We start from the raw sequence: 125256 nt of genomic DNA, 5'->3' as shown, positions 1-125256 counted from the left end.
CTATCGGGTACTAATTTAAAGTTTAAGCTTGATTGCTATTGTTTCTTTCTACCTAGGCGAAATGTCAACCGTGCTAGCATGGTCAACCATGGTCAACCATGGTCAAAACATGGTTGACCATGGTTAACTATGGTCAGCGATGATCAGCCATGGTGGCTTGACCATGGTCAACCATGGTTGCCATGGTCACCATGGTATACCATGGTCGACCATGCTTTAGCATGGCCGAGCATGGTCAGCCATGGTCTTCACCTTACTTGACCATGGTTGACCATGGTCACTTTTAAGTATACCATGGTCAACCATGCTTTATCATGGGTGAGCATGGTCAGCCATGTTCATCACCTCACTTGACCATGGTTGACCATGGTCACTTCAAGTATACCTTGGTCAATCATGCTTTAGCATGGGTGAGCATGGTCAGCCATGGTCATCACCTCACCTGACCATGGTCACTTCAAGTATACCATGGTCAACCATGCTTTAGCATGTGTGAGCATGGTCAGCCATGGTCATCACCTCACCTGACCATGGTTGACCATGGTTACTTCAAGTATACCATGGTCAACCATGCTTTAGCATGGCTGAGCATGGTCAGCCATGGTCATCACCTCACCTGACCATGGGAGACAGGCTTAATTGCCTACAGGCTGGATACAGTAGGAGATCAAAATGGCAGCCTGCATGAGCAAAATGGATGGCACACATGTGCTGAGATTGTTTCCGTTCTTACATCTAACATTTGCAGAATAAATGCAAGAGTTTCAATTGAAAGACTTATCAGTTATTGAGGAACCCACTGGAGGTGAAGTTGGTATGGAAACATCCCAAACAACTGTTAAGCTTAAGCAGTGAGTAAAAACTGTAGACTTCAAGCAAGTTAAAGCTAGCTGAGTGTGGTATTTCTGTCATGACATGACTTTTGAGTATTGTGCACAAAAACGCGAGCTGCATGCATGCATTATCTGTTCGACAAGCTACAGCTGACTCTTCATGGAAACACCAGATAGAGATCAAGACATGATAACATGGATAATAATGACTCTAGAACATCTCATGCCACAAATTGATGGCTCTGTCAATGATACATATTAATATTATTATTCTATGCTAATCATGATATGATTGTGTATAGTATAACTAGTGAAGCAGGCCGGTTTACAGTTAACATGGTTAAAGCCCCACCTGATGATGTAATTAACCCCAAAATAAATGTTACTAGTGTTTTATGGTTTTGAAATCAAGTAAACCACAGAGCGCCGGACGCGAGTTGTTAAGCGCTGAACAACGTTGAAACATGATTGAATCCCTTTCAACAACGACAAGAAGCTAAAGATCGTATAATTCACGATTATTTTACGAGGAATGTCAGCCAATCATTGTCACTAAGCCTTACAAAAACTTCGATGATTTCTCTGTTAATATCAGCAATAACGCTATAGAATAAAACGGCAAAGTTTAGCCGCTACCTAAAAGACACTGAATTCAACTTCTAAGCTTGCATACGCACAAAGGTTCCAGGCATGACGAATTTTACGCGCTCTCGCAGAACGCGTAGTCTCGCTCGCGTTCAGCGATACGCTATACACTGAGTAAAAGTGTGGATTCATCACGGATTAACAACGGTTGGCTCCTGTACAAAGGTATAGGAGGAGTTGTTGGCACCATTGTCATCCATGGTTGACCATGGACAATTTGACCATGGTTGACCATGTTTTTGAAAAATGGCACCACTGCCAACCATGGTTAAACATGAACAGTTTTGACCATGGTTGACCATGGTCAAAAGTTAACCATGCTTGACCATGGTCAAATATGGACAATTTGACCATGGTCAACCATGGTTAAACATGATCATATTGACTATGGTTGACCGTGTTTTTGAAAAATGGCACCACTGCCAACCATGGTAGACCATGGTCAAACATGCAAAGTTTTGACCATGGTTGACCATGGTCACTTTGGATAGACCATGGTCATTTTGGATAGACCATGGTCAAAAGGTTGACCATGGTCTCTGGCCGTGGTGCCATTTTTCAAAAACATGGTTGACCATAGTTGACCATGGTCAAAAACATGGTTGACCATGGTTGTTGAACCATGGTTGACCATGGTTAACCATGGTCAAACATGCAAATTTTTGACCATGGTTGACCATGGTCACTTTAGATAGACCATGGTTGACCATGGTCTCTGGCCGTGGTGCCATTTTTCAAAAACATGGTTGACCATGGTTGACCATGGTCAAAAACATGGTTGACCATGGTCAAAAACATGGTTGACCATGGTCAAAACCCTGGTTGTTGAACTATGGTTGACAATGGTTCAACCATGGTCAAACATGCTTAGTTTTAACCATGGTTGACCATGGTCACTTTAGATAGACCATGGTCAAAAGGTTAACCATGGTTGACCATGGTCTCTGGCCGTGGTGCCATTTTTCAAAGCATGGTTGACCATGGTCAAAACCCATGGTTGAACCATGGTTGACCATGGTTAACCATAGTTCAACCATGCCTTTTTCGCATAGGTATGGTTGCAGAAACAAATTTAAAGTAAAGAAGATGGCAACCATAATTGAAAAGCGGATATCAGCTCTCTTCCAAGGATGATTTCTTTTAATTATTTTTGAAATTATTTTCAATTATTATTTGCGATGGTGAACCTGGTGAAAAATTATGTCCATCATTTTCATTTATTATTCATTTTATTCTTTTAATTATTTCACATTTCTTACATTTGATCATTATAAAATTTTGATAAGAAATATTAATGAACTGATCGATATTTGTTATATTCCATTGAACATCCACAGTGCCAAGTTTAACCTGATATCACAAACCAAAGAAAACCAGGTCTGCAGTATGTCCTTTTCACCGACAGGATACATGCACTCATCAAAAGAGGAAAGCAGAGGCATGGACCACTGGAGGTCCAGAATAGTGGATAACCCCAACAATGCACTCATAATTATGGCTGGATATGTTAGGGATATGGAGGAGCTAGATGACAAAGGTCAACACAGGGAACCTATGTCAGACTGGGAAACTTTGAAATGCAGGCAACATTGACATCAATTAACAATTTGACTGTTTTTTAAGTTTTTTTTTGTTGTGAATTTTGTGTTGGTTATTTACTACAGATTTTCAACCTGTCTCCAAAGATGAATGAAATGAAGACAGAGAAGACAAACATTACGCAATTTGGTCATACTGGAAAAAACAATTCCTACTCTCTAGTTTTTCCCCTCGTTTACTTTATTGTATATTGTATTTATAGATATTTTTATTCCATTTTTTTGTATGTACAACAATGTAGTTATTTATTATATTGAATCTCTTCTGTAAAATCACATCAAGGCTTTTGCATAATATGCTATATAAATTGCTTTTTATTATAATTATTGATTTGAAACATTAATTCTTTTCAAAGCATACATTTTTAATTTTATCTTGTTTTGTTTTACATATTTTACTATAGAGGAAACTGATCCATTGTACAAAAAATAAATTGGATGGGATAAAACAGAGACAGTCCCAAAAACAACAACCACTTCAGTGAGTTCAACCAAGGGAGCAACATTAACAAGTGCAACAAGTGCAATGTATTGCACCATCATCAAAACTGACTAAAGGTACATCGTCGGGTTTACGTATCATCATCATATTTCAAATTTTGGTACATAGCTTTTAAATACCATTCTCTTCAATTATGCCAAGACCCAAAACAGAAAATTAATTAATATGTAATTAATTAATATGTAATACTATAATAGTCACTTGTAAAGTATACTTGTTATAATTAAATACTTAAATTGGCATATGGTAAAAAAGTAGAAATATGTGTTGGAATTTTTAAAAATGGGGGTTTAACTTTAAAATGTTTAGAAAAGATGCAATATACTTCATCCATTTAATGACACAGTACAGGACTCCTGTGCAGTGGTGGCGCCAGGAATTTTTCGGGGCATTAGGGGAAGTGCAGATTTTCAACCTGTCTCCAAAGATGAACAATATGAGGACAGAGAAGAACCACAAACATTACGCAATTTGGTCATAATGGAAAAACACTTCATACTCTCTAGTTTTTCCCCTCGTTTACTTTATTGTATATTGTATTTATAGATATTTTTATTCCATTTTTCTATGTACCGGTAGTTACACAGCCGTGACGTTAGTCACGGCTGTGTCTTTTTTCTTACAGGTTCTTTCTTCTTTCTTTCTGCCGACCACTTCATTTGCTCTAGCACTTACATGCTTACACCGATTTTGACCTTACTTGGTCACAACCATCATTGACCATGCCCCTACATGTCATATGAAACTCGTGGGGTCAAAGGTCACGCAGAGGTCATAGGGGTCAAAAACGTGATTTCAACTAAAAATGCTTCTTCTCTCACAGATTACGTAGGACAGTGACACCACTTGCACACATGCATTGTTATTATCCAGTGTCTATAGGGTCCTCACAGATTTTGGGTCAAAGGTCATTAAGGGGTCACTTCCGGTATAAAACGAAAAACTTTCAAATTTTTTTATTTGCTAAGACAAACATAGGACAGTAACGGTATGTTCACACATAAATTGTAGTTATCCTGTGTATATGTGGTATTTTTATATTTAGGGTCAAAGGTCATTAAGGGCCACTTCCGTATAATCTGAAATACGTTTAAAATGCTTCTTCTCCCACAAATTACGAGGACAGTGACACCACTTGCACACATGCATTGTTATTACCCAGTGTCTATGGGGTCCTCACAGATTTGGGATCAAAGGTCATTAAGGGGTCACTTCCGGTATAAAACGAAAAACCTTCAAATTTTTTTTATTTGCTAAGAAAAACATAGGACAGTAACGGTATGTTCACACATGAATTGTGGGTACCCAATTCATATGTGGTATTTTTTTATTTGGGGTCAAATGTCATTAAGGGGTCACTTCCGGTATAAAACGAAAAACCGTCAATTTTTTTTATTTGCTAAGAAAAACATTGGACAGTATCGGTATGTTCACACATGAATTGTGGGTACCCAATTCATATGTGGTATTTTTTTTATTTAGGGTCAAATGTCATTAAGGGGTCACTTCCGGTCTGAGACGAAAAACCTTCAAAATGCCCCTTCTGCCACAAGTAACATAGCAAAGTGGTGCCACATGCACCCATGCATTGACATTAGCCAATGTCTATGGCCGTTTTCATATATTTTGGGGTCAAAGGTCATTAGGGGTAACAACACGGCTGTGTTCGTGGGTTAGACCACAGCTTAGTCTAGTTCTTTACACAGCCGTGACGTTAGTCACGGCTGTGTCTTTTTTCTTACAGGTTCTTTCTTCTTTCTTTCTTCTTTACACAGCCGTGACGTTAGTCACGGCTGTGTCTTTTTTCTTACGGGTTCTTTCTTCTTTCTTTCTTCTTTCTTTCTTCTTTCTTTCTTCTTTCTGCCGACCACTACATTTGTTCTAGCACTTACATGCTTACACCGATTTTGACCTAACTTGACCACAACCATCATTGACCATGCCCCTACATGTCATATGAAATTCGTGGGGTCAAAGGTCACACAGGGGTCATAGGGGTCAAAAACTTGATTTCAACTCAAAATGCTTCTTCTCCCACAAATTACGTAGGACAGTGACACCACTTGCACACATGCATTGTTATTACCCAGTGTCTATGGGGTCCTCACAGATTTGGGGTCAAAGGTCATTAAGGGGTCACTTCGGTATAAAACGAAAAACCTTCAACATTTTTTATTTGCTAAGAAAAACATAGGACAGTAACGGTATGTTCACACATAAATTGTAGTTACCCTGTGTATGTGTGGTATTTTTTTATTAAGGGTCAAAGGTCATTAAGGGGCCACTTCCGGTACAAAACGAAATACCTTTAAAATGCTTCTTCTCCCACAAATTACGAGGACAGTAACACCACTTGCATACATGCATTGTTATTACCCAGTGTCTATGGGGTCCTCACAGATTTGGGGTCAAAGGTCATTAAGGGGTCACTTCCGGTATAAAACGAAAAACCTTCAATTTTTTTTATTTGCTAAGAAAAACATAGGACAGTAACGGTATGTTCACACATGAATTGTGGGTACCCAATTCATATGTGGTATTTTTTTATTTTGGGTCAAATGTCATTAAGGGGTCACTTCCGGTATAAAACGAAAAACCGTCACAATTTTTTATTTGCTAAGAAAAACATAGGACAGTAACGGTATGTTCACACATGAATTGTGGGTACCAAATTCATATGTGGTATTTTTTTATTTGGGGTCGAATGTCATTAAGGGGTCACTTCCGGTCTGAGACGAAAAACCTTCAAAATGCCCCTTCTGCCACAAGTAACATAGCAAAGTGGTGCCACATGCACACATGCATTGACATTAGCCAATGTCTATGGCCGTTTTCATATATTTTGGGGTCAAAGGTCATTAGGGTTAACAACACGGCTGTGTTCGTGGGTTAGACCACAGCTTAGTCTAGTTCTTCTTCTTTCTGCCGACCACTTCATTTGCTCTAGCACTTACATGCTTACACCGATTTTGACCTAACTTGGTCATAACCATCATTGACCATGCCCCTACATGTCATATGAAACTCGTGGGGTCAAAGTTCACGCAGGGGTCATAGGGGTCAAAAACGTGATTTCAACTCAAAATGCTTCTTCTCTCACAGATTACATAGGACGGTGACACCACTTGCACACATGAATTGTTATTATCCCGTGTCTATGGGGTCCTCACAGATTTGGGGTCAAAGGTCATTAAAGGGTCACTTCCGGTATAAAACGAAAAATCTTCAAAATTTTTTATTTGCTAAGAAAAACATAGGACAGTAACGGTATGTTCACACATAAATTGTAGTTACCCTGTGTATATGTGGTATTTTTTATTTAGGGTCAAAGGTCATTAAGGGGCCACTTCGTATAAAACGAAATACCTTTAAAATGCTTCTTCTCCGACAAATTACGAGGACAGTGACAGCACTTGCACACATGCATTGTTATTACCCAGTGTCTATGGGGTCCTCACAGATTTGGGGTCAAAGGTCATTAAGGGGTCACTTCCGGTATAAATTGAAAACCCTTCAAAAATTTGTATTTGCTAAGAAAAACATAGGACAGTAACGATATGTTCACACATGAATTGTGGTTACCCAATTCATATGTGGTATTTTTTTATTTCGGGTCAAAGGTCATTAAGGGGTCACTTCCGGTCTGAGATGAAAAACCTTCAAAATGCACCTTCTGCCACAAGTAACATAGCAAAGTGGTGTCACGTGCACCCATGCATTGACATTAGCCAATGTTTATCTCATTTTCATATATTTTGGGGTCAAAGGTCAATAGGGGCCACAACACGGCTGTGTTCGTGGTCTTAGACCACAGCTAAGTCTAGTTATATTTGCTATTATATTGAATCTCTTCTGTAAAAGCACATCAAGGCTTTTGCATAATATGCTATATAAATTGCTTTTTATTATTTCATATACCATTTATAATATTTGTATTTTATGATTTATTACTATATATATTTATGCATATGTTGCAAAAGGTACATTTTTTGCTATCAATGAGCGACACAAACATATGGCGGAGTCTGTCTTCTATGGTTTTAAATGGCTATACCGTGAATGCACCCATAAAAAAGTGTTGAGTTGAAACATTAATTCTTCTAAAAGCATACATTTTTAATTTTATCTTGTTTTGTTTTACATATTTTACTATACAGGAAACTGATCCATTGTACAAAAAATACATTGGATGGGATAAAACAGAGACGGTCCCAAAAACAACAACCACTTCAGTGAGTTCAACCAAGGGAGCAACGTTAACAAGTGCAATGTGTTGCACCATCATCAAAACTGAATAAAGAAAGGTACATCGTTGGGTTTATTACATAGTGACGTATCGTGATTTTTCAAATTCATACCATTCCATGCATAAAACACAACACATAACCAGTGACTGCCCTGCCCAGAGCAAAAAGGCATTTTCTTCATGGATAGCTAGCTGTTGGATCAGAACAGGATTGGTGGATTGTCCATGGTCAGAGGGATGATAAATTAAAATGGTCTACTAAAGTAGACTAACTCAAAAGCCTGCAGCCTCCTCATCAGGGCTTGTCCCAGGTATCCACCAGGTGCCCTCAAGCGAGGATTTTGGCCCATATGGGATCTGTGCCATTACAGCTTCTAACAATATGGATCATGTCCGTAAATAAATTCATCAGGTTTGCAGAAATTCAGAATACAAAGTTCATTTTCAAAACCAATAAAATACTGTTTTTTTCACTGACCTGACAGTTTCGAGTGTCTTGGGCGACACTCTTCTTCAGAGTGATCTATGTCCACACAGTCCCTCTACAGGCCGAAATTCACCAGAGGTGTGTGGACATAGATCACTCTGAAGAAGAGTGTCGCCCAAGACACTCGAAACTGTCAGGTCAGTGAAAAACAGTATTTTATTGGTTTTGAAAAATGAACTTTGTATTCTGAATATGGATCATGGTTTTACATTCAAGTGGCACTTCATATAAATCTTTGGTAATAATTTCATTTGAATCAATACAGCGTGATGATCACCGCGTACACTGCACTGCATGACTCACATGCGGAGAGGAATCCAACTCATTCCTGATTGTTTGGTATCTCTGATGCTTTTTGATTGTTTTTTTTAGCCCTGCCCACATTTCCTTATTTGAAATATGATCACTTGCTGCTGTGTTTATTCAAATGAAATTTTGACTGTAGTTGCATAAATAGATATCCACCTCAGAAAAAGTTCTGTATAGGCCTACTATTGATTGAAAATCAAAATGGGCATGTCCATTAGCCTTTTCAAAATACGGCGGACACAATAGGATGGCGCTGCACGAAGTGCGTTAAGTCTTTTGAATTTGCTGGGTTTTACCCAACTTGAAGACTGCCCTTCTTTTGTGTATGCCATACTTTGAAAAGGCTAATGGGTGAAAATAAAACAGGATTCAAAACTGGGGGGCTATAGCAAGGGCTCCGTTTGCCCCCACCCCCCAATAATTCCAGGTGAGGTGAAAAAAATGATGAGATAAGAGGGAAAAATTTTAATTTTTTACCTATTTTTTGCTTAATTTTCCCAACTCTGACGGGCCCCAAACACCCCCACATCAAGGTCATCAACAACACTTGGTTTTATCAGCCCTCTAATATTGAAAATCTTCTGAAGCTACTCCATCATCTAAGAATAATTTAATAAGGCCAGTAAAATAAATAACATACATGTATATCATCCAGACTTTTGAATTTGATGAGGGAGGCTCTTATTTTGTTAATTTGTTACAAATTTATTCTTCATTTCTGTGTAACATTGCAATTGCAAAGGCTTTGTCTTCATGAAAATGGAGAGGCTCGTATTTAAACTATATTTTTGTTATTTCCTCAAAGCGCTACCCCTAGCTTGAAGAAAGTGCTTGCAATATGTTTATAAATGACAACCAAGAACTTCTGAACATGTCTTTTCATCACAACAATGTCAAAAACAAAGTAAAGGAGCAAATACAAAAAATAACAAAAATATTTGAAAATCTTCAAAACTCGGTGAGGGTGGGGACGATATACAATATTACTTATTTCAATTGGCCTAATACAAAACATTTATAGAACTCAGTATATCAAAGATCCCAAAATGCTTTACAAAGAAACAAACAGTTTAAAGATTAACAACACTTAAAACTACCTTAAAGTACCTTACAGCTACATACACTATACCAGCCTAAAAACTGTAAGTTTGCAAGAGAGATGAATCAAAACACAGAAGGCTGGCTAAATGGGGAGAACACCAAACAACAGACAGGGCAGACCAGCCTGGGGGCTGATTCCACTCTCCTGAAAACATCAAAATATATTAAAAACAACAGGCATGAAAAAGGTGAACAAAGAAAGTATTATCTCATGGTCTCACGCAAAAGTAGTATAAGCTCACACCTACAATCAAGGAAAAAAGTCTTGGAACGCTTGCGTGTAAATAACGGAAAACTGTCACCCCTCTCCCGTGCAATGTTGAGAACTGCCAATGTCTTCAGCGGTTCCCCAATGTGTTCCAACATTGCTTGATGGGGAGAGGGAAGGTAAATCATTGTTGTAGATGTCATGTTTCTTCCCAAACACAATATAGGTCATTTCCATGAACATAAGAAATTCTGCACGGAATTTCGACAGAGTGTAATAAGCGCCCAAGGACTTTTTTCCTTGATTGTCTCTACCGAATGCAAAATATTTCATCTAAATTTCGTTTTTGTCTCATAACTGAAAAAGCGGAATGTCGTATGAGCTTCAAATTTCACACGATTTGAGAGTGGGTTATATACTTTGCAATCATAATAAAATTGTTGATAACGAATTTGGTTTACTTAGGGAGTGGTCACCGAAAACACCCCATATGCTAAATTACACACGTTTCATAATTATGGCTCTAAACTGCTCTAAAATGTCGTTTTTGTCCATAACTCAAAAACAGAATGTTGTATGAGCTTCATATTGTACACGATTTGAGAGGGGATTATATGCTTTGCAATCATAATAAAATTGTTGATAAAGAATTTGGTTTATTTAGGGAGTGGTCACTGAAAACACCCCATATGCTAAATTACACACTTTTCATAATTATGGCTCTAAACTGCTCTAAAATGTCAATTTTGTCCATAACTCAAAAACAGAATGTTGTATGAGCTTCATATTGCACACGATTAGAGAGTAGATAATATCCTTTTGAATCATAATAAAATTGTTGATAAAAATGTTGAGTTATTTAGGGATTGGTCACTGACAACACCTCCTATGCTAAATGACACAAGTTTTGTAATTATGGCCCTCTTCTGTATGATACTGAGTCAATTTTCGTTTTTGTCTCATAACTCAAAAACACTACAAATGCATTTTTCGTACAATATCACAATGTTTTGCAGCATGTTTCCAAAATGGTTTTTTAATGTTATTAAAACGTTATGTACCCTTTATGATATAACCTAACGTGTAAAATTTATGTTTTCTCTAAAACTTGTGTTTACTGAGTATAGGCACATCCGAGCGAATCAGAAAGATTATGATGTAACAATTTGAAACAACGCTTTTCTGAATAGTATTTATAACAAAATACGCTTTTGCGATGAGAAAAAAAGAAAACAAAAAAACAACAACAATTTAATACACTTAAAGAAAAATATAGACCACCATTGGGACTCGAACCATGCACATCAGTCAATAGCCAAAAGGTTAACAGTCGGAGGACTAATCCTTTCATGCGCTGCCATTGCACAAGAAGTAACAATATTTGTTCTTTTAAGTAGTCAGGTATGGGAAAGTGTTAAAACTTGTATATAGAAATGGCAAAGTTTATCAGTTTACCATAATGACATTCTCAATTGGTAGCAAATGTAAACGAATTTGAAGTTTTGAGATGCGCATCTCAAAAACATAAAACGTTCGATTTTGGACATTTTGTCTATGGTAAATTGATAATGCCATTTCTAATAAAAGAATGACACTTTGATCTCTGACTACTATGAAAAAGTTAACAACTTTTACCATTTTGAATTGAAATGGCAAATATAGCGGATTAGTCCTCAGACTGATAACCTTTGACTATTGACCGATGTGGTTCGAGTCCCAATGGTGGTCTTTTTAAAAGTATATTCAATTGTTGTTTTTTTTCTTTTCTTGTTTTTTTTTTTCTCATCGCAAAAAGCGTATTTTAATATAAATAATATTCAGAAATGAGTTGTTTATATGCGTATTTATTTCAATTCAAATTGGTAAACTTAACTGTTAACAAATTTTATATCATTCCTGTTGCAATAAAACATTTTCAATTGGTATAGCAAATGTAAGCGAACGTGACGCTGCCGTGAGATGCGCCTAAAAACATAAAATATCGATTTTGGACCATTTTGTCATTATGGTAAACTGATACATTTTGAGGTTTCTACTATAGGGTGCTTGCATGGAAGATCACAAAGTTCAAACCATCCTAAAGACACGCTCCAGAGGACATGCAAATGCACGGAGTACAATACCAATCACCTGTTTAACTGGTTTTGATCAAAGTAATTCTTTGTACTCTATGCATTAGCATATCTTATGGAGCGTGTCTGGAGGATGATTTGAACTCATGACCTTTCGTGCAAGCACTCTATACAAGTTTACACTTTCCCCGATACCTGATTACTATAAAAGAACAAAACTTGTTACTTCGATTGCGAATGGCAGCGTGGCGTAGCGGATTAGTCCTCAGACTGATAACCTTTTGACTATTGACCGATGTGAATGGTTCGAGTCCCAGTGGTGGTCTTTTTTTTAAAAAGTAGGCCTATATTCAATTGTGTTTTTTTTTTTCTTGTTTTTCTCATCGCAAAAGCGTGTCTTAATAGAAATAATATTCAGAAATGAGTTGTTTCAAATTGTTACATCATGATCTTTGTGATTCGCTCGGATATGCCTATACTCAGCAAACACAAGTTTTAGACAAAACATTTACATGTTGGGTTATATCATAAAGGGTACAAAATGTTTGAAGTTTTAATAACATTGAAAATATTTTGGAAACATGCTGCAAAACATTGTGATATTGGAAATAAATGTATTTGTAGTGTTTTTGAGTTATGAGACAAAAACGAAATTTAGATGAAATATTTTGCATTCGGTAGAGACAATCAAGGAAAAAAAGTCTTGGGAACGCTTTGCGTGTAAATAACGGAAAACTGTCACCCCCTCTCCCCGTGCAATGTTGAGAACTGCCAATGTCTTCAGCGGTTCCCCAATGTGTTCCAACATTGCTTGATGGGGAGAGGGAAGGGTAAATCATTGTTGTAGATGTCATGTTTCTTCCCAAACACAATATAGGTCATTTCCATGAACATAAGAAATTCTGCACGGAATTTCGACAGAGTGTGCCAAGCGTTCCAAGGACTTTTTTCCTTGATTGTAGGTAGTAAATCTCACGCAAAGAGCCGTCAAATCTCATGCATCGTAAAAATAATTTGTTGTCCCTCGACCACCCCCCGCTTTTTAGATTCTCAAGCGCCGTGGCTCAAATAATCATGGGTCAAATTATAGTTGGCAAAAAATAATTCCGCCCCAGTACGACAGTGTCTCACGACTAGCAATTCCATTAAGTTGACAGCCCTGCTTTTAAGGAGTATTTTGTGATCCTAGCATCCTCTTTTATGACATTTTTCAGCAGATATCCATGAAAAAAGCTTATTCCCACAATTTCAGTTGATTCAGATTTTGCGTCTGTGAGTTATGCATGATTATGTGTATTACACTGCTCCATAAACAATGTGTTATAATTTTGTTCTGGTGTACCAGAACGAAATTCAAATTTCACAATATCTTTGCTAAACAAATTAATTTACAAGAAATTTTTGTACATAAACATTATGTAGCCAGAGGTTTCCTGTGATATAAAAATCTCAACTTTTTTTGTTGAGAAAAGTGGGGGATGATGCTATGGATCACGAAATTCCCTTTTATAAGCCCTTGATTTCAAAGCACCAAGCACATTTCACTTCACAGTGCAATGTGAGCTTGTTTGCAATCTGCATGTTATCTAGGCTCTTCCAGTTAAAATCCATGCACCCCAAGTGGAAGACATGTCCTTAATTATATTCCACACAGGGTGAATATCAAACGGGGTTACCTTAATGGGTGACTACATTTGAAAGCTACACCCTGTGTGTGGAAGATTAAGGTCATGTCTTCCATATGGATGTATGGATTTCAAATGGAATAGCTCAACGTGGAAGCACTGCATGGACGACCCAACTGTGTCGTACAAATGGTGGATGTTCATTTTAAATCTACATTGTGACATTCCAATATGGCAGATTCTCTATATGTATAGAGAATCCAAGCTTTCCTAGTATAATCCCTTTGGTTTCAACCACCATTACCAGGAATCCAAGCTCTCCTGATATAATCTCTTTGGATTCAACTTAGCTTACCATATACCATTGCAATTACTACTTGCAATGGTTCCATATCTTCTTCATACATATTCCTTGATCATGACTTGGAATGGTTGAGGTGATGCAGTGAATCCTGAAACAGGTTCCAACGATGGTGGGTCTGCACCAGGAGGAAGTTCAAATTTAAACTGATGCATTAAACTAGAGAAGAATAGATAGAGCTCCATCCTGGCTAACGATTCACCCATGCACACACGCATTTACCTGCCCCAAAGGGTAACAAGTATGGACTCTTGATCACCTCTCCCTTGTCGTTCAAATGTCTGGTAGGATCAAGTTTGTAAGGATCGGGCCAAAGATCAGGATCATAATGCAGTCCCCATATATTGCAGATGACATTGGTTCCTTTTGGTATGGAGTAACCAGCCAGTGTGGTGTCAACAGTGGCACAACGTGGAAATCCTGGAGCGATGCATGATAGCCTTTGTATTTCATGTATTGTAGCCACAGTATAGGGCACCATATCACGATCTTCCAATTTAGGGAGTCGTGAAGGTCCCACAATCTGCATCAATTCTTGATGCACCTTTTCCTGTACATCAGGGTTGACCATCATATACAAAATAGCAAACCGCAGAGTGTTTGAGGTTGTGTCTGCGGCTGCTGAAAACAAATCACTCAAAACATATTTCAATTCTTCCAGGGTAAAGGTATCAGGATCTTCCACCATCTTTGCAAGATAGCAGTCTATAAAATCACGGGGCTCTTGATTGGCTACAAAGGTCTTTTGATGCTCTGCAACTTTGCTCATAGTAAATTTGGAAAACTCGGTATATACATCTCTCATTTCTTGTGCTGATCGTTGAAGAAATGGCCTGCTGATGGGGACAAAGTCCAACAATGCAATGCTAGGCTTTCCAAATGATTGAAACCAATCTTCCATCACATGGACTATGTGTTGGAAGTCTTTGTCATTATGATCATAGTGGCAACCAAGGATGGTATCACACATAACACTGGCAACACTCAATATTACAGGTGTGGATAAATCCTGGGGCACCTTAGCTAGCTCTTTTACATGACTCAGTAAAGTTTCAACTTCTCTGGTGATCTTCTCCTCAAAACTGGTCTTTCCGAATCCAAACCCTCGTAAAGTTGACAGGGCAAATCTTCTCTGTTTTTGCCACCTCTCACTGAAATCAGCCGTGAACAAACCTAGTTTCTTGGGATTATAAAGTTGGACAGAGTACATGGGATCCTTTCTGCTTGCAAAGTCATACCCCTTGTTTGACTGAGTCACTTCATTGATAGCTTCATAACCATTGACTAGTACCGCAGGTACATCCAACATTAAACTGCACACGTTATCGTAACTTTGCATAAATTTCTTTGCTGTCCGGTTGAAATGAAATTCGCTTCCTGTGAAGAGAGCTGTGCCTATGATTGGCAGGCCTGTCGGTCCTGGAGGGAAATTCGCGACTGGCCATCGATGTCTGTAGTACTGAAGTATTACAATAATGATCAATATGAGTAAAAGCAGACATAGTACCTGAAGCATTGCATCCATGATGATAAAAGTTTCTTGAGAAGTTGGATGAAGATCAAGCTTTAATTGGTACCGTAGGATGCAACTATTCAGGCAGTCTTTGAATTGGAATAATCATCCAGCAACCACACATCAACAGTCACCCTAAAAGAAGAGAAAAAAAGAATAAAGGAAATGGATAAATGCTTAATAGGCTTGATACCAGTTTCATATAAAAACAAACAAATGTCAGTCAAAAGATTTGTATCCAAGACCTGGTCCACACCAGTGTATTACCTGTTCATTACAAAATTAGCAGTGTGACTATTCGATGTCCTCGGCATATCATGTCATCATTCAAGAACTATGAAAAGTTAAATCATTGAGCTGGTTTGTAGCATGAAATTGTTGTAATATTGCAAATAAAATTACCTGTGTGGGTCTTTGGGTGCCCCATTTTTTTTTTATTTAAAGGAATTTTTATTTTGTCATGACCGTAATTTCCTGATTATGACATGATTTAAGGGGGTACTACACCCATTGCATTTTTTTGCATTTTGTGAAGAAATGAGAAAAAGAAATTGGACAAAGTGGTATGCAAAATGAAGGGCAAATCTTCTCGCTCAATTGGTGGCATCAGTATCATTAGGGAAATAATGTTGATATCCTCATATTTAAAATGGGAATAAGTGGTCCCTGATTTCTTTGATGACTTCATGAACTTGGTGCTCCACAACTATCAAAAAATGCTTCTATTTTCAATGTTGAGCTATATTTTGTATTTTGAACTTATGCGACACTATTTCACTGAAACTTAATTAAGCCATAGGTAATAGGTTACCACAACCACACTACAGCAATGTTAAAAAAGATTGTATTTTTTGTCACCTATACCACCATATTAGGTAGTTTTCCGTAAGCTTCATTTTTGTGATTTTGGTAACTATTTTATATTTATTTGCCCAATCCATCTCAACTAGGCAATCTAAATTGTACTCACCATTTACATCCCAAGGTATTTTAGTATATCCACCTCACACATTTCCATTATATATCCAGTAACAGACAAAATATCAAAATTGATGCCTCATTATGACATGTATGATATCACAGACTATCACATGTATTCAAAATTGATGCCTGAATTTGACCTGAACCAACTGACCTATAACTTGACCTTTGATGACCTTATAGCCTTTTTTAATCTCTTTTCCTAACAACACATTACAGAAGATACATAGTATTAAATTGTCTATGTGGAAGAGATTAGGCGTATTTAATTTATTCAGTGTTATAATCAGTGAGTACATTTCTATAGATAGTATAACAAAGGATTTAATGTATTCTATTCATGTATTCTACTTGGACATGTTCAATAGAATAAATTATGGTTTGTTATGAAACACACATCTCAGTTACTAGGATACAGTAAACAAAAATATATAGGGCTAAAATGACTTACTAAAATGGTTTTAAAACACTTTGAATGTAGATATATTTTATAAGTTCATGACATGAGGTGATGAACATATTTATGTACTTTATAAATTTGCAAGAAAAAAATGGAGAGGGGTATTGATGAAAATCAGGGTATTATTCCCCCTTAAATGAACCATGAGGTCGTTCACCTGGTCAGCACTTTGTTATCATATCGTATTAAATCAAGTCCATTAAATAATTTGATACATAGACAAAATGTGTCCATATTTTTCCTTTAGATCTGCATGACAAAAAATATAATTGTGGACTGGGTCTCTTAAATTATATCGCCCCTCATACAAATCACATGAACATGGTGAATACTGTATGTGACTCAAGATTTTGAATGCTTAGACTTGTTTCAAGTTTTTTTGTGGCTCGATTGTCAGAAAACATGCCGAAAATGCATGTTTTTTACTCTTTTTTCAAGAAATTAGTAGAATTTTTCCTTTTACATCATCCAGTAAGTACTATAAAACGAATGATTAGGATGTTTTTGGCCACCTTTTGGCAACAGAATAAGTGTATGGTACAAATGTCTGTGAAGCGCGCGAAAAGTTTGCAATACTTTAGCTAAACTGGTGAAATATGGTGGAAAAGTGAAATAAAGTCGCGCAAAGCACGCAAAAAATAACAGGAGTTGAGAGGCACTGTGACTCTCAAGCGGGAAAATTTGACAAAAATAGGCCCAAAATACAAAAAAAAAGAACTTTAAAACTGTGTCGGTCAGCATTCCACACCCTGGGGGAAAGATGTCTGAAGGGGGAGCTGGCCAGGGAGGGGAATGGCTACTTTTCTTCTTCTTCTTCCCCCTCCTCTCTTTCTCTCTCCCTTCCCTTTTCTCTCTCCCTCTTCTCTTCCTCTTTTTCCTTCCTTTACCTCTTTTTTACAAATCATAGGGGGGGCAATTTCCCCCCTGCCCCCCTCCCTGTGGTGCTGCCCCTGGCTTTCAGGGGGGGAAGACTGATGTTAACATAGAAAGACTACAGATGTAGGCAAGGGGTCGATAACAATTCATTAATGCAGCAAAATATTAAGACATTTAACATAAACACCATTGATACCATTACAGCAAATTTGTTTATTAGGAAAGTTACACATATTATATTTGATTATGACAAAATCAAGAGTTACAAGTTAGTGTTACATCAACTCATGGGGTCAAGAGTAAATAATTATTACCATTAAAGATGAGCAGCCATTGGCATAAAAGTGTCTGTTTTCAAACAAAGACTGGAAAATAAATTTACAACTTACTATGCTACATTACTTTTGGTTAATTTTGGAAAATTTTGTGTTATTTTGTCAAGTTAAGAGATAAAAGTGACGGTTATGAATGAGGTTAAGGAGGTACTACACCCCTAGCCAATTTTTTGCTTATTTTTGCGTTTTTCTCAAAAATTATAGCGCATTGGTGACAAGATGTATATTATAGGGGCAAGGACTACAACTACTGCACTGAAAATTCAGCAACTCAAGGCAAGTAGTTATTGATTTATTGATCAAATATTGGTTTTCCCTCATTTTTGACTGTAACGCATACAACTGTTGTCTGTGCGGAAATAAAATTTCCAGTGTAGCAATTGTAGTCCTTGCCCCTATAATATACATATCTTACTTGTCACCAATGCTCTATAATTAATTTTTTAATGCAAAAATAGGCACAAAATTGGGCAGGGGTGTAGTACCCCCTTAAAGGGGGGTAACCCTATTGGTTTTGGATATGGATTGTCTTTAAAATTACATAATAATATCAAATATCGCCCCCTTTATGCTGCTTTGTGAAAAAACGAGAGCATTTTCGGCGTAAATGTGAATAAATAGCCAAATTTGCAATCCAATACCTTGGTATACATGAATTGCATTCTGGGTAGGCAAGCAACAACAACCATTTCCGTTCAGTATGACAAATTTAATGCTGACATGCTGTACAATCAATGCCCGCCCGTATTGAACGAAAAATATTAGTTTTTTTCAGAAAAAAGGAAACAAAATATATTTCCCTTGCAATATGTACATTTCAAATGAATATAAAAAAAGTTTAGGGTAAAAATGGACAGGAAAAAAAAAACATTCCGCATCGGATTTTGAACCGGTACCTCTCGGTAGAAACATGAAGCGCTGGCTAACCGACTGAGCTAATCGCCCGCTGCCTCCATCGTGGAAATTTTATAATTAAATACGGCACACCGTCTAGACGCGTCTCCTCAGCAGTTAGCGTGGTTCGCTTTTTTCACAGAATGTGTATGACGCGAAACCAAAGTAGCTGTTGAGGAGAATGATATTTCGAGCTATTTCGTTCATAATTCCCGGCCCAGAAATCCAAAGTATTTACCATTGTTTACAAACTGGTAGCCTGTAAAAGCCGCTGTGTTTCATGATTTCTCCGGAAATACATCGACTTGGAGCGTCAAATTTCAGGATAGTAATGAGAAAAATAGTATCTATTATGTGATACCAAAACCTCATCAACAATGAAAAAAATCGGGGATGATGCTGTCGATCGGGTTACGGACCTTTAATAACTTTGCATAGGTAATATATGTCAGGCGTTGTGAAAAATCTAAACATTTTGCTTTGGACCTCGGAATATTCTAAGCCCCTCGGGATATTCCTCGGTTCCACAGGTAAAATGTTTAGATTTTTCACAATGCCCTCCAAATAACCGACGCGCAGTTATTAACCTCTAACTGGTGATGTGCAACGATGAAACATGATTGAATCCTAAACTTATATCTGATCTGGACGAATAATCTACATCCACCAAAATATTTGTGACATGATCAAGGGAATGAGCCACATGTTGGCAATTTTTAATTAGAAGTTTTTAGGGCTGTGCAATAATTATGAGCCCTGGGGAGGGTAAAATTGGGGGGGCAAGAAATTTTGGCGAGCGAGGGGGGGAAGCAATTTTGGCAAGCCGAGAGGTGAGGGGGGCAAGCAATTTTGGCACACATTCATGGGCGCCTTTTAAATAAAAGCGCTAAAAGGCTTAGGAAAACGCTACAGAAACGCTTAAATATGACATTTCCCCCATTGGCATGTGCAAGGGGGGGGCAAAGAATTTTGGCGGGCCGAGGGGGGGGCAAGCGATTTTGGTGAGCCATTTGAAATTTTACCCCGGGGCCTCATAATTATTGCACAGCCCCTTACATCGTATTCTTGCAGTTTAGGAATGCTAGTTTTTTTTTCAGGCGATTTTCAACCAAAAAGCCAAGAAAGACCCTTGATTTTGACGGTTCGCAGCTCCAAAAGCCCCCGTTTTACTTGTTCACAGCCCGGTTCGCAGCTCCAAAACACCCCCTTTTACAGTTACACCCAAAGACCCACCACCTCAAAATTCTGGGAAGCATACGCACCAAAAAAATTTGATGCCCCCCGGTTAACACTATAATAAACAATTCATGTAAATCTTGGACTAAGAAATAATTGACATATCCATTAAAACTACCTGCCGATTGGCCAAAATGAATGTTGTGTCCAATTTCGAACCAATCAAGGAGGGTATTAATAAGATCATCTGCTAATGCAACTTGACCATAAATAGTTTACAGCCTAGTCATAATTGGCTATTGAAATGAGCATATCAAGATATCAACAAATCAGAAATGCTGTTATAATATGATCGTTAGTGTCCAGGGGGTTAAATGTACCCCTCGCATTTGCTCAAAAATTGTTTCCACATTTCTATCTTTATTGGAAATTATTTTCTTTTAATGTGAAAAACAAAAAATATATAGCAAGATTAGACTTACCAAATGTGTAATATGTCCGAAATCTTCACTGAATAAGAAATGACACACACAACTTGTGTGTGTGAACACAAAAGAAATGGCCACACTCTTTTGCATGAAAAATATGCCTATTGTGATTGTGAAAGTGTGAAAGTGTGTGTATGTGACCCGATCTGATCCACTCAGGCTCAAGTCAGAAAATTTGAAAATTTAGTTATTACCATTTTACTGACTAGAACTTGCTTATTTACCTACATCATCCAGCTACTAATAGAGTACCTTAATGCCAATATGTACACTTACTAATGCTGAATTCCCTGGTCTCTTGAATGCTTGCATGAAAAATATGCCTACTGATATAGAAGTGTGACCATGGAAGAAAGATATAAAGAGTCTTATCTCTTTCTTCCATGGTGCGACCTTGTATGCATATGTGACCCCCGGATGTGACCTGATCGGATCCACTCAGGCGCAAATTTTGAAAATTGAGTTACTACCATTACCGACTTGCTTAGTGCCTACACTTACTGATATTGAATCCCTTGGTCTCTTGAATACTTGGTTGCAAAGTTATGAACATTTTATTTATCCATTTTCTAATGTTTTTTGCTGTTTTTTCTCCTCATTTTTGCCTATATCTCAGTTTCATTATTGCCGACATTTAGCCTGACTGGACCAGATCTGGACACATAATGCACAGTAAGATGCATACTGCAATTGCTTTTTCCTCTATCCCTATATAAAGAAATAAATATTTTTGCTGACATGAAATCCTAGAATTAATATTGAATCTTAAATTTCATTTGTTAAAAATTCATAATTACAGCATTTAACATAGGAAATCTGATCAAATATAATGTAGGCCTATAATAAAATACATGTTAATTATAGAATCAAGGGCAATAAGGTTGCCTAGCTATGGCCCATTGTTAAATATATATTATTTTTTGTTGCCTTTAATTCCTCTGTTCCTACCCCTAAATATTGATCCCTCTAACTTTACAGATTTGTTCGAGTTAAAAAATGGATTTTTGTTTCAAGTGTTTCGTGAAATCAAATCCAGCTTCCAAAGAGACTTGCAAGATATTTTAATAACCATATAATATAAAGTATGTGTACCAAACAGTGGTGTAACCAACGCTCTGCAGGGTCTATTGTTTCCAATTAGAGCGCTGACATATTGGAAAATGTTGCCAATCAATATTCATGAGAGTGTACATTCAACGTCCAGTTTGCGAAATTGGGTGAGTTTGTGTTTGGTAGGTGTGAAATACATCTGACTGGGCGTTTTAATTACGTAACGAATAAAGGCATTGACATCGTCGAATGGCTGCCCAGTGCTGTTATGTGTTTAGTTATTATATAGGCCTAATAATCTATACTATTAAAGAGGAACTTGCCGATAATCGATACTTTGAAGAGGAACTGATCGATTCATCGGTATCAAGTCAGAGATTATAGATGACAAATAAATTAATAAATAGATAAATAAATAAGTTCTAGCATTTCCAGATGAATGGAAATTGCTTAGATAAATAGATAAATTAATAAATACAAATAATTATTTGGATTTATTTGGTGGATCAACCAATGGTGGCCCGTCATTTCGTTGCCATGCTATAGGCCTCACGCACAGTAATACGCATTACACGCATAGCAACCCAGCGAGCGAACACGCGTCAACCTCAAGACGGTACGAAAATTGCGACGGTAAACAATGTAAATGCTATTACCGTTAGAAGATTTTAAGCAGTTATGTCATCATATTGAGGGGGGTCACCGACCATGGAGGGGGGGGCTTGATGGCGCAGTTTTTCGGCAATTTTCCTGTGGAATTTTCTAAATTTTCAGATCGATTGGCGGCACATGCCTGTCCATATCACGCTACACGCAACTGATTTAAAGGTATGTAAATTTGTAATTTGAAAATAAATTTTGAGTTTTGATGCCTTTGACTATAACTTGAGTAGGCCTAGGCCTAGAGAGGAAGAAAGACAGAGTAGGAGAAAGGGAAAGAAAGAGAAGATATAGATAGAAGGAAAAAGACACAGAGAGGGAAAATGAGAAAGAAGTAAAGAAATGATGTGAGCAAAAGTAAACTAAAGAGAGATAGAAGGACTGAGAACGAAGGAAAATAAGAAAGAAAGAAAGGAAAGGAAAGAAAGGTTTAATGACAAGGAGCCCTGGCGAGAAATAAATAAATAAATGGTGGGAAAGGGTAGGAAAGAAAGAAAGTGAGGACGGAAGGATGTGTCGAAAAGAGATCAAAGAAAGAAAGAAAGAAAGAAAGAAAGTTAAAAAAGGTATGGCCTACCAAAAATACGCAAAATGGATTTGTGTTTTGGTCAAATTCTAATATGCAAACACGCGTTATTGTGCTGGTAAAAGCGATACCAATTGCCATAATTAGGCCTACCATTTCCCCCACCCCACCACCTGAAGTTACGCCTATGTAACTCAACCTTCTTGAAACCCAATGTTGCTATAGTATAGGCCTACTTGATGAAAAAGAAACAAATTTAAAAGAAAGAACGAACGAACGAAAGAAAGAAACGGCCACATACATGCGTGCAAAAGTGGAACAAATTCGCACGAAGAAAGAAAGAAAGAAAGACAAAGAAAGACAAAGAAAGACAGACAGACAGACAGACAGACAGAAAGAAAGACAACGAAAGAAAGACAGACAGACAGAAAGACAGACAGAAAGAAAGACAGAAAGAAAGAAAAAGAAAGAAAGACAGAAAGAAAGAAAGAAAGAAAGAAAGAAAGAAAGACAGACAGACAGAAAGAAAGAAAGACAAGACAGAAAGACAGAAAGAAAGAAAGAAAGAAAGACAAAGAAAGAAAGAAAGAAAGACAAAGAAAGAAAGAAAGAAAGAAAGAAAGAAAGAAAAAAAGAAAGAAAGAATGAAAGAAAGAATGAAAGAAAGAAAGCAAGCAAGAAAGAGAAAGGGTGAGAGAAACGAAAAGAAAGAATGGGAAAGACTAAAAAAGACAGACAGACAGAAAGGGCTAGAGAGAAGAGAGAGAGAGAGAGAGAGAGAAGAGAAAGAAAGGGAACAAAAAAGAAAACGAAAAGGAGAGAAATGGAACGAAATAACGGGAAAGCAGTGGTGTGTAAAAAGGGGGGGCAGGCGGGCAATCCCCCCCCCCCCCCACTTTTGTTGGTCATTCGGGGGATTCGCGGGAAAAAATTTGCCCCTTCACACTCCTAATCAGACTCCATGCGGGGGAACTGAACAACCTCCCCCCTTTCAATGTGCTGCCCACGCCACTACGGGAAAGCAAGAAATGGAAAGAGATAGAGAGAGAAACTGAAAGAAAAAAATAAGTCAAAAGGGTGTTTGGTACACAAATTACGCAAAAGATTATGCTAAAGGAAATCGTTTGCAAAATGGAGGCAACAAATTGTACCACATCACTGACCGAGTAGGCCCTAATAATTGAGCTGTTAAATCGATACCAATTGTCATGATTACCATTTTCCATCGTTTATGCTAACCGCTCCCGTTTACTAACCGCCTCCCGTTTACTCATCTAGCGGGGGCCCGCGCGAAGCGCGGGTACCCGCTAGTTATTATTAAATGTATTCATCATTCCTTTCTTTTCCCTTCTCTGATACTTATTCTTTCCTAGGCCTACATTTTATCACTCCCTCACTCTCATTGTCCCCTCTCACCCTCCCTCTCTCATTCCCATCATTTTCCTTATATTTCTATTTATCTACTTGTCTTTATTATCCCTTCCTCCAGCCCTCTCTCATTCTCCATATCCCCTCCTCCTCACTCCCCCCTCCCAAGACTTCTCACAGAGGTGAATCTGTCCCTCCCCAACCCCCTCCCCTCTTTGGGTACGGCACTATTTCTATACCAATCTCCTTCTTAAAATAAAATTAAATGGAAATTTCTTAAAAACAACCTTTATAGGCCTATACTTATACTTACATGTATACGTATAGCGATTACCATTATAGTGTAATAAAGATATATGGACTGGAAATGGCAGCCTTCATACATTCTAATGTGTAATCGATCACCAAGAGCATTCAATTTATTAAATGAAACACCTATCGTCAGGTGGGTGGTAAAGATGATTGCATCGACAGCTAAAGCCTCCTTATAGTCTTCAGACCCACACAAGCACACATTTGGGATACATTGAGTACAATGGTACCACTTTACACATGACTGCCCTTACACATGACTGTAGTGTGGTCACTTATTGATACTCGCCTGTTGTGTAGAGCGTTAATATGATGCCGGATCAGTGACCAATTTAATGGCGGAACCCCTTTATTCGAACCAATGGTACCACTTTTATGAATAGCCTGTCGCAACTTCTAATCGGCATCAAACGAACAAAAGATTATATAATCTATTGCGACTCTATTTCTATTTAAAAGCTCTTTGGGTGTAACTATGAGGGGGGGGGGGGGGCAAGCGATGAAAGTCAAAATTGTCACGCACATTTCAGCACAAAATATTTTAAGACCAATTATTCAACTTCTAGTAACCAAAATTAATTAGTGGTAGGCCTTATTTGTAAAAAAATTCTAGAATGGGGGCGCCATTATGTATCCTTAGCCCTGTGTGCCACAACCCCTAGCTTCGCCACTACCAGCGTCTAAGATATTCTCGGATGGGGGGTAGGGGCACCAATTTTGTTTTCTTGCCCCAGGGCGCTACCAACCCTGGTTACGCCACTGGTACTAAACCCAATACCCAGCAAACACAAAAATGTTTTTAAAGAAGTTAAGGGGTCATAAACATGTTTTGATTTCGGTCCAAACATATTACCGGTAATTTAATATTTAAATGTCCCGTTATATACAGATCATGAAAACATGAACATACTTAAAGATTTTGTATGAAAAAACACTACAATGTTTTAAAAATGTGGTCAAAATGTTATTGCAATATATTCTTGGCAAATATTTTTTGTAGTAGGTTTTCAAAAATATCCATGAATGTTGTCAAAACATTTTAATATCTTTTATATACCCTTTGATCGAACATTTAGAAGTTTTCTGTAAAACATTTTGTGTTTGCTTGATAGTGAAAATGCCATATATTGGATTGTCACACTTGTGGATTTAAATTAAGAATTAAGGTAACAGTTGTGTTCACCCCTGTATTAATCTTAAATAAAAGACAAATGTGTCAAAATTAAGACTAGCAGCCAATACCTGTACTAGTTTTAATAAGTCTTATTTGTTGAAATTGTTTGAGAATTAAAGAAACAGTGATCTAAAATTTAATGAAGAAACAAAATCAAAAGTTGCTCTTTCGTGTTCTAATCAATGAAAGCATGATGCAAGTGTTAACGTACTAATAAATGGAAGCACGGCCCTAGTTCTCTTGTTCGCAAACGCTTTGTATACAAACCAATAGGGAATGCAATGGAGCAAACTGGAACTTTTTAATTGGCATCTTCCTTGGGTTTTTGGATCATTGTGTCTTATTTTCTTGAACAATATCAACAAATGAAGTCTTAAATTCGAGCTAAAACTGGGTGCTGCTTCCAATTAAGACATATCTTTCTTTGATTAGGATATACAGGGGTGAACATAACTGGTACCTTAATTCTTTGGCCTACTGTAGTGCTATGTATAGAGAATCCAAGCTCTCCTGGTATTATCTCTTTGGTGTCAACTCATTTACCTTACAATACCGTACTTGCACGACTACAACTGAAAAGCTGGGGTATACCTTCTATAAAAATGCTCTTCATACATATTCCTTGATCATGACTTGGAATGGTTGAGGCGATGCAGTCAGCCCAGTAACAGGTTCCAACGATGGTGGGTCTGCACCAGGAGGAAGTTCAAATTTAAACTGATGCATTAAACTAGAAAAGAATAGATAGAGCTCCATCCTGGCTAACGATTCACCCATGCACACACGACGACCTGCCCCAAATGGTAACAAGTATGGACTCTTGATCACTTCTCCTTTGTCATTCAAATGTCTGGTAGGATCAAGTTTGTAAGGATCGGGCCAAAGATCAGGATCATAATGAAGTCCCCACATATTACAGATGACATTGGTTCCTTTTGGTATTGAGTAGCCAGCCAGTGTTGTGTCTACAGTGGCACAGCGTGGAAATCCTTGAGCGATGCATGATAGCCTTTGTATTTCATGTATTGTAGCCACAGTATAGGGCACCATATCGCGATCTTCCAATTTAGGGAGCCGTGAAGGTCCCACCATCTGCATCAATTCTTGATGCACCTTTTCTTGAACATCAGGGTTGACTACCATATACAAAATAGCAAACTTCAGGGTATTTGAGGTTGTGTCTGCGGCTGCTGAAAACAAATCACTCAAAACATATTTCAATTCTTCCAGGGTAAAGGTATCAGGATCTTCCACCATCTTTGCAAGATAGCAGTCTATAAAATCACGGGGCGCTTGGTTGGCTACAAAAGTCTTTTGATGCTCTGCAACTTTGCTCATAGTAAATTTTGAAAACTCTGCGTATATATCTCTCATTTCTTGTGCTGATCTCTGCTGATGGGGACAAACTCCAACAATACAATGCTAGGCTTTCCAAATTTTTGAAACCAATCTTCCATCACATGGACTATGTGTTGGAAGTCTTTGTCATTATGATCATAGTGGCAACCCAGGATTGTATCACACATAACACTGGCAACACTCAATGTTATAGCTTTTGATAAATCCTGGGGCACCTTTGCTAGCTCTTTCACATGACTCAGTAAAGTTTCAACTTCCATGGTGATCTTCTGCTCAAAACTGGTCTTTCCGAATCCAAACCCTCTAAAAGTCGACAGGGCAAATCTTCTCTGTTTTTGCCACCTCTCACTGAAATCAGCCATGAACAAACCCAGTTTATTGGGATTATATAGTTGGACAGAGTATATAGGATCCTTCCTGCTTGCAAAGTCAAACCCCTTATTGGACTGCGTCACCTCACTGATAGCTTCATAACCACTTACTAGTACCGCAGGTACATCCATCATTAAACTACACACGTTACCGTAACTTTGAATAAATTTCTTTGCCGTCCGATCAAAACTAAATTCAGCCCCTGTGAAGAGTGCCGTGCCTATGATTGGCAGGCCTGTCGGTCCTGGAGGGAAATTAGCGACTGGCCATCGATGTCTGTAGTACTGAAGTGTTAAAATAATGATTAATACAAGTACAAACAGACATAGTACCTGAAGCACTGCATCCATGATGAGTAAAGTTTCTTGAGAAGGTGGATGACAATCAAGCTTTGATTCGGTAGGAGGCAACTATTGAGGCAGTCTTTGAATTGGAATAATCATCCAGCAACCACACATCAACAGTCACCCTAAAAGAAAAAGAATAAAGGAAATGGATAAATGGCTTGTAGATTTGATACAACAGTTTCAAAAAACAAACAAATGCCAGTCAAAAGATTTGTATCCAAGACCTGGTCCACACAAGTGTTTTTACCTGTCCAGTACAAAGTTAGCAGTGTGTTCCTTCGATGTCTTTAATTGGCAATCATGTCATCATAAACAACTATGAAAATTTCAATCATTGAGCTGGTTCGTAGCAAAGTGTTGTAATATTGCAAATGAAAATTACCTCTGTACACAATTTGTCTCTGTATCATGGACTTTGTATCAAAATTGATTACGATACGATAACAAAGTACTGACCAGGTGAACGACCTCGTGGTTCATTTATTGTACGGCCGGGTGGTGCAATAATTATGTGTACCCCCAGGGTGGTGAATTATATAGGGGGGCACAGACAGGCTGAAAGGGGAGGCAAGCATTTTTGGCAGGTCGAAAGGGGGGGCAAATTACTTTTGGCACAGATATTTTGGGCACCAGCTCTATATTATGCCCTAAAAAGAAAACATGTTAGGAACACATTCAAATATGCAAAACTTCTTGCTTACTGTGCTCGCATTATATGATAAGACAATTTAAGGTTTTATATTCGGGTTCCAAAGAATTTTTGGCACATCAAAGGGAGGCAAAGGTTTTTGGCACATCAAAAGAGGGGGGGCAAAGATTTTTGGCATGGCCAAGGGGGGAGGCAAGTGACTTTTAGCAGACCATTTTGAGAATTCATCACCCGCGGGGTAGACATAATTACTGCATAGCCCCTAATCATATCATTATCAGGAAATTACACCATGTTATATAAATGTGGACTGGGTCTCTGTATTAATAGCATGAACATGGGGAACACTGTATGTGGCTCAAGATTTTGAATGCTTAGACTTGTTGCAAGTTTTTTTTATGGCTCGATTGTCAGATTGTCTTTTTTCAAGAATTTAGTAGAATTTTCTACCTCATCCAGATAAAACAAATGATTAGGATGGTTTTGGCCCCCGGTGGGTTCAGTTTGTATTTAAAGGTAGGACGTATGACCGTTCCAGGATTTGAAAATGACCCCTATTTCACGGGGAATCAAGGACATTTGCAGCAATTTTGCCCCCTATTTTGCGTGAAATCAAGGAAAATTTGCCCCCAAATACCTCCCCTATTTTTATCATTTTGAGGACGCATTTTCATTTCACCCCCTTATCACGAGGAATCGAGGACATTTTTCCGAAATAAATACCCCTATTTTTACCATTTCAAGGACGCTTTTGAATTTCCCCCTATTTCACAGGGAAATGAGGACAATAACGAAAACTGTAGCGGTAAAATGCGGACGAAAGTCCTAGAAATACACCCTATTTTTCATTTCAAGGACAATTTTGCTCCAAAACACCCCTAATTTGGACAATCGCGAACAATTTTGTCCTCGAAAATTTCATGGACATTTCTTGAAAAGTACCCCTAATTGGAACCATCATGCGTACACATTGTCAGTGAAGACTGAACCCACCGGGGTTTTGGCCACCTTATATATACATATTATATTTGATTAAAAGGGCATTTCGTGATCCACAGCATCATCCCCCACTTTTCTCAAAAAAAGTTGAGATTTTTATATCACTGGATACCTCTGGCTACATAATGTTTATGTACCAAAAATTTCTTGCAGATTAATTCGTTTAGCAAAGATATCGTAAAATTTGAATTTCGTTCTGGTATGCCAGAACGAAATTAAATTACAACACATTGTCTATGGAGCAGTGTAATACACATAATCATGCATAACTCACAAATGGAAAATCGGAATCAACTGAAATTTTGGGACTAAGCTTTTTTTGTGGATATCTAATGAAAAATGTTATAAAAAGAGCATGCTAGGAGAGTTGTAAGTTAGTGTTACATTAACTTACGGGGCCAAGATTAAATAATTATTATTATATACCTCATATATAGATTCCTGTCATCATCTGATTGGTTAAAAGTGCAGTCATTGAATTAACTATGCCCTCCTTTTTAAGAATTACGTAAAAACTGAACTATTCCCGGGAATAGTCATTTTCACATCATCGGGCGCGCATGCGATGGCGTGTTCGCATTACGCTGCTGATGGCGTGTTCGCATTACGCACACGGTGCCAACACGATGCCTGCCAGTTGCGGTGACGCGATCGGTTCATAACGAAAAACGTTCTTTGTAAATTTTACCATGGCCTATGAACAATAAAATAGGCCTTTTAACCAATCAGATGACCAAAATCTATATTAATTCGGTATATAAAACAAATATTGACTGCTTTATTCGGGACATGGTTAAGATTATAGGCCCGCGGTGATCTCAAAACCATGCTATGACCCTCGGCTGCACCTCGGGTCATGGCATGGTTTTGAGATCACCTTGGGCCTATAATATTAACCATGCCCCTCATAGCAGTCAATATTTGTATACCATTAGATGAGCAGCCATTGGCATAAAAAGTGTCAGTTTTCAAACAAAGACTGGAAAATAAATTTACAACTTACTATATGCTACATTACTTTTGGTTAATTTTGGAAAATTGTGTTATTTTGTCAAGTGAAGAGATAACTGTGATGGTTATGAATGAGGTTGATAACTTTGCATTGGTAATATATCGGGCATTGTGAAAAATCTAAAAATTTTGCTTTAGACCTCGGAATATCCTGCGCCCCTCAGGATATTCCTCGGTTCTAAAGGTAAAATGTTCCGATTTTTCGCAATGCCCTCCAAATAATGTTGCGTAGTTATCAACCTCTAACTGGTGATGTGCAACAATGAAACATTATCGAATCCCTAAACTTATATCCGATCTGGATGAATAATCAACAACAAAATATTTGTGACATGATCAAGGGGAATGAGGCCGGGGGGGGGGGGGTGTATACAAATGACCATACGGGACGTGCCACAAATATGGGTAGCATTTTCTGCCTTTTGGTATATGCAACCACCCCTTGTTCAAAGCCTATTTTGGTGTATGAATGGGTCCTTTTTTTTTCAAAATTTTCTCCATTTTTTCGGAAAATAGCCCAACTTTTCCATAATCTAGCCAAAATTTTAAAAATTTTCCCAATTTGGGTTAAATTTGGCCGAAAATGTTGCCCTTTGGTATATCAATGGGTCCAAATTGTTTGAAAAATTGGTATATATATGGGTCCACTTTCAAATTCTCATGGCATGTCACTACCAAAACCAAACTTGAGTACCCCCCCTGGAATGAGCCACATGTTGCCAAATTTTAATTAGAAGTTTTTTACATCATATTCTTCCAGTTTAGGAATGCTACATTTTGATGCAAACCCATCAAAATCTGACATCTGGTCACTGAGTTATGAGCATTTATCAATGGCTTTAAGGGGGTACTACACTCCTGGTCATTTTTGTGCCTATTTTTGCATTTTTCTCAAAAATTATAGTGCATTGGTGACAAGTAAGATATGTATATTATAGGGGCAAGGACTACAACTACTGCACTTAAAATTCAGCAACTCAAGGCAGGTAGTTATTGATTTATTGATCAAATATTGGTTTTCCCTCATTTTTGACCGTAAAGCGCTCATAGACGTACAATATTGTATGCAACATATCTACGTTATTTAATCTATTGCCATTCTATTTCCAGTAATGTTTAAGTTCTAACGAATGTTTGATGACGAAAAATTGAAAATATGTTACATGTAATATCTAGTAGAAATATATTATCGATTTTACGTCATCAAACATTCGTTAGAACTTAAACATTACTGGAAATAGAATGGTAATAGATTAAACAATGTAGATATGTTGCATACAATATTTTACGTACAATAAAAAGTCTGAATACTGCTTAACTTCACAACTGTTGTCTGTGCTGAAATAAAATTTCCAGTGCAGTAATCGTAGTCCTTGCCCCTACAATATAGGCTACATATCTTACTTATCATCAATGCTCTATAATTTTTGAGAAAAATGCAAAAATAGGCACAAAATTGGGCAGGGGTGTAGTACCCACTTAAACAGTATAAAACAAAAGAATTTGCACACTAGCTGTTTTTGCAAATATCTCAAACACATCGACATCCGACTAATTCAGTTTGATCATGTCACATTTTTGCAGACACATCACAATAATATAAATAAACAATTCATGTAAATCTTGAACTAAGAAATAATTGACATATCAATATAGTAAAATTAACATTTCTCCTTAAATGAACCCCCCACACACACCGACATCGTCCGGTTAATAATTACATTATACAGCAGAGACACTGAAATGAATACCCGGGATCGATACATGTGAATGTGCTACGCACAATTTGATATTCAGAAGATAAACCCTGAAATGTAATTAACCACTTTCATTGAATTCCTTGACCTCAAAAACATAGAAAACAGCACCAAAATCAGTAGAATAGGACATAGAATAAAAAAGTTACATAGACATTCGACGCAAAATAATAATTGTCAGACCCCCCTCTCCAAATTGTTTTTTCGGCTGCATCAACTCATTTTTGGCCAATTTCAAATTTCAATGAAAATGGTGTCAAAATGCTCAGGAGATCATACTGCACCAAATAAGCTGGAGCCCTAAGGAATTTTAAACATCACCCTTTTTTTACCCCTATACAAGCCCATCCATAATTGATTTACTAAATTTGTTGAATAGAAAACAACATAAATTTTCAAAGTAATTATGGTGAGTGGTGACCATATACAAGTCAATCTTTGTTTGTATGGTGTCAACTAAACCCTGGAAGGATTTTGTTGGGTTACATTTTTATGGATACTTCCATGGTCGACCTTTTTCCCCAAAAAAAGGCAGCGGTAACGGAATTACGAAAATGGTAACATTTTCAACATCAGATCATCAGAAATGGATGTGTTAAGGCGATATAATACCCGATTTTCATCAGTACCCCTCTTCTTTTTTTTCTTGCAAATTTATTAAGTACATATATATGTTTATCACCTCATGTCCTGAACTTATAAAATATATCTACATATAAAGTGAATTTCAACAATTTTAGTAAGTCATTTTAGCCCTATATATTTTTTGTTTACTGTAACCTAGTAACTCAGATCTGTGTTTCATAACAAACCATAATTTATTCTTTTGAAAATGTTCAAGTAGGGTACATGAATAGAATACATTAAATCCTTTGTTATACTCTCTATAGAAAATCTATAGTGGTGCATGCAAAATACCTACCATGATATAACACTGAATAAATTAAATAAACACTTATACAATGGATGCATAGTCATTAGTTGTTAGGAGAAGAAAAGGCTATTAGGTCACCGTATGTCAGGTTATAGGTCAATTGGTTCAGGTCAAATTTAAGCATCAATTTTGAATACACATGTGAGAGTCTGTGATATCATATGAGGCATAATTTTGATATTCTGTCTTTAACTGGATATATATCGAGAAGTGCATGGTGGATATACTAATATACCTTGGGATGTAAATGGTGAGTACAATTTAGAATGCCTAGTTGAGACGGATTTCACAAATAAATATAAAATAGTTACCAAAATCACAAAACTTAAGCTTACGGAAAACTACCCAATATGGTTGTATAGGTGACAAGAAATACAATTTTTTCATCATTGCTGTAGTATGGTTGTTGTAACCTGTTACCTATGGCTTAATTAAGTTTCAGTGCAATAATGTCGCAAGTTAAAAATGCAAAATATAGCTCAACATTGAAAATAGAAGCATTTTAACCAGTTCCTTTTTTGATAGTTGTGGAGCACCAAGTTCATGAAGTCATAAAAGAAATCAGGAACCACTTATTCCCATTTTACATATCAACTTTATTTCCCTAATGTGTTAGCAACACATATCCAAAATTTTAACGAAATCCGTTGATAGTAAGCTTTCCAAAATGAAGTGAATTTAAATCATCAGTGATGCACCTCCTTTTGGCTTCTATCTGTAAAAGCATGTAAGCTACATTGATACCGATACCACCAATAAAACGAGAAGATTTGCCCCTTCATTTTGCATACCACTTTGTCCAATTTTTTTTTGTAATTTCTTCACAAAATGCAAAAAATGCAAAAAAATCAATGGGTGTAGTACCCCTTAACACTTCAAATGTTACCAACTTTAATATCAACCATAATACAAATCCTGTTTGTCAAATTAAAAACTATTAGGGGGATATACCTCCTAAAAATTACTTATTTGAAAAACGACATGACACTGTTCTTTTAAATAAAATGGTGTATCGATGCCAATATGCAAGTCAGTTGTTGTTTGTATGGTGTCAATTATATCCTGGCAGGATTTTAGGGGGTTATGTGTTCATGGGTACTCCATACACAACCTTATAGTTCTAATATAATAATAGGCACGGTAACGGAATTACAAAAATGAAAATGGAGTTACATCCATGAAAGTTTACCTGTAAAAATCACATTTCTTGAACATCAGATTATCAGATATGGTTGTTTTAACACTTCAATGTTAATATCAACTAAAATAGAAGTCACCTGTATGGTAAACTGAAAACTATTGGGAGGATATACCTACTAACAAATTTTGTTTATGTGGGAAAACAATATAAAATTTCATGGTAATTAATGGGAGTGGGCGACATTCATGTATAATTGTAAGTCAATCTTTGTTTTTATGGTCACAGGTTTCAAACTCTGTAGCCCTGGCTCAGTTTATGGGATAAAGCATCCTATAAATCCTTTACTTGATCAAACTGTAGCCTCTGGAAATCAGGTTATAATTATGTAATTCCGTTACCAATGTAATTCCGTTACCAATGTTTTAATAGGAATACAATGAACTATTTCAGAAATTGCTGTTTTAGGCTTTAAGTAGACTGATGAAGGAAGAAAATTTACAATTACAGAATAATTCAGCAAGAAATAAGCTCATGAGGAAAACTTCTTTCATATTTCGGTAACGGAATTACAACAAAAAATGGGCAGATTTGGCAATTCTCTCCTGCAAATACCATAACCACTTGTACAAAGTGCTTTACCAAATAAGATCCCATGGTTAAAACATGTAAAAGTAGAAAGTATACATAAGAATAAGTTTTTGATTCAAGGATTTATTGAATTTGGTAAAATTTAGCCAAGGGTCCTTAAGTCAAGCCAAAAAAAATATCAAATTTCAAATCAGATTTTCAGGAAAACCACTTAAGTTATTCCAAAACGGTTTTCAGTTCTTTACAATTTATGAATTTGTCCACCCCGGAAATGCAATTTCATAGAGGTTTGATAAACTTTAAATTTTGCTGTTTTTGCCATCTCTCATACGGAATTGCCCATACATGCTCACTCACACACAGAGAGGTCAATTACTAGGCTATTGTCAGTAGCCTTGGTGTCTTGTATTCTTTAAAAATTTTACAAACAATATTTCAACGTTCAGTATATAAATATACATCCTAAATCCATCAAAATTTGGCTCTTTCCATAAATCATGACACTCATGAATCACTTTTGAATTACAGAACAACGAATCCACGCCTTTCCTATAGAGACCAACATATCCTTTAAAGCCATAATGTATGATCTTATAATATGAAATTGGTTAATTTTTTTCAAACCTGATTTTTTGGCATATTTGTAATGTTTACACATGTCCCAACTTGCAACTAAATGGAATCAGCCAAATTTGTTGTATTTGCAGGTCAACAGAACAAAGTTCGACAAAATGTCATAATTCTTTGAATATGTCCTCCTATAGAACTGTGTGTTAAACGGCCAAAATAACCAGCAGGGTATCTTTCACTCACTATTTAAGCTCAAAATGAACAGAAACCCTTCCCGATAATTATTACTAGCATTATTTCAGCATTTTGAGTATATGATAACATATTTAAAACTTGAAGGAAATCGTACATTAAGGCTTTAAGATAACAATACATCGAAATACTGTTGCTATTACTAAACCATTCAACCCTTAATTCAGTATTTCAAAAATATTATGTGCATGATGATGCATCATGAAATTTGCTGTCAAACATACTAATAAATAAGAATGTGCACATACACATATCCCATTTTCACTAAACCCGAATTCACATATGTAACGTTTTCAATTAGGCATAAACAACATATTAACTATGTACAATGTTTACACATTCTATGTTTGATACATATTTTTCAACAAGGATAATTCAATAACTATTTTGTATTATATATTTCATATTATTAGTTTCAGTCATTTATACCCAATTGGGCACCACCACTCCTTTTTTAAAGACATTTTTATTAATAAGTACTTTCAAGGATTTGGAAGTCCACTCAATCCCAAGGTCAAATACCATAAAATTACTAAGAATTGCAAAATTTCATTTTTTTTTTATTTGATGAGAATGTCATCTTTAAAGGCCTACGAAAATGTTGAACTCAAAAACATGCCTGGTGACTTGTTCCGGGTTTTGTTGGAGATGCCGTAAAATTAGTATGTTATCTTAAAAGGGCATTTCGTGATCCACAGCCTCATCCCCCACTTTTCTCAAAAAAAGTTGAGATTTTTATATCACTGGAAACCTCTGGCTACATAATGTTTATGTACAAAATATTTCTTGCAGATTAATTCGTTTAGTAAAGATGTCGTGAAATTTGAATTTCATTCTGGTGCACCAGAACGAAATTACAACGCATTGTCTATGGAGCAGTGTAATACACATAATCATGCATAACTCGCGAACGCAAAATCGGAATCAACTGAAATTGCTAGGATTGCTGAGGATGCTAGGATCACGAAATACTCCTTTAATGTTTATGTCTATATTTTTCAAGTGTTCAATTAAAAAAATACATAACATGTCAATAAATTTCTGTCTTTATCCGATGCAGTCGATCACAGCAATAAACACCCCTCCTTAATAATTCGTCAATGGTAATCAATATCCTCAATACAAAATACGGGGGGGCACTCAACTTTGGAAGTGACGGTATGTGCCTGTCAATAGGTCCCCTCTTTTGAAATCGACTATACTATACTATACCCGATGACCCTCTTTTTTTAAAGTCATACCTGATGACCCCACATTTTTTAGTTCCGGCTACCCAATGACCCCCTTTTTTTCAAGAATAGCATCATCAAAATGCCACAAAATAATGCTGAAACTTTTAAATCATCTTATTTCAACAAATTTGTATTGGAAATTTGAAACAAGAACAAGAATTTTGCTCCATTTTTTCAAAATTTTCTACCCGATGACCAGTTTTTTGAAATCTTATACCCAATGACCCTGTTTTTTCAAAATATTATACCCATTGACCCCCTTTTTCATTTTGCTTGTACCCAATGCCCCCCCCATTTTAACGTTCTGTACAAGATAGGCCCCTACTTTCGCGACGCCGGTAGGCACATACCCTTCACTTCTTAAGTTGAGTACCCACCCCGGCACTCATTTAGCTTACCATACATGTACCATACTTGCATGACTCCAACTGAAAAGTTGGGGACATACCTTCTTAAAAATGCATTCTCTTCATAAATATTCCTTGATCATAACTTGGAATGGTTGAGGTGATGCAGTTAACCCAGGTACAGGTTCCAACGATGGCGAGTCTGCACCAGGAGGAAGTTCAAATTTAAACTGATGCATTAAACTAGAAAAGAAAAGATAGAGCTCCATCCTGGCTAACGATTCACCCATGCACACACGACGACCTAACCCAAAGGGTAACAAGTATGGACTCTTGATTACCTCTCCTTGTCATTCAAATGTCTGGTAGGATCAAGTTTGTAAGGGTCGGGCCAAAGATCAGGATCATAATGAAGTCCCCACATATTGCAGATAACATTGGTTCCTTTTGGTATTGAGTAGCCAGCCAGTGTTGTGTCAACAGTGGCACAGCGTGGAAATCCTGGAACGATGCATGATAGCCTTTGTATTTCATGTATTGTAGCCACAGTATAGGGCACCATATCGCGATCTTCCAATTTAGGGAGTCGTGAAGGTCCCACGACCTGCATCAATTCTTGATGCACCTTTTCCTGTACATCAGGGTTGACCATCATATACAAAATAGCAAACCTAAGAGTGGATGAGGTCGTATCTGTGGCTGCTGAAAACAAATCACTCAAAACATATTTCAATTCTTCTAGGGTAAAGGTATCAGGTTCTTCCGCCATCTTTGCCAGATAGCAGTCTATAAAATCACGGGGCTCTTGATTGGCTGCAAAGGTCTTTTGATGCTCTGCAACTTTGCCCATGGTAAATTTTGAAAACTCTGCATATATATCTCTCAATTCTTGTGCCGGTCGTTGAAGAAATGGCCTACTGATGGGAACAAAGTCCAACAATGCAATGCCAGGCTTTCCAAATGATTGAAACCACTCTTCCATCACACAGACTATGTGTTGGAATTCTTTGTCATTATGATCATAGTGGCAACCAAGGATGGTATCACACATAACACTGGCAACACTTAATGTTATAGCCATTGATAAATCCTGGGGCACCTTTGCTAGCTCTTTCACATGACTCAGTAAAGTTTCAACTTCCATGGTGATCTTCTCCTCAAAACTTGTCTTTCCAAATCCAAACCCTCTCAAAGTCGACAAGGCAAATCTTCTCTGTTTTTGCCACCTCTCACTGAAATCAGCCATGAATAAACCCAGTTTCTTGGGATTATACAGTTGGATAGAATACATGGGATCCTTCCTACTTGCAAAGTCATACCCCTTGTTTGACTGAGTCACTTCACTGATAGCTTCATAACCATTTACTAGTACCGTGGGTTCATCTAACATTAAACTGCACACGTTACCGTAACTTTGCATAAATTTCTTTGCCGTCCGATTGAAATGAAATTCGCTTCCTGTGAAGAGTGCCGTGCCTATGATTGGCAGGCCTGTCGGTCCTGGAGGGAAATTAGCGACTGGCCATCGATGTCTGTAGTACTGAAGTATTACAATAATGATTAATACAAGTACAAACAGACATAGTACCTGAAGCACTGCATCCATGATGAGTAAAGTTTCTTGAGCAGGTGGTTGACGATCAAGCTTTGGTATATGATAGAAGGCAACTATTCAGGCAGTCTTTGAATTGGAATAATCATCCAGCAACCACACATCTGTCACCCTATAAAAAGAGAAAGAAAAGAATACAGGAAATAGATAAATGGTTGGTAGACTTGATACAACAGTTTCATAAAACAAATTTCAGCAAAAATATTCAGAGGCTCTGGAAGATTCTAAATATTAGGGGGTCCAATGACAGCTGGCCAAAATTATTGGGGGCCCAATAGTACTTTTTAATAGTAGTGAGTAGTTTTATAGTAGTTTAATAGTAGTTATTAGGGGCCACCCCAGCCCTCGAATCAAGGATCTGAAGGGGCACGGCAACTTTTTTAGGGCAAGTTGATAATTGCCTTGGATTTTCACTGAAAAGGCAAGGCGCAGCACAGCAGTTTGTAATATTTCAAGAGGGCATCATGGCAAAGTTGTTGAAAATTTAAGAAGGGCACCAAGGCAATTTCTCAAAAGTGAAGAAAACACACACAAACATAGATAGATGATCATATAATAAAGGGGCAGGGCTGGGGCACCGATGGCAACTTCATTAGAGGGCACGGCAAGTGACTGCCTTGGGTAAAATTCCATGGGTGCCATGGGTTAATTTGAGGGCTGGGCCACCCTCCCCTTCCCCGGTTCCGGAACCACCGAGATTACTTGGATTAAGTGTGTTTTTCCCGTCAATTATGATTATGTTACAATCGTATCACAAAATTAGTATTGTGTGTCCACTCAGTGTCGTCAGCATAGTACAACATGTTGATATCAACTTAAAAACAAAATTTGCCTACTGATGCGTATACAAAAATCCCCCACCCAACTCTGTATAATACATAGATATAATGGGGGATGTACCCCCTAAAAATTCCAAGAAAAGACTAAACAAAACAAAAATGCTCCATTATACCGGTAAGAAATAAAATAGAATTGGCATGTTTTCATACTCGCTCACCCCTTAAATCCTAAAGTTTGTGTGTCAAATTAAATTTAGTCCTCATTATCTATTTTACAATCCGACAGTGTTTTTGTTATTCATGCTTTCACCGAAGATGAACAACAGTTTTTCTGAGAAAACTTTGATTTCTGCAACTTGAAGCTTCCCAGTTTTGATTCTTTGTTGTGCAAATATGTTTTATTTTCACATTCCAAAGAACATTTGCGCCAAGGATGGCAATGATCCAGTGCTTACAGCTTTACGTGTGACTTTTGATATCATGCATGTTATATTGAAGTTTTAAAAGATTTAAGGGTAATTGCCCATGAATTTCATTCAGGGGCGCGTTTGAAAAACGGCACAGCGTATTAGTAAAAAGAATAAAAAATACTAAAATTTACACCAGGGTTCGAACCACTGCCGAAACACTATGCTGAACAGTGAACAATGCCACGATTTTCAAAGATATACATATCAACACGTTTCTAGTGTATTAAAAGCATATTTTGGTAGTAATACAGTCATAGTAAGACATTGGACTCTACTTGTTTGTTTGTTTTTCATTTAATATAAATTAATTTTGATAAATTGAACTGGTATGACTCTTAGGACTCGACCTCGTAATAAACGACGATTAATTTTCTAATAAATATAATAAAAACGCTGGGTCATTCAAGACGTCCTTGTAATTTATGTCAAAACCAGGGAGCGACAACACACCTCTACGTGTATAAGCCTACTTATGCTGATCGATACTGTCTCAATGATCCAGACAATAGCATTTGAATATACCGCCCTTATGTATGCATCTGCTTGACATGCCTGGTACCATAATAGCTTCCAATAGCCTACCCCACCGTAAATAGCTCTCTTTATTTCCTCGCTGTCCCAATATATACGTGTCACGTACGTAATTTCGAGGAATTTGTTCAAAAATGATAGGAAGGGACTGTTTTAAGCCAAAATATTGGCTGTCACCAGATGCGCAATGGTACCGGGAATTGTTGCAGAAAGGTAAGCGTACTCATTATTAATTCAATATATCACATTTTAATGAATTCGGATGCGAAATCCGAAAAGGGATTGACAGGTCAAAATTCTCACACTAGAAATATTGTGAAATAAAATAAAATCAAATTTAGGCTCCGCAAACAACGTCCAATTATTCCCATTGGGGTTTGCTACACGTGTATATAATAAATTATGATTTGGGGCTAATTTGAGAAGAGTTATGGCCTCGAATTTCAAAATACACAGAGTGACGTTTTTTGATCATAAACCTCGTCAATTCAAGACTCTGTAAAAACAAATCAAGAATTTTCTGGGATAATTGCAACTAAAGTATATGAAAGTTATGATCTAAGCTACCAGATGCATCATTAATTTCCTGACTATGATATTTAGTTGTTGGAAAAGATTACTTTATATTTGTGCGGGATTATTTCCCGCCAAAAATTTCAACCAAAAAGAGCATGTAGCCTTAAACTTTGCATTACCATTTCTTGGAAATATTCCAAAAACATAAAGATTTAAACTTTGCATTACCATTTTTTGGAAATATTCCAAAAACATAAAGATTTAAACTTTGCATTACCATTTCTTGGAAATATTCCAAAAACATAAAGATTTAAACTTTGCATTACCATTTCTTGGAAATATTCCAAAAACATTAATGTGTGTGAGGAAACTTCTTTATGGAATTCTTTATGCAAGAATTCTTTATACAATAATTATATCAACATTTATGAAAAAAGTACTGAGCATTATCTAACATGCAAGCTTTCATTTTCAATATCATGCAGTTTTTCAAATTTGAACAAAACCTAATTAAATTTTTGCAAGAAACAGGTTGTTGAAAAGGAACAAAAAGGATTCACCGCACAAAATATAAAGCCCATTGACAGTTAACAACTAGTGCCCATTGTGTTGTACTTGAATGAGCGTTATATTATCGCTCATTTACACAGTAAATTGAGAGTCTCAAGTCTAAAATTTTGCAAATTGAGTTTGGGCCATTTTTAAATTAAAAACTTTAAAGCAATGATATAAATAATGTCAAAATGATCCACCCAATAGCTTCAATTGGACCTTCATTTTGCAAAATTTCCCCGGGGGGGTCACTCCCATTGTGGCCTGTACACCATCTGCGATAATCAACTTTTGAAAAGCACCCTAAACAAGGATTTAACCCTTGGCTAAAACGACACCCTAAACAGGGATTTCATTCCTAACATCAAATTTCATACTCTAAATTTCATTTCCGCGTATTTAGAAATGGCAATTTTGCTACCCTTTTTTTTAATTTTTTATGTTTTTGACACCCTAAATGCGATACTCGCGTATCGTGCCTACCCAAGAAAAACGACCCTTTTACGCGTTTTCATTATCGCGGATGGTGTACAGGCCACAATGGGAGTGACCCCCGGAAAATTTCCCAATAGTGAATAGTGGTCCACAAATGGCTTCAACTGCTGGGCCTTCATTTCAGAACCTTTTCTAACTAAAATTTTACACAATAAATAAGTGTCAAAATTGTTCACCAAATGGCTTCAATCAATTGAGACCTTCATTTTGCACAATTGTATGGCTTCTCAGGGGGAACCTCAAATCAGCCCCTAAATTGGCCTGGTAAACATAAAACTTCACCTTCATTTTTGGCTAAAATAGTGTACATCAGAGTAACACATGGGCCACTGATGCCAATCGGTAATATTTTGGTGTTTACCCCCTCAGACATCTGACCCTGATATGCAACTGAACATGTTAAATACTTGGAACCCCCTCCTCCCCCTATAAAAGATTTTTACAAAGACCACACTGTTATAACTGTTTACTGGTACCATTTGCTCTCTTCTTATCAGAGGGGAAGACTGATATAAACATGGCCAGATAACAGATGTAGGAGCTTGTAGGTATGGGGTTGAAGACAGTGGCGGAATCACCAGTGAATTTCAGGGAGGCATTGGGGGAAAAGTGAATTTCAGGGGGAAAAATCAACAAATTTTGCACAAAATTGCAGCAAAAAGTGGACATTTTCATAATTTTGGGTTTTTACTGGGGGAAACAAGGGGGAAACAGGTCTGACTGGAGGGCATTTCCCCCCATGGCGTCGCCATTGGTCGATGACAAATGATCGTGCAGCTAACTATTAAGAAATTTAACACAAACACCATTGATTCCATTACAGCAGACTTGTTTATTAGAAAAGTTACACAATCATGTCATATTACACAAAATCAAGAGTTTATTGTTACATCAAATTAAAACTTGATATCTTCATTTGTGTACATCCATATCAAAACGATGCACTTGTCGGCTGCTACATGTGTCTCATTTCACATAATAGCTAGGAATAAATACTAGACTCATATCAAGTGTAGGTCACTTCAAATCATCCCAAGTCAAATTGTATAAGAAATATTATCTGTATTCCTAAACCACATGACTTGGGATAATTTGAAGTGACCTCCACTTCGGAGATGAGTCTGGTATTTATTCCTAGTTATTATGTGAAATGAGACACATGTAGCAGCCGACAAGTGCATCCTTTTGATATGGATGTACACATTAAGATTCAATCATGTTTCACTGTTGTTCATCACCGATTAAAACTGGCGTCCGGGCGTCTGAGTGGTTTACCGCTCGGGCAGCTAAAGCTGCCCTCGCGAAGTAAACCACTCAGACGACGCGGACGCATCGTTGTTAATCGGTGATGAACAACCGTGAAACATGATTGAATCGCTAAATCCTCCTTTCAACAACGAAACAAGCTAAAGATGTCTAATTCACATGATTCTTTCATTCGGAATGTCTATTTGTCATTGCGACTCAACCTTACAAGAAGATCGCGGTATTTCTCTGTTGATATCGACAATAACACTGACTAAAGAATAAAGCAGTAATATTTAGCTGCTACTGCCAACATAAGAGAGTTCATGTTTACGCATACGTTCCAGGCATTACGAATGCGTAACGCGTACGTGTATATGCTCGCGTATATGCTACAGGACTGTGGATTCATCACGGATTAACAACGGTTACTACTACTAAGGTGACGCAACTCAAGTTCAAGAACATGAGGCGTTGTGACTGAAAGAGTTATAAAATACAGTTATTTAACAGATCCCACAAGTCTCTGCCATTCAGTGCGGTTTTGCGCTACTCTGAAGGTGTCCTTGATTGTCAAGTTAATGGTGTTGAGATCGCCTATGAGCTGAGCTAGATATGTGCGGCGAAGTGCTCCACAACGGCGATAGGCTTCTGTGGCCTGATTGTTAGGATGGAGAATGATGGAAAGTGGCAGTTCCGGTCTCCTTATTGCGTGGCACAAGCCGTAGCCTGTTGCGCATGAGTGTCAATGTCGCGGGTGCAACTTTTGCCCGGGCATACAGATTGTCGTTTGATAGGCGATCTGGAAAATGCACTCCAAGGCATTTGTCTGACTGGAGGGCATTTCCCCCCATGGCGTCGCCATTGGTCGATGACAAATGATCGTGCAGCTAACTATTAAGAAATTTAACACAAACACCATTGATACTATTACAGCATACTTGTTTATTAGAAAAGTTACACAATCATGTCATATTACACAAAATCAAGAGTTTATTGTTACATCAAATTGTGCAGCTAACTATTAAGAAATTTAACATTTTGCTCCGGTACAAAGGTATAGGAAGAGTTGCTGAATATCTCGATCATGGGATTAGAGTAAATAGTATCATTAGATGAGTTAAGACAATTGTTTGTCAATTAGAGGCTGGCAATCATACTTCTCATTAACATATATATTGAAATTGGTGTATTTCCAAAGATATCATAAAAAACTGTCAAATTAGTCTCAAATGCGGAATACCAGTTGTGACTTAATTCATTTTTTTTGATAATTTCTTTGGAAATATACTGATTTGAAATGGCTAATTTCAATATGTTAATGAGAAAAATATGAGCTTTCACCCGATACCAAAATCTGCATTAGATGGGGATACACATGGTAAAGTAGGGGATGAGGCTGTCAGTTGGGTCACCCACATTTAAATGGTGTTTTGGCAAATATTTCTGTTGTCACAGGTTAGCAACTATTTTAAATTGTTGCAATTTGGTATTTCAACTCATCTTGCGAATGGTAGTGAGCTTTTGCAAAAATTGCATTGATCATTTCCCCGGCCCCCAACTCAACACAAAAGTTGGCAACCATGAGAGTTACCAAATCTTTTAAAGACCCCCTTTGCAATGATTTTTCATCAAATTTACCCCCCTTTTTCATGCAAAATCAAGGACAAAATTCGGCCAAAAACAACCCTTTTTTGGTGGTTTTCAATGACTAGAATTTCCAACACCCCCTTTCAATAACTAGAATTTCAAACACCCCTTTTCAGTGACAAATTTTGCAGACAGTGTGAATTAAATACCCCCTATTTTGATGATTTCATGGGAAAATTTCGCGGAATGTGCAAATTAAATACCCCCTATTTTCCCAATTTCGCGGTCCTCGTTACTGGTAAAAAAAATTACCCCTTTTCCGCGCTATTTGGGAACTCTCATGGCTGTCAATTTTTGTGTTGAGTTGGGGGCCGGGATCATTTCATAGCGAGTGTGTGGAAGAATTCAAATATCACAGATATACTTTTGTTATGTCCTGTGGTTGAGTTATGTTGTAATGAGGGCTGAAACAACACTTTTGTAAAATGTACATAACTCATTAACAACAATAAATAAAACAGACTTTGATTGTTTGAAAAGTTGGCAACCATGAGAGTTACCAAATCTTTTAAAGACCCCCTTTGCAATGATTTTTCATCAAATTTACCCCCTTTTTCATGCAAAATCAAGGACAAAATTCGCCAAAAACAACCCTTTTTGGTGGTTTTCAATGACTAGAATTTCCAACACCCCCTTTCAATAACTAGAATTTCAAACACCCCTTTTCAGTGACAAATTTTGCAGACAGTGTGAATTAAATACCCCCTATTTTGATGATTTCATGGGAAAATTTCGCGGAATGTGCAAATTAAATACCCCCTATTTTCCCAATTTCGCGGTCCTCGCTACTGGTAAAAAAATTACCCCTTTTCCGCGCTATTTGGGAACTCTCATGGCCGTCAATTTTTGTGTTGAGTTGGGGGCCGGGATCATTTCATAGCGAGTGTGTGGAAGAATTCAAATATCACAGATATACTTTTGTTATGTCCTGTGGTTGAGTTATGTTGTAATGAGGGCTGAAACAACACTTGTGTAAAATGTACATAACTCATTAACAACAATAAATCAAACAGTTCCAAGTATATGATTTGCAGAAATAATTCAAAGTTTATTTTTCAATAATATATTTATTTAGATAATGAAAATCAATTTTTTTGCTGCTTCGACCAACAATACTATACCTAGTCTACCCTTAAATTACAATTAACTTGAAACATACAACCCTTATTTATTTGAGTTTCCTTCATGCTAAAAAAAATTTTGTGTCATCAAAGCCCCCGTGCATGTTCATTTTTCTTAGCTCATCCATTTCAGCTGAAACAATTCATTTTTTATTTCTTGTTTTGCCGTAAAATCATAAAATTGAGAGAAATATTTACTTGATTCGATACTCACAAATTTTCATAAAATTCAAATTAAAAGTTTTAAAAAAATGTCATTTTTGAAACTGCCATGCATATCCGCATGGGCTTTGGTACATAACATGTTTTTAGCCTTTTACAGGGTAGTCCCTTCAGTACAAAGCACTGCTATCCTAGGAGGCCCTGTTACATAAAACAACAAACTAAGAGTTACAAAGTTACTAATTATTACTCTTAGGGCCTTCACAATTGATTCTGAGTTTGCCGTTTCCCTCCCGCATCCAAAATTAATAATAATTGCAAACTATTTAATTATCTGATTTTTATTTCACATTTTCTCTGTTAAATGACATTTTAATTACATTAATTTGCTACTTTCTTGTAAACTTTCTTATAAGTTTCAAAATAAAGAAAATAATAAGTAATTTTTATAATTAATAATTAAAAGTTACCTTGTGTCTTTTTAAAAATCTCAACCATAACAAACTGACCTATACACATCTGATCGAATAGCAGTGGCGTAGATTTCTTTTTGACATTGGGGGGATGGAGTTGGAAAAAAATCTTGAAGTATAGTCAATCCAGCACCTTTTTGCTACCGAATAGGTTTATGGTACAAATGCGTGCGAAGCGCAGGAAAACTTTGCTATTTTGAAGCTAAACTGATGAAATATGGTGTAAAAGTAGAATAAATGCGCACTTTTTGGGGCTAAAATGTCAGAAACCCATTATCAGGCGTCAACATTGGGGGGGGATGATTGTAATAAATGTATGGAGCATTCCCCCCTGGCAAAATATTGGGGGGGATTTATCCCCCCGGGATCTACGCCTATGTCGAATAGCGTATAGCGTATCTAACAAACACCGATACTGTATACTCCTATGTGAACTCAGCCTTATAGGTGCACAATTGGGCTACTTGGTGATTTACTTGCCACAATTCAAAAAACTGTGCCGCTATACTTGCCTTAAATTGGGCTACTTTGCAAGAGTCGGGTCGTGGCAGTAATTTGACTTATTTTCCTTTCAATTTAGCCAAATTTTGAAGGTTTTAAGTCTCTGAAGCTCTACATTGCAATTAAAGCCATAATGTGTGATTTGCTTCACAGTGACGCCCTCAATTTTACTCGGATTTCTACTTTTTGCATAATTATAATGCCCAGTGGTGTACTAAAATAACCATGTTTAAAGACTAATCCTGAAGTGCTTTAATAACAGCAAAATTTAACTTTTTATATTAAAACCGAGTCGACCCGGTTTTATTCAGATCGACTGCTTGTTAACATCTCCGTGGATGTCAGCTTATGTGTACACACGTCGAGCGCGGTGCTAAGAGCAGTATTACATGTTACGATCGTCGAGCGTAGTACATGCATTGTAGGCGCTGGAATGAAATCACAATTTTCTTCGTTATATACCTCATTTGTTTGGCTCAAAATTAAAAGGGGATAATGTGATCAGTGAAAACAAACATTTTAATAGGAATCTAATTGTTTTACAAATCACAAATTATTGCTTTAACATTGGGTTTTGTGACCATTTATTGATCAGTCAGTAGCTTTTTGTCCTGGTGATTTACGTCCTAAATTCAGGTAAAAACCATCCAAGTATCTGGTGTTGGATGCTTTTTTGGAATCTTAAAAATTGGGCTACTTGAGATTCACCACGACCATTTTGATGATTTTTACGATCCTCCGGAAGAGAAAATCACTGAATGAATAGGCCTTAAAATATGTTGGGGTGAACTTACCGTACTCTTCCTGATAGCGACAGTATCAAGTCTCATCCGAGACGCATCAGGCACTTAACTATTGACCTGTGACACAGTTGATGATATGACGTCACATGAGAATCATTGAGGTACTTTCCCGACTGCTGCGCCGTACGTCCTTGAAAGGTTGTGCCCGAAGGCCCCTCCTTGATTGAGCGAAGGTTCCTCCCTCTGGATACGTATGGCTATAATGGCTTTATTGACCCCTCTTTTACACCACTATGTTCTCTGTCGAGTACTAACACTTATCCTCAAATGTATGTTTAGCAAATATGTCATTCCATGCAACCTGTAGAACTAGATCTATAGTGCTGCTACATACACTTGTGCAAAGGTTATTTAGTCTCCCCTTTATATGACTTATAAAGCACCTCAAATTTGCTATATGGCTAAACATACATTCAAGGATAAGGATGTGTTAGTGCTGGACAGAGAACTGTGACGTAATACCATCAACTGTGTCCCAGGTCAATAGTTCAGTGCCTGATCATAGTCAGCCTGGTGATGCGTCTTGATACGTGATGATACTGTCGCCATCAAAAATTAAGTTGAGATGAACAGATTTAATATTCATGTTATTACCTGGATGATTGAGAATATTGACAAATATAATATTAATACATAATTTATTTTAATGTGTAATGAGTGCAGTGCTGATCTTCTGTTTCCTTTTCAGTGGTGGCGCCAGAATTTTTTTCCAGGGGAAGGGGGTATGGGGGAGCAAAGTGAATTTCAGGGGGGCAAAATCAACCAGTGTGCAAATTGCTGCAAAAAGTGGAAATTTGTGTAATTTTGGGGTTTAACTGGGGGAAACTGGGGTGGGGGCAAGATTTCTGACTAGGGGCATTCCCCCATGCCCCCTGTGGCGCCACCACTGTTCCCTTTCAAAACAAGGCAGTTCTTGAAGCACTACATGTAGTCTCACCTCACCTGCTTTTGTGATCACCTGCTTGTGCGATTGATAAACTATAGCACCATATGTACCCTCAGTCAGAGGATGATTTAAGGAAGCCCCATCATGCACTGTAAAAGTGTATCACTAGAGTTTCAACTGCCACTTTACTTTTCAAATCCCATTGAACTCTGTGCAAAAGATGTTGTTTTAGAATTGCCCGTGTGTCGTCATTACTTGGTCGATTTCAGATCTAAAGTGATGTATGCATGAAGGATAATTCACACCTTCTGTACATAACATAAAATGTGAAATCGACCAACTTTTAGAAGGTGTTTTTATTGTAAATATATCTGTCCAATTACAAATTTAACCATTCACATGTGTATGCAGTGGGCGGGCAGTGGTGTCATGTTCACTCACACAGCTGTGCTAACCGCAAGACTTGTTGGGAAGTGCTTAAATCATCCTCTGACCCTCAGTCTTGTATGGGATGAAATAGGTGCAAAGGTGTTACATAAAGTGTTGAGTTATAATAAATATTACGGATAACAATCAGTCTACCCCACCCTTATCCCTACCACCCTGCCTACTGGACCACCCTACGCCACCACACCACACCACTTCCCTCACTCCAAAAACCCTACCCCACCACACCACACCCTACTACCCCACTCCTTCCAATACCCTAACACACCCTACCCTACTAGGACCCCAACCACTCTACACCATGTTATAGTCCACCCCGGCCCAAACCACCCTACCCACCTTCTACCCCACCACCACAACCACACCCTACTACTCTACCACTTTACTCATACCACCCTACCTATCCCACCACTATCCCTACCACTCTACCCTTAACCCAACCATATCCTACGCCACCACCCTAACTACCCTGACCTACTTTTTAGATGCAAAAGCCACTGTATCAATTTTTTGTAAGCGGCAATTACACCCCGGGTACACCACTGTATCTATACCCTTCTCAATGCTTCCCAAACTGGAAGGTTCATATACTAGTATTCATTTATCATGACTGGGAATGGCTTAGGTGATGCATTAAATCCAGGCAAGGGTTTCATTGAAGGCATATCTGTACCAGGTGGAAGTTCAAATTTAACCTGTTGCATTAAACTAGAGAAATAAAGAAAGAGCTTCATCTTGGCCAGCGATTCACCCATGCACACACGACGACCTGCCCCAAAAGGTACCAAGTATGGACTCTTGACCACTTGTCCCTTGTCATTCAAATGTCTTGTAGGATCAAATCGGTATGGATCAGGCCAGATTTCAGGATCATAATGAAGTCCCCAAGTATTGCAGATGATGTTCGTTCCTTTTGGTATCGCATATCCAGCCAGTGTGGTGTCAACAGTAGCACAACGACAAATCATAGGAGTGACCGCTGCCAATCTTTGCGACTCATAAATCGTAGCAACAGTATACGGCAACCTATCGCGATCTTCTAGACAAGGCAGTCGAGAAGGCCCTACAACCGTCATTAATTCTTCATGTACTTTTTCCTGCACATCAGGGTTGGCCACCAAATATAAAATAGCAAACATTATGGTGTTTGATGTCGATCCCAAACTTGCTACAAACAAATCATTCAAAACATATTGCAAGTCTTCCAGGGTAAAGATATCAGGTTGTTCCACCATCTTTGCCAGGTAACAGTCTACAAAATTACGCGGCTCTTTATCAGCCGAAAATGTTTTCTGACAATCAGCAACTCTGCTCATAATAACCGATGAAATCTCGGCATATAAGTCCCTCATTTCTTGTGCCGATTGTTGAAAAAATGGCCTGCTGATGGGCACGAATTCACTCAACACCATGCTGGTCTTTCCAAAGTTTGACAAACGTTTCTCAACTGCACCTACTATGTGCAGGAATTCTTTATTGTTGTAATCATAATGGCAACCAAGGATTAAATTCAACACAATACTGCCAACACTTAAGGTAAGAATTTTACTCAAATCCTGGGGCACGTTTGCTAGCTCTTTCACATGACTCAGTAAATTCTGCACTTCCTCAGTGATTTTCCCCTCAAAACTGCTCTTCCCAAAACCAAATCCGCGCAGAGTTGACAGTGCAAATCTTCTCTGTTGTACCAACCTTTCGCCGTAATCAGAATTGAAGAAGCCTAATTTCTTGGGATTCCACAGCTGACTGACGTAACACGACTTCCGTCTACTCGCAAAATCAAATCCTTTGGTGAATACTTCATTTATAGCTTCAAAGTCATTTGCTAGGACCATAGGTGTGCCTAACATGAAACTGCAGACTTTACCATAGCCGTTTTGTGCCAATATCCGTGCAGTCCGGTGGAAATCAATGCCGGTGGTAAGTCTCGTACCTATGATAGGTAGACCGGTTGGTCCGGGGGGGAAATTAGCGACTGGCCATCGCTGTTTGTAGTACTGAAGTGTCAATATAATGATCAGTACAGATACAAATATGACTAGAAACTGCAGCATGTCATCCATATTGAGTCGCATTAAGTTTATGAAATGAAGTTAATGCTACTTGTGTATATGAAGAATGACAGTAGGAGGTACTTGATGGTTGAATTCCTAAAAGTTTGATCTTGCCACCACACTGAAATGAAATGAAATACAGAAACAGTTGATGATACTGACACAACACACTGACAAATAATTTTATCATACTGCACCCAAAAAGTATCTGAACACTTAAAACAAAAGCCATTTCTTGTCACTTTTGAAACTCGACCTTTATTCAAATGAGTATATCAAAGTATGCAGAACAAAATTCTCCATCTAGTGACCACTTTGCAATTTAGAATTAGTGTCTCTAAAATACAGCTTTTATTTTAAGGGCTGGGGTATGAACGTTTGGACAGTATTTATTTTGGGACATTAGAGCACATCAGACATATCGAATTGCATTCTGAATACGAAGAATGTCATTCTGATATCATATAATTTAGATTTTTTGAAATTAGCAATTTTATACACATTTTTTGGCAAATCAGTAAAAATTGATATTTTTGATATTTAAGGGCTGGGGTATGAGCGTTTGGACAGTATTTATTTTGGGACATTAGAGCACATCAGACATATCGAATTGCATTCTGAATACTGAAGAATGTCATTCTGATATCAAATAATTTTGATTTTTGAAATTCGCAATTTAATACACATTTTATGGCAAATCATTAAAAATTGATATTTTTGATATTTAACAGTACTTGAAGTAAACTTCATAAATCTGATGATTTATACTTAAAGTGTATGTAGGTGGGATGAAAAGCCGACGATCAATTGAAAATTTCGACCTTTCGTATTGAAGATATGGATTTTTCCCCCAAAACACCAAAAAAATTAGGTCTTTTGGGGAAAAATCCATATCTTCAATATGAAACGTCAAAATTTTCAATTGACCGTCGGCTTTTCCTTCCTGCTACATATACTTTAAGAATATATCATTAGATTTATATAATTTACTTCGAGGACTGTTATATATCAAAAATGTGAAAAATATCAAATTTTTATAATTTGTCATAAAATTTGTATTATATTGTGATTTTCAAAAATGATAATTATTTGATATCAGAAAGACATGCTTCGTATTCAGAATGCAATTCGATAGGTCTGAGGTGCTCTCATGTCCCATAAAAAATACTGTCGAAACGCAATAAACGCTCATTTTAAATCCCTTAACAGTACTTGAAGTAAACTTTATAAATCTCATGATTTATACTTAAAGTGTATGTAGGTGGGATGAAAGCCGACGATCAATTGAAAATTTTGACCTTTCAGTATTGAAGATATGGATTTTTTTCCCAAAACACCAAAAAAAATTAGGTCTTTTTGGGAAAAAATCCATATCTTCAATATGAAAGGTCAAAATTTTCAATTGACCGTCGGCTTTTCCTTCCTGCTACATACACTTTAAGAATATATCATTAGATTTATATAATTTACTTCGAGGACTGTTATATATCAAAAATTTGAAAAATATCAAATTTTTATAATTTGTCATAAAATTTGTATTATATTGTAATTTTCAAAAAATGAAAATTATTTGATATCAGAAAGACATTCTTCGTTTTCAGAATGCAATTCGATATGTCAAATAATGTGCTCTCATGTCCCACAAAAAAATACACAATATAAACGCTCATTTTAAATCCCTTAAGGGATCCAAAATTATAAAAATTTGATATTTTTCAAATTTTTGATATATAACAGTCCTCGAAGTAAATTATATAAATCTAATGATATATTCTTAAAGTGTATGTAGCAGGGAGGAAAAGCCGACGGTCAATTGAAAATTTTGACCTTTCATATTGAAGATATGGATTTTTTTCCAAAAAGACCTAATTTTTTTGGTGTTTTGGAAAAAAATCCATATCTTCAATACAAAAGGTCCAAATTTTCAACTGATCGTCGCTTTTCATCCCACCTACATACACTTTAAGTATAAATCATCAGATTTATAAAGTTTACTTCAAGTACTGTTAAATATCAAAATATCAATTTTTAATGATTTGCCATAAAATGTGTATTAAATTGCGAATTTCAAAAAATCAAAATTATTTGATATCAGAATGACATTCTTCAGTATTCAGAATGCAATTCGATATGTCTGATGTGCTCTAATGTCCCAAAATAAATACTGTCCAAACGTTCATACCCCAGCCCTTAAGTGTTTGGATACTTTTTGGGTGCAGTCACAGAATTAGAGACAGAGAACCAATCTTTTATTCTAGCCTTTTGTCAGTCACTAATAAGTTGAAGAAAGTGAATATTTGGTTTTGTGAGTTATGTACATTTCAGACTTCGAAACTCGTGGTGAGATGGTATTTAGATAAAAGAAGTATCTAAATTTTCGGCCCCAAATTCGCAAGAAATTGCACGGCTACATTTACTTGTGTGTATACTCCCGCCTAGGTGGGACTTACTCGTAAAAATAATCTAGATTTGAATTATATACTAATCAGTGTTGCCAAGTATTTCTAATAGGTATATTTGTTCGTGCAATCATGCAGAAATTGGTCAAATGATTATCAGACTAAGATGAAACGGGAATTATTTTTGCCCAAAATACACCTTTAAAATCTGTATTCTTTTAAACCAACACATCTTAACAACCAAAAGTCACATTTTAATCAAATAACTTTTATTTTGTAGCCAAGATTTAGGAGTATATTCATGGGTAATTTTAACTTTAACTAATGACGATGGAGGTATAACCTTTTAAATGGCCCTTGTATTACAACCAATAAACAGAAAATTTTAGAAAATCAAAAAAATGAAAAAGATGACAAACATCAAATAAAAAAAGCAAACACACAAAACAGTGATAGGGGAGAAGAGGAGTGGATGAAAATACAACAGCATATATAATTAAGATAAATTGGCTGATCTGAGGGGGAGGGGAGAAAAAAGTGAGATGAGAGGGAGGGCAAGAGAAACTCGTATGGTGCTCTAAGTGTTTTTTTAAGTGTCACATTAATATGAACCAGTGTAACATCAATTTGATTCAGACATAGTTCAGACCTGCTGCAGGCTATCCTGCCTATAAAAAATAGAAAATCAAAGAATTATGAGTAAGAGGGGTGCTTGACCACTTGAACCCCCAGTGTTCCATGACTTCATCCAACCTTTATGAGACCCCCTTTTTTTTATTGCATGCACTCTCACCCAAAGACCCCTTATTTTATTTTGAATCTCTCACCCAATGACCCCATATTTTTTGGCATTTTGCTCTCACCGAATGCCCCTAGGTGTGAAAGTGCCAGCCCTACACCTATATCCATTTCATATTGAAGTGCCCCCGGCTACCACCCACCCTTATTGCGGACCCTATTGAAAGCTATTGAAATTGAGGCAGTTTTTAAACAATAGACTCCCCAAAACTGAATATATGAAAAGACCCACTGTTAAAAGCTGTATCCGAGTCCATAGGATTAAACTCTCAAACAATACAGTAGGCTGGGCCTATTCATGTGTTTATGAAAACTTGACTGCTATCATCACTTGCGTACGCGTGCAAGTTTGAAACGGGCATTTTTTTACCCAATTAATCATTGTGCCTGAACGAAATGATGTACGGTATGACGCTATAAATTATTGGTCCACACTTGTAAAACCAGGAAAGTTGAAAAAGAATTAAAACAAACAAGGCTACACATACATATTTACATATATTCTTAAAATATTTTTCGATTAATTTTAAAAAGTATTAGGGGGAATTAAACTTATAAGTTGTGAACCCTATATTTCAAACATGCAGGTAGAATAAATGTTATCTTTGCCATGTTTTTCTAAAAAGGTCTAGATTTATAAGTAAACAGGTGATCAAAAATTCATAATCTGTACTCAACAGCCGGGAGCACATTAACATAGAAAACAAAACAAAGACTACAGTGCATCTGGCTGGTTTCGAGCCAGTGACCTCTTCTTATTACTAGCAGCAGGCCCGCGACACTCCGGAGCTAGTTTGAGGACAAGTACATATAACCATTGTATCGCTCGCTTGCACCCCGTTTTAACATATTTTTTGTATTCTCCTTTTTGCGTGCATTTTTTTTAATTAAACATGTTTAACGCTCTTTATTTGTATACGCTCGACGCGTTTTTACATAGGCCTACGCTTGTGCTTGCGCGACGCCTATAATATTTTTTGTACTCGCTTTGCACGCGTTTATGCATTTAATAATTATATTTTATTTTCCGTCTTGCGCGTTATGTTTTCCAACTTAAACATGTTTAACGCGCTGGATTTGTATACGCTCAGCTGCCCGCTTGTCGCTCATGTGTCACTTGCGTGTCGCTTCCACCACCTGCGCTCGCGTTTTAATCATGTTTTAAATGTTTCTCTTGTGTAGGCTAAGCTCACAACACTATTTTTGTCACCTGACGAAGGGCGAAGCCCGAAAATTTGTGTAATAAATATTCTTTTACGACATTATTACCCGGTACCCCAGGTCAACATAAAAAGTGGTAACCATGTGTGTTCTTCCTTTTTCAAAACCCCCCTTTTCACTGATTTTTCATTGATTTTACCCCCCTTTTTTTGCCAAATCACTGACAAAATCAGGGTAAAAATACCCCTTTTTCAAGGTTTTCAATGAGAAGATTTCCAGACACCCCTTTTCAATGACTCCAAATATTTTAATATATTAAGTACAAAATGTGCAAGTATGAACATTACTTTGTGTCTGTTGTACTCCCAGATGATCCTGTACTATAGGCCTATCGGGAAACCGCCGTGCCAATAGTAAAAAAGCTGCCTTCTGACGCTCTCGCTGTGACGATTGAGGGCGGAATCAATGAAATGCCAGAGGATGGAGGCTGAAGACTCGGGCTGAAGACATCGATCGAACGAACCTGTGAAATACCCCTTTTTAAAAAAATTTCGCGGAGACAATGCTCAGAATACCCCCTTTTTTCGCGATTTCGCGGTCCGCGATTTCAGTCAACAAAATACCCTTTTTCCGCGAAATTTAGAACACACATGGTTACCACTTTTTATGTTGACCTGGGGTACCGGGCATTATTATTATTCTTCGCTTCTTTGCTTCCTACACATAACCATATATATATGACAGTACACATACCATACATGGATGTGATTTTTAGGGCGCCAGCTATGGCTGGGGCACTTTATTGGCATGACTTTTTATTTCACTCTTGCTAGATTTACTTCGCAATTGTTTTGCTTAAAGTATGCCCAGCTTAGAAATAAAACCACAATTTGCTTGGATTTGTTTTTATTATTGTTTACAAATATGCACAGGATGAAACCTTGTGCGTATCATCTTTGTTTGAAATACAAAATTAATGGATTGATAAAAACACCAAATAAGCCTAGACCTTTAACCTGATAGAGAGATGGCGCTATTACGATCGCAGAGTAGACCTATGATCCAGGTGAAGAGCGACGCGTGTTATTCAAAACAGTTACCTTTACCAAAACCATTAAAATCCCGTATAGGCTTGTCATCTTTGTTTGAAATACAAAATTATTGGGTTAATAAAAAAACAAATACACCGTGACTTTTGTGTCACTTATTAAGCATGTTAAACAAGTTCAAATGCTCTTAAAACCTGATATCCGGGGCGACTTTCCGTTAAATCAATAACCAGGAATGCAACATTGTCAGGTATTACAACCGACAGTTATAATTATCATAATATGTCCACTTGGAAAACAATCCTTAACAAACCTTTATTTTAAATAAAATAATTCTGCTCCAACAACCCCCACAACATGATTTCCTAACAAAAGTAACCATGGTAACAGAAATGGTAAGATTTTTATTCCTTTTTATTTGAAACCAACCCTCTTTCGTCCCATGCTCTCTCACTTCAATAAAAATGCTTTACTTTTCCTAATCTTTCTTTGCTTACTATGCTAATGTAAAAAACTGTATCCAAACGGTTACATTTCAGCCCTGGGGTGGAACTTCAATATGAAATAGGTGTAGGGCTGGCCAGTAAGGGGCATCCGGTGATAGCAAAATATAAAAAACTAGATTTCGTGGTTCTCGGGTCGGGTGGTTCTCGTGATAGGCCTATTTCTAATTACCCAGCACTAGATTTCGCGGTTCTCGGGTCGGGCGGTTCTCGTGATAGGCCTATTTCTAATTACCCAGCACCCGTTACCCATACCTGCCCTACCTGTTAGTCACACTGTAATGCTTTCCAATGCGTGCACTTCGCCAAGACACTCCCGTTGATACTCCGGCGCTAAGCGCACCATGAAAGCAAGCGATAGTGCACCACGCGAACGCGATAGTATTATGATATAAGGTCATTGCAAGCCTGAGAGCATGATTTTTGGCATTCTGTGAGAGCAAAATTTGTGTACAAAATATGGGGTCATTGGGTGAGAGAGGGACCGTTTGGATCTAAATTGGGGGGGAATTGGTTGAGAATATTTTAATGGGGTCTTTGGGTGAGAGCCAAAAGAAGCCTCGAAAATCAGTGATAGACGACTCGTTGTTATTCAGATGGAAATATTAGGGTCTAGGTAGGTCTTTGGGTGACAGATGTAAAGGAAAAATATGGGGTGTTTGGGTGACTGAGCATGTGCTGGTAATGGGGTCTTTTGGTGACAGCGATGGTGAAAAAGGTCTTAATAGCCTGGTCTTGGGCGACAGAGCACATGCTGGTATTAGGCCCTTAACAGTCAATTTTGAGTTTCCGTCACATAATTTCTGAAAACAAGTGAGGTAACTTTTTCATTATTCATTATTCATTATTTTTCTGCCTTTCATTATATGACTAACACGCATGTAAAATGTGTTGTTATTTGCCGCTCACTCACTTGAAGATGGATGTTTAGCCCAAATGAGATTAAAAAGTATATGAAAAAGAGTCTGCAAGGTTGACAGCAAAATGCATGTTTGATTTTGATTTTTTCCACAAAAAATAAAGGGATATTCATAATTTTTTTTGCAAATATAACCAGTTTTTATTGGTATTTTTTGGAAAATCACAATATATGAATTCAAGTGAGGGTCAGAAAATGAAGTGAGGGCGGGTGACGGGAAACTCAAAATCGACTTTCCTTGGCCTAATGGGGTCTTTGGTTGACAGCGATGGTGAAAAGGGGGGTCTCCCTACATAGGGAGACTATAGGCAAAACTCTGTGATTAATTTTATTAAGAATCACATTTTTGCTGTCCTCAACTTCGGTGTACATGCATGCATAGTACATATAGACCGTTTGTACAGAGTGTCTTATCTCATAGTATCTCTGCTAGCAGTGACGTTCTAACCTACTATAAACAGAGACATGCTGGAGAAGAGCGGAAGATTAAAATCTATAGGTATTGGGATGATGTTTGTCGCATATCCAGTGGTATGGCCAGTGGTAGGTATCAGAACTGTGTAGGCCTATTTATTACCTATACAATACAAGAACTGAACAAACTGTGCCCAAAGCAAGTACAGATCGCATTCAGCTTACTTCATACATGGAAGAAAGAGATAAGAAGGAACCACAACGAACGCATTCACTTTGTCCACTCCCTTTACCGACATTTAATTGACATTGTTATTCATGAGGATTTACTTTGATCAATACCACGCGTTAAATAGGTGATTGGTATTGTACTCCATGTATTTGCATGTCTTCTGGAGCGTGTCTGAAGGATGATTTGAACTAATGACCTTCCGTGCAAGCACTCTATAGGATTTTCTCTGGTGACGTGATCATCGGTCATTGATGGCCTACATCTTTTCTTCCATTTCGCCCAATTTTCGAACTTTGATGACTTTTTTCTCAGAGTTGGCAGTCTTTGGCACTGAAACGAGTTAGCTAGTTACGATTATACACATATAAACTATTAAATTAAATAGGTTTCATGTACCGGACTCAACCGAACATTGTGCATTATTTAAGAACATTTTGCATCTATTTTTCATCGAAAAGTCACCAAAATCTTACCTTATTTGCTAAAGATGAAACTCAGCAAAAAGCGGCCGATTTTGATGACCTTTTCGATGTGTTAAAGGACGTTTTCTACACAACACGATCAAGAAAACAGTTTGACTGTAGATCCCAAAACAAAGCTACTATACATGTTCAGAACATCAGTGAAATTCCATAATCTTACTTCTGGGTAGCGTTTGTTTGTTCTTGGATGGGTTTGTTATAGTTTTTTTCCAGTAATGATTTCGCCAAGCATCGATCGCGGTAAATGGATCATACATGAAAGTAAGTACCATTGATAGCTCTTCTTTTCATGCGTCAATAGATAAGCGGATTAAAACTTGGCCGATCGAAGTCGTTGTGGTTCCTTCTCATCTCTTTCTTCCATGCTTCATATGAGATGATCTTGGGAAAAATACGGCATAATTTGTCTTGGTGTTTGCGGAATGCCATGCAGTAAAATATTAATACGTTGCGGCAATTCATGATTGACAACTAACAATCGGCGTGTCCTTCGTATCCTCCACTGTCAATTTCTTATCCACTCACTAATCCTCACAAAAGCTTTGTGTTGATTACGTAATGTGTGGAGGCAAATTGCAATAAGTACAATGAAATAATGAGTAGGGCGGGCTCGAGGCGGGTTTCTTTTTCATCTTACGTAACAGTATTGTTCTCCAAAAAAACCCGGAAGCTTGTCGTTTGGAGCTCTAGCTGAAATACTGGCAAGATAATGTAAGATAGTAAATGTAAACCTGTATTTTAGCTAGAGTATCTCGAGCTAAGCAACAGTGCACTGTAATTGACTTGAACCTTTGTATTATAATGATGTTCTAACTATAAAATTGGGCAACAACAAGCTTTAACCTAACCTTGATCGAAAAGTCTATCCAGGCCACTGATAACCGAAAATCTATGGTGTGGATAGTAGACAGATTTAAGATAAAATGTTTACTTACCAGACCTACAGCAGTCCATGTACAGTAGTCAACATAATCTTCTTGATCACTGAATGCAATCACAGACAAAATTTTCAACTGTGCTGCTGTGCATGTAGTGTATGCATGAATCTAGATGGGTCACTGATGCATGCAGTACTCTCTACTGTCTATGCTCATGAATGGGTAAAATTCGGGGGTCAATGATTACCAGGGCTATTTTGGCTTTGATCTCAGGGAGCACAACACAATAAAAATTCCCTTTAAAAGGGAATATTGACTTCCGGTATATATGTACAAGGTAATTCAAAGTAAAATATTATTACAAAGATGTGGTTTATGACACGAGGCATATTCCGGGGATCGAGGGCACTCGACTTTTGGAAGTGACTGGGATGTATGGACAGCAGTTTGAAACTAGGTGTCTTTTGGTGAGCCTAGACGCCAAAAAACAAGGGATCTTTCACCCAAGGGGCCACTCATAAAGTTGTAAGCATGCGTGTGAATGCACTTCAGAAAAGCACCCTTAACAAGGACAACAATTGTGTCTTCAAAATGACCCTTAACAAAGATAATGGTTTGTTAACCATACCCTTAACAAGGACGAAGTTACAAGTGGATTAAAATCCAACTGGTTGAATTGGTTGTTTCCTTCAATTGAAGGAAAATTAGATGGTATCAAATTTCAATCTACAATACCAGCTAACAGGTGTAGGCATTGAAATTCATAAGTCACTTGCTTTCCCATTCAGATAATCTGTCAACAGTCCGGTCCGACTGCCTGATCAGGAAGTACTGCCGAATCAGGCAGTATGTTGCCGAAGTCAGGCAGTATGGTATCCTGACAATGCAATGCTCTATTTCAAATAGAGCATCTTTTAATATACCGTTATTTCTTGGTTTCGAGTAAAGAAGTAGGAAAAATATATAAAATTATCAATGAATGTACAATTAGTAGTAATTTTTCATCAATTTTAGTTCAAATAAAGTTAATTTGCATATTTAAATCAAATTTTTAAAAAACGTTAGAAATTGTTTTGTTATTTAAATTATTTTTCTCTCGGTGGAATTTTTTTTTGCCCGGTGAAAAATTGTCAACTTACATGTAACTCATGTGTGCCAAAGTAAAATTTCCCCGATCTTTTATAAAATCACCATGAACAATTTAGTCCTTAGTCTGTCGAATTCGGAAGGGTTACCAAAGCCTGTGTTGCCTAACTCGGCAACATGCTGCCTGATTCGGCAGTACTTCCTGATCAGGCAGTCGGACCAGACTGGTCAAGATCATCCTGGAGGGATTAGCATCATTGAGGTTGTTCATTGTTCTGTATATATATTTAAAACTGCGAAACCCAACTTACACACAAGCGCTTATACACGGGAGAGCATGCATCTTTTTTCGCCAGCCCATAGGGCTGGTACCTATTTCTGAGATGGGATTTGTGGACACTAAAGATTAGCTAAGATTATAGCCTTCTTCTATTGGTATGAATAATTTTGTTTACTTCTTGTGGTGGAAATGTTTTTGATGTCTGCTAATTAGATTTGCAAGGAAAAGAAAGTATGTTTTGCCGTTTCAACTAACGAAAACGATTGAGTATTGCCAAAGTTATGTTTGAATTAATTATGACTTAAAAAATTATCATAGGTTAGGCCTACACATTTAAACACAAACTTGTTCAGCAATCAGCATATCAAAAAAAGGACATGGTCAACAATTAGTAATTAGCCGGGAATGATCACTGGAACGAGGTCATATCACTATCAGTGGATTACTGAGCATAGCATGATGTTTGGTTGCCTGTGAGTGCATAATTGATATGTTGATAACAGATCTAATACTGTTGTATAGAATCAAAATCTTCATTATATGGACCACATTGAAGTCAAAGTAATTATCTATCCTATCCTGTATCGTTTTATGGATAAAATTGACTCAAAATGTTATTGATGATATTATTGCTATCTTTAACATCAGTTTTGTCTTTTCAACGGGAAAAATCTGATGGAAAATAAAGTTTTTAGGGGCTAGCTATAATATTGAACAATATATCCCATATTTTGACATGCACTTATAGAAAATAAATAAATTATTGTCTTACTTTATAAATTATAAATACTGTAAAATGACACATAACTAAAGTGAGGCCACTTTCTATCTTTTTTATTTGATTCATAAAATTACATTCAACAAAATGATTGAAGACTGAGAAAACACACAATGCAGACTATTACAGAATGGAGTAGGTAAGATGCCATGTCCATAGCTTTGCAGGAGTTTCGGACTAATCAACACATTCAAAAAATACAGTTTAAAAGTGAAGATTGTAGTGAATGATCAGTCCTTTATCATGTGCTTGCCACTATCTACTTTATAGTAAACTATACATTATGAAATAATATAAAATCATTTTAAAATAAAATGTGCATGTAAGTTGAGTTTACATAGCTTAATTAACTAACAACTGCAGTGTATTTCTTGATTTTAATAATAAGCATGGGTAAAAAGTAGTAAAGACAAAAATACAGAACAATTTATGAATTAAAGAGTTGACAGGAGTTATAGGAGTTAAAGGCTTAATGTACGATTTCCTTCAAATTTTAAATTTGTTATTATATACTCAAAATGCTGAAATAATACTAGTAATAATGATCGGGAATGGTTTCTGTCCATTTTGAGCTGAAATAACGAGGTAACGTGAAAGAAACACTGCTTGTTATTTTGGCCGCTTAACACGCAGTTCTATATGGACATAAAGTCACAATTTCTTGAATTATGACTTTATGTCGAACTTTGCTCTGTTTACCTACAAACACAACAAATTTGGCTGATTCCATTTAGGTGCAAGTTGTGACATGTGTAAACATTACAAATATGCCAAAAAATCAGGTTTGAAAAAATTTAACCAAATTCATATGATAAGATCGTACATTATGACTTTAATGCTTTTTGCTGTTTCAGTGTGCATGTTCTCACCATTGTGGTTTGGTGAACTGTCATGTAACATGGATGTAAGCGTGATCCTAAAAAATGCCTTTCACGGTGACCCAAACTATTTACAAGACCTCTTCTGCATTGAGGCTGGCCTTCCCTTTTAAAGGGAATTTTTATACATTATACTGTCAGAACTAAATAAGTGATGAAATTCGAGAGCCCAAATAAGGCCATCTTAATTTAATAGTTCATCTCAAAGCCTCTGCACACAGAAATAAAATCGCCCTAAATCGTTAAGGGCTGGGGTATGAACGTTTGGACAGTATTTATTTTGGGACATTAGAGCACATCAGACATATCGAATTGCATATTGAATATGAAGAATGTCATTATGATATCAAATAATTTTGATTTTTTTCAAATTCGCAATTTAATACACATTTTATGGCAAATCATTAAAAATTGATATTTTTGATATTTAACAGTACTTGAAGTAAACTTTAGAAATCTGATGATTGATACTTAAAGTGTATGTAGGTGGGATGAAAAGTCGACGATCAATTGAAAATTTTGACCTTTCAGATTGAAGATATGGATTTTTTTCCCAAAACACCAAAAAAAATTAGGTCTTTTTGGGAAAAAAATCCATATCTTCAATATGAAAGGTCAAAATTTTCAATAGACCGTCGGCTTTTCCTCCCTGCTACATAAACTTTAAGAATATATCATTAGATTTATATAATTTACTTCGAGGACTGTTATATATCAAAATTTGAAAAATATCAAATTTTTATAATTTGTCATAAAATTTGTATTATATTGTGATTTTCAAAAATGAAAATTATTTGATATCAGAAGGACATGCTTCGTATTCAGAATGCAATTCGATAGGTCTGAGGTGCTCTCATGTCCCACAAAAAATACTATCGAAACGCAATAAACGCTCATTTTAGATCCCTTAATCTCAATGGAATTTTTCATCTTGACCACAGTAAAACCGTAGTTAATTCTTGTCAAAAAGCTTGCCCCACAGATAAAACTAGACACAACTCAGTCACTCTCTTAACTCACTTTTAATATAAAACAAAGAAATTGACAATTTCAAACAACTGGTGAATTCAGCACTCTTTCCTCACTTTTAATATAAAACAAAGAAATTGACAATTTTGAACAAGTGATGAATTCACCTGTCACTTGTTTTCCTCACTTTTCCTCACTCCCATATATTGACATATATGAAAAGACCCCATTATTTTTGGCAAATCATACACCCAATGACTCTGTTTTTTCCCAGTAGGCTATACACTGAATGACCCCCTTTTTTTTGCCCGCATTTAAAAATAAATAAATAAGTTTTGTCTATTTTGTACTGTAAAATTGGGTAAAAAGATATTTTTGATTGTTTTAAGGTGTGAAATTTTGGCGCTCCCATACAAAATCACCCCATTTTTGACATTGCCAACACCAAATGACCCCTTTTTTGACAATTTCTACACTGATAGACCCCTAGTTTCGTACGCTGGTGGGCAGAGATACGTCACTTTCATATTTGAGTGCCCTCCCCCCCCGGGCAGTCTACATGAACATAATATTCTCAACATGAAAATAAAAGGATCCAACCTGTACATAATAGTAATTGGAGTGTCATTTGATAGGTGACATTGCAAAGGATTCTGGGAAGGATAAGATCTTTTTGGGGGAATGACAGCATATTGGATATTGGAACTTCACCCTCTTGTGTTATGGTTGAGCCACTGGGGGCGGCACTCAAATTTAGAAGTGAGAGGTACATGCCTACTGGTGTCACAAAGTAAGGTACAAAACATTGTTTTAAAAAAGGGGGTCTTTGGGTACAAACAAAATGAAAAAGGGTGTCATTGGTTATATTATTTTGAAAAAAGGGGGTAATTGGGAAAAATGTTTAAAAAGGGGTCATCGGGTAGAAAATTTTGAACACAAATGGAGCAAAATTCTATTTTTCTAGTTCAAAATTTCCCAAATTTTCTGAATTTAAAAGTTTCTACATTATTTTGTGGCATTTTGATGATACAGTTCTAGAAAAAAACAGAGGTCATCTAAACCTAAACAAGGGGTCATCAGGTATGACTTTAAAGAAAAGGGGTCATCGGGTATATTTGACTTCAAAAAACTTGGGGGCCTATTGACAGGCACATACCATCACTTCAAATGTTGAGTGCCCCCCTCCACATAATATAGGGTCTAAAATATAGGGTCTAAAAAACACTGATTTTCAAGACATAAGGGTAGTTTTCGGCAACTGAGCAACTTACAATACCTTTTCAAATTTTTGGTAAATTATTAGTCCAAAAAGGGTACGTTTGTTGCATTTTTACCAGCCAAAAACTCATTAGGGGGCAAATTCTATATTACTTTACCATATTAAGGGGCTAAATTTGCTGATAGGGTAAAACTTGTTTAGGGGGTGTTTAAAAAAATTAGTCATGCATGCATACACTATCATACTTGAGTGGCCCCTGGGTATTTAAGGGCTTGCTCACCCACCTCTGCACAGTATTTTTGTGAGAGACACCAAATAATATTTAAGTAATATTTAAATAAATTACACCCTGTATGTCACAGGGCCTCCAAGAATAGCAGTGTTTATACACTGAAGGAGCTACCCTGTATAAAGAAAGTTTAAATACATAAATAAATAAAATGCATTCTGAATATTTACTGGGAATGTCCAACTGATAATATCAAATTATTGCTTTTTTGAAATTCCCAATATAATACAAATTCCTGGTATTCTGTTTCCACCACAACCACACTCACACAGCACCATACCCATGCCCCACCAGTACCACCTAACCCAAATACCTCCACCACTTTTGCTCCACAGCTTCGAGCTGAAGTTGTTGTTACTGCGCGCATCATTAAAGACCCAACTCACCCTCACTTAAATTCAAATGAGCCTGTGCCAGTCACACATCACGCAACGCAAAACTAGTGTAAGCATTATGCCTAACTGCGTGCATGCCATTCTATATCATATTTTTTACGCTTTTTTATTAGCCGAACAAACTTTACAAGACTGGGAAGTCCCAAAAGCGACCAAAAAAATAAGGGTCACACCTAGTTCATAGATAAAAAACAAGCCAATTTTTTGTAAGCGCCACAGCGAGGCGGCACCTACACCACTGTATCAATTCTCAATACCATTCTCAATGCCTTCCAAACTGAAAGGTTCATATAGTTTTTTGTAAGTGCCACCACAGGGCGGCACCTCCACCACTGTACCAATTCAATATATGAATACAAAACCCACCCAAGTCCATACTTTGGCCAAATTGAGTTAAGCATGGGAAATTGTTGCTATACATAGGCCTGTCATATGTGTGAAAGAACAACTCAAATTCATCATCTGTGTCTATTGAGCATGTGAAATAGCATGTATGAAAGAACCACCCAATTCCATGATTTAAGTCCTGTAACACATTGATTCAAAATCAAGTATGTATAAAAGTCCACTTGTAACACATTCATTGCTGGAGAGTGACTTTTGGAAAAAAAAAATGGGTTTAATAAAGGAACGTGTGTGGTTTATATTACATGGCAGAGTGCTTATCAACATTATACATACGGTACCTGTGTGCTTTATTTTGTATTATCTTACTAGTGGTAATCTCATTCCAACATTGTCATCTTTGTATATAATGATTCAAAAAACCACCCAAGTCCAAAATTTAAAATGAACCCCACAAAGTCCCTGAAATGCTAATCGTCATACCTAATACAGTTTAATCCACTCATTTGCACGTAAAACTTACCATATTGACCAGGTAAATCTAACTGAAGGAATTAAAATGATACACAGGTTTTTCTCTCAAAATCACTATGGACTTGGGTGGGTTTTGTATTCATGTATGCAATTATCAATGCATCTCAAATTAAAATGTTCATATACTAGTAGCAGTCAAGTTAGCTCAATCGTTAAAGCGTTCGACTATGGTGCGATAGGTTGCAGGTTCGAACCCTGACGGTGCCTATAATATGCTCTCGTGGAAAATTGAGTTAGCTTGAAATTCCCCTAGACAAGGAACTTACTGCTAATTGTCTTGTTGTAACCCGTACGAAACTCGGGGAGCTGATCCTGGTTGCGATGGTTATTTGCGGAATGTCTAGGGTGTGCGCTCTTGCAGCAGCAAAGTCCCTGATTTGTTGTTAAATGGTTTATGGAATGATGTGGGGCCGTTGTGGTCAGCGACAACCTGTAAAGTATGCTGAGGCTTGTGGATCAACGTCTAGGCGTTGTGCCTGTGCGTAGCGCACTATAAATCACTGCGCTTTTTAGTATTAACATATTCCTTTATCATGACTGGAAATGGCTCAGGTGATGCATTAAATCCAGGCAAGGGCTTCATTGAAGGCATCGCTGCACCTGGAGGAAGTTCAAATTTAAACTGATGCATTAAACTAGAGAAGTAAAGGAAGAGCTTCATCTTGGCCAGCGATTCACCCATGCACACACGACGACCTGCCCCAAATGGTAACAAGTATGGACTCTTGATGACTTCTCCCTTGTCATTTAAATGTCTGGTAGGATCAAATCGGTATGGATCGGGCCAGACATCCGGATCATAATGTAGTCCCCATGTATTGCAGATGACGTTTGTTCCTTTTGGTATCGCATATCCAGCCAGTGTGGTATCGACAGTAGCACAACGACAAATCATAGGAGTGACCGATGCCAATCTTTGCGACTCGTAAATCGTAGCAACAGTATATGGCAACCTATTGTGATCTTCTAAACAAGGCAGTCGAGAAGGCCCTACAACCGTCATTAATTCTTCATGTACTTTTTCCTGCACATCAGGGTTGGCCACCAAATATAAAATAGTAAACATTATGGTGTTTGATGTTGTTTCCATGCTTCCTCCAAACAAATCACTCAAAACAAATAGCAAGTCTTCCAGGGTAAATATATCAGGTTGTTCCACCATCTTTGCCAGGTAACAGTCTACAAAATTACGCGGCTCTTTATCAGCCGAAAATGTTTTCTGACATTCTGCAACTCTGCTCATAACAACTGATTTAAACTCAGCGTGTAAGTCCCTCATTTCTTGTGCCGATTGTTGAAGAAATGGCCTGCTGATAGGCAGAAATTCCATCAATACCATGCTGGTCTTTCCAAAGTTTGACATGCATCTCTTCAATGCATCTACTATTTGCAGGAATTCGTTATTGTTGTAATCATAATGGCAACCAAGGATTAAATTCGTCACAATACTGCCAACACTTAAGGTAAGGACTTGACTCAAATCCTGGGGCATGTTTGATAGCTCTTTCACATGACTCAGTAAATTCTGCACTTCCTCAGTGATTTTTCCCTCAAAACTGCTCTTCCCAAAACCAAATCCACGTAAAGTTGACAGCACAAATCTCTTCTGCTGTACCCATCTCTCGCTGTAATCGGAAGTGAACAAACCTAGTTTCTTGGGATTGTATAGCTGACATATATAAAACGATTCCCGTCTACTCGCAAAATCAAATCCTTTATTGCTGTTGAACACTTCACTAATTGTATCAAAGTCATTTGCTAGGACCATAGGTATGCCTAACATAAAACTGCAGACATTACCGTAACCGTCTTGTGCCAATTTTCGTGCAGTCCGGTGGAAATCAACACCGGTGTAAAGTCTCGTGCCTATGATAGGTAGACCGGTTGGTCCTGGGGAAATTAGCGACCGCCATCGCTGTTTGTAGTACTGAAGTGTCAATATAATGATCAGTACAGATACAAATATGACTAGAAACTGCAGCACGTCATCCATTTTGATTTGTGTGAAGTTAATGAAATGAGGTTATTGCTACTCATACATGAAGAATGACATTAGGAGATACTTGATGCTTGAACTCCTAAATAAAGTTTGCTCTTGCCACCTGTCACCTTGCCATCTGTTGCCTTGCCACCTGTCACCTTGCCACCTGTCACCTTGCCACCTGTTGCCTTGCCACCTGTTGCCTTGCCACCTGTCACTGTGCCACCTTGCCACCTGTCACATTGCCACCTATCACCTTGCCACCTGTTGCCTTGCCACCTGTCACCTTGCCACCTGTCACCTTGCCACATGTCATGTTGCCACCACACTGAAATGAAACACAGAAATGGTTGATGACACAACACATGACAAATAATTGTGTTAGCCACTGGTGGGCTTCTTTACTGGGGGGACTAGGAAGAGTTCTTGCTCCTCCCCTGTGACAACACCACTAGGTGGGCATTGTGTCCAGCATGACCTGAACTGGAAGGAAATAATTATGCTCTTATGAGTGGCATAGATTTTTTTTTGACATGGGAGGATGGGGTTGGAAAAAAATAGTGAATCCAGCACCTTTTTGGCGACAGAACAAGTCCATGAATGGAACAAATGGCCTTTTTTTGCACATTGAAGCTAAACTGATGAAATATGGTGCAAAAGTTTGCACTTTTGGGGCTCAAATTGCTAAATATGAGGTTAACTTGGTCAGAAACCCACACACAGGTGTCAACATTGGGGGGAGGGTGATTGTATGCACCACCCCTGGCAAAACATGTTTTAAATGGGCTTTCATCAGAACCAACAGAACCTTCATTTAATTATGTAACAACTAGTGCTGGCCAATACATTAAAAATAGTGTAAACTCATTGCTGTGGTAATTAATCCTGTTATATCACTACTTCTATGGTGAATAGTAAGGCTCTGAGTGAGTCCCGGGAATTCGAGTCCCGCCCGATAATAAGTTTTTCCCGGTTTTGTAGTGTCTCTGGACCTAGACCTAAATGCTAGGATCATCTAAAAAAAAAAAAAAAAAATTGAATTTTGCACATTGTTTTGTGTTTTTAATCTGAAAATTGATACATAGTTTTCATGTCATACTTTATTAATGATATCAAAATGCATTGAATTTGAATGCATTTTGATATCATTAATAGAGAATTTTTTTTTTTTTTAGGTCAACCATGATCCTAGCATTTAGGTCTAGTTCAATAATCACTACAAATCCAAAAAAAAATTGGATTTTTTTTTTTTTTTTTTTTTGGTACCCGGTACCGCTTCGAAAAAAAGTTCGGTACCCGGGAGCCGAATTTCCGAAAATGAGAGCCTTAGTGAATAGAAAGATCACAGGAGGATAACACAATTTTGGAAGCCGAAAATACTCCACGATTTCCCAGAAAAAAAAATGCACAAAAAAATCGTCAAAATAAAAAATGCACAAAAAAAAGTTAAATTTTGCGCAATTTGTTTATGGATTTTTTAAATAAGTTATATGTGATGCGATCAAGCAAAAACAGTCGAAACTTGGAAATATTGATTTTGAGATATAGCCATACAAAGGAAATATTACCTTTTGTTTCGTTGTTTTGGAAATTCTTTAATTGCTCATGTCTTTGGAACTGGTTGTTCAATTTCAATGGGGTTTTCTGCAGATTTGTAAATGCTTTAAACTGAAAATATAATATTTCTGAGTTCCGACTGATTTTGCTTGATCGCTTCACATATAGACTCTGAATTACTTGTTACTCAAAGTTGAAATCAGAGAAATACTGCTACTGGGTACTTAAAAAAAAACAATCAGAAGCTGGATATCGATTACTTTTGCTTAGAACTAACAGCTACAATCAACAAAATTAATAAGTTGGCACACCTTGACAATATGTTGGAACTCTTCATTGCTGCTCTGAGAGTTCAGTGAAATTAATATAACTATGTTTGACGAGAAATACATGCCTTCTCCTTTCCCCTTCCATCCCCATTCCCCTCAATCAATGTTGGGGAGACTGGAGAGCCCAATGGAAAAAGTGCTTTCATCAACAGTGAACTGGGGGAGAGGGGTGGCGATTTGCACTTAGTATGCCAGAGTGTGCCAATATTAATTTCCTTGATTGTCTGAGGCTAATACAATATTTCATCTAAATTTCGTTTTTGTCTCATAACTCAAAAATGGAATGCTGTATGAGCTTCATATTTCACACGATTTGGGAGTATAGGACTTTGAATTATAATAAATTTGTAAATAAAGATATTGGTTTATTTAGGGAGTGGTCACTGAAATCATCCCCTATGCTAAATTACACACATTTTGTGATTATGGGTCTAAACTGTATCTAAAATTGGTTTTTGGTCCATATCTTTAAAACAAAATCATGTATTACAACCAAATTTTACACATTTTGTTATGATGATATGTTTCCACTTCTATCAAATGTACAGTACGATATTCACTCAATTACGGGAAACACAATGCAAATATGTAGCACACCATGTAAAGCTATGTGAAAACCGATAAAGGCAAAAATAAGCTGCATAATGGCGACATTTTGCATTTTAGCTCCAAAAAAAAGAGCTTGACAAGAAAAAAGGACAACGAACAAAATACTAAGGTTTTGTTAATGGCATATCATTGAGACCACAGAGGTATCATATTCGTGGAGGCGCAATGGATTACATAACGCATTGTAACTTTGTGCCGATTTGAAAATCCGCCAAGCTATTCATCGAGAGGTACCTTTTGTTCAAGACAAAAGAGTTCCGCCATTAAATCGGTAACTAACCTGACAGCGTATTAACGCTTTACCAGGCAGGCTACTGTCAATAAGTGATCAAAAGAATGTCATGAGAAAGCGCCCACTTGACTGAGAGGTACCTATTGTCCTGATTAAACCCAAGGGTGTGACTGAGTGTTCGCCACAAAATCACACTATACCGTTGAAGTACAATTATTTACGACCCATCTTTATTTAGGCACCTCATTTAAATCAATTCAATAGAGTTATTGATCGATTACCGGAACAACGTGCCATAGCTGCTATGTATATAGGTCTATGATCTATCTGTGTCACTATCTATAATTAACTCCTTCGCAGTAGGCCTATATTATGTTGTTATCATGGTTATAGTAGGGGGGTGATCTCTGAACCACTTTATGAGGTATTTTTTCAAAACTTGTGGAAATAGTTGTAGTGGCATTGTGCTAGTGGGAAAATGTCTTTTGTTTCATCCGATTCGGTTATTTTACCCCCTGGACATGGGGTCTGAAGATATCGAGCTTTTTTGCATGTTTTAGCACAGGCCATATAGGGCCAATACAATAATTATTTCCATGTTATTTTTGTAACATCACTTGTTATTAAATCTTTTACAAAATGGTATCAATGTATATCGGAAAGTATTTTCATTCTTTTGATATCAAAACGGAAAGATCCAACACCCCACTTGACATCACAATGACGTCATAATATAAAATTTAGATGTCATATTTGTGGGTTGCACCAATTAAACGCATGGAAGGTGGTACGTTAATGCTTTTTTTTCCACCACACGGAATAAAGGGTGGTGCAATATTTATGTGTACCCCAGGGTAAATGGGGGGTGTTGTGTGTGTGTGTGTGTAGGGGGGGGGGTGGCAATGATATTTTGGCAGGCCAAAAAAACATTTTGTGGCAGGTTGAATGGGGGACAAGCGATATTTGGCAGGTCGAAGAAAGAGGGGGAGGGGCAATCGATTTTGGCACATATCTTTTGGGCACCGTTTCTATATTATGTTCTAAAAGGTGTAGGAAAATGTTCAAATATGCAAAATCACTGTTCTGGCATTATATGATAAGACAATGTAAGGTTTTAAACTTGGGTTCCCCAAAATCATGTATGTGTAAAGGGGGGGGCAAAGAATCTTTTGTTTTGGGCATGTCAAATGGTGGTTGGGCAAAGGTTTTTTGGCACAGCCAAAGGGGGTGGGATGGGCAAACAATTTTTGGCAGACCATTTTGGGAATTGACCACCCCGGGGTACACATGATTATTGCACCACCCCTTATAAGGAATATACTCTTAATTTCGGCGTCTTGGATCAAGTTTCTACCATAAACAATATGCCCAAATTTGTGTTGGTGTAAAATGTACAGATTAGAATTGGGTATTTTATGTTCCATATTTGAAACAATTAATCTTTTTAATATTAATATTTTGTGCCCAAGAACCAAAACTGGGTGCTATACTCTGAAAACATTGGGGTACAAATATACAAGTTCCAAAGTTGGCAATAAGGGTCTGCTTTAATTGCATATTCATGACTTTCTTGTGACGGCCTTCAAGAGATGTGGCTATTTTCAGAAAAAGAGATGGGTTTTTTTTACTATGCTTGAAGAATTTAGGCAAATATGAATAAGTGGCGGATGTATGATTTGTTTATGGATGACATGTCAGTCTAGATTGACACCTGGCAAAATCAAATTCACTACATTTTGACGAAAATAGGAAAAAATTTAGACTTCACACATGTGGCCAAAATTTCTTCCAATCAACAAAATAGAAATGAAATGGCCCCAAGAGGTCAAAGTTCCATTGATTTTAGTAGTCAGTATAGTATTATCCACTGCTGAAGGCGGTAGAACCTTCATATGGAACATGGGGAAAGTAAAAGATAATATTCAATAAAATGGCTGAAAATAACTGAACAATTTCCATGTAAATCTTAAAGGTAAAATTGTCCGTCCCAGGTCACTGTTCAACAATTTTACAGATTTTCATGGCCTAGATATTTCATTGGTTTCCGACCTCATATAGGGCCACCTCTCGACCGGAGTAGAGTGGGTGGTTACCCAGGCTGATATACAAGTTACATCCACCCCCCGGTTGGACATTTTTTGTTTACATTTTTTTTAATCTTGACATATTTCGCCACTACCAATGATTACCTGCACTGATTTAATTCAATTAGGAAATGTTTAATAATACTCTTGTGGAAGGGGTTGGATGAGGGAGTCAAAATGTTTTCCAGTCGCATTTCAACTAATCTTTATAATTAAGAGATTAAAATTCAGAATCCAACCAACCCCTACCATGAAAATATTTCTGAATATTCCATCAGAAACATCAGTGATTCTTATTATTCATTAGTCTGAGAGCACTGAAAACAATTATCAAAGTAAAATCACATACTTTATAGGGAGAGCTTCAAAACACATCTGCCGGTTGCTCGCCAGTTCCGCCCGGTCCGGTTTGCATTGTTCTAAACAATATGGAATGCGGTTCAACCGCCACTATACTGCCGGTCAACCAGCGGCTGAGTTTTGAAGCCACCCATAAACTTTAATTAGCTAACATGCAGCCTATATACTGTACATTACAATGCACTAAAAAAAAAAAAACGGGAAAAACTTCAGAAGCCATGTCCAGGGGGTAAAATGTCCGAATTGAATGAAATAAAGGCCATTTTCCCACTCACACCAAGTCACTACAATGATTTTCACAAGTATTTTAAAACTTTGGTTCGAGATCACCCCCCTAGTTATAGGCCTGTTCAATGAAGTCAAATGGGTTTCTTAATATCACAAATATCCATTTTAAAGGCCAGTAGAGGCAATTGAGGTAGTGAAGGAGGAGTCGAGGGGTGAAAAGTAGAGAAGCGGATGTGTGATTGTGATTGTAGAGAAGGGATGAAGACAAAAAGAAAAAGAAAGGAAGATGGGGAGAAGGAGAGAGAGAGGGAGACAATCACCCCACCCCACCCCATGTTGACGCCTGTGTGTGGGTTTCTGTCGAAATCAACCTCATATTTGGCCATGTTAGCCACAAAATGGCAATTTTTAGTGCTTCGTGCGATTTTATTCCACTTTTGTCCCATATTTCAACAATTTAGTTTCAATAGGCCTGTGGTAACATTTTTCGCGCGCGACTGCTAAAGTGTAGGAATAAGAAAGAATAAGTGCAGAGAAAGGAAAAGAAAGTGATGAATAAAGAAAATAATTATTATTATAGAAATTAAGCATACAGCCTGTCTCAAAAAAAAATTGTGCAAGTAAAAAGCGCCTTCTATGGCAATTAGAGAATACCGCAGACAAAATGCTTACATCAACGCCACGGGCGCAATCTTAGCTCTCAAATGCTGTTTGTTCCGTTAAATTTGCTTGTTCCAATTTTGAGATATGTTTATTTAACAACGAAAGGGTAAAATCACAATTGTGCCACTTTTACTAGGGAAGAGAGCTGTACATGTAAATCAATCGATAGCTGATGCTGATGCGTCTAATGCACTCCTCCTTTCGGGGTGCATGCATTAGACGCATCAACATCAGCACGCGTTCAATATTTTGTCTAATATCTCTCCCAACAAGTAATACGCGTTCATTAACCTATAACATGTATAAGTGCACAATATTTGTTTGTCTTTTAACATGTCTTAAGTGACTAAGAGAACAGCAATTACCATGATAAAATCATTAACATGCACATGTATTTAATTTTTACAGCAGAATGTGAAATATTTATTTATCTTTTTGCTGAACCATGAAATGGATCAGCCTATAACTGCATATGTTACTGGGTCCCTAGGTTACTAGGTTACTAGGTCCCTAACTAACCATTTGGTCTGAAATGGACATATCTCTAAATGCCACGAAGGTATGACCCCATAAGTGGTGTCATATGAAAGAGAAAAACATAAAGAATATAATAAAAATATTTTCAAACGACAAAGGTCATCCAGGGGTCACAGGGGACAAAAAAGGTCATTTCAACCAAAAATGCTCCGATTGAGCTTAAATTTAAATGCAATGATCCTTATGACATTCTAAACATGTTTAAAACATTTTTTAATTTATTTAAGGTCAGTAAGGGGTCCTAAAGGGGTCAAAGGTCAAGTTGTTCAAAATGCTCCAATTGATCTGAAATTTAAACGCAATGATCCTTATGACATTCTAAACATGTTGCAAATATTTTAAAATTCATTTAAGGTCATTAAGGGGTCATAAAGGGGTCAAAGGTCAAGTTTGTCAAAATGCTCCAATTGAGCTGAAATTTATATGCAATGATCCTTATGACATGCTAAACCTTTTAAAAACATTTTAAGATTCATTTAAGGTCATTAAGGAGTCATAAAGGGGTCAAAGGTCAAGTTTTTCAAAATGCTCCAATTGAGCCGAAATTTAAACGAAATGATTCTTATGACATTCTAAACATGTTGCAAATATTTTAAAATTCATTTAAGGTCATTAAGGGGCAATACAGGGGTCAAAGGTCAAGATTTCAAAATGCTTCAATTCTAGGTATAGGCTTACCACAATATACTGCCAAGCCACATGGTTCAGCTATGGTGCGGTTATCGCTCTAGTTTCTCTTTTAAGTGGAAAAACAGAATCATCATTCCTGCATCATGATAAAACAGTAAAAACAGTCAAACAAATTTTGTATTGTGTAAATGGTGGATTCTTTTGATTTCAAGAAGGACTTGATAAACTTGATGCTATCACTGTTACATGTAAAGCCCTCTTCCCTAGTAAAAGTGGCAAAATTGTGATTTTACACTTTCGCCTTTAACTAAACGTATCTCGAGGTTAAAACAAGCAAATTGAACAGAACAAACGGCATTTGAGAGCTAAGACTGCGCCCTTGACGTTGATGTAAGCATTTTGTCACAACGGTATTTTCTAATTGCCAGAGAGGGCGCTTTTCACTTGCACAATTTTTTTTGAGACAGGCTGTATAACAGCACTAGGCAGCCATTCAATGACGCTAAAACCTTTATGCGTTACGTAATTAAAACACCCAGTCAGATGTATTTCACACCTGCCAAACACAAGTCACCCAATTTGAAAACTGGACGTTGAATGTACACTCTCATGAATATTGATTGGCAACATTTTCCAATATGTCAGCGCCTAATCGGAAACAATAGAACAAAAGACCCTGCAGAGCGTTGATTGAGACAATAGCGTTGAACTCTATCTAAAATTTTGCTGAAGTGTAATTTAGCAACATTTTTGATGCAATCGCCTGTCGTGATCGGCTGTTTACTTCTGAACTTCCATTCCCAGGGGGGTCACTCCCACTGTGGCCTGTACACCATCCGCGATAATCAACTTTTGAAAAGCACCCTAAACAAGGATTTAACCCTTGGCTAAAATGACACCCTAAACAGGGATTTCATTCCTAACATCAAATTTCCTACCCTAAATTTCATTTCCACAGATTTAGAAATTGCAATTTTGCTACCCTTTTTCCAATATTTCATGTTTTTGACACCCTAAACGCGCGACACGCAGCAGATCGTGCCTACCCCTAAAAAGCGGTGTCATGCTTCAGCTTAATCTGACTAGATTTTGAATGCAATCTCTAGCCTAGAATGTAAAGCTATTGCCGGGTGAGCAAATTCTTGGCCAGTCATAAACTTTAAGCATCATATTTCGAGGCGCGGAAAGACCCCAAATTGGTGTCGTATGACCTTTGACATTCATTTGTGGCGAGTGACGTGGTCTTTCAATTCATGCCAAGTGTCCTTGACAGGCGTGACTATGCTTCAGTGGTCATGAAAGAATTCAAAAGATAACCTCTGCCCCAATGATCCCAAGCTATTGTCTGAAACTGCACCTCGGAAAATGTATGGTAAGAACTCAGTCATAGTCATATAACGACCAAAAGATAAGTGACTGACTATCATTGAGGACTGAGTTCCGCAGTCTAATTCTTGGCTAGACTTCTCAAGCAAGATACATGAGGACTTGTCATTACATTGACCAATGCTAAAAACAACGCATACAAAAATGTAAACATGCAATAATCTAACCATGTATCATCATAATCATGAAATAAGATAAAATGTATACTTACCAGATTTATCTCATGAACATAGGGCTATCTAGGTGCACAAAGCATAGTGCCGCATTACTATTACGCTGACTTTCGATTCGGCGAGGAGGACGATTTCGACCTCCTGGTTTGTTTACAAACAGAGAGGTAGACAAAAGACCGCTCCGCTTGTCCAAACACTCAAGTATCAGAAGGATGGTCCACAATAGCGTGATTCACGTAACATGAATAGGGATTAAAAAGCTGTCACGTAGAACCATGTGCTTCTATTGTCCAATTTGCCATCAAGATTTCATATGGAAACAGTTCAGACCCAGAACAGGATCATGTCAGAAATTAAAATTTTGTTGTGGGTCTGATTATTCGGACTACACAAAGCACAGCAGTCCATGAAGTCTGCATAATTTTCTTGATGCAATCACAGACTGGTAACTTTACGCTGTATGTATAGTACAGTGTATGCAGGCATCTAGAGGGTCGGTGATGCATGCAGTGCTCGCTCAGATGAATGGGTGTCATCATGTGTACAAATTCAATGATTACCGGGTCATGGCTACACTCAATCAATTTATTGGAATCACATTTGTGTGGCATATCGTCAGCCTGCTACGCTAAATGCCTAAGTCATTCTTACATGTTTCTCATTTGTAATTTTGATTTTCTGAGTAATAAACCCACAATTCATCAAATTTCCAGTCAAGATTTTTTCATTAACTTGTGGAATATATCTCTTTTGATGTATTCCACAAGTTAATGAAGAATGCGGCTGGAAATTTGATGAATTTATATGGGTTTATTACTCAGAAAATTGTTATGTAGGCCCTATATATGTTATGTTAAATTGCAAATGAGAAACATGTAAAAAATGACTTAGGCATTTAGCATAGCAGGCTGACGATATGTTATCATGTGCAATACATCCAGGGTTCAGAAAGACTATGACCAGCTCTCACAAAATGAGCTTAAAGTTGGCTCCTTGCAGTTTGGTCAAAAATCAATATTTCCTTCACAATGTCTTTTGTTTTCTGAATTTGTCATGATAAATGGACTGTATCCTCTATAATACCCTGGCGACTTTATGCTCATTTTGTGGGAGCAGGTGATTGTGAGTTGAGGTTTTCTTGAGCTGATTTTTGTCAGTCATTGATCATACTGATAAATTTTGCAAGGAGGGGAGGGGTACATACTTGAGACTGATCAGTCCGGTCCGACTGCCTGATCAGGAAGTACTGCCGAATCAGGCAGTATGTTGCCGAGTCAGACAGCATGGTATCAGGGACAGATTTAAGCGGTGGCCCGGTGGCCCGGGGCCAGTGGATTTTGCGTTGGGCCAGTAAACTTCCAACAATACTGGTCCGGCGGGCCACTAGATTTTTGAGCCTGATATAACACATTTGAGACAAGAGATATAATCAGTGACGGCCATATTTACACAGTTTCTGCTCCATCTGTCATTTGTAATCTATATCTTTATTTTTAAATGATTTTTTCTTATTCTTGTGTTGCTAGCAAGTTGGAAATAAATGGCTGCTTTTTACGTCGATAGTAGGCCCGGGGGGCACTCCCACTTTGGAGGTGACGCGTATGTAGGGCTGTTAAGACCCCCTTTTTCAGCGTCGCTCTCACCCAAAGACCCCATATTTTTTACGACACACCTCCGCGCTCTGTCACCCCTAAGACCCCTTATTTTTCCATTTGATCTGTCACCCAAAGACCCTTACTTTTCAATTTGAACAGCAACTTTCATTCATCACTGATTTTGTTACCTATTTTTGAAAAAACTAATAAATTTGAAGCCTTTTTGAACTAAAAATTCGATTTTCGAGATATTTTGACGGTTTTTGTCATGTTCTCACCCAATGACCCCATAGTTTTACATTTTGCTCTCACCGAATGCCAAAAATCATGCTCAACACCCAATGACCCCATATTTTTTACATTTTGCTCTCACCGAATGCCCCTTCATTTTCTGACCCTCACTTGAATTCATTATTGTGACTATTTTTAATATACTTTTGAATCTCATTAGGGCTAAACATCCATCTTCAAGTGAATGAGTGGCAAATAACAACACATTTTACATACGTGTTGGTCATATAATGAAAGGCAGAAAAATAATGAATAATGAAAAAGTTACCTCACTTGTTTTCAGAAATTATGTGACGGGAAACTCAAAATTGACTGTTAGTGGCCTTATAATGTGATTGTAACTACCAGTAAACTATACATTGTGAATAAATATATCTAAAATTAATTACCACTTTTAATGGATTTTATACTAAATATTGGTAAATAGTAAAACACAGAAAAGGTAATAAAGGACAGAAATTTGGAGTTTAGATGAATAAAAGATTTGAGAGGAATTCGAAGGAGTTAGATTGTTATGGACATGGTGGGTTAGTAAGCGGAAAATGTTGAAGGTCATGCAGGTCAAAGTCACCGAGGTGAATTGAGTATATTAAGCTACTTGCACGGTTCGCCATTATGCACTATGTGTGGGAGAGCCTCGAACTGGCAGCATACATGAATGGGAATTGAACTAGTCATAATGTTCTGTGTAAGGTTACATAATTCTTCCTTTCATGTATGCTGCCAGTTCGAGGCTCTCCCCGCACATAGTGCATAATGGCGGAACTGCAAGTAGCGTAATAGATTGTCAGATTGTGGATAGCAATTCTGCCCAAAATTGTTAAAGGTAATTTGAGGTCGACTAAGTATATATTGTGTTTGATTGTCAGAATGTTCAAAGTGGTGTCAAGCGCATTTGATGTCAACAGCGCATCGATAGTCTGATTTTCATAAAACGTGGTGCATGTAATCACAATTAGGCCCTAAGGGTCAAAACCATCAAGGTCATATCAAGGTTAACAGTTACTGATAAATAGATAGTTGGATTGTCATGAAATTTGGTTGATATGAAATATCTTTAGCAGCATACATTCTTAAGGTTATCTGAATATAGATTGTTGGATTGTTGTAAAACTCAGAGGATGTGATTTTCAATTGAGCCGTTTGTTACAAGTATGAATTAAATGTAGGCCTAGACCAATTTAGCACACATTTTCCAATTCAACTTTCGACATGAACATTTTGAGTATTTCCTAGTATGTCATTGGTGGTATTTACCAATAAATGCCAATATTTCGCACCCAGTTAGTTGTGCCAAACATTAAAATTTACTAGCTTTCCAAGTACTTGCAATCAGCGTTCGAAATTTTGGTTGTCCGGTTGCCCGGGACAACTAAAAAAAATGGGTGGACAACCAAAAATACTGATTCGGTTGTCCGCCGGACAACCATAAACATGTAGGTATGCTAGGTGAATTCAAATTTGCCATCAAACTGCATCATTTTATATATCAAATTAAAGCCCTTAAGTAAACAAAGCCAAAACTGAAAACCTTTTTTTCATAGCACTTTCCGTAGCAAAGTTACAGCTTGTCAAAGATTGACTTTCATCAAACAATGTCAAAAAGATTCAGCTAGCAAAATTCCCCAAAACGGCATTTCGGGGGTGTTTCTAGATCTTAGTCTCATTATGATAGCAGTTTTTTTTAATGGAACTGCTATCAAAATCCCTCTAAAATTCCATGTGCGGGTGACTTATCACCATAAAAAATCATATATTTGGGTCAAGTGAAGTATAGAAAACATATTTATGTAGGTTTCTTTCTTCGGGCACAAGTTTTAAATTTCTATGTAAAAATGCATTGACATTGTCGGCGAATTTGGCTGACTAGCAAATGTGTTTGCCTGGCATACCTAAAACATGATAAATCTGTAGCCAAAATGGACCTTTGACTTGTACATACGGACAACCAAAAACTTAGACGGACAACCAGAAATTGTAACCTGGTTGTCCGTGGGACAACCATTTATTTTTCCTTAATTCGAACACTGCTTGCAATGCAAAATTATGAAACATGATCTTCATCCATGGCGTTGTCTTTTTAAAGACATTTCTTGTTTCACTTGAGGGCAACACAACAATTTTTTTTTTTTGGCCTGATTACAGTGCAGATCATGGTGATTGAAATTTGAATGCATGGGACCACAGCACAGTTCAGGATCTGTGATGGGACTGAATGGCATGCCATGATCATGAATGACCTCGAGTCATCATGGACATGGTCATCCCCGTGGTAACTGGACATTTCATCCCCTCGCATTTTCATCCCCTGGACATTTCATCCCCTGGACATTTCATCCCCTCATGTTAAAACGTTATTGTAGCGTTATTTGAGCGTGACAGTAAAAAGATTGCATATGAATATAATAATTGTTTAGGATCTTTAGAAGGAAATAATATAAGGAAATTAATCTTTATTTAAAATTAGTCTTATTTATCCAATGTATGCACCGTGTTCTGTATGAGCTATCACCAGCTGATCACACGTATAAAAATCGATCGATGTTAAATGGCAATAGTGCAATGAATTTACCTACTGAACAGTGCGTGTAGGCCCCCAACACGGATGATTCTAATTCAGTATTACGCCTATTATTATTATTAAAAGTATTATTATTTTGTTATTTTACCGGGTAGGCCTATCGTCAATATATTATTATTTATATTATTATACTTTGTTTTGTTGTTGTTGTTGATATTAGCCTGGACTATTTAACTTAGCTAAAGTGTATTTCTTCTCTTTCTTCCTGTTATTTATGTGTTTATTGTGTAATGTTTATAGGCTGTTTATTTATTTATAATTATTATAATTTATGTATTTATTATTTATTTTGTTTGTTAAATTTATTTATTATTATTTACTTAGTTGTTCATCTAACAAAATAAGTAGGCCTACATTTTTATGGGAACCATGTATCTGTTAATGTTATGTCATGTGGATAGTATGTTATATTATTAATAAGATATTTTTGTATTGTCCACTTGATGAGGTGATTAGATTTAGTGCAATGTCATGTTATACAATAGGAACAATAGCTGTCAGCCGAATGGTTACAGGAAGTTGAACTCTTTCATTCAGTGATCTATACATAAAACTATATTGCCTGTTTTAGTTGCCCAATTGGGCGACTTTTGACTTTCGTCCCGCGACAAACAAAGTGCTCCCGCGATTTCGCGACATTTTGGCTACTTTGAAAATCTCACCCATGAAATCCATTAAATATTGGGCGATTTTTGAAAAGCCGACTTCATAATTGTTAAATTGGATATTCTGTCATAGTCAATGGTCCTTCAAAACAAAACCTCCAAACAACTAATTCAAATAAAAAGAAAACATTCTGTGGTTAGTGTGCATCCAAGTATGACAATGGGAAACAAATTAAAGTCGATAGTACGTGCAGGGAGATAACTGATATAAGGGCTTAATCCCCATGATTATCCTTAGAATATTCCCATATCAATTCTCACAAGTGGCTTAAGACGACAAAAGTGCCAAGCGGGGGGCCAAGTTTCTCTTTTCATGTAGGTTCACTTAGGTTTATTAAAAACAACATAACAACATGTCGTTCCATGGCTCTGGGTAGTGGGGCAGTGGCTGAAAATAGGTTAGTCTACATTACCAGTCGTTATCTTTTTTTTTCTTTTTTTTCGAAAATCAACTAATTTTACACAAATGCATGATGTAGGCCTACGAAAGAGGTTGTTTTGGGGTTAATTAAAAATATCACTAACTACATGACATTATACATTGGCACGGGGCGATGAAAATAGAAAATAGCTTCATTACCAGTCGTTATCCACGGACCCGGAGGGTGTTCTGGGTTGATTGATTGAAAGTTGACTGAACTTAAAGCTCATGGTTATAAGAAAAATTGTATAGAAAGGAATGGTAGGCCTATACTATTTTTGATTTTGATCAGCAAGAAAGTATACGAAGTGCTCCCGCGATTTCGCGACATTTTGGCTACTTTAAAAATCTCACCCGCGAAATCCATTAAATATTGGGTGGTTGACTTCAAAATTGTTAAATTGGATATTCTGTCATAGTCAATGGTCCTTCAAAACAAAACCTCTAAACAACTAATTCAAATAAAAAGAAAACATTCTGTGGTCAGTGTGCATCCAAGTATGACAACGGGAAACAAATTAAAGTCATACGCACAGGGAGACTTTTGTACAGTTGGGCACGCGGGGCGATGAAAATAGAAAATAGCTTAGACTACATTACCAGTCGTTATCCACGGACCCGGGAGGGTGTTCTGGGTTGATTGATTGAAAGTTGACTGAACTTAAAACTCATGGTTATAAAAAAATTGTATAAAAAGGAATGGTAGGTCTATATTAGTTTTGATTTTGATCAGCAAGAAAGTATATTCACAAAGTATAAGGTCTCACATAAATTTATCATGAAATTAAAAAAAAATAAATCGGTTTTGTAATGACAATTTGACTTCCAGTACGGCGTGTACAAGCACGACCCGAAATATTATGATGCATCCATCATCATGCACAAATCGGATCAAGGTATTTTCAAAATGAAACATTTGTCAAAAAATGAGGAAACCACAGTAATGACAAAGTTGAGTCCCATGCAAATACATGTAGTTGTGACGTGGTATATAAAAGGAGACACTTTTGGACAGGATCGTAAATGGAGAAATGTAAAACTACCCTGTGGTGATTTTTTCATAATTTGGGTTTGTTGTAAATTGTTGATGTTAACGTTAATGTTTTTAAAATATTGTCTGATAGTTTCAGACCGGAATATAACTGACATCTTGTATTTTTCAGACACTTTTCAAGGTCATTCCTACTAACATTCCCTCATTTCAAATATATAGTTTTGGTTTCTCTATTGTTCAGAAACCAAAAATCAAGGGATTAAAATGTGGAGATGAACTGGTATGCAATCATAACACTATTGTGCTGGGAGGACACAAGAGGGTATATATAATCAAAAGTATATGGCCTATAACCATACGTATATAATAGCCTATTGTGCTAACATTTTCATTATCGATATCTATCAACGCTGGCCACCGCTTTGATGCTCTCTGCCGTAGGTGGCACACTTCCATGACACCATAAAATTACACCTGAGTTCCGAGATTCGTTTGATAAGTTATGCATAGACATCGTTGAGACATAAAGGATGGATATATACGAGGCCTAGGCCTACATGTAGAAATCATGTGCATATATTGAGGGGTGGGGGGGGGGGGGTGTTTTGTTTATTTGTCTGAAATATAAACGATGCATGATATGTAGATGATTTGATTATGACTTAGATTATTCCCCCGAAAGCACAACCCATACCTCTTACCTATGTTCCCTCCGCCACCTATATATAACCTCCTCCCTCCCCCCTCCCCACACTCGATATCGACTCTTCCCTATTATTCCACTCCGCTCTTGAGCCCCCCTCTCCCCCTCCTTCCCTTCCCACTTTTTCAACCCTGATCATGCTGATATTTTGGCATATTATTTGTAATGTTTAAACATGTCTAAGCTTACATTGGAATCACTCAAATTCATTATGTTTGTAGACATTGGAGCTACCCTAAGTAAAAGGTAAATGGAACAATTTTGTATAATAATATGTTTAGTGAAAGGGACTTTTCAGATACTCAGGTTTTTTCCCTGTTCACGCGTGCACGTAGGTTTTCCCTACCTAGGTATACCAAACAGTAAACGCCCAAATTTGGAATGAGATGTACAATGTAGGTGGTTCGGCTCATGCATGATTGCATTTTAAACTTCATATAACTTTTTCATTCCTGTTCACGGCGCACCATCTTCCATATCTAAAGTCTGCACAAAAAGAAACTCAGCTGTTATAAACACGCCTATAGCTTCGGAACTAATAATTGTTTTCACATTATTTCAACATAAAAAGAAGGATGGTTTGTTTACGCGCACTTTGATACCTAATTTGTCCAATTTTGTTCAATATTAACAATGCAGCAGTGTTTTGGAAGAAAAATAGCCGAATATAAAAGTTGCAGCTATTTGTATTGATTTTGAAGTGAGCGTGAAGATAATGGCGACTGGTGAATATTTTTGAGCAAGTTTGTATGGGGTGCGGTGAAACTGAGTTTGTCTTACTTTTAGAAAATTAATCTAGAAAATTTAATTTAGAGAAATCAAATTTAAATATTTGCGGTTGTGCGATTTTTTATAACCCGGTCTTTAGGGGCCATGGATTGTTTGTAATCCATACAGATCTATGCAGAGTGTAAACTCTTGTCGGGAATCACGTAGTTCAAACTTTAAAGTTTCCGGGGAGGGGGCAGTGTTGCCAAAACTTTTCAACGTCAAGGCGCGGCGCATTGACTCGCCAGGCCGCGGTAAAGGATTCTCAAGTAGCCCAATTTTTTAAGCTTCCAAAAAAGCGCCTAATGCCGGATATTTGGGCGGATTTACCCAATTTAGAACGAAAAACACCCAATTGGGCGGAAAAGCACTTGACTTTGAAACTTCCGGTACTTACTGGGAAGTTACTAACCGATCAATAAATGGTCACAAAACCCATTGTAATTTCAATTTGGAGCTTCAAAGACTCAAAAGTAGCGGCATGCTTTTTTGAGTAGCGGCAGGTGATTGCCAAGTAGCCCAATTGTGCGCCTAAGGCGCGGCGTTGGCATCACTGGGAGGGGGGCTGGGGCACTCTAATAGTAAAATGACATGCATGTGCGGAAAACCCCCAAAATCAGTTCTTTCTGCAGTTTTTTGAGCCATATTCTAAAACTTGGTTGCCGATCTTATAACGTAGAGTGTCCCCACAAAATGGTCTTGGGAGCAAAAAATGGCTTTTTGGGTGAAAACAAGAAAAAATTGGATCTTTGGAGGGGGTGAAGGGGATCTTTGGAGGAAAGCAAGAAAAATAAATGGGCAAAAACAGGAGAAAAAGAAATGCAGATATTTATTATCAGTTGAACTGATGGAATTCCAGTATTTTATGATAGTACTCCTTAGTCTTTACCGTTTAGTATTAATTTAATTCTCCTACAAGTATAAGTTCTAACTATCCTTGTACTTAACTACTTTTAGAACCTTTTAATCGCACCTTATCAGTGGTTATATTACAGATTCCCGAATGATAGTTATGTAGATTCCATTGATTAATAGTACACCAGTCAATGATTGAAAGAATTCAACTTCCTGTAACCATTCGGCTATTGTTCCTATTGTATAACATGACATTGCGCTAATCACCTCATGAAGTGGACAATACAAAAATATTGCCACGATCCTTCCATATGCAAACATATTTATCAATTTACAATAAACAGATTTAAATAGTATTAAAAATGTACTAATTTTGTTAGATGAACAACTTTAAGTAAATAATAATAATAAAATAAATAAATAAATAAATAAATAAATAAACAAACTTTGAACAAACAAACAAACAAACAAACAATACATAATAAATACATAAATAACAGGAAAAAAGAGAATACACTTAACATAACATAACAATAATTAGTCTGAGCTATCAACAAAAAAAACCACAGTAAATAATAATAATGATAATAATGATAATAATAATATGCCTAATAATATTAACAATATAGTAATATAATGATAACAATTATACTCACAGTAATAACAAAAGATATGTGCGTATGCACTGTTCAATTTAGGTAAATTCATTGAATGTATAAACTATTATTAACTATTAGTCTATTATAGGCCCTGCTGGCATTCAGCATTGATCGATTATTATACGTGTGATCAGCTGGTGAATAGCTCATACAGAACACGGTGCATACATTGGATAAATAAGATGATTAATTTCCTTATATTAGTTCCTTCTAAGTTCAAGATTCTAAACAATTATTATATTCATATTGAACAGATCTTTATTCACTTAACATAACATAACAATAATTAGTATTATATTCATATGCATTCTTGATTCACTGTCATGACTGTCACGCTCAAAGAAGCGTTTTAACACGAGGGGATGAAATGTCCAGGGGATGAAATGTCCAGGGATGAAGTGTCCAGGGGATGAAGTGTCCAGGGGATGAAGTGTCCAGTATTCGTGACATGCATGGGGCCTTATAGGCCTATGACTAGACTGGACAGTCACAAGTTACTTCAAAAGCCGCAATTAGGCCTACATGCTACACGAAGATTCTGTTCGAAACATTTTTACATGAAATTATTCTAGCAAATTCTACTCACCACTGCACCGTACTTCATCGAATCATCCACCTGTTCAGGTGTTATGGTCTAAGACTAATCCTCTCAGATGATAGCGGCGCGGTAAACAGGATTAGAAAGTCACCCAAATCGCTTTGTAGACTGAAGCCGGTCAACAGCACCATACACTACTGAGGTCCCTGAAAGTCACCCAAGCGGGCTACCAAATCACGAGTTGGCAACCCTAAAATTCATGATAACTTGATAACAACAAGAAGAGTCTTTAAAAAAGACACAGCTCACCCTGTAAAAGCTTTTAAAGCAATATTATAACATTTTCAAACAAAATATTTCACCAGTTTAGCTTCAATATATGGCAACAATTTTTGTGCGCTTCCCGCGCATTTGTACCATAAATTTATTCTGTCACCAAAAGGTGCTGGATTCACAGTATTCACTATACTTCAAGAATTTTTTTTTTTACCGACCCCCCCCCCCATGTCAAAAAGAAATCTACGCCACTGACAACCAGGTTTGAACTCTCTAGTAGGCCTGTTATGTCCATTGGCTATCTCGGCATGGCACTCTAGTACCGGTATTGGTATTTAGCCTGTAGAATCAGCTTTGCAGCACCTGCACCAAATATTTTTTCCTGAGGAATTGGCGGGGGGGGGTTTCGGGGGGGGGGCAATCAGTGGGAGGATTTTTTGTCATAGACAAGGGGCAGTCTCCAGTGAATGGCTCTTTTCAGCGGCCACAAATCTTTAAAATGACTGCAGTAATCTGATTGTTCTCTGTTGACAAAGGGCAGTCTTCAGTGAACGGCTCTTTTCAGGCAAAGGACGGCCTACATGTCTCATTCTTAGGTACGTTGTCCTGAAGAAGTCAGAGCTACTCCTGACGAAAGCTTGACAGTTCTAAACTTGTCCTACGGCGAACCCGCTAAAAACCCACTTGGCCTAAATTCCCGTCGTTCAAAAGCTTATCCCACAATTTGGGATTTTCGATTTTTAAACATTTTTATAAGGGGAAATCGAAATATCGAAAAATTAAGATCTCTGAATCTGATAAATATGGAAATTTAGGCTAGGCACCTTTGTTTCCAATGGACATTTTTGAGAAATTTCCCTTTGTAATCACTCAAAAAGCATTTTGCATGAATTTTACATCCGAAGTATTATTAATAGTAGGTGCTATTAAATTTTTATGAGCCTTTTTATTTTACATGTAAAGTCTATGGGGGTGACGATTAGAAATGGACGGCAATATTGAAAAACCCTCATTTTAGGCCATTTAGACACTAAAATGCCCATAAAAAAAGAATAGCACTTAGTTCGGATGTACAATTCACACACAATGCTACCTGAGTGAGTATAACATAATTAAATACAATGTACATTTCATTCGGGGGCTATAGCAAAAACAAAAAATGTCCTACCTTAAAGCCATATTATAACATTTTCAAACAAAATAGATTAGCATTTCTTTGCCATAAAATGTTAGCTTTTACTGTCAGATATATCCCCTTTCATTTTTAAAGCCGAACAACTACGCGTATACGACAAAGCAAAGAAAAATGGAATTTACTACCAGCGCACATGTCGCCATAATATGCCTATTTCGACCCGGCTCCGCCCCCTAGTGCAAGGAAAAAAGAGGAAAAGGCAAGGAAAGAGGAAAAACTGAGCCGGGAGAGAGAGGGGGAGAGGAGGGGCAAGGGCGTAAATTCTTTTTTTGAAAGTGGGGGGACACAGTGACATTTGGGACCCAATGTGAGAATACTGTAAAAATGGCCGCGAAGCGGTCATAGGGTCTCGCTTGCGCGACACAGGGGGGGTGACACATCCCCCCTCAGAAGTACGAAACTTTTGTTGCGAAATTCAGTTGCGAAATGACGGTCCATGAAGTCTTTTGTGCAAAAGTTTTCCCCATTATTGTAGGCCTATAAATTACATAAATTGGGAAATGTGGAAAGCAGAAGCAAAAGCTACCGGTAGGTCCTACTTGTTTACCCACCACGCAGGGGTGTGGCCCTCAGAAGTAAGAAACTTTTGCAAAATGAATACCTAATTGAAGCGATTTGGTGGCCCATTTTGGCACTACATGTATTACTGTGTAAAATTTTAGTTTAAAAAAGCCAAAAATTTGTGAAATGACGGTCCATGAAGCCTTGTAGGCCTATAAATTCCATAAATTGGCAATTGTGTAAAGCAGAAGCGAAAATGACTTACCCACTAAGGCGCAGGAAGATTGTGCAAAATGAAGGTCCAATTGAAGCCATTTGGTGCATCATTTTTGCCCCGCCCCATACAGGCTTTCCCCCTCCCCCTGGAAAAAATCCCAGCAACGCCGCTGCCCTGGGGTTTCCGCATGAGGGAGCGACAGGAGAAGTGAAGTTATGGACCTTTTTTTTTTTTTTTTTTTGTTTTTCCATTTTTATTCACCTGTACTTGGGCCTGGTGGAAAGGAAAAAAAACATACAGTCATGGTCCACCAGACCCCATCTTAATTACTGTAACCAAGATACATACAAAGATCAGAATATGTATGAGATTTTAAATAATACCGCCCCACCATGACAACAGGACCCAACCAATACCTCTGTTAAAAAGAAAGAGCAAATGCTGCGCACTACCAATCCAAGAGTGATGAAAAAGGCAAGCAAAAATAAGAAGTGGTAGCCCAGCAAAAGCATGAAAAGGCCTACACAAAGGTAACTGTTGGGTCCCCTGCCATGGGTGGGCAGAATCACACTATACAACATATACTTGTATAATATGAACAAATTATGTTGGTTACATGTACATCAATAAACTAGACCAGGGATTTTCTACACAAAACAAAAATCCCACCCAAACACCCCTCAACAGTCAACACACCCATCCCCAAACACACATACATGCAGACAAGTGACAAAACAAAACACAGATAACTTTCCCATATCACAGTGCAAATAAAAATAACACACAATGATCTTTGGAAAATTACATCCCATTAAAAACCAAGATCAAAGGAAAATTTCTTGAAATGATTACCCAGTTTTCCTTTGCTTTCTGCAATTTTATATTCTGTGCCAAATTTAACTTTCACCATGTTCTTGTAAGCTTGAAAACTAGGGTTGACATCCTGAAATTTGCATCTATGAATATAATATTTCAAACATAATACAAGAAAGTTGATGGCATTTTTATGCGCAGAATCTTCAAAATCAAGTTATGGACCTATTCTGGTGTGGACGAACTTGTAAAGGGCCAAGTTGGACTGAGTGCCATTAATCTCTTTTACTAACTGTAATCAAACAAGTCGTATCTTTGGTGCCGGGTTTGGTGCATCTATTTTGATAATTTCATGCACACATTTTACAGTTAGAATTAGATGTATACCCCAGCTATATTGAAATTAGCTTCTTCTTTTTTTGATAGGAGGAATTTTTTTTGTTTTTAAATTCAATTGACATGTGTTTACTCTTTTGAATCGATAAAATACTTTATGTGTAAGAGGCTATATATTATGAATGACGTCATTATGAAAACGCAATTTGATTGGATATTCGAATATGATCAACTTTTGAAACGGAGCAGCCGGGAGGTCCTCGGGATCGTGTTGGTGATAATTTAGGTAAAATTCACCTAAATCTGAACATAGCAAGAAAGTTATAGTATTTCAAATATTACTCAGGAAATAAAGGTAAAAATAGTTCAATTTTTTTTTATTAGATCTTTACCAATGTTCTATACACTTGAAAATGATTTTGAGTTTTATCAAGTTGGAGAAACTCTTCCGAATTTGGCAGACTTGTCGTCAAACTCATGAACTCCGTTGTTTTTAAAAACTTGTGGTGGTCCTCTCTTTAAATGTTTTGCATGTTTGTCAGCGATCTTTTCCTATAAACCAACCTCAAATTATTACTTTTGGGCGATCCTGACATTTAATTTCTAAAGACCACCTTCGCTATAAACTTCATCATAAATGTATGAATGAGCTGAGCATTGTGAGACGAGTGATTTATCATAAACATGAATTTGTTTGGAACAAAACTAGGCCAGGGCAAACCAGACCTGTAGGGTCTAATTCTGCATAAAACCTGGCAACGTTATTTCTATAGACCTTTTTCTGATGACGTCACCTAATCGATATTGGGGTCTGAGATGTAAACAAACAACACGTGTGTTTCTCACGTGTCCACGATGTAAAAACACCAAATATTGCGTATTTTCTCCTCTGTTTTGTCATATTTCACTTTCCATTTCGTGATCCACAGCCTCATCCCCCCACTTTTCTCAAAAAAAGTTGAGATTTTTATATCACTGGAAACCTCTGGCTACATAATCAGTGTTCGAATTAAGGAAAAATAAATGGTTGTCCCACAGACAACCAGGTTACAATTTCTGGTTGTCCGTCTAAGTTTTTGGTTGTCCGTATTCACAAAGGTCCATTTTGGCTACAGATTTATGGTTGTCCGGCGGACAACCGAATCAGTAATTTTGGTTGTCCGGTGACTTTTTTAGTTGTCCCGGGCAACCGGACAACCAAATTTTCGAACCCTGTACATAATCATGATAATGTTTATGGCCATGCGTTTTAACCTCGCCGACTTTTCGTCACACACTGATTTTTGAAATTCGCGACACTCTTTCACCCTCAAATGACCATATTTTTCAAACCATACCCCCCAGCATGATAAAAGTATACATTTTCTGAAAGGAAATTGAACAAGGAATCCAACAAGAGACTCAGAAATACTGTCAGATGTAAGGTTCAAATGCTACATTTATGTAAATGAGACAAAACATCAACTGACAGTGGTGCAGGGGTATAATGTCATTAACATTTCTGTGTTTACCCCTGCATCTTATTTTATGTCATTTTCTAATAGATCATAGCAAGGTCTTTCCTGCAATATATAAATGTATGGGGGTTATCACTTTTGTAAAATTATACAACCCTTCAAAAAGTGACCAAAATAGAATTAATTTTTCTTATTGTCTTGGAGGACATTGGCCTATCATATACCCTAAAGCAGCTAACTATTTTAACTTTGTACAAAATACAAGTGTGGATAATAATGTCAGCTTTCTTTTGATACCAAATTTATTGATAAACCCTCATTTTTAAGGAAAAAAGCAACATATTTGCACACCGACTACGAAGCTCCCAAAATGAAAACTTGGCTTACAGTTTTGTGCAGAGTGCCCGCTACCTCCACCACCCTGCCTTGGCCAATTGGATTGAGTCCCATTCTATAGATGTTCAAGATATCTTACTGACACCTTTCCACAATTAATAATGGTGTTTTAGCTGTCATTTGATACCAAATTTACTATCAAATCTATTTTTATTCCAATGATACATTAAAAAAACTAATGACCACAGTGAAAAATGTGATGCCATTCACCCATTTTAGATGTTGAGTTCAAAGCACTTGCCCCTATCATTAGCTCAAGACAGTTTATTGTTTCAACTATTTTACAGAATAAAAGTTCAGATAACAATGTCAGCTTTCTTTTGATACCAAATTTATTGATATAAACTAGTTTTTAAAGAAAATTTCAACATTTTTGCACTGCGCGGCACCAAAAATGAAAATTCCCATTGAGTTTGCACATAGTGAGCCGCTGCCTCATGAGCCGCTGCCTCCACCACCCCTGACTTGGGTCAGTGGATTGAATGCCATTCTGCTTCTGTTCAAGTTACCTTCATGTAACTTTCCATAGTTCATCATTAATATATTAGCTTTCATTTGCTTCCAAATTTATTGCCATAGCTTCTTTACTTTCAAAGATATGCTCAAAAAACAAAACGATCATGGCGAAAAGTGTGACACCACCACCCTTTTTGAGTGTTCAGTTCAAAACGCATGGCCTTAAATGTACAAAATATTTCTTGCAGATTAATTCGTTTAGCAAAGATATCATGAAATTTGAATTTTGAACGAAATTACAATGCATTGTCTATCATGTCTATGGAGCAGTGTAATACACATAATCATGCACAACTCGCGAACGCAAAATCGGAATCAACTGAAATTTTGGGAATAGGTTTTTTTTCGTGGATATCTAATGAAAAATTGAGGATGCTAGGATCACGAAATACTCCTTTAAGGGGGTACTACACCCCTCGATAAATTTGTGTATATTTTTGCATTTTTCCCAAAAACTAATAACACAGTGGTAACAAAAGTTATGTATATTATTGGGGCAAGGAATCCAATTACTACACTGGAATTTCAGTGACCCAAGACAAGCATGACAAGCGGATCGTTATTTATGATAAGAAATAAGGTACCGCTAGGATGTACCTCATTTCCTATCATATATACTAAACCGTTTGTCTTGAGTCACCAAAATTTCAGTGTAGTAATCGGATTCCTTGCCCCAATAATATACATAACTTTTGTTACCAGGGTGTAATTATTTTTTGAGAAAAATGCAAAAATAGTCACAAATTGACCACAAGGGTGTAGTACACCCTTAACTTCCATAAAAATAATTGTTTAAACGGGAACTGTATACTAGTTACCTTTGTTCCAGTTAGTTTTGATGCCATAAAATACAAAAAGATACGGAAAAACCGTGATGCTATTTAAAATTCAATCTTTGTTTTGTTTCACAATTTTGTTTACTTTTTACACCGTAAGAACTAAACGCGTACTGCGAGCTGGCAATTCCGCGCAGGATGCCTAGAGTGGCGCGAAGTTGATCGCGCGCGCCGGCGCGGTATTTGCGTTTGGGTGCTGATGCCTCGAATGCTGGACCCCAATATCGATTGATTGGTGACGTCTGAGAAAAAGGTCTATAGATCTGCTGCGCATTCAAATTGCATTGTATTGCATCGTAATTTCATTTAATAATAATAATAACACACTTTTATTAAGCGCACTTCACGGAGCGTCACAGTGCGCTTTACAAATTTTTTTATGAAAAGCCTTATAGAAATTACTACACCTGTCAATTTATGCCTATTTTTGCATTTTTCTCAAAAATCATAGCGCATTGGTGACAAGTAAGATATGTATATTATAGGGGCAAGGACTACAACTACTGCAATGTAAATTTTATTTCAGCACAGACAACAGTTGTGGAGTTACAGTCAAAAATGAGGGAAAACCAGTTTTGATCAATAAATCCATAACTACTTGCTTTGAGTTGCTGAATTTTCAGTGCAGTGGTTGTAGTCCTTGCCCCTATAATATACATACGGTATCTTACTTCTCATCAATGCGCTATAATCTTTGAGAAAAATGCAAAAATAGGCACAAAATTGGCCAGGGGTGTAGTACCCCCTTAAAATACCTTAATTACAAAATACACATAACCTTAAGCAAATACTATTATAAAACAAGTAAAATACAAAAACAACTTATACACAAAAGAACTATATATTAAAAACAGCAAAAAGCTGGAGAATTCTGCAAGTACATGTATAACTCAGTCATTATTGCACGAAATTAAACACACTATTCACACTTTAAAAACATATAAGCTAAGCCTTTGTGTCTAGGCCTATGCTCATTATGTTTACACTGTACACACAACATGAACTCACATGTTTTCAAGCAAATTCGCCGATAATAGGTGATCAAAAGCGATCGGAATGTTACAAAAGTACAGATCGCATTCAGCTTACTTCATATGAGATGATCTTTGGAAAAATACGGCAAAATTTGTCTTGGTGTTTGCGGAATGCCATGCAGTAAAATATTAATACGTTGCAGCAATTCATGATTGACAACTAACAATTGGCGTGTCCTTCGTATCCTCCACTGTCAATTTCTTATCCACTCACTAATCCTCACAAAAGCTTTGTGTTGATTACGTAATGTGTGGACGGCAAATTGCAATAAGTACAATGAAATAATTAGAAGGGCGGGCTCCGAGGCGGGTTTCTTCTTCATCTTACGTAACAGTATTGTTCTCCAAAAAAAACCCGGAAGCTTGTCGTTTGGAGGTCTAGCTAAAATACAGCAAGATAATGTAAGATAGTAAATGTAAACCTGTATTTTAGCTAGAGTATCTCGAGCTAGGGCAAACATCATTAACATGCATGCATGATCATGTTCATGATGAAAATGAAGCCGATCCTGATCTTTTTAAGTTTTCATAAGGTTAAAATTACAAATTAAACTTTTGCATCAAGGTTAAACAAGTTCTTAGGCTTAGCTTACACAAATTTGTTTTATTTTGTCGAACAAAGTAAAACCGTATTTTTTCCCATGTTTTTATCACAATTTTTGTGAGCATGTGACGTAAAGCTAGAGCTGAATGCAAAACCGGTGACTCAAAAACTTTCGCGTAGCACTTTAAGCGCTTGATGTACGCTCGTTTTGATGGTGATTTACGCTCACGTATCAAGCATTTTCAAGCGCGCTTGACAGTATTTTACTGCCTGATGCAATAATTCAAAACTTGAAAACAAATGACTGCAATGTTTTTTTTAATTCCCTCATTTCACAAATTCTTTGCCACTTTCCACTCATCTGATCATCTTTTTATGTGATGGAAGTGATGCTGATTTTATGAATTGAAGGTATGTTTCTTGCTTTTCCGATAATTGTTTTTTTGAGTCAAAAACTAGGTATGCTAGGTGAATTCAAATTTGCCATCAAACTGCATCATTTTATAAACTAGCCCTTGTTGAGTAAAGAAAGCCAAAACTGAAAACCTTTTATCATAGCACTAAGGGTGTCTACGTTTACATGTTTACATGTTTCACGTTTAACCGACCGTAAAATACACTACCGGTATCCGTCATGTCGGTTTAGGAAAATCACTCATGCACTAACCGTTTAAACATTTAAAAAAAAAATCTAGCGCCGAGATCTAGCGTAGCGACTAGCGAGCGGGGTCTAGGGCCATCCGCCGTAGCAGACTTTTGAAGACTCACAATGCTCAGAAGCTCATCCGGAGCACCAATTTCTGAACGAAACTATCTCAAACTTGAATTTGAAACCAAATAGAATTATTTTTCACTTAAAAATAACATCTGCTGTACCTAGTTTTGATTCAGGATTTCCTCTCTGACGAGGCTAGCTGGGTGAGAAATAAGCAATTCTCACCCGGGTTCTCACTTCTCACCACTGAACAACCGATCGCGAGCCGCCATTGTTCAAAATAAAACAATACGATAGAATACTGAGGATACATGCATTTGCAAACCATCGCGATATATTTTGGATCTCGGGTTGCCGACTGTTTTCCTACCAAAAATATGGTATTTATAACAATTGCAAATCGCTAAATACCGGTATGCGATTTAAAATACAAATTTCCACTTTTCCAGCTCATTTCTGGCCAGAAATTTGTGATTTTTGAATAAAATAATCCGGATATTTTTGGGAGGGGGCATGTTAAAAAACCTTCAATAACAAGAAATTTAGGGTCTATAACTACCGGTAACTTATAAAATTAAAAAACTATAAAAAAAAAATCGGCTTTGGGAGAATTCCCTTTGAAAGTCACTCTTTTAAAAAAAAATGAGGGCCGTAAATAACTGATGATTACCATTTGCATGGATTTGCATGTAGGTAAGGCATTAGCCAGAGGGGTGTCATTTGGACGCCCTGTTTTCAATTTGGACACCCTAAAATTCTCATTTTTATAATGGAGTGAATAGGAAGTGGACGCCCTGATTTTGTAGAATAAGGTATTTTTGTCCATTTTGGACACCCTCAAGACACCTCTCTGGCTAATGCCTTGCATGTAGGTACATAGCCTCATCTTTCTAATCAAATTTTAAAACATCCCTGAGCCACAAGTTATTTCTTTTGAAGGTTTTTTTTATTTATACACATGATTGATGTGATTTTTGTAGATCCTGGCTCCAACTGGAATTGAAACATTTGTATTTTTGTCTACATCATACTTGCAGGCCTGCGTAAGGGTTTCTATCAACCTGCCAACATGGCCGCCGTTTCCAGCAAGTTTGATGGCTTCACCACTCATATATTTACCAGCAAGAAGATTGATACATTTGTGGAGCACTTTGAGGAACATATGAAATGGCTGGAGGAGGTGCTGGTGGAAGCTAGGAATACATTTGCAAGGTAGCGTATGGCAGGGATGTAAATCTTAATTTCGGAAATGTTGCAATAAAGAAAAAATCTGGTGAAAAACATTCTGGATTGGGATAAATAATAAAATCTTCAAAATGTGGAATTTCAACATGCATGTAAAAAGAATGTTTTATTGTAATATCTCGGACAAGGATCCCCCATAAATATTCTATACCACACGCAACAGTGACACACACACACACACATACCTGTCTGTGTTTGCCTCCAAACGTGGACATTGTGTTTTGCTATCTAACCGAGGACGTGTGTATGATGTTTTCATCGCCTAACCGTGGACTAAAATGGCGGATTTTTGTGTGTATAATACTAAACGGAATTTTAGCCATCACCCCTGCGGACGGTAGTTTTTACACGTGTGGTCCTCCGTTTCAGGCAAATAGCGTTTAAAGCATCTAGCATGCATTTGAGGTATTTTGCAGCAGTTTGAGACCGAAGACAGTCCTCGGTTGGAAGTAGGTCCACAGTTTAGGGTGAAAAATCTTGTGTGTGTCCTCGTTTGTCGGCAAACACGTACGCACACAAGCGCAGTGATTTATAGTGCGCTACGCACAGGCAGGCATAACGCCTAGACGTGGATCCACAAGTCTCAGCACACTTTACAAGGTTAGTTAGTAACCTACAGGTCCAAGAGACAGTACAGGGGCTAACAGGGATGTTCCATTTAAATCATGTTCGTTTAAATTGGGATTTAAAATCGCATGATTTTTTTTCAGAGCAATTACTGACACCTATTTCAATCAATTTTTTGGAATTTTTATTAATTATGGACAATTCAATGTTGTTTTGCTAAATCATCTGCATTTAGCCTACTTTGATGTTTCTTAGGCTCTTCACATTAAATTCTTAGATTACTGTTCACCGCCCGCGTCCATAATTGAATATTTAATTATTTTATTTTTATTTTGGCTTTCTCCTTTTATTGACTTTTACTTGCTACTTTCTAACATGAATCATATCAACAATAATGATGAATAAACAAACAGCATAACTGCACCTTATACTATGTGCAAAAGTTAGCGTATTAATAAAATAATTACATGCCGACTCCCGTCAAAATGGCTTGATAATTGATTGTGATAACTAATACTAAATAAAGAAAATAATAGATAATTAATAATTAAATGTCACCTCATCCTATTTTTAAAATCTTGAACAGTTAACTCGGAATCAATTGTGAAGGGCCTTATCTCTATTTTGATAATGTTTTTTTATGATTTTAAGTTCTTTAAAACCAGTTAAACCACCTGGGTTTTTTAATGGTCGATTTTCAGAATTTGTTACCCATTGACGAAGTTGAAGTTAAGTTAAATTATGAAAAAAAAGTTTTGTGAGAATCCACACGTCACATGCAAAGATTGGGCTTTTCCAATTGAATTTACTCTCCCCTGTGGAGAATTTAGCTAAAGTCTATTCAGGCTCCGACAAATTGCCTGTCCGGCTGGATGCATCCAATTGGATGTACAAGATTAAAGTATCTCCTGGCATGACAATGTTATTTTTTCTTTATTTTGTAGCACTGAAATTGAGCTACTGCCCAAGACACCTGCTGTCAAAAGGAAACGACAGAAGAGGAAAGTTGCTGAGGTTTCCAGTGCTGAGGAGAGTCACACAGAGTCTGACATAGAGAACAAGGGTGCAGGTAGAGCTAAAAGGTAAACATGATTTCATAGATGTAAGATTTCCTGATTTCAGGAAATTCCGAAGAAAATTTACAGATTTCAGGAAATTTTATTAATTTTTGCTTTACCCTTCCTGTGCAAAAGGATAGGGAAAAGTGAATTTTCAGGATTTGTTAATGTTTTTCAGGAAATTTTGACATCACCAAGTGGCATTTCTGATATAAACATTACTTACCCCTTTGGATATATGTGTTTTGCACCCATCATCAGATGCAAAAACCAATCAATTTTTCTTAATTTTAGATGGAGCTTTTAGATATCTGAGCAATGTTATCATTAGCTTAAGGTTGGTCTGAACCCTGGAATTATGGAAACTTTAGGGCCTCATAACTTCTAAATTGTTGGTCTAAAGTATATAAAAGTATACATATTTAGAATGGCAAAGACTTGATAAGTTCATCTGTGAGGTCAAATTTGGGTCAAAATGCCATTTTTGGCCCAAAATCCCAAAAATCACGTTTTTTGGCCCACTTCTTTTTCCTGCCTCGTAAAAAAAAAAAATTCTTGGGCCAAATTGTTTTTTATTAATTTTTAAAAACTAGATAAAAATATCTAGGACCCGTTTTTTAATTTTTTCGAATTTCGAATATTTTTGTTATTTTGGGGATTTTGGGCCAAAAATGGCATTTTGGCCCAAATTTGACCTCACTTATCAAGTCATTCTAAATATGTATACTTTTATATACCTGAGACCAACGATTTAGAAGTTATGAGGCCCGAAAGTTTCCATAATTCTAGGGTTCAGACCAACCTTAATCTCCTTCAACCTACCATTGTAATTGTTACCACATCTCACTTGGTTCAAAACATGGTATGACCTACCTTGACCTATGCTGTTCACTCCAACTGGTAACATCCGCATCAAAATGTCCCTTCAAACTGTTCCGTCATCTGCTGTATGGCTGGCATTTACTATGGAGTTTAGGTTGGTTCTTTTGCATTCAGCTCAGCTAGCAGGCAGTCTGTCCACCTCTTTGATGGTCTTCTTCTAGGTCTGACTCCCAGGATGAGGCATTTGAAGGGCATCTTGGGAAGGCACGAGGGAGGTATTCTCTTGGATGCGGCTAAAATTATGCAGCCTCTTCTGGGTTACTCTGTCCAAGATGGAAAAACTCAACGCCTCGCATTTTGCAGATAGCGGTGTTTCGGACCCAATCCATACGTGTTACTCCCATTATTTTCCTAAGGCACATCATGAAAGTGAGCAGTCAATTTTCAAAACATGGTATAGCCATTTTTCTAACCAATCAAAATAGTTCTTAGAAGCAGATGATTCTGCCTGTAGTGCTCATGGGGTTAAAATAAGTTAGTAGTAATAATTTCATTACTTGGAAGGGGTTAGGCATGTTCTTCGCCACTTTTTCAATATCGTTTATCGCCTTCAACCTACCAAATTTATCACGATATAAGACAGTCTGCCAACTGTCCCTCATTTTGAGGGACTGTCCCTCATTTGGGATTTACCAAAGTGAAAATGAGGGACAGTCCTGTTTTCTGACAATTTCAGTGATGGCAAATTTAAATGTAAGAACAGCAGAAAATGATGAAAATGTCTTTGTAAAATTTGCTATAGCATTCTCTCTATTGTGATAAATTCAGACCTGCAAAACCTTCCCTGATTCTGAAAGTATTGCACACCTTGTAAGTCTTTGTTGGTATTTGTTGGTACCTGGTTTGTGTACATGACTACATGTACAAGGTTTTGGTCTCAATGTCCCTCATTCTGACTTAGGTAGGTTGGCAGGTCAGCGATAATCAACCTACCAAATTTATCTCGATAATAGCGATAATAAAGGAAGCTTAGAAAACATTCATGAAAGAAATGGCCCAATTTCGATGGAGAAAGTAACAAGTGAACAACGCAACGTGCATGCAAGACTCGGCATCGAGTCATCGTAAGTGACTGTTATTTGGAGATACATTTTTACCATCAAAATATTGAGGCCTGTCAAACTATTATCGCGATCGCAATAATGAAAATTTATCACGGTAGACGATAATAACATTATTGTGATACCGGGGGGTATGTCTAAATTTTGGTACATGGCCATATAACCATATTATAAAAAAGCATGTGATTTGTAAATAAATTTGTTGTTTTCTTTCATAATGATTTATTTCAGAAACAAGAGAAGCTCACCCATCGCGGCGTCAACCAAGCAAGAGTCTGCAACGGTCAAACCTCTCCAAGAAATTCAGCTAGAAACCACAACAGAAACCGATGAAACGGATACGGCTGCCAGTGTGGAAACAGCACAACCCACGGTTCAAGTCAGCCAGGAATCGGAAGGAGATGAAAAACCAAAACGTACAAGAGGAAAGCGTGCACCACCTAGAGCCAGCAAGCGTACCACGAGGAGAACAACAAGAAGCATGTTAGCTGCGCAGAAACGAAAGGTAGCAACAACCGATGAATCGTGCACGGAAGACGAGAGCACTGCAAGCGACACCTCACAAAGCAGCAGACCGAAGCGTGGTAGACCAGCGAAGAAGAAAAAGGCAGAACCAGAGCCAGTTGTGGTGGCCGATTCTGGAATTGAAACTCGGTCATCTCCTGGTAGCACGACAAATGGGGACATGGCTAAACCAGAAAGCCCTACCCAAAGCAAGGAATCTGTGGAAAGTGTTTCAAATGTGAAAGGGGCTGAACAAAGGAGCACTCGAAATAAAGCGAAAGGCAACAAATTTGTCGATCATGTCAAGAGACTCATAAATGTACACGAGCAAATCATCCAAGATCACAGTTCAGAAGACGAGTTCCAGTCGCCGAAGAGAAGAAAAGCTGGGGAAGAGGGCAATGAAATGGAAGAGAGCACCGGTGTCATGGTACCAGAAACTCCCGATAAGGAGACTCAGACTGAAGCAGTTAGGACCACACCAGCCAAATTTTTCCCTCCAATTGCAACAGAAGATAAGGAAGACCAAGAAGTAGACCAAGTTAGCAAGGAATCGGATGAAAGTGAAAAGGATATAAGCAGCCCTGATCAAGTTGTAGAAAGTATTCAAGCTGATACAGATACTGACGATGATTCTGACAATGTTGCATCGGTCGAATTAGTGCAAGAAAATGCAGAGCCAAGTCCGGAGAAAGTTGCGCCACTCGCAGCAGCTGAAGATTTGGAATCATCGCAAGAAGAAGCCGTGGTAGAGCAGAAGACTGAGGAGGAGGAACCTCAACAAGAACCAGAAGAAAGTGAAGAAGAGAAAGAGGAAGCACAGAATGAAACAGAAAATGAAAGTATGGAGGAAGACAGCCTCAATAATGTGTCGGTAGCCAGCAGCTCAAGCAGATCGACTCGAAGTCGGACGAGTGTCCGATACTCAACGCGTCGTAGCAACAGACCGTCTGTGAACACTAGCAAATCTAAGAGGCACTCTGTGCTTGGACGCAGGTCATCCATCAGGCAGTCCATGCGTACTGTGACACGCTCGACACGGGCGAGCATGAAACGTACAAGTCGCATCGCAGGAGCGCCACCGGTTATGGAGATTCTTTCAAGTGACAAGGAAGAGGAGCAACAACAAGGGACTCCGGAGTTCAAGCCACCGGATTCGGAATCAAGAGCACCAAGGAAAGTGGTGGATTCTACGACTCAAATAAGGAGAACAACAAGGTATGTGATGTGTACATAGAGGGTTTAGTTTGGTCTAGCTTTAATTTGTTTGAAGGAGTATTTTGTGATCCGAGCATCCGCTTCTTATCCATAAAAAAAAGCTTATTCCCAAAATTCTGATTTTGCGTTTGTGAGTTATGCATGATTATGTGTATTACACTGCTCCAAAGAACACTGTTGAAAACGTAATTCAAATTTGATGGTATTTTGCTAACAAATTATCTGCAAGAACTTTTTGTACATTCAGTTAAAAATAGCGTCCAAAACAATAGGAAACAAGGAAATACCTCCATCGTTGGCTTATCTCAAACCAATATTTCTGACTTCCGACTTATTTTCACAAATTATGATTTCAATACCCACACCTAGGATTCAAACTTAACACTGGAGTACTTAAGAATAATAGGTGCGACTGTAAGTATGCATACATTTGTATTGTTGAGGATTAATGATTGACTTCTGCGAATCATCATCAAAATCAGACTGGTATCTTTATATTTCATCCAATCTATCTTGATTCTGGATGCTCTAAAAGGGCTGTCAATCTTGGAAGGTCCAGATAAAGCATAAATCATAACTTCTACAGTGTGTCCACATAGAAGTACAAAGTAAATAGACCTCGGAAACTGGAAGTATGAGAATAAACATTCAGTGCAATGTGTGTAAATAATGCTTTGGCGCGCCAACTGCTGCGCAATTTGTACTTGCCGTGCGCACCACGCTCTTTACGCATCACTTTTTTTACACGCAATTCGTGTGACGCAAAGCATCGACCCCCGATGCCACAGATTTGGTTTGTACTTCTATGTGGACAGACTATCATTTTCAACACAAGAATGTTCTTTCAAATTCAATCTTTAACCAAACCCTACTTCAAAAATCTGTCAGTTCATAAGGTTTGTTTTTCGTCGCCTAATGGTGTATTAAAAAATTATATTTTTCAGTGTGTCTGATGATGTTTTTCTTTGCTTGTTTTCCGACTTCTTTTGTTTTGTTTGCAGAAGTCGAATAAGGGAAAGTTCTACTGGAGAGGTAAGTGCCAATCAACCTGTAACATTCTTCCTCGTCAGTGAGATTTACTGCCCCATGATGCACCAGAGGAAGTATCGTACACTTCCCACAATGCATTTCTTCCCTGTACTGATTTTCTATTTAGTGCAACATGAGTCGATGAATGAATAGTAAATCAGGACGGAAGAAATGCATTGTGGGGCTTGTAAGATATCTGCTGCTTATGTTCTACCTAACGTAAACATTCTGCAACTGGATCAACCACAATTTTCATTTGTTTAATTAGACTTGGTAGTAGGTACAATTGATCTCTTCTCAAGCCATGGACTTCTGTAGAAAGCAAGCATGAAAATTTTCAGCTTTTTAGCTGATTTCAGCATTTTTTGTTATTGTTTTCAGTGTTTTTCAGCCTATTTTTGAATCACATGGTAAAAAAAACCCAGGTTTAGGTGTTTTTTTCCCCCAAGACCAGTTTTCATGCCTGAGAAAGCCAGAAAAGATAATAGGCGGTCCCATAATACTAGTGAAATGTCTGGGTACTTGAGAAATAGTACTCTGATCAGCTTGTAATAAGTGAGACTCATGACATCATGGATTGATGTAGAATGGTGCACACACAGCTGGGTGCACCCACGCAAACTGCTCTTTGTGTATTGTGCGACTGATGCACGCTTTTGTGATTATATGCGGGCGTAACTTTATTGACTCGCTCAGTATCAAAAAACAAATAATTCTTGCCTATTACGAGCTGATCCCAGTGTATTGTTGTTTTTCTTGTTTTTTCTTGTACTTTCAGACTTTTATTCCTCATTTCAAATGTGGGTCAATAGTTTTAAAAAAAGACCTCACTTGAACATGGCATCAATGTAATTTCAGGGATCATATCAAAATGCTTATTGAAGTTTTGGACATATTTTGAATGTTTGAAATCTTGAGACTTTCGAACGTGAATCAACAGTGAAGAGTGGTGTGAAACTCTGCGATTTCTAGACTGGTTCTCAAGCACCAGGATGTTATTGGACTGCTTATAAATCTTCTCTGGTAGAAAGCTATCTACTGCTTTTATCGTTTGGGTGGTAGGCTTTATTTGTTGGATTCTTATTTTATCACCCGGACTGTTTAGTTGAAATCCATGGAAGATATGATCTAAAATCTCCCACACAGGAGGTGTACATTTCAAATGGGAAGTCTACCCATTCAGGTAACCCCATTTAAAATTGACACCTTGTCTGGAAGATTAAAGGTTATGCCTTCCACGGGGGTGTATGGTTTTCAACTGGAATAGCTGTGACTAGAAACAGCCATTTCAGGTTGCAATATTGCAGCACTCATAGTTTAGCAAATGTCTGCAATCAGGAATTCATTGTGGGGTTTGATTTTTACTTGCATACAAGGCATTAGCCAGAGAGGTGTCCAGGTGTCATTTGGACACCTTGTTTTCAATTTGGACACCCTAAAATTTTGATTTTTATGATGGATTGAATAGGAAGTGAACACCCTGATTTTGTAGAATAAGGTATTTTTAACCATTTGGACACCCCTCTGGCTAATGCCTTGCTTGCATATATTTTTGGGAAATATCTTGCATATATTTGGCATTTATAAATTTTTTGTGGATACAGGCCATCATGCCACTGTAAAAGTTGAATTTTTTAGAGCTTTGTTTTCTCAATCTTAATGATGAAATTAACTTCAACATATTCTTGTATTTGTATCCCAGCCAATCGACAACCAAGTGCAGATGTCGCGTGAATCAACAGAGCAGTTTGAAGATAGCTTAGAGGCAGAATCTAGGCCACCGACAAGAGGTAGGTCATATTACGTGCACATGTGATGTGATCGAGCAAAATCAGTTGGAACTCGCAAATATTGATTTTGAGATATATAATCAAACAAAGGAAATATTCCTTTTGTTTCCTCTGGTTTGTGTCATGTATGCAGGAAACTATATTTGACAGATTTGTATTCTTGCATGTGTGCACATCGGGGTAGCTATAATGTGCCGCTTATGACTATGGTGTGCATTCATACACCACACTAGGGTCAGGGTGTATGAAAAAAAATGTGAACTTTCTTTCGATACAAAAAGTTTTGACAAATAAAAAAGGAGGATGAGACTGTCGATCGGGTTACGAACCTTTAATTTTTTGCTCCATTAAAAAAAAAAATGTTATCATGTATACATATTTTTGTGTTTTTAGAATTTATTCATGTATATGTGCTGTGATCGCTTGAAATGGAGTTTGATAAATGCCTATGGAAATACATATAGGACAAATGCGTTTTAAAAACATTTGTTGTTAGAATTGTGTGAAAACACTTTAAATTCTTTATTCATTATGTGGATAAGAATGAAATTTTTGAAAATGTCGAGCATCTTACGCTTATTTCGATCAAGTCGGGGAGGGGCGGGGGAGGGGCGGGGGTGCATTCCACATTAGATTATAAAATCTATGCAAGCATTGAATCATGCTATTTTTGGGGCCTTTTGGAAAGATAAAATTTGTTTTCCCAAATAAGCATTCCAGACTTATATTGTTTGTACAGTGATACAATACTTTTTGCCTACCATTGAACAACAGTACCTAGGGCACCATGGATATGTGATATGATCGGAAATGTCTGCCTTTTCTGTTTCCTTTGAAATTCGGTCTTTAAATACTCTGGAGTTAAGTTGATAATGATGCATTTGGAGTTGCTAGCATTCAGTTGTTTACCACAAAGATGCATAACTTTGGAAACCATTAAATTGTCTAATTCTCTATTTGCAGGCTCTTCACGTCTGAAGGCCAAAAAGATGTCAGAATCGTCGTCATCCAGCTCAAGACATGACAGGTGAATTATATTGGCACAATTTTTTAATATATTTTATGTCAAGGCATTTAACAGCAGTTATCTGATTAGGTAATGCTGACGGGGTTGGCGCCTAGATAGCTATTAACCTCCTGAAGCTCTGCAAATCTTGGTTTGAAGCTATGTGTACTGTTTGGGCATACCAAATGCCTTCAGTGTATGGGAGAAATGATCCTCTGTGGAAGACTGATTTGGACCTTGGAGGAATTTTCATGGCGATTTAAGAGAGCGTCCGAGGCAAGGGTTCTGTAATGAAGCTGCGGGAATAGCTGGCATAAGAGACCCAGTGCTTTAACATAATACATGCAATGAAAAAGAGATCAAACCCATTGCCTAACTAAGCATTACTTTGGTTAATTATTTTCATATTTTCCTCAATTCTTCATGTTGAATACTTGGTGAGTTGAACTTGAAGGAGTATTTTGTGATCCTAGCATCCTCTTTTTGACATTTTTCAGTAGATATCCACAAACAAAAGCTTATTCCCAAAAAGTTTACAGTGGTATAAAAATTTCAACTTTTTTTGGAGAAAAGTGGGGGGGATGAGACTGTGGATCACAAACTGCCCTAAAAGCACTACAATGTATTATACATCCTTTACAAAAACATGCCTTGCTTAATCGTTGTTATCTGCACAAGCAGAATTTCAAAATTCAAAATTTCTACACATGCCAAAGGATGACAAATTGCTGAAAGGCAAAAATACCAAAATAGCAACAGCAACAACAATAATTCTTGTTCATCCTTTTGTAAAAGAAGAAGGCATAGATGATAAGAATCCTTACATCCCCTTGATAAATGATTCAAAGTTGATTAATTGTTGACTAATTTTGTTTTTGTAGCTTGTCACCACCACGCAACAGGTCACCATCACCAGACTGTCCAGCAAACAAGGTATGGCAATCACAACTAGGCCTGTTATCGATACAGTTTTTTGGAAGTCGATATATCGGAAGCAAATTATGCGACATATCGATACAGTTGATATATTGACACACTTCAATGTTTATTATACAACAGAATAGGCCCCCTCCATAACAAAACAACTGCAAAGTCTTTCGGGGGATCTTCTGGAGGGGTTTGAGACGACATGATTGCTCAGCTTGGAATTGGGAGACGGTAATTTGGGATAATCTAAGCATGTGTACCATATTGTTTGTGTATCGATACTACCATTGAGTGTACCAACATGTCGGAAGTCTATGAATTTTCTGACTATCGATACTTTGAACAATCAATAACAGGCCTAATCACAATACTTCTGTTTTGGCACTTGTGAATTTGAGTGCTTACTTGCTTAATTCAAAACTAACAGTGCTTGGACACCACGGCACTCAAATTAAGCAAGTTTTTTTGCTATGGGAGGGCAGTATAATGGTTTGCCCCAGTTTTCCATCCTCCATTGCTGTCCTCAAGTCTACTACCTCTATTAAGTCCATTGTCATCTTTCAGGATGTCTATATGTTATAGTCCGTCAACTCAAGTACAAAATAAATAGAACTCGGAAACTGGAGGTATGGGAATAATTATTTTGGTGCAATGCATGTGTAAATGCTTCTTTAGCGCGCCAACTGCTGCGCGATTTGTACCTGCGTACCACGCTCTTTATGCGTCCCATTTTAACACGCAGTGTGTGTGAAGCAAAGCATCGACCCCCAATTCCACAGATTTGGTTTGTACTTCTAGGTTGAAGCAGTATAGGTCAAAGCATGTTTTCCCGGTTTCTACCTCCTGACCTTGAATACCAAATGAACCATTTTTTATGTGGGCTCCTCACTTTTGGGACAATGACCAGCAAACCAGGTAGATTTCCAGAATTGGCAATGTTTTATGTTGCTCACAGAAGTAAACTGTGTATCAGTAATCCCATTTTGTTTTGCCCTATGCCATGACACATGTGGGAAATAGCATTGATTTCATTGATTCTTTCCACCTAATGCAGGTTATCAGACCTCATCCAGCATCCTTCTTGAATGCCTTGATGAAGAAGAACAAACCGCGCACACCAGGCACCCCAACCAACCTAAGAGGTGGTAGTGGTGTCATTACGTCTTTCATAAAGCGCAATACACCGATCAAGAAAACATTAAAGGTAAGTTTGGGGCAATGATGGTGTCCTGTTTAGGATGAATACATGTTTCATTTGTCTCCCAGTTAAAGCCTTAATGTATGATTTCTTTCAAATTTTAAATTTGTAATATTATATACTCAATCAGCAATCAATAAATCGGCTATTACAGGCCATATTTTCGATAAAGATCACATCATTGACTGGGAGGAGGCTAAGATTTTAGGCGAAGAAGCAGACAATACAAAATCAAAGAAGCAGTGAAAATCCGGCAACAAGGCACCACTATGAACAGAGACGAGGGGCAATACAACCTAACTGACATGTTTGACTATCTCCTGAAGAAGAAACCAATTGGCAACCACGTTGCTAAGCAACAACGAGTTGTATACTGAAGGTCATCACAACAACATCAGTGTTGATGAAGATATCTGACAGATTTTGAAACGTCCACAGTAGAGTGCTGTTTTAATTGGACTGGAATAATGAAATTTGTTTCAATTTTCAATAACAGTCCTGATGAGCATGTTCAGTAAAACTCGGTAACCAGATGCCCGATTTTTATGGGGTTTGCATCAAAATGTAGCATTCATAAACTACCAGAAAATTATGTAAAATACTTCGGATTCAAAATTGCCGACATGTGACTCATTCCCCTTCATCCCAACATGATGGATTTACCAGCGTTACACAATTCTGAGTTGGTACTCTTTGTATCTAATCTCTTTGCACAAGATGAGAGAGAGAGAGGCTGTTATATATTCTTACATTTGTAGGTCCATTGAATTTGAGTGACAATATTAAGGTATGATGATAATGGCCTATTCCAGTTGAAATCCATACACTCCCCTGTGGAAGACATGACCTTAATCTTGCACACAGGGAGTGTGAATTTCAAATGTGGTTACCTAAATGGGTGACTCCATTTGAAATCTACCAGAGGTGTAAGTCTTCCGGAAATTCCCGGAATTCCGGAAATGTGGCCAAAATAAAAAAAATTCCGGAAATGTAAAAAAAAAAAAAAAAAAAAAAAAAAAAAATTTTGAGGGGATGATACCCTGCAGCCTATTCCCGGACAAGCCCGTGCACTTCCGGAAATTTGGCGAGGTGCTCTCCTTTGGCTCGCATGTTTTTCAGGGAGTGGATCGTTACATCGCTTACACCTCTGATCTACACGTGTGTTGGGAGATGAAGGTAATGTCTTCCATAGGTGTGTATGGATTTCAACTGGAATAAACCAATGATACATCTTCTGTTTTCTTATACCCATGCAGGAAAAGCAACAGGAGATGAAAGTGCAGATTGCAGCCAAGAGGAAAAGAGAGGAGGAAATTAGGAAGAAGGTGGAAGCTGAGAAGAAGAATAAGATCGAAGAACAGAAGAGGTAGGGTCAGAGCAGTGAAGATTTCTTACACTTCCCACAATGCATTTCTTCCCTGTACTGATATCCTATTCAGTGCAACATCGGTTGATAGTGACTAGAAATAGTCACTATCGACCCATGTTACACTGAATATCAAGTCAGTAAGGGAAGAAATGCATTGTGGGAATTGATGAATAGATCGCTCCATTCTACAATGCTGGTATTAAAATGTGCCCCCATTGCATTGTTCAGTGATGTTGATTTGGTCATGTCCCCTAAAGGCATTGATTGTTGGGGAAGTTGATGGTTGTGGTAGTAGGGGAGGGCTTAGACTTCACACCAATGTGGAATTTCTTTTGACCAGGATAGTAGTTTTCATACATGCTACATCAAGAAAGAGAATAATTTGTGAAATTTTGATATTGTAAGTGTAATGCCTATCATACTGGCAGATAGTAAGTGACAGAAAAATTAGTACTGATTAAATGCCAGTAGCGATGTTTCAGTCATGCTTGTGATATTGCTATAGACTATTTGAAGCTTGGGAATCAGAGCGATTTGTGATTTGAGATATCGGTGATTGCTTTTCCGATCAAGTATTATATAAACTGGCAACCAATGTAATGAAACGCTATGGTCATTTGGGCTGCTTATTATAAACTAGATATGTGATTGACTTTCTTCCCTAGAAAATTTTTTTTTCTTTCTTCTGGGTAGCTAACCAGCTGTCCATGTAAAATTAAAATGAACAAAGTTTTGATTATTACATTTTAGTATTTGTGTATTGTAACAAATCTTAATTAGATGGCCACTTCTTGACAACCACTTTTAAGCTTTTTGCCCTTCTCACAACCAATTAATCAATTATATTTTATTTCATATTGTGTAATAAATAAGAATCCAGGATTCTCAACAGGTAGTCTGCTGAACAAATCTGTCCCACCTGCCAGTCAGCAATGGATATTTGGCCCTTGACCAACTCTTAAAATGTAAAGGAAACCATGAGAAAGCTAGAATGTATTTGGCCCTCAAAAATATATACGTTAAATGTGATTCGCCTTCTTGCGGCTCTCAAACAACCCCTGATGTTAGAGGAATCGTTTTGTAAATTGTTATTGCAGGAAACGAGAAGAGAGAATCCGTAAAGTGCACGAGGCTCGTCAGCTGCGTGATCAGCGGCAGCAGCAACAGAAGCGGCAAGCAATGGAGGCTAAGTTTGAAAAGAAGCAGGTGATGTCAGCACAGAAGCAGGAAGAGAAACGCAAAGAAGAACTTCAAAAGAGACGACAGATGATGAAGAAGAAGGGCGAGCTGGAAGAGAGGAGGAGGCAGGAGGAAGAAGCGAGACATTTAAAGCTTAGAGAACAAGTAAGGGTTGTGTCCAGCGGCACAAGGATGTACAATCGATCCATAACAGTTAATTTAATAAGGGTTTATGTGTGGTAACTCCTCATCAAATTGATGATAAGGCTTTATAAAGTGGGCTAGCATCCATGGTAGTAAATGTGGTATTGTGTTGTCTCACAAGAAGTGAAGTAAGGGTTAGGTGACAAAAAAATGTTCTTGGTCCCACCGACACAGATTATCAATTTAAACCAAGTCTAATCTGGTCATAAGGCAAAAGAAAAATTGTTTGCCTGTCCTCTCACTCACTCTCTGCAGAAGGCATGGTCAGTAGTTTGATTTAGGCAAAAAAGTTTTACACAGGCATAATTAGCCAAAAAAAAAAAAAAGGTGTAATTAGAGGTTATTTTGGACATTTCTCTACTGTATCGCCCATCTGAAGCTGTTGGGGATGAAATCAAAACTCGACTGGCAGTTGACCACCTGTTCCGTCCGGTTTCCATTGTTTAGAATAATAGCAGCCAGACGGAACTGGCAGTGTTTTGATTTCATCCCTTAATTTGACATTTCATTGATTTTCTAGGAAGTTGGTACATTTTACATAACAAGTGTGATTGCTTGTGGTGCACATTATGATGTCCTTGCTCCTCACAAGTCACTTAATTGTTTAATTAATATTTCTTGGCAGTGTTCTAGCCACGCTGAGAATATCCGGCACAGAGTCTTCCCGATCGGCACTAAGCTTAAATATATTGGTCACCGACCGGCACAAAAAATCTTTGAAATCACAGAAAGTGCACAAGTTACAACCAATATGTTGTGTTTTTTACTCGAGAACAGTAAGAGATGAATTTGTCTGTGTAGGGAGATTAAGAGATGAATTCGTCCGTGGTATTGCTGAGTAAGGGGAGAAAATAGCTACACCACGGACGAATTCATCTCTTAATCTCCCTACACAGACAAATTTATCTGTTTCTTGGTACATTTTAGCAAATGAGCAGCTATTGCTTGTGAGTGCGCATATGATGTTCTTACAATGATTCCTCAGAAACCAACTCATTGTTATCAATTTGTTTCTTTACTACAGGAGGACGAAGCAAAACGTCAGCAGGAATTTCTCGTACGCAAAAAGGAGATGGAGGACAGCGAGCGACATCGCCGCATGGAGGAAGCAAGACAGAAGGATGAGGAGCGTAAGATGATGATGGAGAAACAGAGGCAGGCGTTAGCGCATAAGAAACTAGAGATGCGTCTGGCTTTGGAGAGAGAACAACAACAGCACAAAGAGGACAAGTAAGGGAAATTGAATGCGAGATATTTTACAATAAAGTATGATGTATTTGTAACATACATGCGGGTCTGGGTTTATCTCCCCAGCACAACACTTGTTTGTTGTGTGTTTTCTATACCAAGTTGAAATCCAGGGCTCAAAATACACAGGCTATTCCTTGTTATTGTGTGAAATGAAACACAGTAGCAGCCGACAAGTGCAGCGTTTTGATATGGATGTACATATGAGAGCCAAATATGTGCATGCGAATGTCCGCACAGTACTCTTTGACACATGTTGACTTACAAAATGCAAACTAAAAATCTTTCAGCCCCTAATATTTTGCAGTGTGAGTGAGAAAAATAAGGCATGAGAATTTTTTGTTGTACAAATTTCCTCACTTTCTTTTAATTTCAGCCCGTGTTTGGCCCTTTAGCCCAATTTCACACACTATTTTAAGTTTTTTTTTTTTTCAAACTCTCATTCCTGAAAATTAGTTGCTTCCAAGTTCCCACTTTTACCAAAATCTCCATTTTGATGGAGAAAATGTGGTGACGAGGTTGTTGATTCACAATCCTCATGAGTATGGAGGATCTTTCAGTAGAACTTATGAAATGGTCATGAGCAAATTTCAAAACAAATGTGAGAAATAAACTGTTAGCTTGATCAACTCAGTTCATGTCTTGTTATCTTTGATGTTTTGTTTCAGGGATAGGGAGCGACAAGAGATGGAAAGAAAACGCTTCATGGAGGCCGAGGAACGAGAGCGGGCGATTCGAGCTAGGGAAGAGGCCGAGGAGGAAAGAAGAATAGCTGCCGAGAGAGTACTGAGGGAGAAGGAGAGACTGCAGAGAGAGAAGGAGAGACAACAGGTAGGATTTATACCAGGGGTTCTCAACAGGTGCCCCACAGGCAGGGTTATAGCTAGGCAAATTTTAGTACTGGGTGAAATTTATAAGACATTTTGAAAAAAATTAAAATTTTGATAAGAATTGCTAATGTTTATACTGATTGTTCATTGATTTTGAAACATTTGAAACTGGAGTGCTGGGTATTTGGTCTCAAAATTAACTTGAGTGCCGGGTGGAAATTAAGAGTGCCGGACGGGTCCGCCCAGCGTAGCTACAACCCTGCCCACAGGCCTAATCTGGCCTGTCAACCACTGCATGATGGCCCTTGACCCCAACTCTAAAACGTAAATCTTGTATACCATTCTTTTCTCTGATGTGGCAGTGACATCAACGTGTTGAGGCAGCAATTTTGCGTGCACCTGTGGCTCAAACCCCATGCCCATTTGCCTACAATAACCCGGGTGTGAGTGACCACAGACAAAAAAATCTGAAAAAGTCTGAAATTTGGAAAGGTCCTATACTTTTGTACCGAGGAAGTGCAGAAAAAGAGATAAAAATCAAGATCAAAAAATCTGAATTCAGATTTTAATCTGAACTCTTATACCCCTGAATAACCACTAACATGGCTGATCTTAAAACTGTTGAACTGTGGGTAAGCTCCATGTACGACGTGTTTACCATTGATTTTGTAATAATTTATTGTTGTGCACATGTTTTGGATGGCAACAAGAAAATCATTGTATTGTAGTGGGTGGAAACGTTGAAATGTAGTGGTACTGCCCACTATACATGTATCTACAACTCTGCCACGCCCAATGCAAAGCACTTATTAATTAATTCTTTGAGATATTTTCTCAAAATATCAAGAGGTCTCTCAAGAAACTCTGAACCAATATTGTGCTTGCTTGTATTCATTTTTTAATGATGATTCCAAATATGGTCATGCAAATGTAATTTTAAAATGTCTGAATTCAACAAAAATTGGAGCTTGTTGTCTGCAGTTGACACCTGTGTGGAGAATATTAACATGAGCCATGGCTCTATGCTGATTCTTTATCTTCCAGGAGCAGCAACATCTACAAAATATGATGCAGAGTGAGAGGGAGAAAGTGGAACAGGAACGTCTCAAGACCAACATCCTGAAGCACAACACTAGCTTGATGAATAACAGTATCAATGCTAACACCAGTATCAACACAAGCAATAAATTGAACACCACTGTCACTAAAGAACCGGCTCAGTCACCGCAATCATACCAAATCACACCACAAAGGTAGGTTGGAAAGGGTACATGGTGCTAGTCATGACACACCGCTAGTCTAATACTTTCCAACTGTCCCGTTTTACCTGGGATTGTCACGTTTTCTGTGTCCCAAAACATTGAAAAACGGGATTGTCCCGTTTTTCGTTTTTCAGCAAAAGAAAAAATTTAATTTTCAAAAAATATTGTTTTTTGCCAAAAATGAAGATTTAGGCCCTAAATTACTTGTTATTCAAGGTTTATCCAAAATTAGCTGTACTCAAGGGTTTGCATCAGCATAAAAATTATATTCGATGCGCTAGTCTGAACTAAGCAGTGCATTTCATATTGGGACTAGCAGAGTGAGCGTGTCAGACTGACGGGTCATGGCCCACCATTGGAAAATGTACAGAAGGAAATATATAAATTAGGGACTTTTCTTCCCATGAAACAAAAAAAAATGTGACGTATCAAAATCTTTATTTCTTTGAAGAATTAATTGGGCTATATCAAGGTTTTCAAACCAGTAGGATACAACTCCTATTTCAGGCCACCAGCTCGGATTTGTGTTTGGGGTGGGGGCAATTAGTGTGACTTTTCCGGCTTAAGGTGGGACATGTAGCACACATTTGAAGTGGAGTTTTGAGTGGTCTCACTTTCAATGCTTCGCTGATTTTTCTAAAAAAATCTTGGACGATGTTGCATTTATGCAACTGTAGCACTTGTAAATGACCTCCGTCTGTGTGTCAATGTCACTAATGGTTGTTATGTGTCACAAGGTTCTTTATGACATGGCAGAACACTGTATAAGAAAATGATATGCAAAAATGACGAAGGCATTGGTATGTGTGAATGTTTTATGGTACATTTATAATATTATTCATTATCCAGGACTCACAAGCCATCAACAGATGAGGATTATGGCATCTCGGACCTGAAGAGTGATGACTCTAGTGATGATGAGGAAGCACCACGCAAACAGGTGCCCTCATGGGCTAAAGGTAAGATAAACAGAAATAAGAATGCAACACCACTGGGCTCTGTGATATCCATGAACATGTTGATGAAATATTAATTTTGTTACAAGAATACTGAAAAGTGATTTTAGAAGCTAGAGGATAGGCACCTGTCTTGACATTGGGCCAAAAAAAAGTTGTTTGCTTGTCCTCGTCCGACAGACCGACCGACCGTCTCGGCATTCCCGACCGTAGAACTTTTCTTTTCTTTATTTCAGCCCTTTTTAGCCCAATTTCACACACTTTTTCAGGCTTTTCATGAAATTTTGTGGGGACGACCACTGAAATAAGGCAAAAATGTCAAGGTCATTTTGGGGTTATTCAGGGTCAAATCGCAATAGACTGCTGCAGGTTCATGAAATTTGGTGGGAATGGCCACCTTAGTGAGGCAAATTATGTGAAGGTCATTTTGGGGTCAAGTAAAATTGCACCGGTTAAAATGATGGGCGCCAAGGTGGAGGCATTGCGGCCGACACTTTGCGGCCGAGAACCGTGCAGGTTGAGAACCACAAAATTCTAGTTTCAAACACTTTTTGTCTAAGAACTTGTGCTACCGCCTTTGAAAATCTTTGTGAAAGTTGAAACTTTACCTATTACTCCTTCCTGTGTATATTTAATGTCATGTCATGCTTTTGCTTTTACGTACAGCTTTTTTTGTTTTGTTTAAAACGTTCAAAAAACAGTAAGCTTGAACTTCAAGCAAATTTTGACCTTTGATAGTTGCCAATAGTTGTAGTCGCATATTTATTTTTTGCAATTGGGATCAGGTGTATTCCCATAACCAATTCTTCAATCAGAAACACTGTAAAAATGATTAGAAAGAGGCACAAAATAGTGTGGTTTTGTTCAACAATGTTTTTAATTTAATAATGGAAAATAATTGCAATACTATTTGCCACTTATGATTTTTTTTCCTAGGTGCTGAATTAAAGGCAGCCTTGATCAACCAGTACTACAAACCACCTACAAATCTGGAGGAGATCTTCCCGCCGATAATGGACGGTCCCGATCTCACTATCATCTTCAAGAAGAAGACAAAGCGCTTCATGACACGTACTAGCTCGGCACATTGGAGTTCTCCCATCTGGAAACCAGGAATGTTTTAATTCCTAGTAATTATTGTTGCAATAGATTGGTTTATGGGGTCCCTAGCCTATAGGTTGTGACCCCATTCGGTCGCAAACTCAGAACGGAGGTGACGAAAGACTATCCAACAATAAGTTTGGGCCATGTAACATGTGTTTAACCACATGGGGGCACCACCGATCAAACTAATTTGAATGGTTACAAAGAGGACTATATCATGTATTGAGCCAATCAGAGGTATGGTAAGAGTAGTCAGTAGGGCTAAGGGGATTAAGCTCAAAATTGCTGAGCTATCTAAAAGCTCTATTTTGATTGGTTGTTCAGATGATTATATCATGTGATTAACCAATCAGAAAGGCAATAGTGCCTATATGGTTAGGTATGTGATGTGTTGTGAACCAATCAGGCAAAAGGAGGCAATTTTGAAATTATCATCATCAACTTAGCCAGTAACCAAACATGCAATAGTCCAGCCTCTCTTATGTAAATTGTATTGCGATTCTGCATTGAATGTATGAGTGCAAACATTGAGACAGCTAAAGGTTACTCAAAATGGGGGCAATGACAACACTAAAAGATGGTATTTAATTACTGTATGGCACATAGTTATGTCCTTCTAAATGCTTCAGTGCATGAAATAAAGCATTAAAAAACATGTTTTTCTATGAAGATCACATGTCTAGATAACAAGTGTTAATCGCTTTGAATTCTAACATAAATTTCACTGACTGACAGTGTGTGTAAGAATCAACTGTAATAAACTATAAATGTTTTGTACCATTGTCAACAATTATGTGTATAGTCAAATTGAGTTAAGTATGTACTGTTTTAGATCATAGAATAGAATCTGTAGAGAGCCTGTATTCTGAAAAAATAATAATAATTACAAAATTCATACAATGTAAAAAGTAAAGAAGTCGCATAAAGTGTGCAAATAATATCAAATTCCAATCCACATACTGTTGCACACAGTTTTTATTGTGGAATATTTTGACAAACTTTGAATGAAGATAAGATTGTTTTATTCATTGGATTTTGTGTGAACATTTTGTTGCTATATACTAAGTGGCAAAGCTCTGCACACAAAATGTGTATAATTTGGTTCATCTCAAGTTTGGTAGTGATGTGAGTATTTCGCTGTCCACGGTATCGGATTGTATGTGTTATCGCGCAGAGCGTACACCCCCCCCCTACAAGTGCGGTATGTCAGCACGCTTAAGCATTGACATCACTTCCAAACTTGAAGTGAATCAGTGTATAGGTAATTTGAACAGTGCTTTTGAATGTTAGTGATTTGTCTGTGAGAGCGGAGTTTGTTTGTTGCTATTTATTATTGTTTTATACTACAGTAAAATTCATTTCTTGGCCAAACTGGAACATGCGTGTTGCGTCCATGTAGCGTACTAAGCATGTACGCAACGTAAGGTGCGTGTATGCTTTCTTCTGTACCATGCTGTATTTGTGTGTTTATTGCGGAGCCACTAGCGTTTATAGTGTTCCAGTTTGGCCAAGAAATACTTAATTTTACTGTATGTGATTGTATTGACAAATCTTTTCCCCCGCTATACGGTAGGTTGTTTTGTCTGTCATAAGGCACAAGACCATAGATAATGCTTTGTTCAACTTGTAATAAACTGCACTCATGACATAATTTAGGGGTTTAGAGCAAGAAAGGCCTATCTGTAATAGCTGCCTGGTGTCACGTGTACAATATATATAGAATGCAGAAATTGTCACATTGTCTATAGAGCAGCTATTGCAGATAGGCCTTATTTGCACAAAACCCTAGATATACCGCTTGTCACCTCAAGATTGGTAGTGACGTCAAATTGCGTCTCTTTATGATTCTGAGAACGCCAGAACGGCATGTGCGTTTCACGGCTATGCCACCCAAAACATGCAGTGACATCAATACCAATCTTAAGGTATAGTGGATTCACTATAGATTGTATGGAATAAGGCATACACACAGCTGGGTGCAGCACCTATGACCTATAGATGCCTGTGTGTGATTGGCATGCGCTTATTGCAAGAGTGTAAGTAATTATTCCTTGATGTGCATTGTAATTACACACATGTCAACCGAATAATTTTTGTCACTGCTCCCAAGAGATTAGGATTGGGCTATTCCAGTTGAAATCCAGACACTTCCTATGTAAGACATGACCTTATAGTCTTCCGCACAGGGGGTATAGGTTTCAAATGGGGTTACCTGAATGATTGAAATCTATATACATCCCTTGTGAGGGAGATTAAAGCCATAATGTACAATCTTTTAAACCTGATTTTTTTTGGCATATGTGATGCGATCAAGCAAAATCAGTCGGAACTCGGCGATAATAAATTTTCAGTTTCTTATAGGATAGTAAAAAGGATTTACAAAGCTGGATTTTGCAGAAACCCCCATTGAAATTGAACAACCAGTTCCAAAGATATGAGCAATTAAAGCGCTTCCAAAACAATAGGAAACAAAAGGAAATATTGCCTTTGTTTGGCTATATCTCAAAATCAATATTTCCGAGTTCCGACTGATTTTGCTTGATCGCATCACATATTTGTAATATTTTACACATGACCCAAGTTACAGCTGATTGGATTCAACCAAATTCATTTTGTTTTTAGAACAACCGAGCAAGTTTGAATTAAAGTCACAATAATAATTATCATATGAACACCACAGTTAAACAGCTAAGATAGTGAATGTGTTTTCTTTCATTACATTATTAGTTTGGCTGAAAATGACCAGAAAACTTTCCTGATATATATTTGGCAAAGGCTAACCAAATTAAAATTGGAACGAAATAGTATTTTAAAGAGCAATTACGTCATGTGTTCCATAAGGGGTGCATGGATTTTAACTGGAATATCCCATTATGGTTAGGGTTTAGTGTTAGGATCAAGATAGGGGTAGGATTAAGGTTGGGAGTGGTGGCAGTGATAAGAAAGATCCACAGAATTAAAACGAGAGAACCCTGACTCAACCGCCATCTTAATACTTGCACGAGGCAAAAATTGGGGGTATTCGGTTTCTCGGAATGCGCTTGAGGCAATCGTCATGTGAGACTAGGCGCATTTAAGAGACCCACTTGATGTGATCTGTAAACGCTTCAGATGAGATGCAAAATCGTTTCCGCGCACCGTCGGCAAGGACCTGAATACCCCAAATTTTCCCTCCATAGCTGACGGCGCTATTGTACGTGGCGGTATAAGGGAGTCCGGGTTCTCAAGTTTTAATTCTGTGACCAGATATCAAATAACATCATTTGTGTTCAATTTTGGTTTAAATTGGTAACAGCGTGTGTCCTGTACACGAGATATGATCATTTTTATGCTGCTGAAAAAATGAAATACAAACCACATATTTTAATATTTATAGCAGAGCCGATTACATCGGACTGAAGGTGCACACAATTTGCAATATGCACCAAATCCAATTTGCACACTGTTGGTCATATCTCGAAATAAATTGTGTCTGTGATGCAGGAATTACTATGTTAGTTTATTCTGGGAATAAGGTTTCTCAAATTGAATGATTAGATACTTGGGGAGAGAATATGAACTTGATTTCGCTGCAAACGACGAGCTATCAGTTCAGTCATCTCCCGCCTGTTGACTTTTTACTTTTGAAACTAGTTTGATGATAAACTGTCTGTCATTTGGCTCTCATGGATATATTGTCAAATGTCACCATCAAAGTGTTATGTGTAAACCGATTATCACTATGTTGTCTGGTTCCTGAACCATGATCAAAATGATTGCCACTCAAAGTCTACAGTATGTACTATCATTCCAAAAGGTGCTTGATATAGTTACCATTTATACATCATGTAACCATTTCACTGGTGAATCTGCTTGTCAAGATTAAGATGAAATGAATGAATTAAGGGTGAAATGGGAAAAGACAGCAGATCATACTTGTGGTATCAAAAAATTTAGGTCAGAAACACAGTAGATGCGTGTATCGGAACTCACTGCAAACTTTGTTTAGCTGTGGGGGGAAAATTGTGAAGTTTTCCCAGTATGCATTCAGAACTAACCGCTGCTTTTGTGCATCACCTGCAGACTAAATGTAATTTCAGCACTTCATAGTGCCACAAGCTGATTGCATGCATCTATCATAAAATTTGATGCAGAGTTGTTCTCCCTTGTTTCGGTTTTCTGGTAAACCACCCCAGATTTGTCTTCCACGGCACATGACGAAAAGGGTTCTGATTCTCCATCATATAATTGGGTCATTCCAGTTGAGATCCATACAACCCTATGGAAGGCATGACCTTAGTCTTCCAAACAGGGGGTGTTGATTTCAAAATGGAGTTGCCATTCACATTTAATTGTGTAGTTGAAATTAAAGTTGATGTTTGAGGGTACACTTACAGGGCTGTTGGGTGAAGACAGGTAGGGTAGTAATTAGTCTCAATTGTTGTATATAATGTAAATATGTGAAGATAAGAAATCAGCAGCATAGAAAAAAGTGTACATATATTATTTAATTAAAGATTCGGTCTACTGAATAACAGATCTTTGTGTTAATAGTGTTTGATTTATTGTACAGCTCAACTTACCGTACTTTGCCTAACCAGACAGTCCATGCCAAAATTGTTACTACACCTTTACATTTCATCGAATCTCTTTTTGATGTCTGTCATTTTGAACATCACACTTGAAAGATGTATGCTATGTAGAAACTTTATTTTGCAATTTCATAATTTGCATATTATTAGCATATTTGCAAGAAAAACATGAAAATCAATAAATACCTATATTTTTCACAATTTCAATATTTTATTAGAAATTAAGCATGTAGGCCGTTTGTTATGACTTGATGAATAAAGTTGTTAAAACAGATTTTGATATTTTTGCTTATTTTTCCTTTTTGCCCCAAAATGTGTAAAAATCAACATTTTTGGATGACCTATATTTTCTTTGAATATTTATCAAATTTCTTAATTTAGGTATAATACAGTGCAGAAAAAGATGTCAAAAAAAGTTGTTAAGGGCAGAGTAATGGGAGAGAACATGGACCTTTTCGAGCTTCATTATTTCTGAATTGTATGTCCAAAGTATATAAAACTACATTTTGGAAAGGAAATGAGTCAAGGAATCCCATGGTGACGCCAGATTTGTTCAAAAATCTCAAGTTTTTGAAAAATCACAAAAATTCACTTTTTTACCAAAATATTTATGTGACAACTTAGAAAAAAATCTGTTCGAAGTAAAAAAAATTCAGTTAGCTTTTCATGAAGAAGAGACATGAACTTGGGGAAGGTTTTTTATTTTTTTAAATTCGCCTGTTTTTTCAAATATTGAATAAAACATGTGAAAAAAGCCATTTTGTCACTCTATTAAGCTAAAAATTGCACATAATGGTGTATATTTTTGTTTAAAACAAATATTTTGAAAAAATGAAAAAACCTTCCCTATACTTTGATGAACTCTAAAGGATAGTGCAAAAGTTTACCCTTTGCTTGCATATTTTTCGAAAGTTATCTTGTCACAAAAATCGCATAATATTGTCAAAAGTGAACTCTGAGAAATCGACGTTTTAGTAAAAAAATGTCAAAATTATGCACAAAACATCCTTAAATTTTAAAACGGTAAGAATTTCACACTTGTAAAAGCTGTATCTGGTGCATGGTCTAAATATGCATCTTTTTGCACCAATGAATCTATAATGTCTGCTTTCAGTGCGCCAAAATTCAAAATAATTAAAAATCTAAGTGGCATTTTGACTGCAATTTTTGTTTTGTTTACACCACATTTGCTGGCGTTAACAACATACCGAATGCGCCTTTGACTGCGTTGGACATACGCCAAGAGAGTTGCGCCAGCGTCACGCTGACGCTTGAATCGCTGCAGAATCACAATATTTAGCATTCAAGCATTTCTGACTCATTATTTCCCGCCAATTTACTAAGCTGTCTTGAGCCATGTGACTTTTTATTGTTGAAAAGAGTGAAATAAATCAAGCAAAAATACGAATTAATATTAGCAAGTTGTATTTTATCAGTTTCAAGTGAAAGAATACATCTTATTTGATAAATATCAAAAAATCTCAAATTCGGTCGTGGACGAATGTGTCTTCCATTACTCTGGCCTTAAAACAGATTTCCAATAAATTGTTCGATTTTCCATTTTGGGTTAAATACTCAATTTTCATGCGCGGGATATTTGAAACATAAAATGAAAACATGTCCATTGCACTTTTTCCTCGAGATGTACTATAATATCAAGGTTACGGATATATTATAATCCCTTCTTATCTTCACTGATCCATCAGATACCTATTGTTATGAATGATCAATGAAAAGGTTCAGAACTGGGCTGGCAAGTATCTATAGTTAGTTTCATGACTGTGTCAACTCAAAAATCATCCAAGGTCGAATGTAGGAAAAGTATGATCAGTTGAGCTGTAATTAGGCCAAGAAACACATCTTCCTTTTGAGGAATTAAAAAAAAGGTTTGGCTAATATTCATCATTTTTGCTTGTTTAAAACTTCATTGCCCTTGCATGCTTCCCCATAAGCAGGGTAAGCCTCAACCTGACTGAAACAGCATTAGTGGAAGTATTAAATAACATTGGTTTCATACATTCTTAAATATCAAGAACCAATCGGAGCAAACGTTAGAGAAATGTGAACCATTCATTGATCATGTATAATGCAAGGGAGTGAAGTCCTTTTGGAGGCGTCCATTTTCCGTGCAGGTTAATGCATTTATATTTGCTTGTAATTTCCATTATTTTTTGTGAGTTTTGTAAAAATATCAGAAATCATGGAATATTTATTTTGTGCACAAAATAGGTTTGGGGGCTCTCGTGCATTAGACGCATCAAAATCTCAGTACGTATGCATTACTTCGTACAATTTCACTCCCAACAAGTGATACGCATTTATTAACCTATAAATGGTACAGAATTGATTGGCCACTTCCCATTCACTTTGTTGTCACATTTTATGCGGCATACACGATCAATTTGATTGATCAATATCAAAGACCCTGGATACCAAGAGTGGATACAAAATCTTTTAATTGAATACCTGAGTGGAAGAAGGGCCCAACTGTTTTTGAGATATTAAGAAAAAACTTAATATTTGGAAAAGTTTTATAGACAGAATGTTTTCATCCAGCGTTCAAAATTTTGGTTGTCCGTTCGCCCGGGACAACTAAAAAAGTCCCCGGACAACCAAAAATACTGATTCGGTTGTCCATCGGACAACCATAAATCTTTAGCCAAAACGGACCTTTGTACGTACGGACAACCAAAAACTTAGACGGGCAACCAGAAATTGTAACCTGGTTGTCCGTGAGACAACCATTTATTTTTCCTTAATTCGAACACTGTTTTCATCTTCAGGGGACCTTTAATACATGAACATACAATATCACATACAAAATTATATATGTTTCCATGGCAACGGTACAGGTCTTAATACGAGCTGGAGTTGGGCCCTTCCACTAATATACTGCAAGTGCCAGTTCCGCAAGCAGATATGTTATACATAGCTACAGAAATTTGATAATTATCCATTAATTGCATAAGTAGAAGCATGTAATATGTTAGCAAGAAAGTTTATTGTAGTGAAAATCAGATTTCATGGATGAAAAAAAAAATCCTCATAAAAACCATGATTAAGTGTATGTGGAAGACTATTTGGAGAGTGGATTTTGGCTCATCTTTCAC

General features: G+C 37.4%; 6 protein-coding genes and 1 pseudogene across 7 annotated transcripts; 1 reads left to right on the top strand and 6 right to left on the bottom strand.

Annotated features, from left to right (window-relative positions):
• Positions 1-13044: 13044 nt before the first annotated feature.
• On the bottom strand, positions 13045-39027 carry LOC140139814 (cytochrome P450 2C11-like). Its single transcript, XM_072161549.1, has 3 exons — positions 38947-39027; positions 27864-28000; positions 13045-15635 (listed from the first exon to the last, which is right to left on the bottom strand). The coding sequence occupies exon 3, from the start codon at positions 15510-15512 to the stop codon at positions 14178-14180; it is 1335 nt and encodes a 444-aa protein (XP_072017650.1). The 5' UTR covers positions 15513-15635; positions 27864-28000; positions 38947-39027; the 3' UTR covers positions 13045-14177.
• LOC140139722 (cytochrome P450 2U1 pseudogene) lies at positions 26410-27138 on the bottom strand (annotated as a pseudogene).
• Positions 27171-27881, bottom strand: LOC140139721 (cytochrome P450 2D14-like). Its single transcript, XM_072161423.1, has one exon. The coding sequence runs from the start codon at positions 27879-27881 to the stop codon at positions 27171-27173; it is 711 nt and encodes a 236-aa protein (XP_072017524.1).
• Positions 27916-38964, bottom strand: LOC140139719 (cytochrome P450 2J3-like). The gene is made up of 2 exons (XM_072161422.1): positions 37700-38964; positions 27916-28000 (listed from the first exon to the last, which is right to left on the bottom strand). Exons 1-2 carry the CDS (start codon positions 38962-38964, stop codon positions 27916-27918), a joined length of 1350 nt encoding a protein of 449 aa, XP_072017523.1.
• An 11009-nt stretch (positions 39028-50036) lies between the features above and the next one.
• LOC140139813 (cytochrome P450 2U1-like) lies at positions 50037-60642 on the bottom strand. The gene is made up of 2 exons (XM_072161548.1): positions 60548-60642; positions 50037-51776 (listed from the first exon to the last, which is right to left on the bottom strand). Exon 2 carries the CDS (start codon positions 51674-51676, stop codon positions 50192-50194), a length of 1485 nt encoding a protein of 494 aa, XP_072017649.1. The 5' UTR covers positions 51677-51776; positions 60548-60642; the 3' UTR covers positions 50037-50191.
• Positions 60643-64425: 3783 nt separating this feature from the next.
• LOC140139812 (cytochrome P450 2U1-like) lies at positions 64426-78141 on the bottom strand. Its single transcript, XM_072161547.1, has 2 exons — positions 78071-78141; positions 64426-69572 (listed from the first exon to the last, which is right to left on the bottom strand). Exon 2 carries the CDS (start codon positions 69254-69256, stop codon positions 67754-67756), a length of 1503 nt encoding a protein of 500 aa, XP_072017648.1. The 5' UTR covers positions 69257-69572; positions 78071-78141; the 3' UTR covers positions 64426-67753.
• Positions 78142-91652: 13511 nt separating this feature from the next.
• Positions 91653-120337, top strand: LOC140139810 (uncharacterized). 2 transcript variants are annotated; one of them, XM_072161545.1, is made up of 16 exons: positions 91653-91726; positions 97976-98150; positions 99695-99832; positions 101983-103473; positions 104475-104505; positions 106205-106292; positions 107256-107319; positions 108180-108231; positions 109280-109429; positions 110680-110789; positions 111890-112136; positions 113200-113405; positions 114092-114254; positions 115298-115506; positions 116365-116474; positions 117408-120337. In XM_072161545.1, the coding sequence occupies exons 2-16, from the start codon at positions 98008-98010 to the stop codon at positions 117593-117595; spliced, it is 3390 nt and encodes a 1129-aa protein (XP_072017646.1). In that variant the 5' UTR covers positions 91653-91726; positions 97976-98007; the 3' UTR covers positions 117596-120337. The 2 variants fall into 2 exon arrangements, with proteins under 2 accessions (XP_072017646.1, XP_072017645.1); XM_072161544.1 differs by having other exon boundaries at positions 91674-91795.
• The last annotated feature ends 4919 nt before the right edge of the window (positions 120338-125256 follow it).

The sequence above is a fragment of the Amphiura filiformis genome, chromosome 18 (assembly GCF_039555335.1).
Source record: "Amphiura filiformis chromosome 18, Afil_fr2py, whole genome shotgun sequence".
Lineage (NCBI taxonomy): Eukaryota > Metazoa > Echinodermata > Ophiuroidea > Amphilepidida > Amphiuridae > Amphiura > Amphiura filiformis.
This window is presented reverse-complemented; position numbering and strand designations above follow the sequence as displayed.

Coding starts and splice junctions, on each gene's coding strand:
- LOC140139814 (XM_072161549.1), bottom strand. CDS start 15,512: ATGGATGCAATGCTTCAGGTACTATGTCTGCTTTTACTCATATTGATC.
- LOC140139721 (XM_072161423.1), bottom strand. CDS start 27,881: ATGGATGCAGTGCTTCAGGTACTATGTCTGTTTGTACTTGTATTAATC.
- LOC140139719 (XM_072161422.1), bottom strand. CDS start 38,964: ATGGATGCAGTGCTTCAGGTACTATGTCTGTTTGTACTTGTATTAATC. Junction 28,001..37,699: donor CATTTGAATGACAAGGAGAG/GTAATCAAGAGT, acceptor TTTTTCTTTTAG/GGTGACTGTTGATGTGTGGT.
- LOC140139813 (XM_072161548.1), bottom strand. CDS start 51,676: ATGCGACTCAATATGGATGACATGCTGCAGTTTCTAGTCATATTTGTA.
- LOC140139812 (XM_072161547.1), bottom strand. CDS start 69,256: ATGGATGACGTGCTGCAGTTTCTAGTCATATTTGTATCTGTACTGATC.
- LOC140139810 (XM_072161545.1), top strand. CDS start 98,008: ATGGCCGCCGTTTCCAGCAAGTTTGATGGCTTCACCACTCATATATTT. Junction 99,833..101,982: donor GGTGCAGGTAGAGCTAAAAG/GTAAACATGATT, acceptor GATTTATTTCAG/AAACAAGAGAAGCTCACCCA. Junction 116,475..117,407: donor GGTGCCCTCATGGGCTAAAG/GTAAGATAAACA, acceptor TTTTTTTCCTAG/GTGCTGAATTAAAGGCAGCC.